The sequence below is a fragment of the Myiozetetes cayanensis genome, unplaced genomic scaffold, assembly GCF_022539395.1.
Source record: "Myiozetetes cayanensis isolate MyiCay16 unplaced genomic scaffold, myiCay2020 scf7, whole genome shotgun sequence".
NCBI lineage: Eukaryota > Metazoa > Chordata > Aves > Passeriformes > Tyrannidae > Myiozetetes > Myiozetetes cayanensis.
Window position 1 is genome coordinate 28,943,252 of NW_026087964.1, and position 144,179 is coordinate 29,087,430.

The 144,179-nt window shown below is 38.8% G+C and overlaps 4 protein-coding genes and 1 long non-coding RNA gene across 12 annotated transcripts; all 5 read right to left on the bottom strand.

Annotated features, from left to right (window-relative positions):
• Positions 1 to 8,604: 8,604 nt before the first annotated feature.
• Positions 8,605 to 18,826, bottom strand: LOC126651738 (uncharacterized). The gene is made up of 4 exons (XR_007631777.1): positions 18,685 to 18,826; positions 17,214 to 17,336; positions 13,233 to 13,336; positions 8,605 to 8,681 (listed from the first exon to the last, which is right to left on the bottom strand). It is a non-coding gene; the product is annotated as an uncharacterized LOC126651738 (long non-coding RNA).
• Positions 18,827 to 31,003: 12,177 nt separating this feature from the next.
• LOC126651729 (coagulation factor XI-like) lies at positions 31,004 to 53,116 on the bottom strand. 7 transcript variants are annotated; one of them, XM_050337929.1, is made up of 16 exons: positions 51,441 to 53,116; positions 49,188 to 49,233; positions 48,563 to 48,618; positions 46,123 to 46,285; positions 45,452 to 45,558; positions 43,753 to 43,912; positions 43,095 to 43,204; positions 39,637 to 39,796; positions 38,777 to 38,886; positions 38,534 to 38,693; positions 38,290 to 38,405; positions 37,751 to 37,925; positions 35,990 to 36,165; positions 35,588 to 35,683; positions 34,144 to 34,283; positions 31,008 to 32,801 (listed from the first exon to the last, which is right to left on the bottom strand). In XM_050337929.1, the coding sequence occupies exons 1-16, from the start codon at positions 51,535 to 51,537 to the stop codon at positions 32,646 to 32,648; spliced, it is 2,028 nt and encodes a 675-aa protein (XP_050193886.1). In that variant the 5' UTR covers positions 51,538 to 53,116; the 3' UTR covers positions 31,008 to 32,645. The 7 variants fall into 7 exon arrangements, 5 of the variants coding, with proteins under 5 accessions (XP_050193889.1, XP_050193887.1, XP_050193886.1 ...); XM_050337928.1 differs by having other exon boundaries at positions 31,009 to 32,801; positions 48,560 to 48,618; XM_050337930.1 differs by lacking the exons at positions 43,095 to 43,204; positions 43,753 to 43,912 and having other exon boundaries at positions 31,007 to 32,801; positions 48,560 to 48,618.
• Positions 53,117 to 56,526: 3,410 nt separating this feature from the next.
• On the bottom strand, positions 56,527 to 77,775 carry LOC126651731 (cytochrome P450 4V2). Of its 2 annotated transcripts, XM_050337936.1 has the most exons (12): positions 77,554 to 77,775; positions 77,189 to 77,308; positions 70,200 to 70,312; positions 69,084 to 69,169; positions 67,366 to 67,556; positions 66,886 to 66,955; positions 65,652 to 65,778; positions 61,631 to 61,822; positions 59,855 to 59,957; positions 59,374 to 59,508; positions 59,034 to 59,213; positions 56,527 to 57,389 (listed from the first exon to the last, which is right to left on the bottom strand). In XM_050337936.1, the coding sequence occupies exons 1-12, from the start codon at positions 77,624 to 77,626 to the stop codon at positions 57,214 to 57,216; spliced, it is 1,566 nt and encodes a 521-aa protein (XP_050193893.1). In that variant the 5' UTR covers positions 77,627 to 77,775; the 3' UTR covers positions 56,527 to 57,213. The 2 variants fall into 2 exon arrangements, with proteins under 2 accessions (XP_050193893.1, XP_050193892.1); XM_050337935.1 differs by lacking the exons at positions 77,189 to 77,308; positions 77,554 to 77,775 and adding an exon at positions 72,576 to 72,857.
• Positions 77,776 to 77,819: 44 nt separating this feature from the next.
• FAM149A (family with sequence similarity 149 member A) lies at positions 77,820 to 97,080 on the bottom strand. The gene is made up of 14 exons (XM_050337933.1): positions 96,995 to 97,080; positions 94,463 to 94,573; positions 93,669 to 93,801; positions 92,019 to 92,161; positions 89,700 to 89,825; positions 89,369 to 89,539; positions 87,413 to 87,603; positions 85,852 to 86,006; positions 85,044 to 85,147; positions 84,611 to 84,838; positions 84,174 to 84,294; positions 83,294 to 83,422; positions 82,803 to 82,884; positions 77,820 to 82,054 (listed from the first exon to the last, which is right to left on the bottom strand). The coding sequence occupies exons 1-14, from the start codon at positions 97,060 to 97,062 to the stop codon at positions 81,999 to 82,001; spliced, it is 1,818 nt and encodes a 605-aa protein (XP_050193890.1). The 5' UTR covers positions 97,063 to 97,080; the 3' UTR covers positions 77,820 to 81,998.
• Positions 97,081 to 110,636: 13,556 nt separating this feature from the next.
• Positions 110,637 to 117,140, bottom strand: TLR3 (toll like receptor 3). The gene is made up of 4 exons (XM_050337927.1): positions 116,688 to 117,140; positions 115,095 to 115,286; positions 111,621 to 113,446; positions 110,637 to 110,944 (listed from the first exon to the last, which is right to left on the bottom strand). Exons 1-4 carry the CDS (start codon positions 117,129 to 117,131, stop codon positions 110,716 to 110,718), a joined length of 2,691 nt encoding a protein of 896 aa, XP_050193884.1. The 5' UTR covers positions 117,132 to 117,140; the 3' UTR covers positions 110,637 to 110,715.
• Between the last annotated feature and the right edge of the window lie 27,039 nt (positions 117,141 to 144,179).

A 144,179-nucleotide genomic window follows, 5' to 3' on the forward strand; every position in this document is an offset into this window, starting at 1 on the left:
TAATGATGAGGACTGTTCTCTTATGTTAACTGCCAGGATAAAAAAAAAGAATAAGTCATCTTGTGGACAAATTTGTATTAATTTTGCGATTTTAAAGACTGACATCCACAAGACTCCTTAGAAAGACAAACAAATTCATAGAAAACATACACTATTTAATACAATAATATAACACAATCCCTATCAATTTTACTAATTCAGTGTTATCTACTTAGGTATGAAGGTTGACACACATTAATATAGTCATATCCACTGGACCCATAACATCTTAAATTGTCATACGTTCTTTGGAAGGACATTATTTGGAAAGAAAATCCAGTACTTCGTATCCAGTACTTTAATATTCAGTATATGAGAAGTTATCCAATGTATCTAGCAGATAAATAATGGCTAGTTACAGAAAACTTTGGTAGCAAAGATCAGCTAAATGCAATTTTAAAAAGTCTTTTAACATTTACTTTTTAACTTACAGCAAGTAACTTGAGACAGGTCCACTTAGTTTCCATATGTGTCTGCTTCTGAATACTGTAACAGTGCTATCCAGTAGGGGAAAGGATAGCAGAGAGGCTATGGGTAGCCTACGATAACCAAAAAAATTTTCAGGTTTCTGATCAGAGCTGAAACTCAGGAGCAGCCCCAAGTCTGCATCAGAATCCTGCAGACCTGTAAACATGATTTTTGACATTAGCAGGAGAAAGCACCTGGCTTTTGCACTCACCTGGCTAAGCTGGGATCCAGCACACTGTGACTCAGCCTGAGATGGTTTGGGCTTGGTTTAAGAGCTGTACAGGGGTCAGTGGCTGCCGCCTGACCTTTTTCGACTTGAGTGATGGGACACTCTATGCGCCAAAGATGTGAGAGCCCCAGGGAATCTGTGTGCACAAACAAAAATCACTTGGGGTAACAGGGCTGGGAGAGGCTGCAGGCAAATTTCAAACTTCAAATGTGAAGCTACAAGAAAGAATCAAACTCTGTTAAGAAAATGTATAAAAATAACCCCAGGCAGACCTTATAGCCAGGAGGATGAGGTTCCACAACCAAGACCTTCATACACCCAGAGAAGGCACTGGAAAGAGTTGTTGTTTTACTGAAAGAAAGTCTAGATACAATTCCAATTCAGTTGGGCTTTCTCAAAACACGAGGCAAGATAAGGGTGAGCCATTTAGAGCAACAGGATTGCAGGATGCGGCACTGCAGGATGTGCACACCGAGATAAGCCTAAAAACAGCCAGGCTGACTGAAAGAAGGAATTCGCTCCATGTAAATCTTTACCTGCCCTAATTAGATAACTCTTTTGGAAAACAGTTCCCTGCTTATTAACTGGAAAGAGGTATGCAGGTAAATCCAACTTTCTCTGTGACAGCATGAACAGCTTGTCCATGGTCACACAGAAAGGATGAACTGAACCCACCTTTTTCAAGTCCTATATAAACCATACACTATTTAATAAACTTACCAGTCATAACACCACAATTCATCTTTCACTGGCATTTTAACTGCTGCTCAGAGGTTCTCACACTGTGAAAATTTCCCACCTTTTTTCCTTCTTTTAGTTGAATACCAATCCGACAATAAAACTCAGATATGTAGAGCTGTGAAACCCTTGTCTCTGAATAGAATAGTCAAAGAAGTAGAAAACTGTAGTAATATAATCTTTAATTCTGAAACTCTGCTATAAACTCTTTTCAGTTTCATCTTATTTGTGAAAAAAAGAAAAAATCCCAATCAAGATGGGGTACATGGGTTAGTTTTCTGAACATCTCTGCATACACAGGTACAGCAGATTTGACACCACTTGTCACAGTGACAAGTGGTGTTCTCAGGGGTCCATATTGGTATCAGTGTTATTTAGTATCTTCATTAATGACATAGACAAAGGGATTCAGCGCACTCTCAGCAAATTTGCAGATGACACCAAGCAAAGTGGTTCTGTTGACACACCTGAAGGATGGGATGCCATCCAGAGGAACCTGGACAAGCTTGAGAAGAGGGTCCCTGGGAATCTCATGAAGTTTAATAACACCAAGTACAAGGTCCTTCACCTGGGTAGGGGCAACCTCCAGTATCAATACAGGATGGCGGATGAACAGATCAAAAGCAGCCCTGCTGAGAAGGACAAGGAGTTGCTGATGGATGAGAGGTTGGACATGAGCCAGCAATGTGTGCTTGCAGTCCAGAAAGTCAATCATATCCTGGGCTGTAACAAAAGGAAAATGGTCAGCTGGTTGAGGGAGGTGATTCTGCCCCTCTACTTGGCCGCAATCAGAGTGCCACATCCAGCTCTGTGGTTCTCAGCACAGGAAGAACATCAACCTGTCAGAGCGAGCCCAGAGGAGGGCTACCAAGATGATTATAGGGATGGAGCACCTTTTCTCCTATGAGAAAAGGCTGAGAGAATTAGGATTACTCAGCCTGGAAAAGAGAAGGCCTCAGGGTGACCTAATTGCTACCTTCCAGCACCTGAGAGAAGCCTACTAGAAAGATGGAGAGGGACTTTTAGCATGGGTGGGTAGTGACTGGACAAGGCGGAATGGCTTCAAACTGAAAGAGAGTAGTTTTTGATTAGGTAGTAAGAAGAAATTGTTTACTATGAGAGTGCTGAGGCACCAAAACAGGTTGTCCAGGGAGATTGTGGATACCCCAAGCCCAGAAGTGTTCAAGATAGGCTGAATGGGGCTCTGACAAACCTGGTCTTACAGAAGGTGACTCTGCCCATGGCAATGGGGTTGGAATGAGATGAGCTTTAAGGTCCCTACCAACCCAAGCCATTCAATGATGCTATGATAAGCTGGACCTAGGTGATTTAACAGGTACTGTTGTATCCTCATGATATTCAGTACCTACATCCTGACTGATGCTCTCTGGTGTGAGAAAAAGGCTTCTGACTAGCAGTTTAGATGTTAACATATCTCTAAGAAAAGGTGACTTCACTTCATCTTGTAAAGTCCTCACAGGCAATGGACTGTGAGGCAACGCCCTCCACTTACTTATATATTTGTTTTAGATTCTTCAAAGCTATGCATGTTCACTTATGTTGCTATGTTACCAGAGTAATATATATGGTTAGAAAGCTAACGTGTAAAAGCCAAGACGTGCTATAAGGTCTTCCAAACAATTGGGGCTGAAATTCATTATGATCAAAACACCCTTTACTCACATTTCTGGCAATGGCAATGCCAATGGTAATGGCAATTTCTCAAATAACAGAACCTTTTAGGAAATTTGACTGAGTAGCGTGAGCTTTTGAAGTGTTTTGCAAAGCTCAGAAACTAATTTCACCTTCTTCTCAGGAGTGGAAGTACTTGAATTCACTATGGCACTGGCATGTTCCTGGCTCCTGGGTCTGCCCCCACTAAGGTCAAAATTTCCCCACCCAATAGAACTGTAGTGAACTGTACACGTGGCACACCAGCTGAAGTCAGGAGAGAGCTGAGAAAAGACTCCAAAGTTTGATTGTCAGCATTAATTTATAAAAATAGGGCACACAGTGAAAATGTGTCTGTGTATCACAAACTGTTTGTCTTTTATTTCTCTGGCTACTATGGCTACAGTCACAAGAAATCACAGCAACCACAAACCTAATACAGGGGAAGAAGCTGACCACTTTCTACAATGTCTCAGAGACAAAATGCTTATATGTCTGAAACAAATATTCAACAAAAAATGTAAATAATTGAGAATATCAATACTGAATTAAAATTTATATGAAAATCCCTCTCAGATGGGTGCACATCGTGACAAGGGAATTCTGGTTGTGGTCAGGGCTTTGTAGTCATATATAGTCTTTTTCTTGTAAAATAAAAATTGGATGTAGCTACACAGATACTTTTCACACCTACCCAGAAAACAAGTTTCACATATTGTCTCTACCACACATGTAAACCCACTTAGTATCACGAATTAAAATAGAGAAAGTGAAGAGAATTAAATGAGAACATTGTGTCAAAAGGGGACTGCAGTAAAAGCAAGTCATTTCCTTTGGAATTCACACCTACTTGAATGTGTAACTTTACACAGATGGAAATTTGCTCAAGTTTAATAAAAAACAGCTCCATAGCAGTGATCTCATGAGGAACAAAAGAAAGCCACCGTGATTTACATGTACAGAAATTAAATCACGAAAATACTGAGCAATAAAAATGTGTATATCAGTAGTACGATAGTATAGTTATTTTACCATTCCTTAGTCTTTTGCATGCTATTTGCAGTCTTCTAATCTTTCTCATTTAGACAGCCTCACATGGGTGGGACATGCATCAATTAAGAACAGTTACACTGAAGAGCAGAGGACTTGCATTGAAGTTGTCCTGTCTTTGTCCTTGGTTCATGAAGTGACATCCCTGTATTTTTAAATTCATATCTATTCTGATCAGCATTTAAGAATGCATTTAGCTTTAAGTATATCCTTGATTAATACTGAATTTGTAAAATTTAGTTTGCATGGTCCTAAACAGAGATGATTTCCTGGCTCTAATCCCAAGCCTCTAAAATAACAAACAGCCCACAGAGGTCTGTCCATGCCTAAGTCACTCACTGTTGGTAGAACACACCAGAAAGTTCAAGTGCCCAGTATTGTAGATATATAAATTCATATTTTGTTGGGAGCAATTTATTTCCAGGTATAAGAACATGTAATGTACAGGAGCAACCAGATCTTGTACAATTTTGGTTTGCATTCCTGGAAATATACAGCTCAAAATAATAGCAAAATTCTGAGCCTTGTACAAGTAGAAATATGGAAGTGACACAACGCTGTGAGCATGTGGATCTGTACATGCATTTTTATCTCCTGTGGAATAATGATTATCTTTGCCCTGGTTGAGAAAGAAAGGTCAACTGTCAACTTTGTACAACTACAAAATGACTGCCAGAGTCTCCAGGAAGATTCAGCAAAATACAGGACAATCAGGGCTGAGAGAATAAGGTAAAAACACCTTCCATCTCAAAGCAAATACACAAGGAGAGGCTTGTAGAGGCCCATTAGTTTGGCAGGCTCTCATTAAAAGAATTTTTTAGGCAATGACTAGGGAATTACTGGTAGATCTTTCAGAACTGCAGAATAAATGGGGGGGGGAGAGAATTTGATGACAGTATGGAAAAATTTAATCTATAAATGTTCTAAACCGGATATTCTTCATCTGCAGAAGGGACACACTTCTCAATGAAAAGCTTATTTATTACAATGAAAGCTTATTTATTACAACAGGTCTCTTTGGTCATATTTTTGAAAAGAGGAAAGGTATTTGACTTCTTCAAGAAGTTGCTTTTATTTGTCACTGCAGATTTGGGTTATTTAAAATTCCATTATATACTGACAATTAAGGATACACTACCAGAACAGAATTGTGGTAGAAATGGCTGTTTTGGAAAAACAGCAAATTCCAGGGAGAACTATAAATCCCCAAGATATCTCTGAATGATCAACTATATATTCAATTCTTAATTATACTAAAAGGTGTGTGAAAATTTATCTCACTTGTATCTATTGTAGGACTTCCTACAATAAAATTTTCCCAGGCTCCAAAATATTCCTTTTGACAAAGGTATGAAATAAATCACCATCCACAATTTGGTTCTTGATCTATCTGCTTTAGGAACACAGTTTGAGACAGCTGCACCTTCTGTTCACATATGCTCTCTTATTTTGGAGACCAGTTTTTACATACCTGAGAAACATGCAGATGTCTAAAGTCTGGTAAAAATAGCAGATCAACAGAAAAAGGCTCTGTCTGAGAGAAATTACTCCAAAATTTTGAAGATCTGAGACACTGTGTCTGGCAGAAGCTCAGGTGAGTAGTGCTTCACTCATTAGCTTCCCATTCATTAGGTAGTTTAAATGCCACAGGTGGGCTCAGTGCTTTCCAATGCATATATGAAAGATCAGTATTTCTCCACAGAAAGAAGCAAGCACTAGACTGTGCAATTTTACCCTCTAGATCAATTTTTGGATGTTATATATAAATAGAAGGAAAGGAAGCTCTTTACAATGGTGAAGTAAAGTGATTATTATAATCAACTGATGTGACATTCACAAGAAAAATATCTTAGAGAGTTTGTTTATAATTTAAATAAATTCAGTGTTACTTTAAATTAACCAGGTGGCAACCTTTAAGCAGTGCTGCAGACATGGCATCACAGAACTCACAACAAAAACAAGGATGTGTTTCTTGCCTTTGGATCCCATTTCAGTACAGAAGGCAGAGAATTATTTCAGAATGAATTAGCAATGCCTGCGCACGTTCTTTAGTTAAAATAGGAAATTACCAAGAGGATAGAGTTCTAAAAGCTTTATGCAAGCTGACAGTCACTGATGAATTTCTGAAGCCAATTGCTACAATTTCCACATAGTTCCACTGATATGCTATTCCATGGTCTTCTGACTCTTACAAACTTTCTCTGCTAAGAAGATAAAGGAGTTTAACCACAGGTAGTGACCCTGAAAATGCTTTATTTTATGATGAAAGAAATCATTAGTTTTCGATCACTGAGTGAACATATATACAACTTTAATTAAGTTAAAAATTCAGTAAGTTATGGGATGAACTAGGTGGAAATGAACTTGTGTCCTAAACTTTCCACAGTTTAATTCATTTAAAAGTAAGTGAATGAAAAGATGTAGAAACGTGGGGTCACTTTTGCATTAACATATGTGCACCAAGTTGTAAACTTCCCTTGCCTTACAGCACCATGGTCATCTCCTGATAGATGTGCTTCCACTTCTTCCAAGGTAGTACATGTCTAGACTCTACACCAAAGCTTACAATCTGAAATTATTTTTATTTCAATTTATCTAGAAACTATCCTGTGTTTTTTTTCCAAAATCGACACAGTTGTCATGATGGTCTTCACAATAGAAGCACATTAGCAGGAGCAATCAAACACCAGTAAAATAGTCCAGTTCCAAAGTCACACTGATACTAGTAACTTTTTACTAGTATATTAAACAGCATCAACATTGGGCCACAATGATCAACATTATTTAATTATTAACATACTCTTTGACGTAATTTTGGCCCGTGACAGTGCTCACAGACAATACTTGGACATGGTTCAAGGGAAAGCAGATCTCTGGTTCTTCCCAACAGGCAATTTGGACTTGTTTATCCTGCTTTGAAGCAGAGAATGAAAAAAGTGTTAATTACCTGCAGGGGCTAAGGAACAGTCCCTCAGCAAAATCAGTTACAAAAAAATATGCATGGCTAGAGTTAAAAAGCCAGTCTTCCCTATAGCACAAGTCCCAGGGGACTGTGATTATCTCTCAGAAGACAATCAGGACAGTAAAAGAACCGCACAACTCACAACATTCTGTAGTAGGCTCCAATTTGTTCAAAAAATGAAACAGAAAACCAAATCCCTATCACTTAATGAATAGAAAACCAACATGGAGTGGTCTTTGCATCCTGGAACAGCAGCCAAGAGATTCTGCAGCTCTTGGAGGACAAAGGACCAACAAGTACAAATGGATACTTGGCCTTGGGCAGGAACCCTGATTCCCCTCAAACCTCTTAGGAAAATGAGCAAGTCCCTACAGATTATTCAAGTAAAGGTTTTCCTTAAGGCTTTGTACCACACCAAAGAGAACACCAAAAGGCCATTTGGAAAAGAAATGTGAATCTGAAACAGGATTCTAGTTTTTAGGGCATTCAGCTGGGAGAAAGCAATCAAAAAATTGAGGCTCTGCTGCCTGGACAGCTGGTCAGTTATGTTCAAGTTCTTGACTGATGCAAAACCCTGAAGCAGACCCTGTCACAGGCACAGGTTTCTGTCACCCACCACCCAAGTGACCCTTGGGAAGTCCCTCAGCTTCCCCAGTCTGGATTACTAATTAGGGTACAGTTGCATGCGGGTTCCTTTCTTCTTTCTGGTTCTTTGATCCCAAATATTCAAAATACCACTTCAGGAAAGTGAGACAGTAGACATCAGTTCTGTCAAGCAAATGAAGAATTAGGCACAAGGCTTGTGTCTGCCAGAGCACCACCACAGCAGCCTGCCTTGGTGCTGGTTTCAAAGAACACAGAGCGAATCCTCACAAGAGTGCTCCAGGTTGCACAAACAGCCTTTCTTTCTCTACCTTTACTAGCCTAAGTTCCCGTGAGAGGCACAGCTGAGCACAGTGGCACAGCAGCTTGTCTGCCTCATGGGGCTGCCCACCAGCAGGAGATGGCTCCCAGGTGGCACCATGAGCAAAATCCAGACTCATTTCAAAGTCATCCCTTTCCTTCCTTCCTTCATGCTTCTGCTCTGCAGGGATTTGCAGGCTGTTCACCTGATAAATCCATTGCATGGTTTTTGTTTTTCTTTGGGAACAGTGTAGATCTCTTGCCTTGCATGCCTCCCAGTACGTCTCTGTTTTTCACCCCCATTTGGGCAGTCTCCCAAAGCTTATTGCCAGGAGACAGGACAGCAGCTGCCCTGGAGGACAATATGGGGGATTGGGCTCCCTGGGGTGTGTGAAATGGGGGCAAAGCCCCATGGTGCAATGAGGACCCAAGCTGTGCCTTCAAAATCCTAAAACTGTGGTGCTAGGGTGTCCCTCCTCCATTTAATGGGCTTGCATTGGAACAACATCAGCAATAAGTAGTACCTGACCTTACTGGCAGCACTAACCTGGAAGGGAAGAGGTGAAACAGCTCCACGTTTTCATCACTTGAATGGTCTGTTGAGATTGTGACAAAAGCTCCCTGGAGGAGGAGGAAAAATCACTTCAGTGCAAAACCACATTTTCAAGGTCAATCATGGAAGTTTAAGAATATTATTTTATGAAAACAAATGAAAAAGAAAGTTGCAGCAATACGCACAATTCACTCAGTGCAAACAAGGACAAAACTCTTTAATGAAATCTTTAACAAAGAGGTTAATAAGCTCTACAAAATGCTAGGTACTTTTGAGTTGACTGCACCATTTGAAAGTTTCTGGGTGAAATAGCATCCTGGAAGATGTGCCTGAAAAATTCCCCTAAGCAAGGAGAAAAAAAATACTCTCTGATTAGTTATTTATTGCTTATCTTGGACTGCTGCAACCACACTGTTCCCTTAAAGATTACCCAAGCAGCAGCCAAGCACAGAACAAACCTACGTGCTAGTCCCTGTAGTTATATGGGGTACCTGGGCCCAACCTTATTTTGGATTCTCAGTGTAGGAAAAAATTGCAATAAGCCACTTCCACTGTGCTATAGATAAGCTTAGAATAGTTTGCCTGCAGGTAACCAGCACAAATGGCATAACACAAGCCTGACAATGATGAACTAGACAAATTATGTGTATACATCATGATGGACAATGTGTTGGTTTGGTTGTATTTTTCATAGAGTTTTTAAGTATCCAAGCTATGATGTTTAAGAGTACAGTATTTTTATTCTGAGTGATTTGTTGTTATTGCTCAAATTACAAGAATAATCAGAGATAAAACAAGCAAATTCAGAGCTGTTAGATAACTGCTCCCACCTTCTGAGCCAGAACTATGTAATTTACTTTTCAAAGTAGTCTGATCAGATTTCTGAGTCCAGTTCATATGAAACAATAAAGGAAACCAAATTCCATAGCCATTTGCTTTGCTGAAAGGGGTTTTAAGATTACATTAGAGATTGTAAGAAACACAATGAAGAAGAGAAAGAAAATAGTCTGTGTTTTAAAATAAACCAAGAATGGTCACAGAGCAATAAATGGCCCAAAAAGCAAATGTCAAAAAGGCAACTGAAAAAGAAATGCCAACAGAAGCACACTTACACTAAATGTCCCCTTAGCACAAAGATAAAAAGCAAAGGCTGAACTTGACAAGGCTGAAAATAAGTCTGACAGCCTTAGACAAGAATTGTACAATGACCTTGGCTACACTGATTTGAGTAAGCAGTTGTAGACAGATGGCCAAAAGAAAAATATCTGGGCACTTTCAAGTGTATAATATTCCTGAGTCTGTAGAGACAATCTTGCTGCTTATAAATGAGGTCTGAAGAGTCAAACTAGATGTTGCGATGTAAAAAATGCCAAACATTATCTTCAGAAACAATCTAAAGTATCTTATCATAGTCTAAACACAAAAACATCTGGCACTGAGTAGAAGATATCCAACCATAGTAATGGAAATTCAGATTAAAAAAAAATAATAGAGCTATTGTTCCTTGTTCACCCGTGGCACAATAACAAAGAGGACATATCTGTTGTTGATTAATTGCTAGCAATTTACATTGGAGGGGAGCTATGTGACTCCTAGAGCTCTGTTCTCAATGTCCTCAGCTACAAGGTGCATAAACTATTTTGTATAATCCCCCCATAATATTTTCTTACACCTTGCCTTGCAATTATTTCACTGAATAGTTTTCTTAAGCAACCCTACCAGCCGTGTTCTTTCCTGAGACTGCCAGTGCACTCAGGTGTTTCTTCTGTGCATGTTTCCCTGCTACACCAGTAACACACTTACCACCAAGTCTGTTTGGGTTTTAAAGACCTTCAGTGGCAGAGGCTTTCATGTTCCTCAGGTTTTCTGTAGATAGTTAGATCAGCTTCAACATAGATGGGGATACAAACACTATTATCACATTGCCTGGAGGTGTGCAGACTTCAAACAAACTTGAAATCATGGCTTCTGTTTTTCTCCTGTCTACCAAGAAATGCAAAGGGCTTTTTGTGCTGGAGAAATATTTCACTTACAGTTTTCATTTATTAATTAGAAATCTGAAAAAATAAGAGGATAATTTCTAACATTTTAGTTTGCTGAGTTTCTTTCCACAGTAGTGAGCACTCATAATTAATCATTTGTTAAACTCTGCTCATTCAGTCTGTGGATGATGTGTCATTAGTTAAGGGGTTTTTTTAATTTGCTATTAGTTAAGTTTGTTTTTTTCTTAAGAGTGACCTGCATTACTAAAAATGTGCAGCAGGGAATCAAAATAAACTAGTATTTTATCTTCCATGTGGTGCTTGTTCTTTTGAAAAAAAAAAAAAAAAAAAAAAAAAAGACTGCAGAAGTTACTGTGTAAATATTTTAAACTTTTTAGGTCAAGCTCCCTTAGATTTACTTGTAAGGCAACTTTGTATCATTCATATGTATCAAATGTATCATCAGTCCACTATTTGTGCAGTTCTGAAAGAAAACTACTTTCAACGTGTTTTCCATTAAAAAGCTATTTGGTGTGGTCTAAATAAGTTTTCACACATATTTTGCATTCTAATTCTAGAACCATACATTAATCATAGTTGAAATTATGATGGCTAAACATAGTATTGTTAAGTGGTGTGAAAATCCTTCAGATGACTAAAGGAAAATGAGGTCTTCAAATGCCAAACTGCTGAAGGGACAACTTTCTTCACAGCCTTACCAGAGGGTGTGTTTTATCTTCTATTAAAGAAAGACACCATTATGAACATTAAAGCACCTGGATAGGGCTTATCAGAATGTAATAATGGTAAAATGGTACTTTTCCCATAGCTGATCAGACTAGGGAAAATGAACCATGGGGGTTCACATGCATGCCTGCCCCAGAAACGCTGAGGGTAAGGGTTGGTAGCAATTTGAAAATGAACGGAGATGTGAAGTTTGGATAAATACCAACCACAGAACATGTTCAAGAAAATAACTAAGTCAACCTATGGTGGTAGGATATAACCGTTCTGACTGAAATAGCCCAGGCAAGGTTTCTGCCTCATTCTTCCTTTTTGGGGGAATGAGGAGAAGAGGAAAATGTAGGATGGGATAGGAAGGGGAGGAGGCAGCTCTGACTCCAGCACCATGTCTGGGGCATCAAAGCATAGAAGTTATTCCGTATTGATCTGAACATAACATTTGCATTTTGAGAGGAAAAGAAGTCGCAAAAGAAGACAAAAACAATGCCACACGTCTGTAACTCATACTGAATATTACTACTTTTAATTATGAATATTTATCTTATATGTAGGTTCAAAAATAAAAATTGCATTTTGCTGTTCTTGCAAACTCTCAAGCTTCTTAGAGCAAAAGCTGGGGAGTTTGGAAGTGGGATGCTTCCATGATTCTTAACAGAAAATAAAAACCCATGTTTCTTTGGTCCAAGACCTCTCTTCAAAACTCTGATTTCTATACATTTTACATCTATATACTGATGAAAATGTGTGTATTACAAGTTAAATATTCTTGTAATTATTTCAGTGTTTCTTTTAATTTGTATCACCCAGGACCAGAGCTTCCAAATAAACATATTTCTGCTTTGAATTCACAGGCTAGAGTTTTGATACTGCTCATTTCAAATCTCTGTTGCTAAAATATTTGAAATTGCTTCTGCTCAAGAGAAGGGCTTTTCTACAGATCAAAAGCCTGAAGAAATTTGCAAGTTATTTCAGCTGTAACAACCTCCTACCCAGCTGTCATTCTCACTCTCCTGCATTTTTGTTAGCAATCCAAGATCAAAATACATCCAACATTAGCAATTTCTCAAAATACATAGCTGTTTCATAAAGGCATCTGAACAAAAAAGTTGAATGCTGTAATCAATGGCATGATAGTACAGTGAAACTCTCAACCTGCCTATGACTCACACTTCTGACTGTTGGGCCAATTTCTGCATGTTGAGAGGTGTGAGCAGTTACTGTCTGTTACACATTTTCATTTAAGAGAAAAAAATATTTTCCTTGTATCTCATGAACTAAATTTTCAAAGCATAAAACTTATTTTGGTCACACTTTGTTTTAAGGTCTGCTTGACAGACTTTGATATGATGAATGATTTTGTCCAGCAAGAAAATTAAAAAAAAAAAAAATCTCTTAAAATCAATTATTATTATCTAATGCAAAACATCACTCTTCAGGGCATGAGTCAAACAAGTCACTTTAAATAGTAATAAATGTTCACTGTCAGATTTCTGTTTCCTTCAGCTAAAAATCCAGATCCCACTCTTGCTCAAGACAGTCTATCAAATGGAGACATCCCATTTAAATACTCGTCTCCTGGGCAAATGTGACAGATATAGGGTAGTCAAAATTCATATGTTTGCTTTAGATTAACTTCTTTCTATCACAGTTGAGGAAATGAAATTTGAAGTGTAATTAACTTGTGTATTTATTACAATTTATGGTTTAGATTGTCACTGCTGAATTGATAGTGTATTTTTCACTAGAACGAAAAGGACACAAGGGTCACCTGATGTATCTCCTTCATACAATTCATACTTTTGTAACAATTCAGATCTAAATTTAAAAACCACAGCTATGTTAATTTTTACCAGTTACATAAATGAAATAAGTGAAAAATTATATTTGACTGACCATGTTAATTCTGTTTTCTGTGATATTGCCTGGAAGAGTTAGAGTACTTCATCTCCTTGCTCCTGCTGGGCCCCCTGTATCTAAATCGATCCTCTTCTGATCTGCTTCAGAGGAGAAACAGAATACTCCATGTAAATAATTATATAAAAATCTCCTAAATAAAATAATACAAAGATTACATGAACATATACATAAAAATAAATTAATACATGCATTTATTTACATATATCTAGTGTAGGCATGCCTCAAAATATATTGTATGAGTACATGGGAACTTAGAAAGCAGTAAGAATTTCCTTATTGTTGAAAATCAATTAATTTTTCAAAAATTTATTGTAATTACAGTAAATAAGTAAATGGTGTATACTTTAAAACTCCCTCTGTTAGGAATATTCAGAATTTTGAGTTACAACTGCAGTGATACCCACAATGAACAGTATCTCTTCCAACAGCATTTGAAAGGCAAAACACTAAAAACATCTAAAATAAAATGGAAAGTAGACGTCTAATGAAAAAATTGCCTGTCAAACAACTTTTTTTAGATGGATACACAATGAATTAAACCACCTCGTCTGCCAGATATGGGAAACAAGTGGTAAATAAGACTTATGATAATCATAGGGGAAAAAGCTCACTGATTCACACACAGAGAGCACTTACACATATAAAAAATGCTGCTCTCCATAATATTCTACTGAGAAAAGTGAGCTGTTGAAAAGATCCATTTTGTAGCAAATATTTCCAACTCAAAATGGGGGGAGGGGGGGTTGTCTTAAGAATTTGTGTGACTGGCAACATTAGAGGCTTTACAATCAATCTCCTGCTTCTTGGTTGGTTTGTTTTTTTTTTTATTTTGCAAACCTCTGAACAGATCAGAATGTGACACTTGCTTGAAACATCTAAGTGACTATTTAATGAGTCATTCTGCAAGTGACTTTTGCCTTCAGCCTCTCTAGCCCTAAGTTCCAGAAGTGAAATACAATGGAAGAATCAGCTGCATTTCCCATCTTTATGATGCTGACTTCCATTGCACTTTCACAGAGGTCAGTGATTCTAGCTCTGTTTTCAAAGCATTCACCCAGTGCAATACACAAAGATGTATTTCCTCTCATTTTTCATAAGAAATTAGTACTTATTTTTCATTACAAAGCTATATAGTATTCAGTTGGTTTTTTAGCATTTAATGCTAAAAGAGAGGGAAAATTAACTACCAAGTGCTACCAAGGAGCAAACTGCCTCCATCCACTCTGAAAATACAACGGATGTACTCTAATGTCATCCTCTGCCTTGCGAGACATACTTATTCATTCACCAGGATTAAAGGCTATTTATCTCTTTTTTTTTTTTTTTTTTTTTGCGTTATCTTTATCTTACTACATAAAAAGTATTCCTTTGATCACAGAATAAAATTTCCTCTTTGTGGTCAGAACCATGCAAATATATATATTTAATATCTAAATTCTTAGAATCATGCATATTTTTAATTCCCCAGAAAAGAGGATAAACATCTGTAGCATTAATATGTTACCCACCTTTAAAAAAAAAAAAAATCTCATTGATTATATCTATAGAAGTACTGATGCAAATTGAATTAAGCCTAACTAAAACAAAACAAAACAAAACAAACAAACAAATAAACAAAACCTAAAAAAACCCCATTAAAATACATAGTATTTTCTAATGGAACCTTTTTCAATAAAAAAAGACTTCTTTTTTCCAAAATAACCATCTACAAAATCCACCCCCCCCATCTTTCTCCCTCTCATGTCTCCTTTCATATTAATCTCTTCCTCTTCCCAGTCTTTTTTGTTTTCCTTTGTCTTCTGCACTTTTGGGATAACTTTTACTGATAAGATTCTGCCCTGATTTAAACTTTGGGTGGTCTTGCCACTTTTCAATCAGGGTGTAGAGCATGACCATCACAATTCCACAAAACCTGCAGGAAACAGTCTGCAAACTGAGTTGCACAGAATAAAATCTGACTGCTGGGGAAGGAGATGGTGTTGCAAAAATCATCCCTCTTTTTTCTTCCTGCAGCAAAGGTAGATTCTACACTGAAAATCAGCAACAAATATCTCCTTATGTCCTTTGGTGTGGATGCAGAAATCATTTAGATATCTGCTTAACCTTAAGCACACAGCTGTTTAACAGAGTGCTTTACTTAAAGTGATTTCTCACTGTCCTAGTCCTGCATAAACATTCTTAACTACTTGAAGTGAATTATAAGTGCTTGTATTGGTACTGGTTGAAATTCCATGTACCTAACTTTTTGGGAACTGTACTTACTACAATCAAACAGGAAAACTACAAAATGAAACAACTTGCCATTTTTTATAGCCAGCTATGAATTATTAAACTTTGATTATAGGTGCTTTAGAGTTTTTAATCATTTACAATCTTGTTGCACGTATTTTGAATATTTCGTTTATTGATTGTTCAAATCAGCACTGACAAAGTCTTCATCAACACTTTAAGAATTTTTGAGTATTCTTACCAGAAATGACCTAGAGTGTTAAATGTGTCATTGTTAAATCCTTCATGCATTGTGCCTGTAACTGGGAAAACAGCATGATGCTTCTTCATGGGGGAGGTGTCAGTTTATTCTCATGCAGGAAAAAGAGGCAGTATCATAAAATTTTCCATTCTTTTCCTCTCCGATGTAGGGATAGATAAAGTCCTGGCTAGAAAGTAATGCATTCTGCCAGCTTTTGTCAGTGCTGGGTTATGTACACAGTAAAATGTGTATATACACCTTTGCTGTGTTTATATATATAATACCCAGGAAGAAGCACTCTGGCCACCTGGGGATCAGACCAAGAAGGTTTTTTTATCCAGAAAAAGCAACTAAACCTGGGTTTAGACCATGCAAGACTTAAAAATAATCAGGCAGAACAAGAATTTCAAAACCTCAAGCCTAAGGTTTCTCTTGATCCTGGCTTTGTGCCAGCTTTGTCTGCTAGACCCTGTTCAATTTTGTCACAACTGCTTCCATTTCCTTTGATCCTCACCTCTCTCTACCAAGCTGGTAGGCAGAGCTCCTTTTGACCTGGTGTTAGAGTGAACCACAACAAAGAGAGCTCTGCTTCCCCAGGTAAACTCCTGAGTCAAAAACCCCAGCTCTGACAGAAGGTAGGATTACACCTCTAGCATGATTATCTTCTCCTTGTCCCCAAAGAAATCCTGTAAATGTTAATGGTTCAGTATCTTCAAGCCAATGACCCCCACAGCTTAAGTCCTTCCTAATACATCAATCTGTATACAAACACTCCCTTTATTACCTTTTGTGTAACATTATGTCCAGCTTGTGACTAGCAATCCGAGTGCATTCATTATGCAATTTTGCATTATTTACATAAATTTTTTAACAGCACATAGTAGCACAAATATGTCCTCATTGGTTAGGACTCTTTCCTCTCTGTTACAAAGCAAAGAGTGTAGTAGTAAGGAATAAAATAGAGCATAAAGCTGCTGAAACCAAAGATTTGGAGAGGAGGTGAGAACAAGTGTTTAATGCAGCAAGGAAAATTTCAGAGACCTTTGTGCTGTGAGCTATGTTGCTCCCAAAGGTCTAAGCTGCACTCACTTTGAAACTAAACTGTGTGGTCAGTCCTGAAAGCAACTGGATTGAAAAGTATAAGGTTAGTCCAGACAATTTTAGATTTGCTAGTCTGAGCAGCTGAGAGTCTTAGAATTTGTTTTCCCTAAAATCTCCAGGCTATGGCTTCTTGCAACGGTTAAAGTAAAAGCTGTGGAATTCACTTTTTCCTCTCTTGTGCTTTGCCATGAGAAAAATGAAATCTGCAATGACATAGAATCTGGAGGTCCATCTAAAATCCAGGAGGAGAGTCAGTATAGGTCTTTAGATTCATCTTTCCTCTCCAAAAAAGCTCTACTGTAAAACTATTGTTTAAAGCCCTTCTCCAAAATGGAGTAGTTCCTTATTCACACAACTGCATTTGCTTGTGAAAATGTGTTACTTACTCAGTCCCAAGTGGCAGTCTGTCCAAGTGGCAGCCACCTCTCATCCCTAGTACAGCAGTGGAGACAGGCTGAGTCCAATTGAATACAACAGTAGCTTCTCTGGTCTTAAAATGTTAGCGGTGCCTGTAAGGTATGAAATAAATCTGAAGCCATTTCAACAGACTGTGAACAGAATCAGAAATTCTAGGATTAACACAACATTGGGTTTTTCCTACAGAGCAAGTGAAAATGCTTATTAAAAAAATGAAATGCTTTCTTACTGTTCAAATATTAATTAAAGCCTTCAAAAATTACAAAACTTAATATTATAGTGAATGCACAATTCCCAGGGAACTGAAATTGGTCATAAAAGAGATTTAAACAGATGGCACAGTTTAAGGTGAATGCATCTATAACCTTTACATGCTTGTGAAAAATAGCACCATGTTTCTTTCATTTCAGGAAAACACTGGGGAAAAAATGAGACTGTTAGAGCAAGACTTGCTCAGTTTCATTAGAACATCCAAATTCTACAGATTTAGGTGTTTAAATTTCTGTAGGAATGCTTATAAGTTTATTAATACTGAACTAAAAAGCAAGCAGGACACCATAAGCCATATACACCATAATACAGAAAAAAAATCTTCCCCTAAATTCCTTTCCTTCTTATTTTTAATATCTCTCTAAGCCTATTCATTTGAATAGGACACTTGCACAGAAGCCAGTGGGGAATAATGACACAACCCAAGATCTGAGTGCAGTGTTGTTATCCAAATTCTGAGGTAAGAACATAAAAAGCATAGAAGATCAGGCCACAAGCAAGAGCCTTAATCAGGTTTTCCAACTCCTCTCTGTAATATGCTTTTTTTATGTAGTATATGTGTAAGGTAACAGAGACAGCCCTGTTCTGGTGATTGTCTAATGATATGGGAGCACTTCCAAGAAGGTCAGATCTCTTCTCCTCCCTCTTCTGTGAAAGGTCAGCAGCTTCTTAAAGCAACTTATCCTTTTGGATGCCTTATTTAGTTAAAAATGGACAGCATGAAAATGAAACATATTTGATTCACCAAATAAACTTGCTGTGAAGTTTGACCTAAATAATCTTTTAAGTTTGATTCATCTGCCAAGGGATAAAAGCAATTATTCATACAGCTTTACTGAAAGCAACTCTATTGTCACCCTAATGCATGATTAACTTTCCAAAAATAAAAAAACAAGTATTTTTTTCCCTCAGACCTGACATAACCTCCACATTTCATGAGAAACATGAGTGGTTTTGAATCCCGAACGGTTCCCAAGATAATAAGATACATCTGTTCTACACAATGACTAAGCACTATAAATAACATAGTTTCAGCCCAGTGAAGCAACCAAAGTAACAGTCAGTTACCAGCAGAACAATCTTCAGACAACAATCACCACTGAGGATGAAAGCTCTTGGGCTGACAAAGACAAGTTGTAACACCACTGAGGAAGGAAGAGAGACACTTACCAAGTGAAGCTCCTGCTTTACTTATGCAGGCAGTGAGGAATGTTGCGCTTTGTGGGCATCCATACAGGGCAATTTAACACCATGAATAAGCACCCCAGTGCTAAATGAGCACAAAAACAAAGCAAAAAGAGCAAGAACTCTGTTGTACCAGGACTATTCTGAATCCAGGCTAATTAGCCTTGCTATTAGCAGAGCTAATTTGTTCTGAAAGAACACTAAATTGCTATTGGACCCCAGTGGAGCTTTTGCAGCACACTGGGCAGTCCATAGCACTACCTGGATGTGCTGCACACACAGATCTGGCTCAGGGATCACTTACAGGAGCACAGCTCAAAGCCCTCTTCTGTGATACAGCAGAGCTTTTACAAGTCATTCTGTTGACACCACTTTACACCCCTGAAGGTAGAATAGAGAAGATATATGATGATATCTTCAGAGAGAAGCTCTGGCCTTGCTAAAGGGAGAGGTTGAACTACTCTCCTACCTAAATAGGGCCAGCATTTCCCTTTCCTTGAAGTGAGTCCCAAGCTGTTCAACTAGCATCAGCTGCTTTTATAGTCACAATACCTTACCTCTGAGTTCACTCCAGCTGGAATTTTTTTGGTTAATGCATATGGATCGTCTCAGCCATGTCTGAAGGGGGTCTGACCCTCGAGGTCAAGAGTCCACGACATCCATTTCATTCTTGCAACATTGCAAGGCTGGTTTTCAGACAGGAAAGAAAAGGGTAATTCTTCAAAAGAAACTCAAGTAAAAGGTAGGTGAGGAGAATGTAAATGCTGCCCTGGCTGAAGTATAGCTGGGACAGTTCAAGCTAGCATCTGTATATTTCAAAAAAGTGCCAGAGAAACCACAAACTGTGGTGATCCTTACTGTGCTTCCTTGGACTTTGAAAATCCATCAGTAAAGTAAAATTTGTAAAAGCTACTCTTTCATTTTCTTTCTGTACTATATGTTTATATATATATTACCTTATAGTGCTGATGGGCAGAATGGCCTTTTGTGTTTCCTCTGTTTTTAAAGTATTGCTTTTTTCTTGTTTTTATGGAATAAGGTCCAAAACCTAGGAATACATAATTTTCTCCTCTTGATTGCCTTATTATATATTTGCATGCTTCAACTGCCAAAGTATATTTAGCTGTCCCCGCCTATCCCTGTTCTTTTTTCTCATCAGTGATTTTTTTGCATAAGGTCTTCCATCAGTCTCCCCACAAGTCATAAATTTTAGTCTTTTTCTACAGTTTAAAATTGCAGTGGAAGATCCAGTCTTTGTGCATGTACTGCTTAGAACCAGCACATCCTCCAGTTTCTTTTAACTCCTTGCCTGATGTCAAAGAGGTCTGCTGACTGCCTATTTTATCTTTAACAAACAATTATTACAGCAGATACTTATTTAATCATTGCATGCAAAGATTTTTGCTATGATATTTACTTTTGTTTCAAACTCATACAGTATGGGGAAAGCAACTTAGCCCTTCTGCTATAAAGAACATTTCTGAAAACACAGAAAAATGATCTTTGAATTGAGGTTGCTGGTGCCAGGACATGAAGTACTCATAAATAAATAACCTTTCAAATTTGTATGCTTTTAATATTATTATTTAGGCTTATTTTCTTACAGCTGCATGCAACATATAGTGAAGATAATCAATCGGAGACCACAATAGCTTAAGAATCCTATTTACAAAATAAAAAGTTGAGAGCTGATAGACACACTGAGAATCTGACTTTCCACATACATCACCCAGGTGCAGTGTGAAGGTTTTTTCTTTCTATACAAGTCAGCTGCCAAGAGCATCACCATCTGCACCCTCCATGCCTTGGGTGAGAGCTGTTCTCAAGCAGGCTGTGAGATAAGCAGCAGGTGAAAAGCCTAACCCCATGAATGGGTAGCTGCTCCAAGGTATGACATCCAGAATTTTTTTTGCATTTATAACAAATATGTTGTGATTGAAAATTCAGGGTTTCTTGTTACTCATTAGAAGACTCATGTGTGTGCCAGATGTGGTCACCTGAGTTTGCTGAGAGAGTGACTTTTGACATAGGACAGATAGCGATCGGACAAGGAGAAACAGTTTTATTTTAAAATAGAAGAGATATTAGGAAGAAATGCTTTACTCAGAGGGTAGTGAAGCACTGAAACAGGTTGCCTAGAGAAGGTGTGGATGCCCCATCCCTGAAAGTGTTCAAGGCCAGGCTGGATGGGGCTTTGAGCGATGTGAGCTAGTGGAAGGTGTCCCCGCACATGGTAGGGGGATTGGACTAGGTGATCTTTAGGGTCTCTTCCAACTCAAATCATTCTATGATTTTATGATTACAGATGTAACCAGAAAATAAACATTCAAGTGATCATGGAAACTTGCCAGTGTGGATTTGAAGCAAGGTATGGATGGCATTTTCAAAATGTCAAGTATTTCCTATGCTAGAAAATACATAATCAGGTGTACCAGAAAATACGGTCAGATGCTCCTTTCTTTTTACTCAGAGTCTTTGTACATTTGCATTTAATTGTGACAAATGAATAAATGCCATCAAAATTTTCAGAAATATTTAATTTGGGAAAAAAATACAATGTTTTTTCAGTGGTTTGGTTTGTCCAATGGCCTGCAAAAAATAAAACTGACCTCAAATGTTAAGAAAACCAACTTCATGAGAAACTTAATGAAAATGTCACAATCTTCATTAGAAATTTTTTCAGTCTAAAAATAAAGAACATCTGAAAATCCACTTTGCTTTATGCTTATTTACCTCCTGCCTTATCAGCCTAATTGCAGAACACAGAAGCCAAAGCTCTTCAATGCCACATCTGGAAGAGATACCTTGTACACCAATTTCACTAAAATCTCTCTGGGTACTTAGGTTTTTTTCTTTGAACACCTCATGTGTTTATAAATTTAATAGGTACATTTCACAATGAAAAATTGGTCTGCAGCTATTATAAAGTTGTCTGATCTGAGTCCATTCTACAGATTGCCATAACCCCTTTTGCTGCCTCTACCACACTTAGAAAAGCCTTCACAGGGAACATTTCATGCACTGAACATTAACAAAATGGAAAACAGAAATATCTCAAAGAGGCAAAAAGGTCTCTTGATAGTACATCACAAAGAAGATGCGTAAGCAACACTAAACAAAACAGCAGCTCTATTATTTACAAAACTGAGCACAGCATCTGAAACATAAGTCCATAATGCATTTCAACATTATATTTCAATAAAGTGCCAGTAACTAGTTTTAATACTGATAGCTTATTGTACATTCTTATCCTCTTTCAAAAAAAAAAAAAAAAAAAAAAAAAGACTAGCTATTTAATTTTCGGGGAAAAAAAATCAACATGTGCACATTAAAAAATTGTTCATTTATCCTCTATATTCATCTGCCACTTCCCTCTCATCTACATAGCAATAATTCATTTTACTATAGAGTTTCCTCTGTACCACAGTCTAGAAAATGTACTTGCTTCATTTGTTCCTGCAATCTTCCTTAAGAAAATATAATTGCACCTCTATCTGAAACAAACAATATTTTTAACTAATCAAAAGCCCTTCACTGCCCATCGAACTGGCCTTAATAAGTTTTGCTATGCTGTAACTAGAGATGAATAAAACAAGAATCAAGGTGATAAGAGTTTGAAGTGAAGTGAAGTGAAGTGGTAAAGTGAATTCAACTCATGGAGAACCCAAGTCAGACATAGATTCCTTTAAATATGGGGAAATGTCCCCAATATGAGGTCAAGTCCAACAGATAAGCTTAGTCTATTTATAATGACTGGTTATCCTGTAAAAATTATTAGTACTAGAGAATTTTTTTACTAACAGCATACTAAATCCTTTCAATTAAGTTCATAGGATATAATCTAGACTTTTGCTTGAATAAATGAAACATCATGTGTTAGATGTTTTATAAAGTAACCTTTTGCACTGCATCAAAACATACACCTGAAAAGAGGCCATTTGATGCCACATACAACTGCAAGTAATAAGGTTCTGAAAGCAATTCACTGAAAAGTGTCTCACCAGGCAGAAATGAGTCATTTTGCCATGAATATTCCTTAGGTTCAAACAATGCATTTAGGAAACCTGAGTTATCTCTCTAGAACCTTGTCTGCCCTAAAGTACTGTAGATGGCCACCAGAGCATTGCAAGTGCACCCATCACACACTGTAATCGGCAGTCTCTCCATCAGCCAAGGCACAGAAACAGCAGCTGACAATATCGTTATAATTTCTGTTGTGGTTTAAGACCAGCTGGAAATTAAGCCCCATGCAGCTGCTCCCCTCCCCCCTAAACCCTCCAGTGAGAAAGAGAGACAGAGGATTGAGGTTACAGGTTAACAATTTACTGGAAACAGGAATGAGATAAGAAAACGAACATCAACAATACCAATAACAAAAGTATATAAAAAGGGGTGGTCTACATGCAAAAAATGTTCACCAATTCCAACACAATGCAACTGTAGCTGGTACCACCCCCGCCCCCCACCGCTCCCTCCACCATGTTTTCTTTTCATTTCCCAAGACAATGAAAACAATGATAGACAAACCAACCATCTATGCCTGCCCTTTTCCCCCAAGCCCAAGACAATGAAAAAAAAAATCCAGTGGGGGACAAGCAATCCACGTGGGACCAGCACCATCCCACCACTCAGCTCACCACCTACTCCCAAGAAAATGGACAAAATGGCCATGGATTGTCTGCATGTTCCTTTTTTTTTCTTGCTTCCTAAGCCACATCCCCTTCCTTCTTGGAAGTGAGAACCTCTACTTCCACTGCCTGGTGGTGATGTGGATAGTATAGAATAACAACCTAGACACATTCAATGTGGCTCCAAGCTCCTCCCCCTCAAAGCTACCACGAGAAAATGAACTCTATCCTGACCAAAACTAGGACAATTTCTTAATGACAAAACACTAGTAGTAGTAGCAGTAGCAGTAGTAGTAGTAGTAGTAGTAGTAGTAGTAGTAGTAGTAGTAGTTACTTCTGAGACTTCCCCAGTCACGACAGAGCACAGAAGTGTAGAGAGGGATCATGAATGATAGTCTTGAAGTGAAAAAAAGAAATAGCTCTGCCAAATCCCAGTTTCAACTACAAGATTACCCTACCAATTTCTCTTCCAAGTGTGCTTCTCCCAGGGTAATTTTATCTATATCTGTAAGTCTGGATAGTGTTGATACAGTGTTCACTTCTGGAATGGAAAAGCACTGCAACATGGCGTATCACCTCTGGCCTGTCTCCCAAGGTTGCTCTCAAATCTGGAGTACTTCAGCAGTCTGCACTGACCTCTGAGAACCAATGACAGTGATCTAAATATTTTTTTTAAGTCTGTGCTATAGATAAAAGGGAATACAAGAAGTTCAGGTCAGATTTGCTGAATTTATGTTCGGGGGAACATTTGGCCTACATTTTTGGTTCAGGAGATTTATCCTTCATCTTGTCTGGAGGTTTACAGTATTGTCAGAGCCACTCATGTGACAGCTGTGAGTGAGATCTTTGAAAATAATGAAAAAAGCTTTAATATCAGGAGGATTTTTGTTCAGAAAAACTGCTTACAAATACTAATGGGAGCTTGTAAGCCTCTTGGATGGCCATAGGTTATGTTTTTCAGCTTATTTTCATGCTACCACAAGAGAGAGAGATGTACTTTCTGTGTATAAATGTGACCTTCTTACACAGTCCTATGAACTTAGCAGCTGCAGTTTAAAAAGGAATATCAAATACAGAACATTTTTTAGAAAATTAAAAGATAAGGAATACTAGCTCAGTACAAAACTTTTATATGTTGGTATCAACTGCATTTAAAAGAGCACTGTAAGTTGTTTTTTTCACCAATGCTTTCTCATTAGGTAGTCCCTGGAGGCTATAACCAAGATGGGCTTCCATTGTATTATACAGAGTAATATAAGAGTTCAGAAGCAACAGGAAGAATTGCAAAAGGAGTTGTTTTCTTGTTTTCCAATCAACAGACAAAAATACTCCATACTGAAGTTCTGCTACTGCCTTGAGATGATTTTCTCGTTTTCCCTTGAATGCCTCCATAACACAAATCTCCATTTAGTTTATGTCCCACTGGAAAAAATCTTCTTTTGGCCAAAGGGAATGTACCTCATATGCATGTTCAAAATGTATTGCCAGTCCAGCTAGTATTTTAATAGCTTAATAATCTATATTGTCCAATTAACACAGAAATGCTTTATTAATAATACAGGAAGAAATGCTATAGAAAGAAAATAGCCCTTCCTGCCACGTAGCCCTTTTCTCTGATATGTGCTTCCCCTTCCCATGTTCTCTTGTCTCAAAGGTCAATGGTTTCAGGCTTCCTTGAGAGGCTTTTGGGTGATGGAGGGGTACTGTACGTACAGCAATCATCAACATCTTCAGTCCTTCACCAAGAGAAGTATGATGCTGATACTGGGCATCCCAAAGATCCACTTTTTTTCATAGTGTGTTTCTCATTGCTTCCCAGTCAAGTTTGAACAATGCCCCCCACCACCAGCTCTGATACTCCAGGGGACTGCTGTTCATTGGCCAGTGGTTCTCTTTGGCCTTTACCACACACAGTTTCCTATTACTCAAGCTAAAAACAGGTCATGCAGCAGTCACTGACCACCGCACAGCTGTTAAACAAATATCACCACTTGCCCCCTACCTACTGCTTCATTCTCTTTACCCCAAACAGTTTTCCTTAGCATCCTTCTCACTGCAACTTAAAGTCATTAGTTCTTTAATCCACAAATATATCTAAATCTTTGGTTTGTTCACTGGTGCACATAAAGAACATCTCTTTCCTCCTGCCTGACTGGACCAAGTTTTACAAAGATCAACAGATGCTTTGAAACGATAGAGTTGTGGTAAAACATCAAGATATTGTTTACTCTTCTGCTTCTCAAGACCTTGTAGTACCTGTGATATCGTTCTGCATGGTTCCCTTTGGTTGTGCACAGAGCTAATGCTGGAGACTAACAATTTAGACTATCATCTCTTTCCAATCCTGAGCAATTTATCCATTTCAGACAATCTCATTACAGGTTTTTCCAGATACGAAAATCTGACCAAGGAATTTTTAAAACTGACAAAGGGTGGGTATGGTTTTGGTGGTGAGAACCAGTCATATAATATAAAAGTACAGCCTAAGTTGGGTTTAAGCTTATAAAATGCAGTAGTGTGTGAGGGCCAGATTTGCACACAACTCCCCAAACTGAGGTTTCACCCAACTCTGTCTCCCTCAGCTCCCTAACTTAGGTCCAGACAACTGCACTGTTCCCAAGCTGGCCTCAAGCCAAGTCCTCCAGAGAGAGCAGACGTGCTTAGAGCACTCAGTGTGTCTTCCAATGGTTTTATGTCCATTTATTAACATCTGAAATACTTTGGGGCTCCACAGGCAGGGAGCTGTGGGCAAATCGCTTTTGCTTAGCTTGATTTTGTCAGCCTTTGTGTTCTACTGTCTCTTAATATCCCTGTGCTGTGCAGAAATGTGGAGCTAAACACATCTGCTTTTTTGAATTCTCCAAGTTCTAAGAATGAAGATGTTAATTTAATTATTTACTATCACTGATGAGCTATAGGAATGAAAATATTCTTTTGGATGTTCATTTTCTCACCATAGCCATTAAACACAAGACAAATTAAAGCTAAAGCGCCACCTAGTGATAAGATATTGAAAGTTATTTTAGAATACACGAAAATGGCTCTCTTTTTCCCTGAAAATTTAGTGAATGTTAAAGAAATCAGAGGTTTACTGAGAGTCATACAAACCTTTCTGTTGATAAGCACAATACATTTACTGGAAGGAAATATACAACCTCTTTATTCCATTTATTTTTCATGCTTATAGTAATTCCAGTGTTCCCACCAAACCATTCTGCCCATCTTAAAGTTTTGGACTCTTTGAAGTCCAAAGTTTTGGATTTTGTGGACTCATTCCACATTAATTGTGTGTTTTATTAACTGTTCACCCAAGTTCTTCCAACAATAGAGTTCAGAAAATTATTTGCATTCAGTGAGTTTTATTTCATCAATTCATCTGTCAAAACAGCCAAATCTGAGGAAGCCCAGAAGAGAGAAGGAGCTTTAAAGTTGTCATTCCTTTGTCCTTCCCCTTCTACACTTTCACCCCGACCACCGTGGGGTGTCATCACTCCTCCCTCTTTCACCAGTCACATTGGGTGATATGTTGAGTATGTTTTGTTTCCTACTCAACATGTTGCGCACAAGTTCAAAACCAAAACACTCATGCCTAAAGTTCTTACGTGGTGAACCCTGCACAGGAAAGGGGAATCAGAGCACAGAAACACAGAAGCTTCAGGAATTTTGCAGATGGTGTTTCCTTAAAAAGCAGCTTTCCATAAGCAGCTCTCAACCAACAGGAATCATTTAAAAAGTGATGCCGTACTAGGGACATGCAATGCAGTAAATTTCAGAGAGGTTGCATCACCCATTAATACCCCAGAACAGATATTTCTTCAGATCTCCTATGATAATTAAAATCATACTATTCTTCAAACCCCTGCACATGACTTTTGAGTACAAAAGTGAGCAAAGAGGTTATTGGGAGACAAAATCTACCTGGCGATACAGTCAGTGAAAATAGGAATGGAATTACAGATATGAGGCTGAAAATTCAGTCTGATACATCGATGCACAGCAGCAAATCATAGCAGAGTTGTGTGGCAACAAACTCAGGTCTGAACACAGGACAGTAATGTTAGGGCAGCCTGACTTTCAGACAACTCTACAACTTCCTAGCACAGAAAAACTTCCTGTACCATACCGCGTTAATTTTCAGGTCCTGGAGTATGGTTCCGTGGACCTGGAAAGGATGTCTAGGTGGTCCATCATGTTTTCAGTCCCAGATGCCACGATGACTGTTTAGGCTGGTCTTTCTTCAGTTTGCACTGATTCCTGTTTTGTTTGTTTCAACTCACTTTAACTTCACCTTAATTCCTACTAGCTCCCTTTAATCCCTTCTTGCATGCTCTGTGCATATAATCCTCTTCCTCTATCATTCTTACCCCCCACCCACACTTCTCTGACTTTTACAAATAAGCCAGTCAACAAAATGTGGGAACTGACAACACTGGATAACATCACATTGTGATGGGATGAGTATCAAAAACATTAAGTGTAAAGTGGTAACTAAAAAATTGTAAAAAAAAAAAAAAAAAAAAAAAAAAACCCCCAACCACCCAACCAACAACAACAACAAAACAAAACAAAGCAAAACCAAAAAAAACCCCTGCCCCCCTCCTTGTTTTCCATTTTCATGGCATGTAGCACAAGAAATACTAAAAATATACTGCAGGAAAGATTCTTTAGGCCAGTGATAAGGAAAAATTTTGTTGTGATACAGATCTTTGAGCACTAAAATAGCTTCTACATGGTGACTGTAGAACCTCTGTTTCTAGAGAGGCTAGAGAAACTCTCGTCAAGAATAGACATTCTTTACTGTCCACAAGGGCAGGATAGTGCACTAGTTAATCTCTAACATCTTCTCAAGATGCTACGATCATATGAAAATTAGGAAAGAGTGAAAATATACAAAACAACTGTTTTACATCTCTGCTGCATAACTCAGGAAAAATTTCTTGTAATACGCAACACTGCACAGTAATTCTAATACATCTAAACATATCTATAATGTGATTTACAACACAAGGACCACGGGAAAAACAATCAATTTGCTACTTCAGGAAATGCTTCACTATAAATATGTAGTATTTTATATTTGCTACTATTCTTCAGAGGCAAAATAATGTTGCCTTCTATTTGAAGTGGAAATGCAGTTTTAATGAATTATAATGCAGATATTTAATTTTTAAAAAATGATCCAGCAATAGTTTTCCAAAGAATCCTCTATATATAGTGGAAATTAGCCAGAGAATAAGAATTCATAGTTCTCCTACTATGAGGAATGCCACCATGAATTATTTTAATTCCATCCAGTTTCTTATTTTTCAGTAGCTAAGATGCATTTTTCATCACAGGAGAATAATAATTTTTCACAGAACAAATAAAACTTACACTGAAAGCTTATACCAAATTGTTCCCCTCCCCTCCAATTCCCAGTGGGTGTACTTGGAGATCTCTGCACATCTTCATGGTAAGAATTTTTAATTCTCCCAGCAAGAAGTAATGAGACACCTCATCTCTTTTCATTCACAGCTCAGGTCACTTTCAAAAAGACATACTTCAGCCTCAGATATTAGGCAGAGCACCAGCAGTGGTAGGAAACACTGCATTGCCAGTTTAATGGGAAACTGGGTTTGTTTGGTTTACAATTCTATTAAAAATGACTACAGAGAAGGTTATTATAAGTTAAAGAGTCCACTTGAGTAGCAACACAGTATGCCTTCCTTTATGATGAACTAAGTGCTCTCCAGACTGTCACAGCACATATAAGTGTTTCATTTGTGTCTGAAGGAGACTGTAAATGTCTGGGATCAGGGATCTAATTTGCACAAAAAATCAGGACAGACTAATGCTGCCATTCACTACATCAATAGTGACGCTTGCCCCCTACAAGATTTCTGCCAATCAATTGTAAGTAAGATTATGAGCTTTATTGACTTTCAGCACCACCAGAAAATCAAAATAACTAAAGCACTGAAGTTTATGTTCTGTCCCAACATAAACGGAAGCAGATGTAAAGTATAAGGCCAGGTGTTTCTTTAATGAGATTTAGATAAGTTTTGTGGTTGTTGGCTTTTTAAAAATTATTTTTCCCCAAGGAGGTAGAGGAGAAGGGAGAATAAATAAAGGTCATAAACACCCTCTCACTTAGTGTAGATTACCAGCTATGGCTACCAGAAAACCCAAGCAACATAACACTTAATAATACCAATGCATTTCTATCTGTGAGACTAAAGGTCTCAGTGAATTACATATTATGCTGGTACATAAATCCACAGAAAGGTCAGACATTCCCTCATGTAGTTTATCTTCAGTAAAGTCAAAAGAACTTCATATAGCCACCAGGAACTCCTGCATTCTCTACGTCTCTATTCTGGTACTCACTTTTAGGTATCATGAATTTGTTACAGATGGACAGAAAACTAATGCAAAAAGTCATTGAAGAATATCTACTCTCGTTGAAAATATATTGCAATAAGATATTTTATCTGATCAACAGCTGCTCATGAGGGATGTATTCAGTTGTTGAGATCCCTTATCTTTTCCACAGGAACATTTAAGTTTCCTTTGGCATGTTGCCATCACCTGGTATACCTCTGAGAAACAAAACACGGAGCTCTAGAGGTCTATAGAGCACTGCTGAGCTGCCATTCCTCTTTTTTTACTCCAATAGTTACAACCTGTAAAGGTGTTGCAGAAAACGAGCAAATAAACAAACAAACAAAAAGAAAAAAGAAAAGCACATGCATTTTTGTGCATTTGAAAAAGAAGCTGATGACAGCATTATTATAGGAAAGTATTATCACACTGACATTGCATATGCTCTTTAGCAAATACACAGCTTGAGTATGGCAGACAAGTATTTCAGACAGTCTCCTGATGATTCTTCTTTAGAGAGTTTCAGCCTCTGTTTTCCTACTGAAGCTATTCCTTTTTTCCTTCAGCAACTCTTTTCCAGCTGTCTTCACTCCTTCCCCCTGAGGACAGAACCATACTTGAATGCCAGGAATCTTTCTTTTTTTCCCCCCTGTTTTCTGTTTTTTCTTACTCTTTCTCAGTCTCTAGGTTTTTGACAGTGTGTCTGAGGTTTGCTGATATTTTAAACCATCTGTGGAATAAACAGAGCATGAAAAGGACATCAGCCCCCACCTTTATCTCCTGTTCTGCTTCTGCAACGTTGACAAAAACCCCAGCTCAGTGATATGCCTTCCCTCTCACCCTTGATCCAATTCCCTCAACACATACCAGACTTTGCCTGTTGGCACTCTGAACATCTACATCCTGCACAGGGACACCCAAAGCATGAGACCTTGAGAATTGTGCAACCCCAGCAACGCAAGCCTCTGTCACCAGGAGCCCACTGTGGGTCAGAGGGAAGGCAGCACCTTTCCTTCCTCAGATGTGCCTGCAGCAGCATCATTCCCTCTCCCCTCCTCTTAAGTCTGGACTGTTTTCATCCCTTCTTTGAATTCTAATTCTTTAAAAATAAACAAACTAAATCAACTCCTCAGCCTCTGAGTACAGCTTTGGGATTTCAGGTTTGTTGACTGCAGTCAGCTTAGCACTGCACACACTGAGAAGCACTCTGACTTTAGGGCCTCTTTGGATGCTCAAGCACAGAGTGTAAGCCTGTAGTTGTGAAATTACATTTTTTTTTCCTCAGTATTATTTACAAATAAAGCATAAAAAAATTAAACATAAAAAATAATTTTCAGCAGCTTAACTGTTTTCCCCATAAGTATTATGTTTAATTTCTAATTTTCATTACCTCATTTACTTGCAAAGACACTCCTGCTGTTTACCTCTCAGTGTGGTGTCTGGAACATATTTTCAGCAATTAAGGTAATGCCGATGATTAGGAAACAAGCTCATAAAGTTTTGCAAATACAATGCTATGTTCTCTGCTCCCCTTTCTGATGCAGTGTGAAATGCTGCCTCCTACTATGAGAAAGTAATAGATTTGACTGCTGTCTCTCACACTAGTGTTTATTTTAGCCATGAAACATGAGCTACCTGACATGGAGTAGCAAGAAATGATAAAAGGAATGGAAAGGAGATATGAGAAAATTATGAAGTTGTTTCTTTAATCAAGGAGAGCTAGGGATTTGGAAAATAAAAATATATTGTGCTAATGATGTCTCTAAAGTAGAGGGATTCTTTTACTGATTTTCTGGATATTCTGCCTCAAAAGAAGGAGACCCACATTATCATTCTAATCACAAAACTTTCCACAGAAACTAGAATAATGTAAGTGAAAGACAGAGTATTGAGAGGAATGGGTTAAAAGAAGAAGACTGTTAAGGAGGATTGTAAATATACACAAGTGACCTTTTAGCTAGGAATGTAAAAATTCTGGAAAGTAGTAATGTAGAAAAACATATATTATGCCTACTCTTGTTTGCCTTCTGAGGGCCTTGAGAACATCTGTGTATAGATAACAGAGGTGTTTGGTAGACTTGGAGGGACCCCGAGGAACGTGCTTGAGTTCCTTGCCTTGGTCCAGAGCAGATTGAAGTACAGCAAAGATCACAGCGCGATGGCAAACCACTCGTGTAGGAACTCTTGGTAGACCACTGGGAACAGCAGGATGGATCTTTTAGCATGAATCAGCTTGAATGACATCTGCGGCCACCTGGGTACGTCTGCCCAGGTTCTGCTTTGGGGATCCTCTGGTTAGCGTGGAAATGGGAATAAGTTTACTCTCTGCGTTTCAGCCATGGATCTGTGGTTGTTCCTTCTGCCCGACTGTGCTGACTCACACACAGTACTATTACCATACTTACAAAACCACTACTGAAGAGCTTGCCAAGACCTCTGGATTTTTTTTCTTGGTTAGTACTGCTACTTTTTTGGGTAATTCCCTAAGGAAACAAGGCTTACGTAAATGTATAGGTATCTCTCTGTCTCATATTCCCTTCCCTCAGCCCCTTAGTAAGTTTGTACGTGGTTTGCCCATTTTAGCCACATTCAGACAAGAGAGGGAAGTCTCCACTGCTATGTCCAAACCTCTTAAGTTAGTAGTTCCCAGCTCCCAGGTCCATATATGTCCTACAAACTCATCCACTCCTCTTTTAAGCTAGTAAGGACAGAAGAAATCCTTGGTTCAGCCATATTTTTTTTCTGCCAAATAAGTGACCACAGAGTTTATTTTTATTACTGTTTATTATTTAGTAATAGGAAAATTCATTCATTGGTGCTTTTCTGCTTTTTAAATCAAGACTTTTACACTCCAGGCTAACGAGAAATACCATTTAAAAAACACTAATATGCTTCATCACGTTGCTCTTAGGGTTGTTATACCACAACATCACTAGGAGTGAGTCAGTAATGCTCATGCTATGTAGTTTTTTCTAGAATCCAGTCTGAATACTCAGCAACTTTGGTGTAGACTCCTGGCTGCCTGGGGCGAGCACATCCTTCGCCCCAGCTGGTGATGCCCACCAGATACCACACCTCCTCATGCCTGCATGCCAGCGGCCCTCCCGAATCTCCCTGTGTCACAGGAGAAAAAGAGAGAGCATGCAAGGAAGAGCCCTCATCAGTATTTCTATCTCAAAGAAAGCCTTGAATAAAATCAGCATCATTGAGTGTTAACACCAGCATAACTGCCTAGATTTAAATCGCTTTCACTTAATGCATGTAGCAGCTTTTCTGACTTTTTTGTAAATTGATTTCTAAATACTTTCTAGTCATTAAAAATAATTTCAACTTACCATGAAGGTTCAAAACTACTGGCTTTTTTCTTTTCCTTACTTATCTGCATGCAGTGATTTAAAACCCAATGAAGACTATGTGTCCAAGTAAGGAAAACTGTAAATTCGGAAATGTTTTCTTTAATGGCTTTTTTTTTTCAGTATGTAAATCTCAGTTCTCTGCATGGTTTATCTTGTTTGAGCAACTTTCCCCATCAGGATAAAACACTTTTCTGTTTTCTTTTCCTATTCCTAACCCATCTTTCTGAACATAAGGTTCTTCAGTGTAGCCATTTTAAGTTGTTACGACAATAGCGTGTTATTTTTATAAAGCAGCATCTCCATCTTCTGGTACACTGTATCAGATAAAGAAAGCCTAATTGGCATAGAGGAAATTTTTATTCCTAATTACTCAATATCAATCATAGTAACATTTTAACATAAAAATATTAACTGTTAAATGTTTACAGTGAAAACTGTATTTGGTAGAGAATTTAATCTTAATAATCAGACTATTTTCTTCTTGCATAAATTAACTCAGAATATTTAAACTGATGGAAGGGCATGAGTTTACACTTGAGAAAAGAATTTGGTTCACTGAACTCACACTGGTGTGACATTTCCAATTCCAAAACCAAGCAGAGCAGTTTGCACAGGTTGTTTTTAGCCTTCTATTGACCATGCATTTTAATAGCATTGCTAGTACCCTCCCCTCTGGTTTGTACATGGTGGATATTTTAAAATAAGCTTTCATGTACTGTATTTCATGTCAGGAAATAAAACACTACATAGGAAATCTGCTTTTATTTGAGAAATGCTTTGAGATGCTATACTTGCTCTCTTTGGATTTCTGATAGTCTGAAGGAATACTGTTTTATCCTGTAAATGGTTGAGTTATCTATATATCCACACTCAGAGTTTCCTATCCATGGAATCTATCCCTAAAGATTTCAATGCGGCACAAGAAATATTTTCCACATACCTTGATTTTCAGTGCATTCGACAAGGAAAAGTGACAAGTTAATCAACAGCTCTATTGATAACCATGCCTTTCAAATAGCAAATAAAAAAACTACAGTATTCAATCATATATTTGAAAAAATAATTGGAATATATAGCTATATACTACTGTTTTTCATTACCTTACAAGCATCCCTTCCACCTTCATCGTAGCCAGCACAGATGACTTTGTCACCTATTCTGCGCTTCCGGTACCTTGCCTGGCATTCCTCTGTTGACATGAGGGGAATGGGAGCCTTCTGGAGAATATCTTGTACTCGACCTATGTAAAAGGCAATATGAGCAGAGAAAAGTTAAAATTAAACTTCCCCATACACTGATTTTATGAAGCGGGAGATCACTGCTTCTAGAGTGTTGAGAGATGACACCAATTGTTCCTTCTTTGTGTTACAAGCAATGTGAATTGTCTTCTAATTTGAATGTTTTTATAATGTCATTTTCTTTCTTATGACTGGACAAGCTTCAAAACTTCCTTGTGATTTGCAATGAATCCTCATATATGCATGGCTCTCAGGACACTGGCCCTTGGAGCATTGCCATTAGTATTGCTTTTAGTAACTACTTTTTCCTGGTAAAGTGTTGCAATAACTTTAAAATCTCCCAGTTGCCAAATCTATGCTCCTCTACATCCTAGTACTTTACAGGATGGAGAAACTTGCACATAGAATAAATAAGATTATTTGAGAGAAGCTTTTTCTTAGAAATTAACAGAAGAAATTTGTCTATACAAAATCTGCCTAAATTTTTTAGATTTCATATTGAACTCTAACCTCCAAATATGCAGCTGTATAAAGGAAAAGAAACTCTTTAAATAGGTATATACCCATATAAACATATAAAGATGACACATATAAAAATATAAATAAGCAGATAGATATAAAACCATACTTTGATAATTAGAAGGTTTTTTGGCCTACCTTCACATAAAATCAGAGGAGTACAAGTCTCATCCACCATCAAAACACAAGTAATTGGCATTGTTTATAATTAATCTTAAGAATAATAAAAGCAACACGCTTCAGTCTCTGATTTTTGAAGTCATATGAATACAATCACATTTTAAAAAAGCATGGACTATGTGCAGACTGTAACTCAGAACAGTTCAATGATAAGTTTGCTGTCCTTTTTCAGCTAGGATCATGAAAAGGAGTGTGCATTCCAGATATATACTGGATTTTACCAGAAGAATAAGCTAGAATATAAGAAAAAGTATTTGAGAGCTGGACAGGATATATTTAAGGTTGAATTCTCACATATTTCATATTATTGAATCGAACAATTCATAAAATTAATTCTTGCGTCAGAGCATGGAGTTATTTAATGATAATTTCTTACATCTCATTTATGTTTTGTGATGTCTTAATAGAAATAGATTTTAATTAAGAATTATATTACAGTGCTGGTTTCTAATTAAGAATTGTATCACAGAATGGCTAGAAGCAAGAATGGTACCTACGAACAGAGCAGAATTTTATTTTTTTATAAAAGGGGAGTTGTTTGGGTTTTTTTCCAACACATGAATTTTACAAATACAAGAACTTGCTGTTTAAAAATACTTTTCTGTACCTTTTTCTTTTCTGTAACCCCATCCAATTACCCAACAGTCAGTATAAAATATGTTAGTGTCTTCTTTTGATGGCAGGCAAATAGGTAGTTGAAGATCTAAAATACAATTAAAAGTATTAGTTTGACCAGCAGAGATAACTACAACAACAAGGCAAATAAGGTCAAATATGACCCCTTATGACAGACTCCATGTTATGCTTTGTCCCTTACACTATATATCATTCCCAACACATAAAAATAAGCCACCCATTTTCTTTCCAAAGCCAACAGAATGAGATCCTCCTCAAACCCCTCTAACTGCATATTAAAGGAAGCCAGCCCAGGTGTCATGCACTGCCATGGCAATGCCAGCCCTGTGACATCCTGAACATTTTCAGAATTCCTCTGCAATACACTACATACCAGTAAAATTCATAGGCTTAGCAAGTTTCATTAAGGCAATGTCATATCCAGTCTGTGCATATTTATACTGAGGGTGAACAATAATCTCTTCCACTTTGAAGAAAGGTGTATCCTCATTTATTTCCGATTGTTTTAAAATACCAGCATAAACACGCCAAATGTTGGGATTCGCAAGACTGAGGGAAAAAGACAAACAGTCAGCCTGTGGCTAAAAAGTCTAATGCAATCCCTGAAGTAGTTCATGTGATTCTTTCAATTCTTTCCAACACAATTTTTCTAGTAATGAAAATAGGGTTGGTAAAAGAAATTCAAGTAGCCTATTCTGACATTTATTAGTTGGGAAAATGACACTAGCCATGTAAATATAGATTAGAAAGTATAATACCATAGACATATATGACAGGTTTCAGCTAATCTTTATTATTCTAACTTTATTTTGAGTAAGTTTAAGGGATATCTCATTGTGACATTTTACCTACCATTAAGGCAATCTAGAAGTTTTGGTAAAAACAATGAAGAAGATACAAAAAGTGTCTTAAATAAACTCCAAAATTTTTAAAGATTTTATATATGAATTCATAAATATTAATTGGGCTTTAAAAATTCCAATTAAAAAAGTCTATTTTTATTATTATTTTGCAAGTATATATTCTCCTTTTGCCTTTTTAATAATGGTAACTTCTACATTGGTTAGTAGGCAAAGGATATATTTATATAGGGTTCTTTAAAAGTTTAACCACTTTTTAAAATTTGCCATTGGAGGTAAAATAATGGTAGTACTATTCCATGAGAAAACAATAATGGGAAACACACTACACTGCGTCAGTAAAAATGCCTTGTTTTGGATCATGATGCTGGGTCAACATTCTCTTCTTTGAAGGCTTTTATCTGTTACCTGTACTTTTTCTCCCATCAGACTGCATTGAAGACTTCCATTTCATTTTGTAAATGGCAGGATAACCTATTTTACAGGTGCTGACAATCTAACATGGGAAATGGATCAACTACATGGCAATAAAATCAGCCCTTCACAATGTAAACAATTTCATGAGCCAGATCTGATAGTAATTTGATTAACAATACAGACTACATGCATCAGTTTACGCAAATTATCGAAGTCTTAGGTACAGACTGCTTTAAATCTGAAAATCTCCATTAAAAATAGGGCACTAATTTGCTGGTTTATAAAATTTGGGGGATTAAAAACTGTTAAAAGAAATCAAGACAATTGTGTTCTTGATGTTTCACGTAATGCTCAGGCAGCCTAACTGGACTCAGAGATTTATGGTCTGTCCTGGTCAAAAAGGTTGCATTGCTGAGAACCCTGCTGCTAAAACTATCAGATTAGCGGTACAAAAAAATCTCTGAGATAACTTATTTGAAATTTATGAAATGCAATAACCCAGCCACAGACTTTTCTTGATAGATTATATGGTATTACAGTAAGAAAAACTCATCTCTCATTAGAGCATGTAAGGTTCTGTAAATATCTCTTGTCTGCTTTACAATTTCACCTTCTGGATTCATTAAAATAATTTAGTATCAACAGTACAATACTATGTTACAAAGTGACAAAGTATGGAGTTCCAGCTACTTTAAGAAGATGAATAGTCTACCTGAAAAGTTCACCTTTTGGTTACATTAAAACCATTTGCTTTATTCTAATCATCCTTGTTATTATCCTGAAAGGTAGATCTCGAATTATCTCACATGCTAGGTTAAATCTTTGGGTTTATCTGTACGTTTACATTTAAGTCTCACCTTGTGACACAGTGAGCAGCTGTGAGAATCCACCGGTTGCTGATGATAGAGCCCCCGCAGAGATGTCTCTGACGAGACAACTTCACATGCAAGCTGACCTGCCATGGCCATTCCCCAGGGGAAGAGTCTGTCCCTCCAACGATCCTAATATTTCTTGCAGAATGCTGCATACACACTACAGAAATAATTCAAAACTGATCTTGGAGATAACTTGCACTCATCAAGGAAAAATGAAGATGAGACTACTGCTGATAACTGAATAATGACCATCTATTGAGAAGAAGGTGATACATTCTAATCCCTTTATGATTTACAATCATGAAGACTATTTAAACCAAATTCACAGTGCTACTGCTGGTGTTTACAATGTACAGACCTGTCTGACTTCACTTTTTCAGAATACTTTTACTTCTCAAGGTGACCCATTGGGACAGTGCAACCAATTCAGTGAAACCACTTTAAAAAACAAAAGTTGTTTGGCCCCCTGTACTGAAATCAGTGAAGCACTGGCTTTATTGCATGAAAGAAGCTTTACTTACCAGTACTGGCTTTTTTTTTACATAATCTTAGTGAGTATCCAGAGATTCTTCCTGGCCCATGCACTATTTTCACTGGAGATCCATTTGAGGACATTCTTAGGTGACACTCACACTTTCTGTCAATGAATTGATGCAAAGATTTAGTTTGTACTTTTTTAATGAAGAACACTTCCATTACCCCCGCACCACATCTGCAGAATGACTATGTCAGCAATCTTTGAACATTTAAAAAATTTTATCTCACCTTTCCTCATTGCATGAATCTTGGAGGGGGAAGTACGTAAAAAATTGGCAGCGGATCACGTCTGTGCAAACCTGCTGACAGGCTCTGTGTCCTTTAGTATAAGTGACATTAAGTTCATCTCCCAAAAAATCCATATGCGTGTAAGTGCGAGAATTGCAGGCTGTAAGAATGAGTGCAGTCCAAGCATCAGAACATTAATAATTTAATTCAAAATTAGTATTTTTATTGTAATTTATAGTTTACCAGGAAAAGATCTTCTGCAGTTTAGGAGACCAAAGCCTGATACAGCATTTTCTCGTGATATAAGTGCCTCTGGTATCCCACTTGTTGATGTCTTCAGAAGGCAAAGATTTCTAAAATGAAATATTTTTTACAATAACTAAATCTGTTATCACATCCTAAAAATAATTGTTTAGATACTGGTAAGAGAAGTTTCTTTCTCAAACATGTCTTTTTCTCACAAGTCTCAATCTGTGAAAGTATTTCATATGAAAATGCATTCACTAAGTTCCCTAGTTCACTCTTAATTGAGGTAGGTTTTGTAGTACTGTGAAATGGCATATAACTCTGCTACTGAAGGTTGTACAGTATTTATACACTTGTAGAAGAGGTGAGTTTAGGTGATGCATGCCATCTCAGCTTTGCTTCTCACTGGAACTCCTTTGAAACTTTATTCGTCTTGTGTACAAAAGAAGGAAGACAAATAGAAATATTTCTAAACTTCACTGAAAAATCTTTTCAGGTAAATAAGTTTATCCTGCCTGGAAACCATATGGCTCTCTTGACAATGTCATAAAATTCAGCTTTAAGTCATTAAAGCAGTTGGGAGGCTCACTGTATTTTTGATGACCTTTTGAGATTAAGACCAGATATGCAACCTCAATACAAAAGCCCTTATTGCATTGGAAAACCAATGAAATGCCCACAGGAAATTAATAAATTTATGAAAAAAAAAAAAACAACCACCAAGCTTTACTGAAAATAAATTTTTTAACATAAAATTCCTCAATTTTCAGAAATCAGTCTTTTAAAAAAAACCTTTCTTTTTAAAAAATAACTTTTAAAAATCTATATAGATAATTATATTTGATTGTCATATTCACCTTTGGGATTCTATTTCCCATTTCCTGGTAAAGAATGTAAAGAACAAGCACTTTGGAAAATACGTGCAAATAGTTTGGCAGACAGAAAAATCAGGAGTGAAAAAACTTGTAATATTAGTTCCTGAAAACTCTTGATCATCAAAAATGTCCATCTGACAATCTGTATAAAACAAGAACAAAATATAAAAGATCCAAAGACTTTGTTATGTCATCAGAATATTGAGATTTACCAATTATTCATTTCTATCTTTATTCCCACTTTCCTTCCATGATTGATAAGCTGGAAAGATAACACAACATTTTAACCCAAAAGTGTTTCTTGAGAACATTTTTGAATATGTAAACTCATGGAGAGCACCACAGAACAGGGATAAGGTTCATATAGAGGAAAAGAGAAATGACATGTTACAATACAGATTTGCTAATCTAATAGGGAAAGCTTTAAATTAATTTTAAATAACTATATCTAACAGGATCATGGGAAAACTAGAGGAAAAATAATGGGATAATCCTTTTAGTACTTTAGCTTTTACTATTTGACAAGTAGGCAGAATAAGCAGGACTTCTATGTATTCTGCCCTCTGACATGACCAAAATAGCACAACAGAAGCTTGGCAGGATAATTCACACAACCAGACTATGGATATAGAAGTTACAGGAAGTACTAGCATGTTTAGAAAGAAATGAACAAGTTGCCTTCTGCAAGGATATACTTGCAAGTCCTAGTTAGAATCCTAATGCAAGAATAAAAAGAGAAAAAAAGGAAGCACCAGAACAGAGGATGCTTCTTGAACCTATTAAGCTGTAAAGATGGTAAAAATAGTGAAATTATCCAAAAGACAGGACTTGGTGGCAGCAGAGAACTTCAGCTGTTGAGAAAGTGCAGCAACCAAGTCAACTCTACTGGGTTTGTTATAGATATACATACTGGAACATCTTACCAGAAAATTAAAAAAAAAAAAAAGGGAGAGGTAGAGCTTAATGTGACTCCTGTTAGCTTCATTAGGTTTTCAAAAACATAAGTATGAAGGGTCAACAATACTGGGCAGTAATTACAGAATAAGAACAGGAAGGAAGTAAAATCAGCAGTCTAGAAAATAAGTCAAGAGAATGAATAGTTTCTGAAGAAAATTATATTTAAAGTTTTGGAAAGCTAACCCATGATCTAAAGGATCACGTTCAGTGATCATTTGTTCGATATGAAATGACCTCAAGGAAGGTACCTTGCAAAGGGCAGAAATACAGAAATATAACAGTATGTGTGCATAAGGACAAAGTCACAAAGGCAAAGGCACAAAATGAAAGGCCACATAGGAAGGAATAAACTAAATAAAGTCAGAAAAAAGCTAGAACAAATATTTAAATAAACCCATTTCAGATGTTTACAAAACAATAAGGCAGAAGATGGTGCTGAGTTTTTATGACTACATTTGACAAATCTCTCTCTCGACAGGTATAGTTGATCTGTCTTAAGATTAGGACAGTTGACCTCCTTAGATGACCTCTTGATCCAATAGCACTGTCTAGGCTTCTATGACCACACAGTTTATTTCTTCTCTCTTTCTGCTCTTGCCTCACCCAAAAGACACAGAGAGTAAGGAAAGATATGTAGGAACAAGATTGAATTTCACATGCTGTCATAGTTTAACCCCACAGAGCAATCAAGCCCCACACAGCTACTCAGTTACTCCCACACCAGTAAGATGGGGGTGGGGGAGAATCGGAAGGATTAAAACTAAAATAATAGAGAAAAGCCACACTGGGTGCCAAAAAGAACTGTGGTGTGTTGACCTTGGCTGGACACCAGGTGCCCACCAACTTGCTCTATCACTTCCCCTTCCCAGGTGAGCAGGGGAGAGAAAATAAGATGGAAAATTACTCCTAGGTTTAGACAAGGTGGTTTACTAAAGCAGAAGGAAAAGTTTGAGCGTGCACAAGCAAAGAGGAAAAAACCCCAGTAATTTTATTCTCTTCTTCCCACCAGTAAACAGATGTTCAGCCACTTCCCAGGAAGCAGGGCTTCAGCACACATAGCAGTTGCTCAGAAAGGCAAACATTGTAAATAACAGATGTCCCTCCCTTCCTCCTCCCTTTCTTAGCTTTTATATCTGAGCTCACATCATATGGTATGAAATATCTGTTTGGCTAATTTGGGTCAGCTGGCCTGGTTGTGTCCTCTCCCATAATCTCGCCTACCCCCAGCCCCTTGGTGGGGGGGGGGGAATGTTGAGAGACAGTGTTGATGCTGTGCCAGCCTTGCCCAGCAGTAGCCAAAACACTGGTGTGTTATCAACACCTTTCTAGCTACCAGTGCAAAGCACAGCACTGTGAGGGTTGCTATGGGAAAACGAACTCCATCTCAGCCTGACACAATACACATTCTTTCAGAAATACAGATTACTTGTAATGGGTCATTACAACCATGTAATCACTGTCATAAACCATAAATGTCTTTGATGAAATCTCAAATAGCTTTTGATTTATTTTTTTTTTACTAAAATCCTATTGTTTGCATGTATACTGCAGTCCCCTGATTCTTCTCAAAGTTTGTGAGCAGGACCCTCCTGAGTACTGTGATTTTTCTTCTAATCATGAATGCATGTCTTTCTGCTACATCTTAAAGCAAGAGTTTGGCAAACATAAAAAATATTGCCTCTATTCTATCCCATATACCTAGGGAGGGAATAGCTACATTGTTTTCTTCTCTTTACAAAACTTTTTCTTCCTTCTTTTATTCTTTACAATTAATTTTTCATGAACTGTCTTAATTGTTAAGATCTGAACAAAACTGATTTTTTCAGTAGTTTCCAAAGATTATTCCTACAGTAGAATTAGCAGAGTCTGACGAAAATGTATTGATATAGAACAAAAATATGTTGATATAGTCTCTACAAAATGTGATTTATATGGGAAAACTAGATTATCTGTAAGCTAAAGAAGGTATAATATACACTGTTTGATTTAAGACTCTTGAGACTTTTGCCTGAGTAACGATTGCAGGAACAAGTACAGACTTTGTGTTTTCACACAAATCACCCACAAAATGCAGAATATATCTCTTCATATTAACAAGCTGTATTAGAAAGCTGAAGGTCTTCATTAAAAACTTTCAAGTGCATACAGAGTACAGAAACAGAATTTAGAAAGCTTTATATTCCTTTCTGATTTTTGACTTGGATATCCATGATACAAAAACAGCATACAATTTCATCAAGCTAATCTTAGGAAAGAATTCTTTGGATCTTTAAAGCACACAACTGTTTCTGTAAGAAGAATGATAACGTGGAAAAATTAAAGAGAGATGAACCTCCTTTGTGTCTTACAAACGACATTTGTAAGAATAGGATTATATCAGAATTATTCTACATAATGAAATGTTTATACATGTCAGTGACAGACTGCATTTCATCATCCATAACCCTTAAAACTAAACAGAATCATAGATTTTAAATAGTTACCTAATTCAGAAAGCTGGCATGGCTTTAAAGAGAATCCAGACACAACCTCATCAAGCACCTTTATGTTGGTTGGAGTTCCTACACTGGTATGTTTCAAGAAGCATTTTTTACTGAATGACAAAGAATAAAGAAAGTGGTAAGAAAATAGGCCTTCTTCCTTGGACTAAACCACAATTCCTATCATGGTGCATGGTCCAACTTCCAGAACAGGCTTCAAATGATGAACTGAGCTAGCTAAACAATGTTTAACTTGCAAATTTGAGAAGATTAAAAGCTCAAAAATAGGCTTGATAAAAGTTAAATAATTTCTGTGGCTGCTCTGATGATGCTGTTTTCAGAACAATAAGCACAGCAGGATTTAACAGAGCAATAATGTTGCACACATACCAATATAATTTGCATTTAAGTATCTCCAGAGGATTTTAATTTTTTTCAGTGCTATAATAATCAAGTTTGTTTTTCTCACCAACAAATAAATGAAAGCTAACTGACTACAGATATTTTCCTACCTATAAGTGTGAATAAACATTGCAAGGAGGAATAAATCGAATATCCTTGAGTAACTCTTGCAACATAGACTGTTCTACTAAAGATTTACATAGATTTACTCTACTAAAGCACAGTGCTATCCAAGGAAATGGATCCAACCTGTATTTACCAAAACTTTGCATCGTGAAATGTTTCAGAGGCATATGTAAAAAAATGGCAATGCTTGTCATTGGTACATCTTTTTTGACACTCTTGATAGCTGTCAGCCGTAGCAATATCATAAATATTCCCTTCCATATCCAGTCCTACATGGACATCTGGGCTGCAAGCTGTGAGGAAAGAGAGACCAAGTTCTGAAAATGTACTTCTATTCTTTACCCCATCCCATACCCCAAATTGCCCAAAAGATAGTTTGTATGACAGCCCTCACAATCCACATTATACATCCCACACTCACTTCAGTTACATCACACTTCATACACACTTCTAGTACTAAATCAGAAACAGGTTTAGTGTAGTATCACATGGCAAACTGTCAGATTTTGACAGTGCCTCTGCCTACATGACAGAGGGGCTCTAACCACTGTGGCTGACCGAGAGCATAATGATATTCAGCAAAGTAAGAACTCGAGATTAATACTAAAACATACTTTCCCAGTTCCAAATTCACAGAGCAGTTTAAATGGCAAATTCTCTCCTCATAAACAACAGACACCTTCCATTTGATTCAGAATATTTAATTTACACTTCAAAGAGGGAGAACTGGGACTTTGGGGAGTTTGAAATGCAGGTCATTGGGTTCTCTTCAAAGAACATGAGTCAGCCAAAGATTGGAGCCATTTTTAAATATCTATGGAAAGATTTTCATTTTAATTACATTAGTCTGATTCTAGAATAACTACAGTGATATTAATTAGTCTAAATAGCATAAAGAATAACATCCCACTGAAATCTCTTCTTCTGCATCAAAGCTACTCAGAAATGTAAACATGACAGGATATTGGCAGGAAAGGGCTTTTAAAAGACCTGACTGGTCTGAAAGGCAAGTGACAAGCTAAAGCTAGCACAACTTACTTTATAATAGCTGCAATGGAGAACTCACATAAAAACCCATTTAGTCCTGCCACATTGAGGTGCTATACCAACAAAACTAAAGAACTAACCTGACATGCATAAGACACTATTTGTCCTCCAAGACAGGAAGTGAATAGTCTTCCTTATTCTCTTTTTCTAAAGTACCATGTTATACTTAAAGTTGATCTCCTTTTGATGACATCATTATTACAGTGCAAGTTTAAAGCATATCTAAAACAACACATTTAACAGGCTTTAAATGAGCCTGGTATGGCATGCTGAAATCAAGACTTCATGTAGAGCACACACACATACGCTAAAAGATGCAGCTGCTAATAATATATTACACAGAATCACGAAGGTACTAACATCACATTGTGACAATGCACGTCTGTTTTACTGGGCATCTGCACCTCAGAGTTACAAAACAGGGACACACGTGCCATATGAGCAGCTTTCAGGAGTGGAATTGTAGTAGTGAAATAATCTTTAGAACTGGAGTCAGCAGCTAAAGCCTGCATTCCCATCTGTTTCTAGCAAATGAAACAGTGACGGCAGAAGCATGATTTCCCTGTCACCTCCTCTGGGGAGCCTCAGTGGTGGATAATTGGGCCTGAAGGCTAAAACCAGTGGGTTTTTGTCACTTGTGTTTGAAAGCAATCTGGCAAAGAACATACAAATCACTGCTTGGCTACTTCCCTGATTCTATTACTCTTTACAAAATGGTAATTTTTTTAACAATTGCCACCCAATACACAGCATAAAATACATGCATGTGAATAACCATATCTTACCAGTAATTTGGATGTTACACTGTTTTAAGGAATGTCCAGAGATAGCTCCTTCCATATCCACTTTCGGCAGCATTTCTGTATCACTGTCTTTTAAATAGCAGGAAAACCTGTGTTTTAAAATGCAGCAATTCACGGCTTTTGCAGTACAACACAGACTTGCATCATTGTTTCTCAGGTGAAATGCAGGCTTTTTAATATCCCTCAACATTTAAATGTTGACATGTATAATTGGAAGAAAAATAGGGTAGAGACACATATGCTTTCTGGAGGACAGAAATGCACTAGGCATAGAGAGGAAGGACAATCTCATTCTCTCAGGTTAACAAAGTTCTTAATTGTGAGAAAAATACGCTAAATATAGAGGGTGGGGAACAGTAGAGGGGACCACTGGAGATGTGAAATTACTCACATTGTCTCTGAACAATAAATATGTGGCACAAAGGAAGGAGTGCAGAGTCACTTCTGTTTCCTTGAAAGGGTCGGTATGTCAGTGCGAAAAACTGGGCATTGTCAAATTCAACCTTCTGAATTCAAGCAATTAGTCTGAGTTTTAGAGATACATGACAGGGTGTTCCATGGCAACCTGCGTGCCTGTGTTCTGTCAAAATGTTACCAAGTTTCTAAATTAGCACAGGAGGCCAGCAAAATAGACATGTACATGAACATCCTACCTTTTTGCGGGATCTTTAGTCCATGTTGCTGGCAAATAGGTGAAGAACAGACAGGTAGGATGGTAAGTACACACTACTTGGCAGTAATTGGCACTCGGTGTAAAAAACGTAGTGAGGTCTCCTCCTTGGAAGTATGTATTTTCATAGATCTGAATCACACATTCTGATGCAGAATAACAAAATATGTCAATTATTAAAGACGGGAGCACACAGTTCAGCAGGAGAGGGTGAAGCCAGTGCTCCTCTTTGTCATGGACCTTGCTTTTAAGACAGTCTTTTGGCAGGAAAAGTGGGTAAGGGGCATGAGTAGCACAGTTCCTCTGAGAGTCTCATCTTTTCTCTCCAGCAGAAACAAAACTATCTGGGGTGTCTCCCCCCTGTTCCCTGCCTCACACCCAATGCTGGAGCAGGGCAGCTTGCACCAAGGCAGAAACCCAAGCAGCAGGATAGGCCACAAGGCATATCTGCATGGCAGATAGGGAAGGTACCATCTCATGGCAGATCTCAGGAGCAGTAGAAGCCTCTTCTAAGAGAGACCACCATTAGAAGGAAAACTACCAGGAGGAAGTGCAGAGAGCAAAAAGATTTACGAATTTTTATGTAAAGACAGTCCTGTTTTGTCTAGGGATGCTCTGAGGCCCGAGTCCCAGGCGATGACACTGCACACAGCCTCAATGACTCAGAGCATTTCTTACACCTTCTGCTTCCTCACATTTCACCTTGAACCCCCCAACTTGCTTTACAATGAAGAAAATACTGTTTCAGCAGTAGCATCTCAGAATGGTCCAGAATAAAAATGAGCTCAACTATGACCATGCATCTGCAGGAATACTGAACTCTCAATGACATACTGAACTCTCTAATGACAACCACTGACACTGCAGAGCCATGCAACAAAGGTGCCTAAGCAGCAACCTGCTCCCACCTTTCCAAAGGAAGGCATTTGTAAGATCTCCATTTTAAAACACACAAGAGAGCTGTCTTTGCACAGGAGACCACTCTCTTCTTGAATTTGCCCTTCAAAAGAAGTAGCAAACCAGCAAATAGGCCAATTTTTATTCCTGTATCTACAAAAGTGCTTTTTCTCGGTTGAAAGAGAAAATAATTTAATTTTACAAACTGGGAGGAAAACCCAACTGAAAACATTTTATCTACTGGATATCTACTGGATATCTACTAGACATATGTGCTAGATATGCTAGTATTTTTCAAAGTTTAAATTCTTATTAATAAAAATTTGCACTTTATAAATATCCATATTTTTCTGATATATGTACTTTCAAGATATTTCTCTAAAAATTAGTAATTATTGTTCTCAGTAGAGTTTCTTTGCCCAGCTTTGTCATTAACAGAAAAATATTTTCTACTCTTAGAATACGCCAAGTGAATTCTATCTGCTATATCAGATATTTTGGATCTTATTTACCTTATTCTAGTGTAACACACAAAAATTTTATTTATGCTGTAAAACTATGCACCATGCCAGTAAAGTACCAACTATGTAAAACTATGCCAGTTCTGAACACCTTAACTTAATAAAAGTGTTTTCTAGCCCTCAGATATTTTCCAAGATTTTAGTTTTGCTGAGATTTAAAGCCAGGAAAGATATTTTCTTAAATAATACTACATTTATCAAACAGATATTGCTAAAAAGCTCTTATCTAATTGTTGTCTGAGAAATAAAAGGTAATACATTACTGAACTTAAACTTGTGTTAGGCCTCAGTTATAATTTATCAGCAAAAGGAATTTCAGAGAAATGCAACGCAACTTTTGTAGTTTAACTTTTGCTAACTGATCAAAGTAAATCATTAACACAGGCTGGAAAAAATGCGCAATTATCAATTTTCCAGTGTGCTAAGAGAATTTTAAAAACCATTTACAATAACACAACTGGTTTGGGAGTTATTCACCTCTATTGCAGTAGTCTTTCAAAGCACAATGGTACATAGGTGTTATACAGATATTTTTTACATGAGTAATTTCACACAAAGGCAATGTGTGAGTAAGACTGAAGGTTTGTGGGGTTTGCTTATTTAAAAAAATTAAAAAGGATATTAGTTCTGAAGCTCAGCTGGTGTCTCACAGTCAGGCTGCCCATCAGTCCTGCCTCCTACCTGAAGGCAGCATCTGGGGAAAGGTTTGAGGCTCCTCTGCAGGCAGGAAGAGGCAGATAGCAACAGCTCACCCAGCACTGCCAGACTGAGCCTACAGCAGCCAGCACACATTGCTGCAGCGGGGGTGGCAGGACAGAATCAGTAAAGCCCCATTAGAAAGGTCCATGTCAGATAACAGGAAGCAAGTTACCCAAACTTAACTAAGCACAACCCATCAGAATCAAAACAGCTCTCTCGGGACCAGACTGCAGTTACCATCTCTCCACCTACAAAAGTTGTGTTACTCCGTGGGTCAATCTCAGAAATTATATATTCACTTACCACTGTAAACAGAAGCAAGTAAGAAAATGAAATTAAAGGTCCAATAAATCCAAATCATCCTAAAAAACACAAAATTATTATTTAGGATGTGTTACATAAAGGGTGTAAAACTAGTTTTATAAGGCACTGCAAAGCATAACACTGATTTACAATTGTACTGTTCCACCATTAATTCAATATTACTTTGAAATTTACAAATTACAGCTGTGAGCTACAGTTGTGGTATATCTAAAGTAGCATGGAAGAGTAACAAAAGTTAGTCCTTCACTTATGCTTGTAAAAAACAATAAAGCTTACAAGCACTTAAAGAATTTCTGCTTCTTTTAACAGCAGAATATTTATTCTTGTTTAGACTGGGAGTAATATTATATTGAAATGATATTACTAACCCTGACTCTCATGATAGTTTAGTAGATACTGTTATCCCCATAGCACACAAATGACTCACACTCACTTCTGGTATATGCTATATGAATTCTAAACCTATATTTTCCACGTGCAACAACTTAAGCTATGAAATAATCAGATAAATTAACCACACAACACAAGCCATAAATATTTCAACATACACTGTCTTGTTGCTATGAAAACCTTTCACTGAATACCAGTTTCAATAACAACTACATACCTGAATATACAGTAGGTCTGGATGCATGGGTAAGGTTTATGCTCTACTAAAAAAAAAAAAAAAAAAAAAAAAAAAACAAAAGTCCACACTTTGTGTTAAATATTACTGTGCCTGCAATGCTAACTTATCTTTAATATTTACTTTGAACGGGTACTCTTTCTGTTGATAGTTACTGACCTTAGGACCCATTTTCAGAACATCTGTCATCCACACTGCTCTGAATTAAATGTCCAGGTTTTACACCAGCTGAGCATCTGCCTCTTTCACAGCATTTTAAATAAAAGGCAAATCCCTGGTTCAGAAGAGCCAGAGTACCTGCTGCTAGCACAGGAACCTACATAAACAAGGAACCAGATCTGTCTCAAGAGCAAATATCAATATAGGATCATCACCTATATTTTCTTATTATTACATCATTTCCTTGAGGTATTCCCATGACAAACAGAGACAGATATATACTTCAACTATGTATTCTATGCTCTTAACATCATTTCAAGTTCTCATTCCTCCTTTTCAATACTCCACAGAAATTATCCTGTCTACATCTTCCAAGTAGTTTTACTGTGGGCCTTTCCACACTCCTGTTTTTGTTGCTAGGTTCAACAAAAAGTGTCTTCAATTTGTCAGAAAGCAGAAAAAACACAAACCTGTTTACAGGTATATGAAGTGTAAATACAACAAGAAGTCAAACTTAATTTCTAGCTTATCTGAATCACTCTTTTGATTCTACTATTCTTTTTAACATGTGTTAAAAGCCTAATACATTTTAAAGGAAAAAAAGTCTTTCAAATCTAAAAAAAATTAAAAAAAAAATTTTTGTTTCCCAGTGAAACTACCTAAGGAACGACTCTTCCTTTCTCACCACTCTTTTTTTTCTTTTCTTTTAAACCAAACCTGCAAAAGACAGATATATATACTCAACTCAAAAAGTACCAAGATCAAAACATTCCACCCAACTATGACCCTTTTGAGCATCCTGATGATTCAGATTAACTTCTCTGTGATTTAAGGGCCAGCAAGGTCTCCAGCACCTCCTCACAGAGGAAGAACTGTCTCAAATAAAGTCTTCATACTCTCCCATGTATCAATTTACTTTGCCCTGACAAGTTTGTAGGAGAGGACACAAATCTTTTCAGTGCTTTCATTTTTATGTGCTCTACTCTAAGCGTGCAACAATGAGAGTTCTAGAAGTCTTTACTGAAAAATGCATCGATAGTTCAGTCCTGTGACATGAAGTGTTTTGAGACTAAGATGTCAGCACAGCTCTGACCTTTAACTCAGAAAAGCAGATTTTTATATTGGTCATGGGATGTATGGGTATCATGGGAACACAGCTCCAGAGAAGGACACCACATCATTGCCAGGTAATACCACTGAAGCCTTCCCGTATAACCACAAATACGCAACTTAGTCTCTCTTTTCTCATCCAAAAAAAAAGTGATGATAATCTTTCACACCTCTGGAAAAATTTTCACCTTTACTTCAAATTACAGAGTTTTCATCACCATGAAAGTAATCACAAAACCTACCACTTATCTGAATATTTATAAAGAAAACAAGCTGAACTTACAACTTTTTGTGTTGCTCAACCAGTGTTAGAGTCCAGTTAATTGAACTAGTGCTCAATTAAAAGTAATTATTTTGCCTTTGTGTGAGTATGTGTGCATTCATTTCACTTGGTGACACAAAAGGATTAGAACTTTTCTCCAAGGACTTAATTTCTTGACTTTTTATTTCTCGTCTGGGCTTTCCAGGTCAGATATTGGGCAGTTATTCCAGCTCATTACTATCTTATTAAAACACAGGCAAACAAAGAAAAACCCAAAAAAATTCCAACCCCACACTTTTGGAAAAACAAGGTATACAGTTCTAATAAACAGAAAAAACAGAGCAGATTGATGATAAATTTTACCACGATCACATGTGTCATCTTGTGATGTGTAGTCATACCCACATTCATCAGAAGCTTTTGAAATCTTTCATTTCTATAATCCATTACCTCTATTTTAGAAATTTGTCTCATGACAAGGAATCTTTTGGTAATGGCTGTTTGTTTCAGAAGCAAACTAATGGGGAAAAAAAAATTCAAAAACACTTTCTTAAAGCAGTAGTTCTCAAATTTAGATATAACCCTCTTTCCAAAGGCATACCTCATTTCAAGTATATCTGTATGGGCATAAGTTGGATTTGATGGTGAAGCTGAGAAACAGGGCAGCAGTGAAATTCAAAGAGAATCATAATGAGCACACTCACTTTGGAAACTAAATTCATTTTCTTTCACTGGGCCTGCTATCCTACCGTCTGGGATGAGACAACACCTGCTGGTCGTGGTGAAGAACAAGAGAAGCATCTCAGATGAAATGAGGGAAGGCAGGCTCTGGTATGGAGGAAACAACACAAGTTCTCATTTTGATGTGGCTTTGTGGACACCCTTCCACCTGAATGAGGATGCTATAGTAACTTTCTGAACCTGAATGTGCCAGTAGGGAAAAAAAACCACAAAACCCAACAAATATTCTGAAAGTATTGCACGGCTATCATTACATATATGACAAAGGACAGAGTGAAATACCAAATGCTGCTAAAACAGCTCTAAAAATTAAATCCTGATATTTTTGTCTTATAATCAGCAATCTAGAGCCTTTTCATCTGAGTCAGGATGACATTAGCCTGGAGAAGAGGAGGCTCAGGGGAGACCTCATCACTCTCTACAACTACCTGAGAGGAGGTTGTAGCCAGGTGGGGGTTGGTCTCTTTTCCCAGGCAGCTATCAGTAAGACAAGAGGGCATGGTCTCAAGCTCTGCCAGGGAAGGTTTAGGTTGGATGTTAGGAAGAAATTCTTTACAGAGAGGGTAATCAGGCATTGGAATGGGCTGCCCAGAGAGATGGTGGATTCTCTGTCCCTGGAGGTATTTAAGAAGAGATTGGATGTGGCACTTGGTGCCATGGTCTAGTAACTGTGGTGGTAGTGGATCAAGGGTTAGACTTGACAATCTCAAAGGTCCTTTGCAACCCATCTGATTCTATGATTCTATGATTATTTGAGGGAAGAATCCATTGTCTCACTAGGCCAGAATCTTGTTTGATTTGATACCACCCCAAATGCCTGAACAAAGATTGACAGAATAATTTACTGATTTGTGGAAAGTGCTGCATTGCATATTGTATCAAAACAAAAGCAGTTTAGTAGTTCTATATCTTGCAATTACATGACAACAATAGTCTTCCTGAAAATACAGCCTAGAAACAACTGCAAATCAGACATTAAATAAGAAATCAATGCAGACCAAATTCAGGATCATAGGAAAAACAGAAGACAATTGCAAATATTAAACAACAAAGAGCTACTGGGTTTGTTATTTCAGAGGCATTATTTGATTTTTTTTTCTTATAATCAGATTTGCCTTTTTTTTTATACATGGAGAATCACACAGCTGCCCAGGCCTTGCTTCTTGCAGCTAAAGCACCTGATGCTGGTTATTGTTAGAGAAGGCAGAATGTTTTAATATACTGAAGAGTTCCAGTGCCTTGACTAGGCCCTGTAATTTGTCAGACAGTAACTCTTAAGCAAGTTATATGTGCCCCTGAACTACCAGCATGAAGCTAGATCATTTGGGCATACAGTCTTCTGCTAACGGACTGCCTTCCTTTGCTCAAAATAATTTGCATTTTCAATGAACACTTTACAACACTCCACAAGTTATACTCCAGGCACTGACTAGAAAAGTCCATTTGTTGAGCAAAAGATGGAGTTAGCAAAGTACTCCCACTTTCAGAAGAATCTCACGTGTATGTATTTTTTTGTTTTAGAAAGTGATTTAATTTAGTTTTTAATCCAGGCAAAGTATGAAGGTCGCCTTCTCAATATGATCTGACTATAAACTGAGGTAGTGCTATATTGGGATATTTGCCAGGAAGTGGCACCATTACTGCTAGCCCCTGGTGGTCTAGTGGTAAAGGCGCTGCGCTATCACCGCGGAGACCCGGGTTCGATTCCCGGTCAGGGCCACTCCCGGGCAGGTGGGGCTCGTTAGCCCTTAAAGGCAACCCACCTACGTCCTAAGGACCTCGCTGCCACTGTCCAAGCTCGCTTGGCCCCGGCAGATGAACCTTAGGATTAAAGGGTGGGCTCAGTTCCGCGCACACTGTGTCTCACCTAAAAAATCCAATGCGCAGGCTGGAAGGTGGAAAGACCTTCCCCGGATCTTCGCTCGCGAAGACTGGCCATAAAAAAAAAAAAAAAAAAAAAAAAAACAAAACTGCTTTTAGTAAGAACAGTGGGGTAGAATTCTCCAAAGGCTCTTTGAGTCTTTTAGCTGCTGGAAGAGGAGGAGATAACATGTTAGATCACACATGGCAAAGTGATCTGTTTGCAGCAGTGTACTAAAATCTACATATGAGGTTTTGGCTTTTACAGCATGAGGATTAAATTCAGGGAGGCAAGTCTAGCAAGCACCATTAGTCCACCTCTTGCATGAGTCCAAATTTGGCAGCTTTCAGCAGTTTGTGTCAAGGTAGCTGGAAACTTCTAGTGCCTCTGAGGTACCTGCAGGAGCTCTCAAGCAGAACCTCCCAAGATGTTACACAGGGTTCATTGTCAGTGTTCTTCATAACAGCTATAAGCCATGAACCAGAAATACTCAAATGCTCCGTTTCTGCTATCCCAGTAGAAAGTTCAGTACCTTCAGTATTTTTTCCTCATATTTATTTTCTTAGCAGCCTCAGACTGCTCTAAAACCAAATTTCACAACAGAAGATGAGAGGTCACTGCCATTTCAGAGCAGCTTAGAACACAAAGATTACAGGATTAAATCAGTGCTTATCTTGCAAAGATACTATGTGCATCACTAAATAGGGATTTTCCACTTTGGCAACTCTGGGCCAGTACTTGAGCCCATGCACTTTTAATAATGAGTTTCTCATTACAGTTTTATCTAGTTTTTGTCTCAATTATTTTCTTGTTCACATCAGAGATCATAAAGAAATTATAATTTCCTTGAGATTTCTTTATATGAGAAGGGTATGGTACAAAAACAAAGTGCAAGAAAAATACTGGGTAGAATGGACAGAAGTAAAAAAATTATCTTATGGAAAGAATTGTTATAATTTGGTCCATCTTACAAACTGTTTCTACAAAATAGATCCCACAGGAGAAAAGGAAGTGATATTAGTTTTCACTTGTCTTGAAAGTCTTTAACTTAAGGACATAATTTAGGAAAACACGAGGTGCTCTCCAGGTTTGTATATATATGTATATATATGTGAGATATAAATGTTATGTAAAAATAGTATGGAATAAGGAATGGAAAATGTGATCATTTTAGTCTAGGCCTTCCTGGTAACCAGCTCGTAAACAAGGAAGTGGCCATGTACCCAGTATTCCATATAATTTTTAAGTAAACCAGGGTACAACTACATACCAAATGTCCTGAGAAAACATATCTTGAATACAAATCTTCTATACCTTGAAAGCTCACACTGCTGAGTAACCAAAAGCATGAAATAATTCCTTAACTTAGAGATCTCTCTGGAAAACACATGTCATTTGTATTCTGTGTATTAACATATGAAGGTAGTCTCAAAACTTATCTCATTACAAAAAAACCCAATGTTTACACTCAGATCTAGAAACTTAAGTTCTTGTTATTATATAGAAATGAAACTTATTTGAAAAATGAGGTTGAAGAATGCAGTTATATTACCACTGCTACATGACTTTTTTTTTCTTAAAGGCAAAATAAAGGTAGCAATTACAAACTTTTTGTCAAGATCTATGATTTCATTTATGTAAACTCAGCAGTTAAATACTTTCTTTTTATAAGATCCTCAGAAAACAGTAAAATCTAGGTTCATCAGAATGTAAAGAATTTGGCAGGTTCAAGGAAACCTCTAATTTACTTGGAAAACATAAAAAATATTTCCTCTTTATTATGATGTTCTACAAAGTACAGGAGTATCTCAGGTGCTAAACCAAGCAATGTTGTTAAAAGGGCACATGGAAACAGATGAAAAAATCTGTAAAGGCCAACAAAACCAGTCAAGACAGATTACTCCATTGTTACTTTGTACCACCTTAGTCATTAGACTGGGCCCATCCATATTAGCTGTATCAGCTCTGACCTCCAGCTTCTCATCCAGCTTCCCTCTGCAGGGTGTCCACAGCCCCAGAACAACCTAAACCCAACAGCACAACAACAACCCTCTCTGCCAACCACAGGGCAAGAGGAACAGCTGCATCAGCAGCTAAAGACAGAAGTGTGGTTATCAGCGGGTTCTCTTCTTTGTACAGCACCAGGCACCATGCTGGAGTAACACACACCAGCCAAAAGAAGTTCCAAAACACAAGTAAAGGGTAGATCAGCTAGAAGACCTGAGCTTGGCCTAGCACCAGCTTTTTCAGAGCTTGCAAAAATCATGGGGAGTGTCTTATCCAGCTGAGTGGCCTGTAACAGATTTTGGCCTGTTCTGAAGGTACAAACTCAGAAACTTTTCACAGGCGCGTCATTCCATTACCGTGATTCGTCTTTAACTTCAATTAGCAAAAAACTCTGTATGTTGCCTTCAGGGCCTGTGAGAGAGTGGAGGAAATGATTACTTCCTCAAAACAACTAAAAGGGGTTGTGTAGGGACTGCAAGGGGGAGCAGGGTAAATTCAGCCAAGAAGGGATGGTGCACTGCTCCATACCCCTCACCCCTCCAGATCTAGTCCAGCCCAGAATGGCTATTAGCCAGTGGCATGCTGAATGTCCCACCTAGGAGAAGAGAGACCAGGGCCAATAAAAGCAACTGCACAGGAATACACAGGGTTGCAAACCATTTGCATTTTATAGGAGCTGAGATCGCGCTGGAATTCAAGCAGTGATTAACAATCTTTCTCTCCTTTTCTTCTTCAGATTTCCTTGTCTTGAAATCTGGGTAACTCGGAATTTGGATGGGCTAGAGTTTGCTAAGTCAATGCTTTGTGAAATGCTTCACTTTGATTGAACGTTGCTTTAAGGAAATTTGCCAAGTACCCTTATCCTCTAAAGTTTGCCAGTAAAACTTTGTTGTTTAACCTCCTGAGAACACTATAGTGTTCTCCCTGTGCCTGCTTCAGGGAATTGCAGTACCTAAGCCCCCTTTAAGAAACTTGCCAAGGAAGCTCAGGGTTTCACAGGACACTAGAAGTTAAGAGCACACTGGCTCATTGCTTGAGCTTGGAGTAACACAGTAAAATCTGGTTGATTGATCACTCCAGAGGAACTGATGCTAAGAAATAATTATGCATGACTTAATTATGCATGATTACTTTACCTGCACACAGGCATGTAATGTCTACAGATGTAACTTCATTCCATATTGAGACACAATAGAAGTTTATTTGCAGAGTTTGTAATAATACAGTGGTTCTGTCATAGTGACATCCAGTGTGTAATTTGTACACTATCTACTTCGTGGTATGATTATACAGATTAATGTTTATACAGATTAATGTTTATGGTATACTTTGCTAAAAAATAATTCAGAGCACTCACTATTTAAGAACTACTGTAAATGTTTACAGAGGAGGAATAAAATTATCAGAGATTTTTGCTTCATCTTCACAGATACAGTCATTATCAAAAAAGGAAAAATACTGCCTGAGAGGAAGAATTATCACTTGTGCTTTTCCAAACCAAAGAAACCTGAAAACTATACAAATATTTGAGACTATCAGTTACCTGGCAAATTCTATGGCATGTAACCAGATCACTTCATCACAGGCATTGCTGTTGTTACTACCATAATTTAAGGTTTTGTGGCTCTGTTGCAACAGAATAGTTTCATCTGAGCAGATAAGGCACTAAAAGTTAATATTCAAAGATTACCATGAAGTTCACAAGTACTAGAAAAGTAGAGTAATTTAGGACTATTACAACATCTTTAATGAAATAGGAAAAAGCGGTTTTAACAAACTGCTGGACTGATATCAAAATATCTGATTTTAAAACATATTTCCACTTAAATAGCTTGAAAATTTTTGGAAGTAAACCCTTGAGATGGCTTTCATTCTGATCCAGCATTTGGTCTCCTCTTCAGCTTAATCCAGATGCCACTATTTGGACGAAGAATCAATTCTCCAGATATACGAAGCTCTTCCAGCTTCTGACATGACTCCACCCAAAAGCGCCGCAGGATGAGGGCTAGAATAGTTTTCTCCTCCATCTGTGCAAAGCGCTGGCCTACGAGTTACAGGGCAGGAAGAAAAGGTATTGTCAGGTTGCATCAATGGCTGCTGCACTTGCATGTTCACAAGGATACTCCCAGAAACACGACAGAGCAAGGACTGTGCATCTGCCTTGAGAACAGAACTAGCCTTAGGCCAAAATCGAGTTTATATGGATACTAACAAAACTAGCACTTTTCTCTGTATGAAAACTCTGGCCTTCCTGGGACAATCCACGGTGTGCCTTCCTTCCCACAGTACACAGAACTCAAACAGCAAAGTGGAAACAGTCAACACTTTATACTGAACTAATACAAAATACAGCCTTGTCATATCTCTTGGACGGACTAGGTAGGTGGAACAAATGGCACATCAGAGCAGAAGATGCAGTACAGGAACTGTGGAGAGAGAAAAATCTTATTGCTCCATATATGTGGAGAGGAGTAAAGGAGATATGACTGCAACGGAATGACACACAGACCTCCCTTCAATGATCATTAAACCTCACACACGCTGATGATCTAGTAGCACAGGCAGCAAAGTTCAATTTACACTTCAGAGAAAGGTGACAGAGGAAAGGGGGAACAGAGAAACATGAGGGAAATCAAATCAAGTGCCACAATCCAAGCAGTTCATACACACTAAACTGAAAAATGGGAACAGGACACAAACCCAGTGCTCAGAACTTTTTCTGTTCTCCCCTCTGTATAATATGCTTAGACAGACATCCACACACATGTACACAGTGATGCATTTCTGCAATGATATTCTGCACATATTCCTTCAGGAAACCTCAGGAACTAGCTAGACATGTTAGATTAGATCATATTTCTCTTTGAAATGTGGAAAGACCTAGTTTACTGTTCTTATGACAAGGACACACCTACCAATGAGACAAATCAAAACAAATCAACCCTACCCCCCAAAAAAAAGAAGAAACAAAACCAAAAAAAAAAAAAAAAAGAAGTTATATTTCCTATTCTTGTAAATGGCATGACATTTTCTGGATATTCCCCACCTGTAGTTAAAATCAATGCAGAGAACAGCCTTGTCACATGTTCTACAATATAAACAACAATGCCTCTATTCTGAGCAGAGATGAATGCCAAGTGTCTCAGTGGCATCAGGAGAACTAACAAATTCTGGGATGACAGTGAAAAGACCAAACCAACTACAGTGTCAGAAAAGAGGGAATAAATACATCCGTTAAAGACTGCATGTTTGGGACACCCAGCTCAGATCATGAGAGAGACAGAGTAGATGTTTCCAGAACAAAACAGGTGCAGGGCATTTGTCTTCTCTCATTCTGTCTTGCTAACACTGAGAATCAGAAATTTGGAAGCAATCCTGTCCTAACACAGGAGCCAAATAACATGCTGTCAGGCTGCACAGGCAGTGAGGAGGAAACACCAGCGTGATAGACACTGGTCTCTAGGAAGAAAGGAAACCCTTGGGAATAAACAAATGTGGCAGCTCAAGCACTAGGCTTGCAGGGCCAACAGTGCCCAGAACACAGGGGCTGGGTGGGGTGGGAGCAGGAAGGACAGTACACAATTAGCAGGCACATCAAGACTCAAATTTCTGATACGCTCATTGCTGTTTCAATTGCCACACCAAAAGCCAAACTGTTACATTACAAAAGTCTTCTTGAGATACCAACCAATGCAGTTCCTGGGACCAGCTGAGAAGGGCACGTAAGCATATGGATGCCTTCCCTTAGAATTTTCAGAGAAGAATCGTTCAGGCCTGAACTCCTCTGGGTCTGGGAAGACCTCCGGGTCTCTGTGCAGGGCATAAGTCAAAACAAGAACATTTGCGCCTTTTGGTATCTGATATCCTCCTAAAGAGAAAAGGGAATGGAAGAAGAAGGGTCAAAACAACAGCAAACAAGTGACTTTTTATACACAACAGCACAGTAAAAAATAAAACAACACTGCCATTTACTTGGGAAACATCTCCAATGCTAACAGGACAGAAAGTGGTAAACACAGCTTACTTACTAATACAGCAGTCCTCTCTCAAGGTACGGGCAAACATGGGAACTGACGGGAAGAGCCGAAGGGCTTCTTTCACAACACAGTCAAGGTATCGAAGCTGTTTCAAATCGTCTGTTGTAACAGGACGGTCAGTGTTGTCTGTCCAAAAACAAACAGGGGGATGAGCAAGATCAAAACTCCCCATTTCTGGCTAAACAAACTCAGCCTAGATCCCTCCAGGAATTCTCACCGTGCACCAAGACTACATACAAGAAGGTGTTACACATATATTGAACATGCATATCTTGCCCCAAAGACGTAAGGTCGGTTGTACTCCCCTACAGATTTCCCACACACGTCCCAATCACTTCTAGCTGCTGAAAGCTCCAAAAGGGCCAGAAGGCATGCTCCTAACTCCCCTTCTACATCTAAGCTTCTAACATCTCCACTCACAAATGCAGCAACTACCACCAAAGACCCAATGAAGGGGAGAATGGAAACTTACCAAACACCTCGTCCAATTCTTTGTGAACCTTCTTCTGAATTTCAGGATTATGTCCAAGCAAGTACAGGACCCAGTTCATAGCAGCTGCTGTTGTATCATGGCCCTAGAGGTCCAGATTTACCAAAACATTCACTTCAACTCTATTCCTGTGCACCAGTGGGTTTTGTAAATACTTAGGTGTGCAGATAATATGGAAAGTGACACTTATTAGTCCCATGACCATGAGAAAAACAAGAATCAAGAGTGAAACACTCTATTCAACATACTAATTATCAAGGTATAAGATGACGCACAATTCTGTCAGGTGCTGAAAACTGAACAAAGGAGAAAAGTATTGAAATAACTCAAGCAAAATCTCTCCTGATTCTCATAAGCTGTGTGAAGTATCAGTCTCTACACAATGAAACAGACATATATTCATTTTTTAGGTTACTGTCCAGTCAATAACATAACATCTGGGGGGTCAATGACTACTGCAGGAGAGATAAAATGGACATAACATGTAACCTTTACAAAACTACCTAAAAATGGCCTAATGAGACACACTACAGTAGTCAAAGGAGAAAATATTTCTTGGCTTCCTATGAAAAGGGGATCAACTACTAGTTCCCAGCACTTAGGAGGGAAAGGAGAAGAAAGGAAAGGGAAGAGGAAATGGGAACCAAAGTGAAAAAAAAAGAGAGGAGAAAGGGGAGAATAGAAAAGGGAAAAGTTGACCCAAAAAAGGATTTTGGTACTGAAAAAGTGCACCTGCAGTGAAGTTCAGGATGCTGAGGTAGTACAGAAATAGTAATAATGGGAAGAGAGCTTCCCTAGGTTACAATAGCAGTAATATGATTCTATGACATAAGCTCTTCTGAGAGAGAATTCAGGTCCACCTAATAGAAGTGTGTGGGAAACTTGTGAAAATCTTGTTTAGAACCTTTCATTAGATAGAGAACCAGACATGAAGGAGGGCCATGAAAATGATCAGAGGGTTCAGAGGGAATAGTTTTAAACTAAAAAGAGAAGATATTTAAATTAGATGTTAGGAAGAAATTCTTTACTCAGAGAGTAGTGAGGAACACATTGTCCAGAAAAGTTGTGAATGTCCTGTCTCTCAAGATGACCAAGGCCAGGTGGGATGGGGCTTTGGGCAACCTAATCTACTGGGTGACATCCTTGCCCATGGCAGGAGGGTTGGAACTAGATGACCTTTAAGGTCCCTTCCAACCATTTTGTGTAAGATTCTATGAGAAGACAATGCACTAATACACAGCTGATAACAGAACCAGGAGATTGCAGTCAACACGGCAAGGGACAAAATGTGAGGAGAGATGACAAAATGCAAGTCAAAACACTGAAACTATTCAGAGCTCTCCTCAGTGTTAATGAGGTTTGCAACATGAGCCAAGAGCCCACGGTCCAGGTCAGTCATTAAGCTTGTATTACTCACCTGCTTTCATGAGTAAAGCCTGCTCACATAGGCAGGGCCTACTACAAATGTACTGCCCAACATTTTCCAGGGCACATCAATGTTTCTATCCTACCTTTGTAGGGTAGAAAGACTGATATTTCCTCTTAGGCTTCCAGGGCTAAAATAACTCCATACTAAAAGCAACCTCCTGAATTAAGAGAAGAGTCACTACCCTCAAATTCTGAATCTCAGGTTCTGGTAAAAAAACATCCAAAAGAAACAAATAGAACCAACATCAACAACAAAACAAAACCAGAAAAATCAAACAAACAAACAAAAACCAAAACAAACAAACAAACAAAAAGGGGTTCCTTGTTTACCTCAAACATGAAAGTATCCACTTCCTCACGAATGTCCCTGTAGCTCAATTTGTTCCCTTCATCATCTGTTGCACTCAGCAGCATGTCTAGGAATGCTCTTCTCTTTTTGGATACACTTTCTTCACAGTTGCCATCATTACCATCTTTCTTTTGCTTGGTGTTTTCAAGTTCTGCAGCTTTTTCTGCAATGACCTGAGATTAGAACCATCACATCACATATGATGCATTCAGCACAAGCCCACAGTCTACATCATACAGTTTTGTCCAAACTTATCCAAACAATAACATCCATCTATAGCACTCCACATGAGCTAGTTAGCATAGCTATAAGCATTAAGTCATGAACTCTGGCTGACCTTTTGTGTTAGTAGGTGAAATATGACCAACACCTCTTGTCCCATGCAACAGAGTGAACCTTTGTGTGCTCAAGAAATAGACAGCCAAACCACACAAACAACTTGTTCATCATCAAGAAGTGAAAACATACCCAGAGTATCTGGAACCAGCCAATCATGAATGCCCAACAATGGCAGCAGCAAATCAAAAAAATCATCACAATGCGAACAGACTAACCACTAATAAGATCTTCTCTATCCTATACCGTAAACTAGGAAAATATCCAACCTGGAGGAACCCAGAAGACAGAAGAGAAGACAAGACCCTTCATCAACACTACACATTGCACTGCTGAACCACTAGATTAAAACTTCCCAAATTTTTTCAGTATGAGAGCAATGGTTGAAATTCCCTTTTCTAGGTCAAAGCCCCAATAACAGACAGATTTCTTGCTGTTACCACTGTTGTTGCAACAACAAAACAGAACCCTTCAATAAATTGTCATTGCTCTTAAAAACAAAATAATTAAAAAGAAAGGCTGTAGAGCATGCAAGTCTGTTCAGAGGAATGGCAGAAAAAAATACAGTTTTGTGCACACACGTTGCTTTCCTCACTGAACATGCCTGTATGTCACATTTTGAACCCTCTTTCACAGAATCACAGAATATGCTGAGTTGGAAAGGAGCCACAAGGATCACTGAGTCCCACGCCTGGTTCTGCACAGGACCATCCCCAAGAGTCACACCACGTGCCTGAGAGTATTGTCGAAACACTTCTTGAACTCTGTCAGGCCTGGTGCTCTGACCATTTTCCTGGGGAGGTTGTTCCAGTGCCCAACCACACTCTGGGTGAAGAACCTTTTTCTAATATCCAACCTAAACCTCCCCCTAGCACAACTTCAGACCATTCTCTTGACTCCTGTCACTGGTCACCACAAAGAAGGGAACAGTACTTGCCCCTCCTCTTCGCCTTGTGAGGAAGTTGTAGACTGAGATCTCCCCTCAGCCTCCTCTTCTTCAGGCTGAACAGACCAAGTGACCTCAGCCACTCCTCATACAGCTTCCCCTCAAGGCCCTTCACCATCTTCGTTGCCCTCCTTTGGATGCTCTCTAATAGCTTAATATCTTTCCTATATCGTGGTGCCCAAAACTGCACACAATATTCAAGGTGAGGCCTCACCAGAGTAGAGCAGAGCAGGACAACCCTCTCTCTCAACCAGTTGGTGATGCTTTGCCTGATGCCCCCCAGGACATGGTTGGCCCTCCCTGCCTGCCAGGGCACTGCTGACTCATATTCAACTTGCTGTCAAACAGGACCCCCAGGTTCCTTTTCAAGCTCTCATTGCCCAGTCTGTACCAATATCCAGGGTTGCCCTATCCCAGGTGTAGAATCCGTCACTTTCCCTTGTTGAACTTAATATGGTTGGTGATTGCCCAGTCCTCTAATTTGTCAAGGTGACAGGTCACTGGTCTGATGTTCATCCATTCACTATTACCCTATGTGCTCGATCTGTGAGCCAACTGCTCACCCACTACAAGATGGACATTTTGTCCAAAAGGATCCTGTGAGAGACAGTATTGAAAGCTTTACTGAAATCCAAAAAGATTACATCAACTGGCTTTCCTTGATCAACTAGGTGGGTTACCTTGTCATAAAAGGAAATCAGGTATGATAAGCAGGACTTTCCTCTCATGAAGCTGTGCTGGCTCAGTTCTTTCTGTTAGCACCTACACTAGGTGACTTTATTTTCAGCCCATGGCTTGGACAGGGGCACTCTGTGCTGGGTTAAGAACTGGCTGGAGGGCCGGGCCCAGAGAGTGCTGGTGAACGGGGCTGCATCCAGCTGGCAGCCGGTCACCAGTGGTGTCCCCCAGGGATCAGTGCTGGGCCCAGTCCTGTTTAATATCTTTATCGATGACCTAGATGAGGGGATTGAGTCCATCATCAGCAAATTTGCTGATGACACCAAGTTGGGAGGGAGTGTCAACCTACCAGAAGGCAGGAGGGCTCTGCAGAGGGACCTGGATAGACTGGAGAGATGGGCTGACTCCAATGGGATGAAGTTCAACAAGGCCAAGTGCCGGGTCATGCACTTTGGCCACAACAACCCCCTGCAGCGCTACAGGCTGGGGACAGAGTGGTTGGAGAGCAGCCAGGTGGAAAGGGACCTGGGAGTCTGGATTGACAGGAGGCTGAACATGAGCCAGCAGTGTGCCCAGGTGGCCAAGAAGGCCAATGGCATCCTGGCCTGCATCAAGAACAGTGTGGCCAGCAGGAGCAGGGAAGTGATCCTTCCCCTGTACTCTGCGTTGGTGAGGCCGCACCTTGAGTATTGTGTTCAGCTCTGGGCCCCTCAGTTCAGGAAGGATATTGAGGTGCTGGAGCGGGTCCAGAGAAGAGCAACCAGGCTGGTGAAGGGACTTGAGCACAAGTCCTATGAGGAGAGGCTGAGGGAGCTGGGATTGTTTAGTCTAGAGAAGAGAAGGCTTAGAGGTGACCTCATCACTCTCTTCAACTACCTGAAGGGAAGTTATAGCCAGGTGGGGGCTGGTCTCTTCTCCCAGGCAACCAACAACAGGACAAGGGGACATGGGCTCAAGCTCTGCCAGGGGAAGTTTAGGTTAGATGTTAGGAAGAAATTCTTTACAGAGAGGGTGATCAGGTATTGGAATGGCCTGCCCAGAGAGGTGGTGGATTCACCATCCCTGGAAGTTTTTAAAAAGAGATTGGACATGGCCCTTAGTGCCATGATATAGTAATTAGAGTTGGATCAGTGTATTATTTACTGTTTCTTTGTCATCTTCTAAGATTTGGTTTCTTATATTCAGTGCACCACCCCAGCACAGGAAGAGAGCAAGTGTTACCTTACGTCCTCTCATGTCTCACTGCTGCAACTCCCAATAAAAGGAAGCAAATCATGAAGTACTTAAAAATACAAAGTCAGTGTGGCTCATTATATGTAATCAAAGTTCAGAGATTGTCTCCTTTGTATGATACAATGATATCATACAGGCATAGGGAAAACAGCCTGAAAACATCCTCTAAATAGATCTGGAGGGCAAACATTGGCAAGAGTAGCATGGGAATTATTTGGTGAGTGAAAGGGCTGTTATTTCCAGTCTAACATGGTGAGAGAACCCTGTATTTTATGCCAAATCAGTGACGCATGCTTAATGGTTTCTGTGCCCAAGTGTCTTACTGCTTACTGCTGATGTAGAGACCTGCATCTGTTTGCTCATCTGAGCAGACCTGCTCTGAACAGGGGAAAATTGATTTAGCCTTCAGTTTCTGAGGGCTGGACCAAATGGCATCACTGTGCAGAGCCCTATGCTTACTGCTCAAAACTTGGCAGTGAGCTGTTGCAGGTGATTCAGATGCTTCTCCTTCTGGGGCAGATCAAGAGTTCAATGAAGTCCTGCTGTAAGTCCTGACATTCCCTTGGATTTGTATACTTGCTATTGTTTAAATTTGACAGAGCTCCAGAAAGGGAAGTCAGCTGTTGTCTTCTTTTCAGGGAATTCCTCAGCATCCCAATTGAGAAATAGCTCTTCTCTTAGTATACGCATATCAAGGAGGATGAACCTCAATCCCATTTGGAAGCTCTCTACTGAGTGCAAGACTTAGCTCAAACAACTGAAATTATCATTATAAATAACAAACAAACAAACAAACAAAATAATTATACCTTATCTGTAAAATTGTGAAGGATGTTGAGGTTCTTCTTGTGCTCTCTTCCTTCCTTGAACAGTACGTATAAAAAATCAGGCCAAAGCCAAGGGCTAAGCTGTCTCTGTTGGATTAGATCACTCATCCTAGGGTCAAAATACTTACATCATGTAACATTTACTGACAGAAAAATAAACTACAGCACACTTTCAAGAAACAAAAAAAGAGTTCTATGTACTCTAATGAAGTAGAACTTAACAGAACATGTGAGTTTAAACCCATTAATCTGAAAGGAAGGCTGTTCACATTTGTTTCCTGATCTTACACCATCTCAAAATTTCTGTTATCTGTCCCAGCATCACCATGTTTTATATCTTTAAACACTGATGTCTGAGAAGGAGAGCATATTCTCATTTAGTTGGAATTGTCTTGAAACAGATCTATTAAGTCATCAGTCCAGGCCCACATGACTTCAGTAAGGCACTGGCTATGTTGAAAAGACTACTCACGGCAGGCTTCCAAAATGTCTGCCCTGAGAACTCAAACAGTCATCTGACAGCATTACATTCCTACCTGATTGTCCAGATCCCATGTACACCAGACACCATATAAAAGAATTTAAAAAAAACAATATGAGACCTCAAGTACGCTTATGCTCAAACACACCTGGAGTACAATTCCAGATACCATATATGCCAGACAACATGTAAAAGTATTTAAAACAAAGAATATGAGATTTCAAGTATGCTCAAACAAACTGGAGTATATTTGGAAGGGCCGATTGTCATTGCTATGCAACTCTCACACATGCTTTGGCTGCAGAGACTTCGAGAAGTAATTACTACATTTAGGCCAACTTCAAGCACACTTGTGCTACAATTTGAGAAAGGCCAAGGAATTGATGAGAATCAAAGTCTACAAGTTCACCCCTTCTTTTGTAACGTACCTGTATCAACAAGCTCCATAGAAAGCTAGGAGTGAGATCATAGAATCATAGAATCATTTAGGTTGAAAGAGACCTTTTAGATCATTGAGTCCAACTGTTACCCTAGTGTTAACCAACTGCTGAACCATGACCCTAAGTGCTGTTATCTACATGTATTTCAAATACCTCCAGGGTATTTAATGACTCAGGGTTTGTCTGTTCCAGTGCTTTACATTCCTCCATCTCTGCCCCCCTGGCCTTCCCTCCTGACACCAGGAGCATCAAGTCCAGCTCAACTACACAGTAGCTAAGGAAAATGTCTGTTTACCTGTATATAGCAGAAACATAGTCAGAATTCTTATTCTTCTGCGCACCCACATTCTTGCCCATAGCTGTTTCTAGAAGGAGGAAAACATCAACATTTCGCATGTGCAAAGTGAAATGCAGAGTCTATGTACACAGTAAGTTACTACTGCTCCCAGCTACTGATTGTCACCACACCATCCCTTTGACAGGTGAATATACACACACCTTACCAGGTGATGAGCTTGCTTTGCTCAGCAATCTTGCTCCTCAACACAACCTCACTTCAGACTGCTATCTCTGTCCTGCCAATCCCACAAACTCACCTGCTCAGATGCACATAATAAACCCTAGGAGAAAGGATGGCCTTGGGAGGATAGAAATGCATTCACACAATATGCAGGAACATTCCTCTTCAATCACCTCCTCACACAAACTGGCACAGCTGTACTCATGAGCATCCCCATCATTTACAGTCCCACCACAATAACTGAAGAGGACTTACCACAGATGATATCAAGGGCACACAGAGTGATGTCCAGAAAGACATCAAATGGTTCCTTGTCAACATGCTTTTCAAGTTTCTTAACCAAAATACTCCCTTGTTCATTCATAACCTCTAGAAAATCATTCAATATTGCAAAGTGGAAAGTGGGAGTTATCATCTTCCTCCGCGACCGCCACTTGTCTCCAGTGCTGTAAAATTAATGGGATGAAGGAAAGGTTAAAAACTCCAAGTCAAAAATAAAAACCTCACCATCACAGGAAGTACACAGTAAGTACTGCAGCCTGGAAGAGGTGGACACTGTAGATGTCTCTTCAAGCTGTTCGTGGCACTCCACAGAAGGAGCAAATGGATATTTCTTGCTCCAGATCTCTCAGAAGCAGAAGTCACCATTTCTTTAGCTGCTCTCACCAAACAGAGATGCCAACAAGCCTCCAGGCAATACAGCCTTGTTGGCCAGTGCCAAGGCTCAGAGGGACCAAGCAGAAGCCATCTATAGGACAAAACAGCTACTCAGCATCAAGGCCTCAACCCACCACACTGTCTCCCTGAATCACTAGTCATGCTTGCCTTCATCTGCAGAGTGTGACATGAGGACTGCAGAGAACTAGAGCCTAGGGACATTGCCAAAATGACTGCCCCAAGGCCTGGCTTCCAAGTGTTCCCTTGGAGATGGGCAACCAGTTCCCTCACATCAGTGAACAAGCAGAGAGCCACAGAGAATGACAACAGCTTCCTGTGGGTTCTTGTTTGCTTTTTCTGAATCATATGTGCCACAGGCACACAGTTGGCACCTGTGCTTACAAGGCAAAACCGTCACACCACTAGTCCTGTTAACTTGCTATTGGGGCACTCCTCAGGCCAGCTTATCTGCTTGCTATCTACCAGTGCTGCCATTAATCAGTTAAGAATGGAACATTCTCCTCCATTAGGCTTTTGTAAGCACAAGGAAGTCAAAATACCTCTATAAGTCTATGGTACACAAAACAACCAGCAAGGAAGAAGACTAACAGTGAAAATGCCTGACACCCATGGACCTCAACTTTCTGCACTTTGTTACTGCTTCCTAACTGCCTTCTTCAGGGTCATGAACAAAATTCAAGATAGAAGGTATTCCTCATTCTCTCACATAAACTTGCACTTCCCACACCACATGATGGCAGCTGGCATTTACATCACCATGGTCCCATCATAAAGCACAAGGAGTTCACCTCTGAGGGCTCCAAGCAGCAAAGCCAGCAGTATTGAAAGTAAGTAGTGAATACTAACAGGGGGACCTTGACCTCCTTGCAAAAACTCAAAAGAGGCTCAAAGACACCAAAGCTATTGCACCCTCGTCTTGTTCTCACTCTTGAATATCTGCATCATCCAGACTAAACCTTCCTTTACCCTCCCAAGACTGGAGGACACCAAACCCTTACATCATTGCTCTTCCCTCTCTCCACTCCTGACTTATGTTCTTACCTAAGATCACTTCTTATGATCCTCCACTTAATGAAGGAAAGGAAGGGCAGAGTGCAGATACTCTCCAGTCCTACCCCAAAGCATCACCAACCTCAGGCGGATCCTACTGGTTTGCAGCATCTCCGGCTGAGATAAGCAGTGCACACAATCTCTCTGTTCAGAGATATACACAGCATTCCTGCCACCAAGACCTCTTCCTATTATATACCCTGCAAATTTCAAAAAGACAGGAATGCACTTGCGTTTCATTATACCTCGTCAGAAGTCCAGTGCCCAGCCATGGATGCAGGAAGTCGTACAGGTATGATTTTTCTATATGTTTTGAACTGTTCAGAATAACCTGTCAGAAAAATTAATGGAGAGGAAAAAAATATCAGTTGTTAGAAAGAGATATCTTCACTCTTTCTTCAATAAACACTCCAACAGAGAGAAAACTCTTGTCTTCTCAGTCATAAAGTAAATTATGCAGGTATCCCCAGAAATGCCAAGACAGTGGAAAGAATTCAAAGTTTATTTAGAAGGCCAAAGCACAAGAAACTGCACCTGACAGTGCTATTTAAGCATCTGACAGTGCTATTTAAGCACCAGGCCCCAGGGAGAAAAAGGCAAGTTCCTGCTCTCTACAGCCTTTTTATCCTCTCTCTGTCTTCCCTGCCTTCCCAAGACCTCTCTACATGACTGTTAGAGTTATCTCTCTCCAGCATAGCAGATTGAGAGAGAGAGAGAGAGAGAATACAGCTCTCTCTGCAACCCACTCTGGACTGCAGAAGGGAAGAAAAAATATCTAACCTTCTGCAGGCTTCCTAAGTGAAAATGAGTTTCTATCTTTCCCATTACAAATTCTTCTGAAAGCACAACTATTCCTACACCAGTTCAAGGATAATCACTGTCAGTACCAAAACTAATGACTCCATTTCATGGCACCACGAAAGACCCAGCAAGTTCAAATGCAGAAGTCAGTCAGAGACAAGCACTGAAATCTGTATTTCATAATGCTCCATCCCTTTTTCAGTATTCCCACCTTCCCTGATGTCTGCTTATCTGTTATGATCTTGGGAGCAGAAGTTTTCACACATGTGGGAAAAAAAAAAAGCTAAAGGAGATGCTTCTTTGATAAAACACATTGTGTTGGTGCTTTCATTTGCTGGCCATCTTCAATATCCCCCCACAACTCTCCCCCCTCCCCACCCAGACTAGGCTTTTTTACATTCTTTTGCTTTAAGCCTTTCTTTAGCACTGGGTCAGAGGACAATCCCAAGGAAAATCAGCCCAAGTCCTTTTTAACAAAAAGTACATTAAGATAATACAAACTAACAGAAGGAATACTGCTCTGCATGATAGTAGAACAGGTAGGAGACCAGCACACTCACCTCCACACTGTCAGGGTGATACAAAACCATGACAGGCAATGGTCCTATCCAAAGTTTGAACAATGGCCAACTCCTGAACTCTTCAGAATAAAATTTTAGTTGATTAAAAAAGCCTGGAATAAAAAGGTAGATTAGAACTTTTCAAAAAGGGGAGTTCATTAAATGAGACTTAAGAAAGACTTCTGTAATGAACTCTTTTACACCATATGCCCTGCAATTTTGGTTTTGCTGAAGCTTTATGACCAAGCAGCATATTTTGCACCTGTGGATTTTACAATTCAGATGTCCTAATCTCTAAGGGTATAGACTCATAGGATCATTTATGTCACAGAACACCTGAAAGATATCACTACTGTCCAGTTGCCAGTTGGACTTCACACTACTGAGCTCAGCAATTCAGCCAATCCTCCTCCCTACATTATTACACACTCATCCAGTCCTTATATTGCCAGTTTAGTTATACAGAAAGCATGAGAGAGAGCTGGATCTGTGAGCAAGGGAGGAGCAGTAAATGGTGTTTAATTTGATCCAAAGAGGTCTCTGATGCTATCTCATCACAGACAGCATTCAGGTTCATGCTGCAATACTAGATGTGGTGGCCACTATCAGGATATTCAAAGAATACTCTTTAGAAACCAGCTTAAATAATAAAAGATATCCTATCAAACCTCCGTAGAGCTGAAAATTCAAAGGCCCCCAATCAGAGGAAAAAAAAAAAAAGAAAAAAACAGTTTCCTAATTAAAGCCCAAATACAGCTTTCTCCAGTCTGAGTTCTAATGACACCTCATCTAACAGGCTTAAGAATGTCAGATTATTTTGCTATTTTTTAAAACATTTTTCCTAGCATTGCCATTATTAAAATATCATGTTTTCCAGCATTTGTCTACCAGTACCAATAAACCAAATTACTATCATATGAAAAGCCCTTTTTTCTTCTGCTATAAAACCTTACTGTTTTTTAAAAAAGCTATCTTTTTTCATTGTCATATTTTAAATTAAAAGTATTATAAACCACAAACTTCACTCATTTTTACATAAATAAACAAGAACAAAGACACTAACTTAACTAAAGCATGGAGGCTATGTGACTCCTGCTAAAAAATGAGATTAAACACTCCACAGAACACCAGAGTCTCCATCAAACTGCTTTCTAGAGATAGAAACAATGCTCTGTTTTTTTCTGGTTTTTAAAGAAAATTTAAAAAGAAGAGGAAAAAAAAAAAGAAAAAAAAAAAGATTCATCTCTCAGTTAGGGTTATATAAACATCCTGACTATGATCCTTCTACTGCTTCCTCAAAGCCAGTTTCCTGGAAAGCTGCTTGGCCTCATATCCACCAAAGACGTTTCATACCTGTATTTAGATATGGGGTTCAATGCAGAGGAAAGATATGACAGTGTACCCTTGTGAACAGAGGCACCATGTCTCAGCATGGGTCAGCACTGAGCAATTTGTGTTCCAGTGCTGTAATCGTCCTTGACTTCACCATGCTTGCATAGTCTCTCTTCTGGTAACATACCAGGCAGCACAGCCAGGAACACATGTGCATAGAGCAGAACCAGCATAAAGAGGCATCACAAAGACACACAAAAGCATCTGGACCACTGATAGCACAGCCAGCAATACCTTCACACCACAAACTCCTTAAGAAATATGCTCCTGTTAAAAAACAAGTACCAAATGGAAAGGGAACATCTAGCACATTAGTGCTCTCCCAAGTACCTGGCAAAAAAGAAGGCCCCATTAATGAGTGTAAAAACAGAAAGATTTGTTTTTCAGGGATGTACTGTAAATACTCATCAAGTTCTTTTGCATCTAACACATGTAAGTCACAGTTCATTCTGAAAGTGACCCAGTAACTCAACGTGGTAAAGTTCCTTGCACATGCTCATTTCTGGAAAGAGAATTGTTTAAAGTTTTGTTGGATCACAGCTAACAGTCATGAGAACACAGTGTTCCACTTTGTGAAATCGCACTTCCTGCAAGAGCACTCAGCATGCCTCCCTGTTGGAAAAACACATTTCACAGCACTCATCCTCCACCCTACCAACACATGCAACCATCTGAGTCCAGCATCAGCATCTGGAAGCTGCTGTCAGATTGAATTTTCAGTTAATCTCTGGCTGATAATAATGCTACATTTATGCAGTTCCTCTGCTTTCCCCTTCACTGCCTACTCCTCACACAGTTCCCCTCTGCAGATTGCCCACAGCGCCAAAGAGAACTAAAGGCATCAGCACACCTTTGATCTCCCATTCCCCTTCCCCAGCCAGCCACAGCTCAAACACACAAGCACCTCACCAGCACTGGCTTCTCCAGCAAGCCCGACACAGTGCAGGGACCTCACAGCCGGGCTACAGTGTGAGTTGGCCTTACCTTCTCCCTCCCGCTCTAAGAGTAGAGCATTTCCCAGGACAGGATAGCAGGGGCTGACACCCGGGACTGACTTCAACATCCACCATTGCCTCAAGTAACTCATCAGGAAGGGCAGGGAGCATAAAACCACAACTGTCAACAACAGAGTGATGACCCCAGCCCCCAAGGGCAGCAGCTGGAATCTCTCCATGGATCCTTGCACGACCTCCATCATCACCTCTCAGCCTCCTGGTGTGAGCCTTGATCCCGGCTGCGGAACTGGCTACCCGGCAGTGCCGCTGCACCAAGCTGAATGTGCGGGGAATCTGGCCAGGAGAACAGGAGGCGGAGCCTGTGGTCACAAAGACCACAGGCGCAGCTGCTTGCCAGGAAAATAAACAGATTTAAAAAAACATGCACATGGAGAGGCTGCCTGCAAGCATTTCCTAATGGCAGAGAAGCTAGAGGGAACAGTGCTCTCTCCCTGCTCTCACTTCACTCCTCTGACTCAAGTGAAAAGTGAGAAAGTTCTTTGCAGGCCCATGCAATACCTCAGTAGGAAAAGACATAAAGCACTGTCAAGAGAAAAAACACATTTTTGCTGATTTGGGAAGGATGGATTTTCTCAGGATCATCTTTCTGCATCTGTTTTCAGGTGCTCAGAGAACACTATTTTGCCATACAGAACTGAACTAATAATAAATAATGGCCAGTCTTCGCGAGCGAAGATCCGGGGAAGGTCTTTACACCTTCCAGCCTGCGCATTGGAATTTTTTTTTTTTTTAGGTGAGACACAGTGTGCGCGGAACTGAGCCCACCCTTTAATCCTAAGGTTCATCTGCCAGGGCCAAGCGAGCTTGGACGGTGGCAGCGAGGTCCTCAGGACGTAGGTGGGTTGCCTTTAAGGGCTAACGAGCTCCACCTGCCCGGGGAGTGTCCCTGACCGGGAATCGAACCCAGGTTCGGCAGTGACAGCGCCGTGCCCTTACCACTAGACCACCAGGGGCTCCCACAGAACTGAACTGGTCCACTGATGTCCAACACAATGACTGAAGAGTGAGATGGAAAGTACTTTTAAGTTTCAGTTTGGTTGATGGTTTCAGGGAGTTACCCAAACCAGAGCCCATACAGACCCATGATCAAGAGCAGCACTGCAAAGTACACTGATGCCTCTAAGCTCAAATGGCCTTTACTGATCTCACTGTTGAATGCTCAGGCACAGGGTAAAGGGTGCCAGTAACACAACTGACAGCACCAGCAGCTGTGCCACAACTTGCAAAGTGCTTGCGTAGATGCGGTACCACATCCACCATATACACTGCTGCCCTTCCTGCCTCAGGAGGACCCAGAGTCTCTTCTCACTGCTGCAAGGCTACTGAGCATCTGTTCCTCAAAGTAAGTGCTCAGAAACTTTGTGGTCAAACACAGAACTTTGGTAAAGAGACAGCATAGCGCTCAGCCAATTCACAAAACTTCACCCTCTGAAAACAGCACAAAAGCTACTTATAGCCACAGTCACACTCAGCCTGTTTGCTTTGTGTCAAAAATGATTGCACTCACTGCATCAGCATTTTTACTAAATAAACAAACAGCATAAACATAACAACTAAGACAAAAAACACAAACAGAAGGCTCAGAATATCAGAAGTTAAGTAAGATTTTCATGACCCTTGGCAGCAGAGAGGATTAAATTTTGGTACTTTGTTCCTGTAATCTCCCAGAAAAACTTTATCTTAAATGCTGACTATTGTATCTTTATGCACAGTAAACAGCTGGAAACGAACTTTGCTACTCTTGCTGTTGTTTGTAATGGTTTGTGACAGAAAGCAGCAGATACATACCCTGTCTTGCCAACACACAAGGCAAGCTACACAGCCATCAGTTCTCCCTTTTGTCCAGGTGACATCCTAGGAAGGAAGTCAGCATGCAGGATGAAGAGGCTCACTTTTTGTCTTTTTAATATGGAGATCAGCTCAGTAATTATGCTCTCATCTTTAGAAAAAACCTTGCAGTTTGTTGCCTTCATGGGGCTGATAGTTAGATGAAGTGGCTAATTGTGATTCTGAGTCAAAAATCTGTGTTTCTAACTCTTGATAACTACTTCTGCAGGGAAAAAAAGAAAAAAAGGAGAAACAGTGAAACAGCAGGGAGAAGGTGAAAAGCCACAGGGAAAGCAGTAGGGAACAGAGCAGAACAAACATTGCAAAATCGTGCCAGCAGCTGGCAATGGTGATGCTGCTAACAAAAGGCAACAGCAACACTGGAATGAGATGTAAAAGGAAAAAGAAATGAGAGTTTTGGCATCTTTGAGGCCTAATTATGTCACTGAGACTTGCAAACCTTGGAGGAAGTTCCATAGGAGAGGAGTTTCAGAGAGCTATTTGCTCAGTGTTGGATTTCTGTGAGCATTCCACTGGTTAGTGAATCTTTGCTTTCATAAATGCACATAGAAGTGCAAACCTGCTTTTATTCAGCCTCTTACTTAAGTGGAAGCTTATCTGCCCATGCTGACAAAAGGTATGCAGCTGTGTAAGCCCAGAGGCACAAATGACAACACAGGCTTCTGCTGGTCCCCAGAACGCAGCCTGGATTCTTCAATAAAGAAAGCAATAAAATCATCATTAACAACAAGTAAAACAAAAACCCAAAGAAAAGCAAAGCTAAAATGAATCTGATACAACAGAAGGAAAAAAGTACACAACTCATTCTGAAAAACTGTTTTTTTCTTAAGGAAGGTTTTTCTTAATAAGAGCTTCTCTCTTTCTCAACATACACCATCACAACATGATTAATGATCGTGTAGAAAGTTATTCTAAAAAATCCAGGCTGTTTGTAGCCCCCAAGAGTCATCATCTACACAAAAACAAACAAAAACAAACAAACAAAACAAAACAAACAAACAAAAAAACCCAACACACCAAGTCTCCATTTCAAAATATATTATTAGTGTTGGACAACTCAGAGATCTCCCCCAGTCCTCAGAGAAGCATTTTAGGGCCTGATGCTACAGTTCATGTCACTGTAGCCCAAAAATCTACAGCTTCAAATCCTTCTGAGGATCCTTTCTCACAGAAGTAGAGGAGACGAACAGCATTAGAGGCAGAGACCACAGCTATGTTTTTCGAAGACAGATTAATTGCTGCAATGCCCACCTCCATCAGGCATAGCTTGCTTGGTTTCTGCAACCTGGTGTTCACTGTACTGCAACAACTGCTCTTTTCTGTAGCCATCATTCTGGGATCCTTAGCTTGAAATATTTTGCATGAATGAATAATCCCCAACAGAATACAGAAGTCTGACTCCTCTCTAAGAAACCAAAATCTTCCCTATGACGTGTGTTACAACAAAGCAGACCACCACTTGCCCCCCCAAGCCTACTGTTGTAAAGCAATTCTGATAAGGTATCAATTATGTTGTCATAAATAATAGACAATAATGCTAAGTAGCTACCAAAGTACCACACCTATATTTATGCATCAGTGTGCCAAGTTGGATGATCACAACTCATGCACGGTCACAAGTGGAGATTCTGCCCACTCTTCTGTTGTTTGTCTAGATCCTACAGGGCCTCCTCCTTCCTAAACTCCAGTAAGTTTAAACAAAGCATTTAGCAGCATGCTACACATTACATGAATAAAGCTAGAGGTCATGGAGAATGAATAAATGGGACAGCTTAAGATCGTAAAAAACTTGTGATGTGGGTCAAAGAAACACATGGCACTAAAAATCTGCTACCTGCATTCCTGCAATATGAAAGATTTGGTGTCCACATTTGCTCTAGGAAATTTCTTGTCCACATTTAATGTGCCTGCCTATAACACAGTCATGGTTGTACAGCCTGGTACTAAGATAAGGTAAGTTAGCCTTGTCCAGCAGTCAGACACCCACCCATTCACTCCCCACCCTCAAAAGGAAGCAAATGCTTATGGGTCAAGATAAAGACTGGAAGATTGCTTATTAGTTACCATCATGAGCAAAACAGAGACAACTTGGTGAATTTTATTTAATTTATAGACAATTAAAAATACAGACTTAGGAAGTTAGAAACAAAGACAAAAATTCCTCTCTGCTGCTCCCTCCTCACCCTTTTCTCCTGCTCCAGCATAGGTGTCCTCCATGGGCTGCAGCTCTTGTGGATAAACCTGCTCCAGCATGCTCCACAGGCTGCTAGGGAATCATTGCTCTGGTGTCTGAAGTACTTCCTCCTCCTCCTTCACTGACCTTGGTGTTTGTACTGCTGTTTTACTCTCTTTCCCCTCCCCATCTTCCTCTGTCTATTCAGCATTTTTTTGTACACTTTTATAAATACATTTTCACAGAGATGCCACTGGTTTGGCTGCTGGGCTCAGCTGTGTCCTGCAGCAGCTCCATCACAGAGCCAGCAGATCTGTGTGTTCTCAGGTCTTTTCTCACAGAGGCCATGTGAACAGCAGTCCCGCTGCTGACACCTTGACACGTACACTCAGCTGAAAAGCCTACCATAAAACCATTGCAAGACTGAAGGGGAAAATGGGGGTGAAAATTCCTCCACATCACCCCCTACTGAGACCAGAAATGTCAGTTCAAAGCGATGGATGCATGCAAACTATCAACAACATCAAATATTTGTAAAGCATACAGGTGCTCATCCTTACAATTTTCAGGGAAGAATTGCTCAGGTCTGAACTCCTCCAGGTCAGGGAAGATCCTGGAGTTTCTGTGTATGGCATAAGTTATGATCTGAATATTTGTGCCATTCAGTACTTGACATCCTCCTAAGGAAAAAAGGAAAACGGAGAAGTTTCAAAATGATAGCAAATTAGTGACTATCTGTAACTGCTTCACTGTAAAAAAGAGAAAACCCCTACCCTTTACTCGGTAAACTTTCTCAGTACTCTCTCCTGCACCTTCTAGCACCCATCCCAACCACTTCTATCTACTTAAAGCATCTTGAATGGTCACATGTCACATTTCTACTTCCATTTCTTCAATCTTGATAAAAGAGGAATGGAAAACTTACCAAACATCTCATCCAGTTCTCTTTGAACCTTCTTTTGGGCTTCAGGATTACGTCCAAGTAAGTGCAAAGGCATTGCAAGGGTGTGCAGAGCTGCAGTTAGAAAAGCAAAAGCTCAGCTCAAATTGAAACTAGTCAGAGATGTCGAAAACTAGAAGAACAGAATCTTCAGATACTATCATGGCTTAGCCCCAGCACACAGTTAAGTCCCATGCAGACAACCCCCGTCAGTGGGATGGAGAGGAGTATCACGACAAAGATAAAACCCATTGGTTAAGAACAGTTTAATGATTGAAATACAGTAAAGTAAAATAAAAATAGGAAATGGAGAGGAATAAAACCCAAGCAACACAAGTGATGCATAATACAATCACTCACCACCTGCTGATCAATCCCCAGTCCACCCCCAAGCAGCAATGGGCCCCTCCCAGCCAACTCCCACCAGTTCATATACTGTGCAGGTCATTCCGTGGTATGCAATATCGCTCTGGGCAGTCAGGGTTAGCTGTCCTGGCCGTGCTCCCTCACAGCTTCTTCTGGATCTCCTCACTGGCAGAAGTATGGGACACTGAAAAGCCCTTGATGTGGGGCAAACACAACTTAGCAACAATCAAAACATCAGGGCGTTATCAACATTATTCTCATAGCAAATTCAAAATAGAGCACTCTGCCAGCTACTACAAAGAAAATAAACTCCATGCCAGCTGAAACCAGGACAGGTACTTAAACAACAAGCAGAGACAGATGGAAAATATTTGTCTGCTGTTAAACAGGAGAGGTGAATTAGTCACCATCAAGACTGAAAAGGCAGAGGTACTTTCTTCACCTACATCCTTTCCAGTACCAGGCCTTAGGAACAAAAATCCTGGCTGATGCAAACACAGACCCACCACAGGTGAAGGAAGGGTTGATATGTGAACTCTTACAGGAGCTTGACCCCTACAGATTAATGGGCTCTGACAATACCCAACAAGGGTGTTAAGAGAGCTGGCTGACACGGCCCGAGGCCACTCTCCATAATCTTTGGGAAGTTGTGGAGTTTGGGAGACATCCCAGAAGACTAAAAGAAGGTTAATGCCAATCCCATCTACAAGAAGGACTTAAAGGAGGATGCAGGAAATGGCAGGTCCATTGGTCCTAGTCTGGTCCCTGGCAAACTTATGGAACAAATTCTCCTAGGAGCTGTCACAAGTCTAATGAAGCATGTGATTAAGAAAAGCCAGTATGGATTTATGAAGAGCAAATTGTGCTTGACAAAGCCGATTGCCTTTTACAACAAAGTAACCTGCTCAGTTGATACAGAGCAAGCAGTGGACACTGCCTACCTGGCTATCTCCAAGCCTCTGATATGATTTCCCACAGCTTCCTCCTACAGAATCTGATGTGTGATAATCTGGACAAGTGGTCCACGTGGCGGGTGGGGAATTGTCTGACCAGCCACACCCACCGGATGGTGTAAATAGCTCCTTTTCAAACTGGCAACCGTCACAAGTGGAGTCCCCCAGGGATTGATACTAGTAAAACCCTGTTTAATATTTTCATCGGTGATTTGGATGATGGGATCAAGTGTACCCTAATGAAGTTCATCAACAATACCAACCTGAGTGGGGAAGTGGACACTTTGGAAGGGAGAGGCGAGGCACCTTGCAGGAAGACCTGGATAGGTTGGAAGAGTAGGCTAGCAACCTGATGAAGTTCAACAAGGACATGCTAAGGTTATGCATTTGGGAAAATATAGTCTAGGAAGAGCAGCACTGGCTGTGACCTACCTGGCTGGGGAGCAGCTCTATGGAAAGCGACCTGGCGGTAACAGTGAAGAAACAGCTCAGTATAAGTGAACAGTTTGCTGCTGCAGTAAAGAAAGCCAACACAATGCTGGGTTGCATCAACAAGGACATCACCAGCAGAAATAAAGAAATCACTTTATCACTAGCACTTGACACAGTGCTGGTCAGGCCACATCTAGAACATTGTGTTCTGTTTTGGTCCCTGCTATACAAGAAAGATTTGGACAGACTGGATAAGGTACAGTGAAGGGCCACAAAATGACTAAAGGACTAAGAAGCCTGCTGTGGAAGGAAAGTCTGAAAGAAGTTGGTTTGTCCAGCCTGGAGAAAAGAAGCTTAGAGGACACCTTATCACCATGTCCTTGTATTTCAAGGGTACATACAAAGAAGACAGAGACTCCCTTTTTGTAAGGGATCACATGGAAAAAGCAAGGGGTGATAGGTGCAAGTCATACCTGGGGAGATTCTGATTGGATACAAAAAGAAAATTTTTCATGATGAGAACAATCAGCCATTGTAATGATCCCACTATGTGGGAAGTTGTGGATTCCCCAACACTGGACACTTCAGATTCAGCTGGACAGGATGCTGGGCCATCTTGTCTAGACTGTTAAAGCCACAGCCATTAAAGATTGGACTAAATCTTTAGATTTAGTCCAACATAGAATGAGTCAATGATATGATGATGATGATCAGGATGTAAGATGACAGTGATTCTGTCAGGTGCCCAAAGCTGACCAAAAGGTAAAAGTGTTAAAATACTTCTGGTAGACAGCAAACATTCCTCTTCCTTCTCTCCTGCCAGCTGAGAGCATTCTGTTGTGGCTCTAGTAATTAGCAGACTGTTTGTTGTTCTGCTCTTCTCTCCATATAGAAAACAATATAGAAGTCCACTGAGCTCCATTGCTTCATAGATGTCAGCAATCTTCTCTCTTTCGCAAAGGGTCAGATGATGAACCACTCCTCAGTGGTTCAGTGCTTATCACTTCACTTCTGTTGTTACAGAATCAAACAGTGCATGTTCATCTTTTCATTTAGTTCACAACATAAGATTTACATTGCTATGAAATGCAAAGTACAAGATGGAAAGGGACACATTTTGCCATTGCTTCTCTGCATTCTTGTTAAGGTCTGTACAATACAGGAGGGAGCACTCACAAGAGCAAAAGTATAGTTTGGACATGCTGCTGAAGACATTAATTCTGTAATTCTGGAAGTCCTCTTTGATGTGAGATTTCTGAAGCAACTCCATCAGATTGATCTGCAATTGTATGAAATTGCTCTGCAACTGCAAAGTTTAAGCATTCTGCTTTCTCAAATACTATACCATACCATCACCAGTGAGTGAACTTAATGTAGTCAAAGACAAATACTAAGCCAGTATCCAAAAGAATACAGTGCCTATAAAAAAGTGCATTTACAAAAATCAGAAGTCTGATTAACAGCATAGATATAAAATATACACTACAAATGCTTTGTGCCTGGGATTATTAATCCTTGAACATTCACAAAAAGTGAGGAGAACTGGTATTAGTTCCCAAGGAGAAGAAAAAACTGTTACTCGTCTTAACTGCACAATTTGGGCAAGTAACCTTTTCTCATCCTTCCTTTTCATTTCAACAGCACCTCAAATGCATCTGCTTCAACTACTGGCTCTCTGATGGAAGGAGGAATCCTTCGATCTGTGAATGCTCACAGTACTAATAGCCAGGGATCTGAGCAGTGCTTTGTTTCCTAGACAGAACACAATTCCAGTCTCCTTTTTGATCTTCCCATTTGGGTCTACACAAAGAGGTATGAAATAATGCTTTCATCAGTTAAGTAAATATTTTCTTGCTTAAGGCTCACATATTTCAAAAGATGATTAATTTGTACAATAACACATATTATTTTATAAGAAACCTCAAGAAGTGGGAAAAGTCTTACAGACTTGTCAGGATGCTGTTTCAATTGCTCGGCATCTATAGACATCTTCAGACTGGCAGGAGAAAATTATTTCCTGTAAACAAAGTTTATCCCAGCAGTTCCCATAGTAATTGATGACTAGAACAGTGTAAGCAAAAGCAATAAATGAATTCCATTACAAAAGAATTAATGGATAAAGAAAAAGTAGGGACAGACAATATTTGTAGGAAATCAACTGCAGTAAGCAGAAAAATAGAGAAATATTGAAACAGTGATTAAGGAGGAAGTACTGCAAACTCTTGTTTAAAAGTATAAATTTTATATATGACTGATGTTTACATAGACTAGAATATCTTTAACACTGAGCAAAAAAAAAAAAATCTGGGAGCAGGACTTTATGGCCTCAATGTAACTTATTCACTTCTATACACAGAATAACAATTCCCTATGAAAGACAGAAAAAGGAGGAATGCCTGAGAGGAAAGTGCAACAGCAGCATCTTGACGCTGCAAACAGAGAAGACATCTCAACCATTTATTTAATTTTGCTCTATTTTTTAATCTAACCTCTGGTCAGACAATTTTAAAAGAAGGCAATGCAGGCATTCTGAAGATTGCAAGGCTCAGTAAGCACCAGCATACTGCACACCTTCTTTATTACACAAAGATACTAGGTAGCAAATTTAGTGCTTTGCTCAGTCATTCAGTGCAGAGGGTTTCTGTTTCTTCCTAAAATGGGTTAAGAAGCAATCTGAAATCACTTTCTTGAGGTTGAAGGATTTCTCTGAACAGATCTGTAGTGATGCTGTGAGCCTGGAAAATATAAAACACTGTTAATTGTCATAGTTTCTGAAAGACACTCCAAGTTTATGTGTGAGTTACCACTAGTCTGCTCAGATCAATGTTTGATAACCTAACCTTATTTTTACATCACCTTTTATATAATTATGTTAATTATATAAGTGTTTAAACTCTAGGAACTTCCAAACAAGTAAGGGTTACATAAAATAAGGGTTACAAAATAAGCCAGGAATTAGCTAGTCAGTTTTATTGTAAAAATGCAACAAAATGAGCCACACAGGGTTGCTCTCTTTTTGGTATTGTAATTGAAAGACAAAGCTGTCAGTCAATATTGATTGTTTTTTTTAATTTAAGAGAGCTTTACACTTCTATTAAAAATGCGTATTTTAAATTTTTTTGTCAAATAAAAAGTTTACTAATTTGGGGGCTGACGTAAAATTTGTCATGAACAGCTCACAAGCATGAATATGTGTTTCTGCTCTAGCAGCTGCAAAAATATCTGGCCTGTACATGTGTACATACTCTTGCCATAATTGTAAAAAAGAGAGACAAGATGAGGAAGCTTTACAGGATTCCTACCCATCAGTTAGGACTACTTCAGACCAAGTGAGAAGAAACTTCAAACTCAAAAGATTCTGCCAAGCACACCTGCTCTTTTATGCCAAGATGGCTCCTCCTGAGCACTTCACTTTTTAACTGTATGATGGCTTCATAGATTTTTCTGGCCTTTCGCCTTCCAAGAGATTCTTACTTTGCCTACCTGTTATCAAAAATCCTTGATCCATCCCTCTGTGGTTAGCAATATCCATGGGAGTCAGTGATCTCTTCTGAGATGTGTCTCTCTGTAAAGAGGGAAGATACACTATTAACTGGTGTGATACACTTATCTACTGAAATGGTTTTTATGACCTAATCCAGCAGACTGAATCTTACCAAAGTGCAAAGCTCCAAGCAGCACTAAAACTGCACACCTCTAGCACACAGACTCCCTCAAAGGAAGACTGAACACCTCTAACATACACACAACCCTCAAAGGAACAGTTTGATGCATTAGACCTGAAAAAAAATTCTTCCTCATACAATAGTCCCACACCCTCTCCAAGACTTTTAACATCCTCCTCTCTCCAGGCAGCAAGAACCCCTGTACATCAGAAGTCAGGAGAGATCCAGAAATGAGACCTTCTGTAGATCAACAGTGGGCATGAATGAAATCATCTTCCCTTTGACATCTCTACTTATATTGTAACATACCCTGAATGTATGAGTTGTGTTGGGCCTTGAAAATTGATTAACAGTAACAGTTCTTTCTCTGAGTGGCGGTTGCTCTGTCTGGCCAGGCACTGCACTTGACACTCTGCTAAGAGCATATAGTCCTTGATGCTGAGAGAATTAAAACAAAACATTAAGAGAATGCAGCAATTGAATCAGTTAAAATGTTTTTTTTTTCTGTTGCCACACAAAAGTATACAAGGAGAAAAGAAAAATATGTTTTCACTAAACAAAAGCACCAATTTAAGGGTTCTCATGTTCTTCAGACAGATGTGAGACTGTTCCTAATATTAATAAATTCCCAAAGGCTTAAATTAATTAAAATAATAAAAGACTTTACATTTGTCTCAATTCAAAATATTATTCAGAAGAAGAATTATTCAACATGCCAATCTACTTTCATTCTGGTAATTTATGACTTCCCCAACCTTCGAAAATAGGCCAGTACAGTAAAATCTGTTTTGTTCAGTTGATATCCTTTTCTACTTCAGTCAGCATAATCTTCCACTTCTTATAACCTAACATTAATGAATAAAACACTGAAAGGAGCCTTTTAAATCCAGATGCATAAATGTGCAAGGTTACTATCTTGTTGATTTGTCATTTTTCTATTTTTTTAACCAGATTTTCCTGTTGTCAGAGAAGTCTTTCCACCATGATCTGTTTGTGACCTGAGGTTTTAAACTGGCTTCTCTTGTATTGTAATGATACCCCAATGTAATTCACATTAGCATGTTAAAACCATCCATGAAATACGAACCAAAACAAACTGTAAAATTGCTCATTTCAACCAGTGACACAGAGCACTTTATTTCTAAATAGCTTGAAGTTCTTCACCGGAACAAAAATTAACACAACTTACAGAGCTCTGTTGCAGTCGAGGTACTGAAAGATATTGTTCAACAGCCTCAGAATTTATTGGTGGTAACTTGTTCCGGGTTGCAGGTGCACGAGCAGAAGACAAACGATCTGAGCTGGCAACCCTACAGAATTTTAAGTGTTCTTCCTTTAGGAAAATTCATATTATGGACTTCTTCACTGATGCAATATGAAATTATAAAGTAGTACATTTCTTTATAGAGCTTGGCTACAAAACATAACAGCACCTAATACAGCAATTAAAAACTAAAACAAATCCCTTTTCTCAAAAAAGCATGGTTTGGCTTACTTTCTTTTTCTCTCTAAATTCTACAATTAATAACAAATCGTGGCTTAGTTTTCAAGTATTTTGCAAAATCTTGCATTGGTGAAATTTCAGTAAAGTTCTGAGAAAATCAGAGAATAAAATTAAAAACTCACAATTTTGTTCCTCTTAGGATTTCCTCATTGTATGTATTAGGAACTTTTGAGTAGAGTTGGTCAGAGGTGAGAGAAGGTAACCTCCGATGGTTTGGTTGTTTCCTAGAAGATGCCAGCAGTGCCCGAGATGATGACAGAATACTATTATCAGAAATTCTCCCCAACCTAGTATGGGCTGAATTTGGAGCACTAGAGGCAGCGCTTTGCTGTTTGTCTTCTTGCTCATTCCTAGGGAAAGAGAAAGAAAAATGAATTAGGATCAACAGATAAAAGGATTTAACAGCATATCCTTTCAACCTCTGCAAATCACTATCACATCAGTGATACGTACAAACAAAATCACTGCCTTTTTATTGCCTTTTTCTAACTGCAAAACATTTTTTTTGCAGTGTGAATTATGTCACATTTTGAAATTGTCAATATCAAAACCTACTGTATTTTTTCTACTCTGGTAACATGTCTCTGTTGGAGTGGTTTTGCTTGAATTGTCATCACACCGTTCAAATCACTACAGAAGTTACTGGAGAAACGTTGAACCTATTAAAAGCAATAATTATGCGTTAACCTTTATATTTTTTGAAGGAAGACCTCCAAAAGCACATAGTTAAGAGATATTTTACTTGCATTTTAGAAAAGTTTCTACTAAGATGGTTTAATAGAATTCTCAGTAGTAGATGGTGCAACTATGTAATTTTCAAAGGAAACGTATATGCAAAACAGGTGACAGAGGGAGGAGGTAGCAAGCAGGACAAAACAGAACATTTGATCAATATAAACATGAGCTTCCACAGACGGTTAAGGCCTAGTGCCAACGTATGGGTGGAAGCAGAGAAAATGAAGTTGCAACTTGACATCCCTGCAGTCCAGGGAAAAGCCCAGTTTGTTTTCTTAATTCTACCAAGAAGAAATGACTAGACCACAATAAAGCAAAGTTAAGGACAGGATACAGTCTAGGACAAAATACAGTCTAACAAGACTAAGTTGCTAAAGCAACTGCAGCAATACCTTAGTGGTAAATGGCACTGTTAAGAACCACCAAAGAAAAACATGTGACAACAAACACAAAATGCTCATTTAATTAATCCTCATTTTAAATCAGATAACTTTAAGTACACTTAATTGGTATAGGAAAAAACAAAACAGGGGAAAAAAGAGCCTTTTCAAGTTTCAATCAAGACTGTCAACAGTTTGCAGAAAAAAAAACAACCACTATTTGACAGAAAGTTATGTTTTATTTTTACCTGTGATGAAACAGAATGAGGCCCAAAAGATACACTTCGTGCTTCAGAGCCTCTGGAAAGAGGAATGCTCCCAGCATCTGTTACAATATGAATGGCTGGCAAATGTGGCAGTTTTACTGTAACAGTTTTCAGTTTTCCCAATTTTTTGTCACACTCTGCACAACAGTAAAAAAATTAGATGTAGTAAGAGGAATTTTCTGTTTACTAGTCATCCTTTGTTGGGGTTCAAAAAATATTACACTTCACAGTAAATAAAGACTTTCATATCTTTTTAAGTTTCCATGTTATTTAAAAATCTACCATAAATGATGTTTTCTAAAAGCATTCCCATTTGTTTATGCTTTCTCTGACACTGACATACACATTTGTCTATACAGTTAGAGTTGGAGATAGGTGTTTAAGAAAATATTGCTGAGACTTTCGAAATGTTACTTAAAAATCCCAAAAGATTTTTCTTTTTAAGCAGCAAAAAAAAAATTTAAAAATATATATTAAACAAAAAGTCTACTGATAGTATCCTTGTCTGACAGCAGCTACACAGTGTTTCATTTTGGGTATAAATTACCATCTTATTTCTATTATAAATACAAACTCTTTTCCTTCTTACTTGAGATACTTTGGTAACTAGCTTTGTCATAAGTTTATGACATTCAAAAAGATAAAAGAGCAAACCTATCATAATACTGCTAAGCTATCCCCCCTAAACTATAATAGTGAGAGCTAAACAACATGCCTGTGGTTTGAAAGGAACTTTTATATTTCAGTAACAGCTGAAATGTTAAATTCTGATGCTGCAAGCATTCTGAGAAATTTTGCCATTTCTTACTTTGTTGTATTCTTATATTTGAGGTTGAGTGTACTTTATACTTGAGGTAACTTGAGGTAACTTCCAAAACCCCCTCAGGTATTCTTCTATTACTGTACTTTTAAAATACATTGAAAGAACGGAAATTTCCCTCAGTCTCCAAAGACAATATATGCACAATAAATAGATTTTCACATCTAGTTAATTTTCCTTGCTACAGTCCGATAGAATACAAAAACATAAAATAAAATTACATCCATTTCTTTATCCTGTAGTAAACTCAGGAACTCTTAACGTCAGCAAGATTGTCTATCTCCTACCTAAGGGTTCTTTTTATTAACAAAGTTCAAACAATGAGGACTAGGAGACTTTGATTCCTAGGTTCCAGATTCACATCACATCATCAGTGACCCCCTGCTAACAGCATCAATTTGCATCTCAAGCCAGTGATTTTTATTTTTTTAAACATGCTCTCGTGAAATGAAGCTATTTCAGTCAGTATTTTTACTTTTTTTTTTCACCTCTCATAAAAAACTCCCTGAAAATTAGTAAAGAAGCTTTTATTTTAGGTGCCCATGTGTGTGTGTCTCTGTGTGTCCGTGTGTGCGTTCTCCTGGCAAGGCATTACATATCTTACAGTGCTCCAGCACTGGTTATCTTTAATAAAGATTGGAAAACCTGGTTATTTTAAGGGGTAAGGGAGAATCACTTTCTGAGTTAGATTCAATAAATACCATATTTGAAAATATCAGATACCTGGGATACTAGTTTCCCAATTTTTTTTAATCAGTTCCTCCAATATTTCAATGACACTGTTCCAGACATGATCAAATACTTCAGAAGCCACAGCATCTTTGATACAGGCATTGGGAGAAACAGGGGGAATGCCACGCTTACTCCTCTTCTCAGAGAGACACATCTTCTTTTGTTCCCAACTCTCATCATCACTAATAAAGAAAACAAATTCAAAAGAACTCATGAGTTTTGCCTTTTTTTCCCTTCCTTCCAATACAGAAACTTAAATACAGAAGAAAAGGCAGTCAGCTGTAGATCACCAAAAAATTCAAATGCACCCATAGGAACTGAACCTATCATACACATACAATGATTTCTCTTTTTTTTTGCTTGCAGTTGAAAAATTAAAAAATCCCATCAGGGCACTACAACAGAAAGATCTGCAGCTCTAGGAAACAGTTTTATACACGGTACATAGTCATTTGAGACTAAATCCTATATGTTTTACAGTAACATAAATGAACTATTATCTGCTCCATTTGTCAGGAGAACTAAAACATAGAATATTTCTTTTTTACCATGCCCTGTGTACCTGCACACATATGCAGTACTCCGCCATTGATCAAAGAAAAAACAACTTCAAAGGATTTCTGCAGTCTGACGAGAATAGCAGAGCACATAGCCTTACACATACCTTCTTCCTTTCCACTACTGTGAGGATGATTATGTTTTTTTGGTTTGTTTTTTTTTCTGCTTTCTCCCTACTTTGGGCAGCACATTGCAGCAACATTTCTTAACTTAGCCTTCTAATACACCTCTCAGGAGGGAAGTTTTAACCTTTTTCTTTTTCTAATGCCATCATATTTCTTTCTAAGGAATGTATTTTTTTGAAATCATAAAGATGAGTCCAAATTCATACTCTTTCTCTTCTCAGTCACTTCTTCACTTCTTCCTCAAACTTAACTGCATAATTCTTAACTATAACTGAAATGTGGCTGAGCAGTCCAAATCACAATCTGACCAAGCTATTTCCATATCAAGCCTTTAAATGCCTAATGTTTTAGTTATGGAGAACAAGGTATTCCAGGGTTGAAGGAAACAAGAGGCATATGAAGAAGGCAGAGAGAGGAACACACCTTCAGACAAGTCTCCCTCCCAGATTAAATTTGCTTACTTAGCAAAATGGGGAGAGAAGAATACTAAGAGAATTCTCAAAGGCTTGTAACCCCAGCTCTCTCTTCAAAAACACGGGACTGAAAGGGTGTCAGCCTGGTTCCTCGGGTTTTGAGAACAACCATGCCTTTGTCCTGAATGTGCATAAGACCTTAGCACAAAAAGCTATGCTTTGTGACCAACTAGTCTTACTGAAGTTCCCCTCATAGAGGCCTTTTAGGAAACAGTACATGATGATCTTTCATCTACTCAGTAGCCTAGCTGCTGGAACATTCAACTGGCTCACAGGAAACCTAGGCTGACTGTCAAGAAAATAATTGACTCCTGTCCCTCACAAAAGTGCTCTGAATGCAGGCTGCAACCAGCAGCTCTCCTCACAAAGCTGTGATACTGCACTGAAAGAATTTAAGATTCTTTGTCAGGGCAGACAATAAGAAAATGTACAATATAATGACCCTAAACAAGCTGCTGCTCAAGGCACTCACTTGGGGAGAGGGGATGCCTTCATTCTACTCCATCTCAAAATTAAATATTCTTTTTACTGAATCCATGTGCCAAACACCTCAAAAGAACTAGTGGTTAAGACACATTCCTCTGACATGGAAGATGTGAGTTTTGAACCACTAGAAAGACAACATACCTAATCTTCCACATGCTCAGTGACTGCTCTGACCACTGTGCTACCAAACACAGGGACAGAAGGAACTGTATCTTACAGAAGAGAAACACAATTTATGAACCCTGACTGGGTTCAATGATAATTTTTCATTATATTCTTCAAAAATACATATATCTGTTATTTACAGTTCCTTGCTGTCAAAGGCAAGATATTCTTCTATTTTTCCATCCATATCATAGATTTCTTCTTCCAGGAAGGAATACATGGCTGAGTCAGAAATCCCAGTAGAACTTGAATCCAGTGATTTATGCATTGGAGATGCTGTTGGGATCAGTTTAGAGCCTGAAATGCAGAGCCTGAAAAAAATATCAACAAAATGAGAATTAAACATTCAAAGAAAGAAGAAAGTACATATTTAATTATACTGATATGTTTCAGTAATACAAAAGTAGTATTTGTACATACTTCTGAAGGGGGGAAGACAAAAAGGAAAGCTTAAAATAAAAATCAACATACTCTTTCGTATTACTAGTATATTCACAGAGGCAGGGCAGACACTTAGTATCCAGATAGGCATCATTTCTGCTCTGAAAATGCTGAAAGCCTTCATCCTTTGGCACTAGGAGCTGCTTTCCTAGAACCCTGAATAAAATGGAGAGAACAAACAGTTTCTTAGATGGAAGCCTATGCCATATGCAAAGATTCAGAGTACAAATACCTGCAAACAGTAGGCAATGTAAAAGCACACATTATATCTGCTTTGAAAAGCAACTCATGGAGGGCTCAGAGCCTTGTGTAATACATTAACATCACCTAGTTTTTAAGTCATTCAAGTTAAGCTGATTTACACTAGATGAGATTCTAGTTTATAAACTTTGATAGCAAATAGTTAAACTTGTTAGATTATTTTAAATAAATATATAGCGAATAAAGTAAACACACTTCCCTTCTTACCAAAACCATGTAAGAAATATTTAAAAATGGATGCAGAAGACAAATAATACCTTCTGTGCCTTCACTTATCCAACTCCAGTAGCCATCAACGTGAGCAAAAGTGCTAATCAAATGCATAATGTAGAGGGACAGACAGAAAAGGTAAAAGCAACTCTAATAAATATACACAAAATTACGCTGTAAAATAATTTCTGAACACAGTATAGTTAAATAATCATTGCTTACTGGAATTTTTTTCACTAGAATTCACGAGGGATCTCAATAGAATTTACCAGTCAAATCTATAGTGCAAGTAGCAATGTTCAGACTCACCTGAACATGTTTTCTTGAGACTACCTTTTACAGAACAACACTTTATGCCACATGAAGCTCTAAGCAATGGCCTTTTTCACTCTTTATTTTGTAAGCCAAGAACAAAAGGCTTTCTCTTTAATAGATCTGATCTTTCTCTTACTGATGACAGTTCTCGAGTACATTTATTCGCACATGCTGAGCCACATATTCATATATCAACACAGCTGTTTTACAAATAAAAAAAAAAAAAAGGACAGCCAGCAAGCAATTTGAAGCACAACTCAGAAATCAATCTGGTATTCCAGAAACTATTCTTCTGAGAAACTAGTCAACACAGAGCGAGTTTAAATGTCTCATCTTAATAAATGAAAATAACTTCTGTTTTCTTTTTAAATCACAGGAGGTACCACATCCCTTAGTAGCAAATGATGCAGAAGCTGCCAGATTTCTTCAATTCACTTTCAACCTCTTGGACTTGGTTGGTATTGCCAGCATTAGATTTGAATCAAAAACTACTACATACAGGGAATCACTTAAAATAAATTCTACCCAGTGAAAATACCCTAAATAATATAGAGAAATTACTTAATATTTTGATTGAATTACACAACACAAAAATCTGTCTCCATTTTATGCATACTCTATTACTCTTCACAGTATCTAAACAAGGCAAAACATGGTTTGATGCTAGTGAAAATTGCCTCAGAGTTATCTGACAATTCTCCTTTTTTTCATGACAAAGAAATTGTTAGTTGATTTTAGTTTATATTTAAAAGTACCAAGCCTGTGCAAATTACCTAAAAGCACTGAAAGCAAACCACAGTTACTGACAGCATTCTTTTTAATGGTGTTAACAAACTATTGACTAGAAGACAGTGATTATACATGCATGCCTATGTTTAGAATAAGAGTAACCATATCTCACAAAGAATGTCATGCCATCATTTACGAAGGCAAGACAGTACAATGCAGAGCAACACTGACTTGTCCCCTGTGCTACAAGAAGCAGTCATCAGGCTGCCTAGAAATTCTGCACATCTATGCAAAGCAATTCTTATTAATCATGTGTGCATCCTCCTATCTATTCAAGGGGTTATTGCTGGGTTAATATAACACATTGTTTTACATGCCCAGGAGGAGGTTGTGGCTGTGCAGTATATGTGAGGCATGTGGTTGCCCTTTATATTTTGTTACTTTTCAGAAGAATCAATTACAGAATTACTGAATTTCCTGGAATTTCACAGTATGTTTTCACTTACAGTAAAACCAAATATTTATTTAAAAGATGTATTCTTTATTTAGGAAAAGTCATTATGAAAACGGTGTGTTATTATTTTCTCATTACATCCTGCTAAAATATCTTTGCCTACAATCATTGTACTAAGCAAAATAAAGGGCATTAGTGGAAAAGCACCACTTCCCAGACTTACTGTGCAACTATGGCACAGCTCAGTCCCAGAGAGACAGATTTGAATGCATAAGTGTTGCTGATGCCATACATCAAGAGCAATCCATAAGAGGGTACCCCAAAAATTCAAATTAGAATGATAACTGATTAAAACTAGTACTAGCAAAACATTTCTTTACCTTAGGTGAGGAAATTGTTCAACCCAATTGGCACATTCAACCTGCAGGCTCTCTGTTTGGGTGGTCACTTTTCCTTCAAACAGCATTTCATCAATCTCCAAAAATAACTGATGTACTCTCTGTGTGTTGGCTTTATCAAATTCCTACATATCATGAAGTTAATAGTTGTTAGCAAATTGGCATCTAAATTAAAATTACCACAATATATAAAGAACAAAACAATTTGAATCAATTTAGCTGGGCATGTCAGAATGCATGTTCAGACCATTTATTTGGGACACACAATGTATATACTACAATGCAAAGAAAAAAAAAAGAAATCCTACATAACTGACCTGAGCAAGTTGATTTAGCAAAAAGGAACTAGAAGTCTATATTTCTAGGATGTTAACAGATAACTGACAGCTGCCTGGGATTAGCCAATAGAAAAAAACCCACAAAATTATAAGGTGTCTGGACTACCAGGCTGCTCCCTGCTCCAATATGAACCACGCACACTGCATCTTTGGGACCCATGGCATCAAAGCTCCCTGCTCTTTCAAGCACTGCTCTCCCTTTCTGAGTAAAACAGCTAAGAGGGCAAAGAGGGGGCACCTTCCACCTGCATGACCTAGTCTGGTGGTTAGGAAACAGCCCTCAGTGTGAGAAATGCCCTTCCAAACCTCTTCACTGAAACCACAAATCAGTGCAACCAGAGACAGGTGAGCACAGAGGTATATGAAAATAACAGGGAAGTGCCTGATTTCATCCAGTGATGTGGACACAAGCACTTGGCTGAGGGTTCCTCGGCTGGGGCACTGTTCATAATGACACTTGCCACTTACATTAGATACTTTGATACACTAAAAAAAGGGGTAATACTCGGGGCCCAAATCACACTTGTTCATTTCCAGCTGAATGTTTCAAAGCATTCCAGGCTACAGAAGGGATCACACCAAGAAGGAATGAGAAAATAACTCTCACACAGGTTAATGTATAATCCAGAGGAAGGCTTTCTCCTGAAGGCCTGCAGCGACAGATGGGGTCAGTACCCTAAAGATTAGGACATTATGCAAGAATAATGGCAGAACTACCACTACCAGCCATGGAAGGCCTTTTAAAATGAAAGTGGCAGCAACTGCAATGCTTTTGGATTTATTCAACACTGCCAGCCTGCACCAGCTATGCCTCAGAGGTCAGCCTCCACAAAAGGTACAACCTCCCTCTGCATCATCTACAAAACAGAACTGAGCTTATGTAAGAGCTAAATATTTACCAAGACTGGGAAAATTATACACATGTTCATGAATGTACTTTATAACTGAAAACACCTGAGAATAATTCAATTTAGACATTGTCTGCACTATGCAGTATTTAAAAACACATGTAATCATTCTGATGGATTCAGAAACCTAAGCCAACCTTCTTCAGTAAAACAGGTTTGTTTTCCTCAAACTTCATAATTTCAAAATTTTATTCCATTTTTCTTTGTTACCCATTAGTTGCACTGATACCAACTTGCAAACAAAACTATTTTTAAAATATTCAATAATTCAATTTATTCAATCACTAGGCTATTACGGATGAGGTGCTGCATGCCCATTTTCAGTAAATATTAACCTTTTCTACAATATTTCAAGAAAGGGAACTGTAAAAGTTTTCATGACATACATCATCCCTCCAGGAGTAAATCGAACTTCTTTCAGTAGACAAACCAGTAGTATAGCTGTGTATTCCAGACCAAGAATTCTTCAACTCTGTGGGTGTTGTACAACCACTAGATGAAAGTGATGAAAGCGTTTCACTGAAAATGTGACAAATTAAAATAAAGAACACAATTATTTTCTGTATAAACATTTTTAAAATAAAGCAACCAGTCACAGAAATGGACAGCAACACATATTCCTGTCGAGGTGAAGAGGTGCAAGCATATGTTTTCAAGTAGAGTGCTATGAATACATGCTCCTATTAGTACCTACAAGGACTCCCTGAAACAATCTCTCAGCCTTGGCCATATTGATCACCACCACTGGTCTACTCTGGCCTCCAGTCAGGAGGCCTGGAGACACACTATCTGTAACACTGCTGCTTCTTTTGGGAACACATGCAGGATCACTCTCGAGGAGAAGAGACAACGCAGAAAGAATCGTGTCTTGTTGACTATACTTGTCCCATATTATTATGCTTTTGTATATATATATATATATCTATATATATATCTATATATATATCTATCTCATTGAAATTGTATGGACCCTCTAAAATACACATATGTATGTCTATATGTATTTGAATATATACGTACACATGTTCCTGTATTTCCAGCTCTAGCAATTATTTGGTTTCTCCAGTTCAGCTAGCGACCCCATGAAAAACCATGGTATAGATAACATAAGCCTTCTTTAACTCCATTGTCTAGGTCAAAAGTGCATTAATGAAGTACTGTTACAGAAGCACATGCATACCAAGTATAGCTGTCGATGGCTTCCTGCACATTTTTTGCAAAAACTGATGGAAGAGACTCTCCACTTTTTCCGGAGATACATCGACTTGTGGAACCTCTGGACAGTCCCTTCCTATAAACACAGAAACACATCATTCCATAATTTTAAATAAAATTAATTCACACCTCCAGTGGAGGGGAGGGAGGGGAAAAGACAACTATTCCGTCAAATTTTTCAATCCTATCCATCAACACAATCATTTGCTTGATACAAACTACCTTATTTTAAAATAGACTTGTTTAACTCCACAGGCATTCTCCTTCAACTGTGCAATTTAAACTTCGCACAAAGCACACACAGATGTAACAGCACCTCACTAACAGAGCCAAGACACACACCAGTAACTGCCCATTCAGTAATTTATTTACCAGCATGTTTCTGTTCAATCATTAACAGAGTCCACCTTCTCAGCTGTCTCTCCACATAAAAAGAAGTTATAGATAAGGTGCTAAGCAAACAGTGGTCTTTACTAAAACTAGTTTAGTATATGTTTTAATGAAGGAAAGTTATGTTTGTTCGTTTGGGGGGTTGCATGTTTTTGTTGGGTTTTTTTAGCTTTTTTTTTAATGGAAACTGTTTATAATCACATATTTCTATAATCCTACTAAGTTTTGTCATCAGTATGCTAAGCCCACCTCTTCAGAACATACACAGATGTGTCCTCAGAAACACCTTTATAACAACAGAGTGCTTTACCAGTAAAAGTTCCTATTTTCATCCCATAAAATCCTCAGGTCGTAACTGTGAAGTAGCATGATTACACCAAAGTACATTTGTGAATGAGTAACTGTAAGGAAAAAGCTAACAGTTCAAGAATTTTCTTCATTTCTTTTGACAAGAACTGTAGCTTGGCCCTGCAATAGTTAGGATTGCTGTCTTCTTTCTATCCTGATATTCATCTTGCCATTACACATATTACAAAGATACATGTCAAATTCTAACTCCCCACTCAAATCAACTACATCACAAATGCTACTCCTATGTTTTGGTTAATAAGACACCAAAAACCTACCAGAAGTTGAACTTTTCATGACAAAAGACCTTCAGTTGCAAATTCTTGGAGCAGTGGAAAACATCTCTGTGTGTTTGCTCAAAATATACTAGCTCTTCTCTAGGTATCTGCTTTTGGCCAGTCAGCACCAGGAGACTCTACGAAACCTCATGCAGTTCTGTTCCATGACTGGAGTCTCGTTTTGTCCTAACACCAAAATCTACCTCCCAGGCAGCAACAAAGACCTCACAGCCCATCTTCTACATAGAATACTATTTCCTTCTGTTTTGTACATATCTCTCTGTCATTTCATTTGCGAGGTTATTGGTAAGGTAGCCTTATAACGTCTTTCAATATTATCATAGCTGATTTTTTAGCTTTTTTTTTTAAAGGAAATTGTTTATAATCACATATTTAAAATAATCTTTCTTAGTATTTTTCCACAGCTTAATATCACCACCAAGATTTCACACTTCACTATTCATGTCTTTACCTGGTCAATTAGCTCAAACTGCCCTGGACAGATTTCAATGTAACACCATTGGAGAAGGAAACCATTTACTGTTACCTTCTGCTTCATATTGTAGTCATTTGCCTGTACAAGAACCCTTTCCTCTTGTATTCCAGCTGCTTTATTTACTTGACAGACTCTTGGCAGCATAAGCTAACTACACCGATTGGGTCTCCTGTATCTCTAAGACTTTCTGACTTCTCAAAGAACCCAGTGGGCAGAGGTTAGGGGGGAGTTTACAGGAAACCTGACCCTACATAGATGAAAAACACAGAAATATCACCACTAATATTTCATGGACCTTCTCTTGGAAACTACATATAGCATTATACTTAACAGCATAACACAGAGAATCAAAGAATCATCAAGGTTGGGAAAGACCTCTAAGGTCAGCAAGTCCAATCATTAGCTTAACATTGCCAGGTCCACCACTAAACTGTTTCTAAGTGCCTCGACTACATGTTTTTTGAACCCTTCCAGGGATTCCATCACTTCCCTGAGCTGCCTGTTTCAATACCTGATCACCCTTTCAATGAAGAATTTTCTTCTAAAATCCAATCTAAACCCTCCCGGCACAACTTGAGGCTGTCTTCTCTAGTCTTGATGTGAGTGAGATGCAGCAAAATAGTGTTTCTGCCGCATTGTTCCACTGCATGTTGTAGTATTACTGTAGTCTCCTGACTCCTTGGATCACATGCCATTAGAAGATGTGCCAGGAAATTATTGCAGTAGAATAAGACGAAAGGAAAAACCTCTCCCAGCACATCCACAGCATCACTTCCCCTGCGCTGGCAAGCAAACACCAGGAGCTGCCGCAGCTCCCGACTGCTCCCAGCCCTCGCCGAAGGCTCCGCAATTGCGGACATTAAACGGGAAGGAACAAAACAATCACGCCGTCCGCCTGCACCGCGCCAGCGCTCCCGCCGCCACGGCCCGCAGCCCCCGGCCCCGCACTCACCCCACGACGAGCAGCCCCCGGCCCCGCACTCACCCCACGACGAGCAGCCCCCGGGCGCTGCCGCAGCCGCCCGGCGGGCCGGGGCCCCGCGCCCCGCGCATGGGGGAGCTCCGGGCGGCCCTCGCAGCGCCCTGGGGCGGCACGGCCGGGGGCGGCAGCGCCGGGGGCGGCACGGCCGGGGGCGGCACGGCCGCAGCACCCGCGGGGCCCCCGCGCCGCGACACAGCACGGGGCAAGGTCTCCTCCCAAAAAAATGGGCGCCGGCAAAGGTAAAGCCTCAGCCTGAACGAGGGCGGCGTACATCTCCCCCGCCTCTCGTCTCTCAATGCGCAGCCAGAGAAGGCCCAGTTTATGGTCTTTCTGCCCGGAGGGGGTTTCCCCCGCCTTCACAGATGAACGAAGGTTATGCGGTGCTGGAGAACTGAATAAAGAATTTTCCTTGTTAATTAATTGAGCTCTCCTCCGAACTATCCCTGTGCACATCACTAATCTTCCACAGCACAGTTGCCAGAGCAGAGCATAGGTTGTCAGCTGCAAATTTACAGTATCTCCAGTAATCCACTAGCTCCATTAATCTCTAACTCCCATATATAAATTCTGGCACCTGATGAAAGCCACTCTTGGAAGAGGAAGCATATCTGCTCATAAGCAAGAAGAAAATAAAAATATTCCAGCATATAGCATTGTAGTTGAATATTAATACCTCAGAAAACATAAGAAATACATACATCCTTTTCCCTCTAGGTGAGGTAGTCATCTGTCCAACTTGATTGCAGTCAAGCATAGTACACTCTCACTGTATTTCTTGACAAAACACACATCTTTTTTCCTCATACTAAGAGCACTTCTACCCCCTTCCAACAACTTCAGTGACCACAAACTGCTAAGTATGACAGACAGTACTGAACAACATTGGAGATCCTAGAGGAGGTCATATCTGAAGACTCTAACCTCGCTGCCACCGTCCAAGCTCGCTTGGCCCCAGCAGATGAACCTTAGGATTAAAGGGTGGGCTCAGTTCTGCGCACACTGTGTCTCACCTAAAAAATCCAATGCGCAGGCTGGAAGGTGTAAAGACCTTCCCCAGATCTTCGCTCGCGAAGACTGGCCATTATTATTATTATTTATTGTAACAGTGCTCAGGGCTGAGCATACTTACATGTAGTTAATACAGCAACCTGAATTCTTCAGTGGTTTAGACCTTTTATGAGACAGATTCAGTGACTTTTACTGCTGTTGAAAGAAGTCACTTTGCCTCAGCCTTTAATCACTTATTACAGCAATACAAAGAAAATCAAGGTAGATGACAACAATGCCTGTTCCTGATTACAGTCCCTACACCTCAGCTTTCTCAAAGTCAAGACAACTGTGGAATATCTTGAAAAGACATCCCTGGAATAGTTTAGCTGTGGTAACTCCTGTAGGTGCACAGTAAATAGCCAGAACCAGGACAACCATGACCTGTGTTAAAGTCTGTTCCTTCCTTTACAAAACAAAGTAACTATAAACTGTTCCAACTTTAAAGACAGGCTCATTTGTATATACTAATTTTATTCTTCTGCAAATTTTGAATGCATTTAAAATTATAAAGCCTTTAGGATGGCATGAACTTGCAGAGTATTATATGTATCATTTTAAACCTATTTCTAAACTTGGTTCACTGTAAAAATATAAATGCAAGTATAATATTTGGTTCTAGGTAACAAATTCTGAAAGCAAGATATTGTAGAAGTAAATCTGACTTTTTAATATAAATTATGAATCAACAGTAAGGCAAATGCTATCATCTTAATTAACTGCAATAATAAAGAATGCTAATTAGTGTTTTCGAGAAGGTGTTTTATTTCTTTAGATCTGATAGGAGGCATTTACTGCTGCAGGATCAAGTATCTGAACAGAGAGGGAGGGAGCAGCACACTAACAAAACACTTGGAAGTGATCCACAACATTCCCAATATATATTCTTGTCATGTACATTGGGAAATCCAGTTAATATCTTTTTAAAATAAATTTCATCAGCAGAGAGATCAAAACATTTTTGTTTTCAAAACATTTTGTTTATATAACTGAAGAAAATTTGGCATATAATAAATCATTAAGAATACATGCAGAACTTCATCCTCTCTGAACACTGAATTAAAAAAAAATTAATCTGAAATGTTGTGTTGCAACAGCTCTGCAGTATCTACAATACAGAATGAAGCAATGCAAGCACAGGGAGACCTTAGTCTGCATATGTTCAGGTATATAAATACCCTTCTCCTTCCTCTAAAACCACAAACGCCCAGCTTGAGATGTCAAGATGTCACATCATACTGCTAAAAGCTTCTACAGCCTAATAGACTTGAGGACCTGAAATTTCTCTTCTATCCTTTCTATAATGTGACTTCCATGGTGTTGGATTGGAAGAAAGGCACTACTGAAAAACCCTTCACCTATCCCACAGACTCAACCCCTCATAAAAAAAACCAAAAACAAAAAAACAAACAAAAAAACCACCACAACCACAAAACCAAAACAATAACAACAAAAACCAAACAAAAACAAACAAAACCCAAAACAAAACAAAAAACCACACAAGATAAAACAAGCAATTGCACAATACAATCACTCACCACCAGTGACCAATTCCCAGTCCGTTCCTGAGCAGCAATGGGCCCCACAGAGACAACACCATCACCACCCTCATCCCCAATTTATATGCTGAGCATGACATTCTACGGTATGAAATACCTCTTTGGCCAATTCAGATCAGATGTCCTGGCCACACTCCTTCACAGCTTCTTGTGCACTTCTTTGCTGGCAGAGCACGGGACACTGAAAAATCCTTGACTTGGGGTAAATACTACTTATCAACAATCAACGATTGTTGTGTTATCAACATTACTGTCATACTGAATCTAAAACATGGCACTGTGCCAGCTACTAAGAGGAAAATTAACTCTATCCCAGTCAAAACCCTGACAGAGGACTATCAGCCAAGCAGAGGCATTACACACTGATGATGGACAGAATTCAGTTAGGATGTCCTGCTGCACATCCATGAGAAATCCCTCATGCACACTGCCACTTTCTGATAATTAAGAAGAGACATCAAGTTGCTGTGCTAATCCTGTATTTCTTGCTGGCTGCAGCCTGTACGACACAATGCCACTACATGACCTAGCAGCTAGCCAGCTTTCACCTCACATTAGAACTATGAACTGAATAAACATGTACAGCAGCATTTGAGCTGTGTGTCCATACACACAGGAAGAAAAAAGAATTATGTACACTATGATGTACACTTTAATTTCAGGTCATAGAAAGATCACAAAGAAATCAAAATTAAACTCACTGGTTGAACAATTAATTAAAACCTCTGGTGAGGGTTGAGATAGGAGGATGTTTTTGAGATAGTAGACAGAAAGACAGTTAACAAATCTATCCAGAAGAGTCCACTTGGCCAATAGAGGATATATTTTGAAGACTATTAAGAGTTCAGCACACCTAGTCAGGAGAGGGAAGAGTAAGGGTACAAAAACTTTCATGCATTCAGAAAATGTTCTTAAAAGCAATGAGCAGGAGGAAGAGAAGGAATAACATGAAAAGGAGAGATCATGAAAGCCATTAGAAATACAGTGTGAAATAGAAAGCAAGACAAAAGGGTGGGATTCTTAATGTCATGTAATAACCTATAATAAACAATCCATAGGGATTTACATTTTGGTGTAGAAAAGTTCCCAATATGCTCTTTGTAAAGAACTGCAACATGGTTATGCCATTAAAAATATTTGGCAGTCAGTATGACTTCGGACAATTGGTCACATTAAGTATTTTTATTGGACTGTGTCTCCCTTGGTTACAAATCAGACATACTTTGTAAATATGTATTTGTAAATACTCCAAACGTATTCTCTAAAACAGTGCACGCAGCTTGCTTGCACTCCATCTCATCAGCTACACCTTAGGTAATGTTTTACTTCTGCACTGCTTGGAAAGTTGACAGATGTTTTAGCGAGTGACAAGTTATTATAGCCATGCTGATGATTTAAGATAGAACTTTTTCAACCTTGACATATTTAATCCCTTATTTTTAAGTGACTAAAACTGTGAAACATTTTTATGTGTGCATCTGTTTTATTTATCAATGGACAGTTATTTGCTGACCATACAACTGAATGCTGTGTTTTGTTTTGTCTCACCATGAAGCTTTATATTTCAAAGAAAACACTGCAACAATATTCTTAGAGATTGTTAAACCATCTCATTGCAACATAACACATACCATTGCTTAAAGCATACTATTTATGATTTATCCCTAAAGTTTATAGAATTAAAAAAAATTACCAAAACCATTCCAAACTCTCTGATTGCAGCCTAAAATGTGTCTATATATATATATTACGCAAAAATGCTAAAAAGCTTTATGTGTTAATCCTCACATACTTCCAGTGCTTTTAGGAACTAATTAGAACATGCTTTTGTAAAAAATACAGGGGTAAGAGGAAAAAAGAAAAAAATTAAAAGACAGAGATTTTTACCAATAGCTTCCTGTATTGGTTACTTAAGTCTTCCATTTTAGAGAAAACTCTAAGGTAAAAAATCAGGTAAAAATAGCTTGTGCCAACACACAGTCTGTGTGTTGTGCGCAGTATGAAGATGTGTTTTCAAGTAAAGGAGCCAAAACAGCACAGAAATCCCCATTCTTATTTTCCATACAGTGTACACACATGCACAAGTACACATTCACATCACTTCAAAACTTTTCCAACAATATTACAGCTACAGCAAGAATAAACTGACTCATTCAGCATTCAGTCCCAAGTTCAGTAATTTGTCAAGAAGAGAAAACTCGAATCCCTTTAGATCTTGATCAAGCTGACAGGAATGATCTCACCACTGAAAAGACCAGAAACTTCCACCAAACTACTGCAGGATCCAAGAATCTTTTCCATTACCAGAAATACTGTGGAAGAAAAAAATTGATCTGGTGCCACTATTGGACAAATCGAAACTAAAAAGTGTCACTCCCACAAACAATTGCACACTGAACTCTACATTAACAAATGACTAAAAATATATAAAGTAGAATGCATTTCTAGTCACCCAACTCACAGGATTGTGTTCACAATAACAGTTAAGTGTAACATGGGCCAAGAGCCCTTGCTCTTCTTTCCAAGGCTGACATATTAACCACTCTTACTGAGCACTGCATCAGAAATAATATGCCTGGTTGTAAACATGCCACCTCAGTTTCCTGTAAACAACACAGGTTAATATTAAATGTAGAAAAGAGTAAGTTTTCAGCATCTGAAAACAATAAAAGGACTTAGAGCAAAAATGGGATCCTTTGGTTTTAGGGTTCAGGATTTTTTTGACATTTATTCTCCAGCTGATTAGCTAGTACTGCATCTAGCTCTGGGGCCCCCAGCATCAGAAGGAGGTGGACCTGCTGGAGGAGGTCCAGAGGAGGTTCATGAGAATGGATTAGAAGGGTGAAGCACCTCTCCTATAGGATGAGAGAGCTGGAGCTGTTCAACCTGGAGAAGTTTCTGTGGAGACCTCAGAGTAGCCTTCTATCACGTAAAGGGGGCCTGCAGTAAAGCTAGAGAGGGACTTTTTACAAGGACGTGTAGTGACAGGACAAAGGGCAGTGGCTTTAAACTGAAAGAGGGTAGGTTTAGATTCCATATTGGGAAGAAATTCTTTACTGTGAGGATGGTGAGAAACTGGAACAGGTTGCCCAAGAGAAGTTGTGAATGTCCCATCCCTGGAAGTGTTCAAGACCAGGTTGGACAGGACTTTGAGCAACCTGGTCTAGCGGAAGATGTCCCTGCTCATGTCAGCGGGATTGGAACTGCATGATCTTTAAGGTCCCTTCCAACCCAAACCATTCTATGACTCTGTGACTTGCTGGAAAATTCATAAGATTTTCCAAAAACCTCATGTAACATACAATATTATAAAATGTTAGGAGTTGGTTTTAGGTCTATCCATCTAGAAGAGGTAGATGAATGTGCAGTACCATGTATAATTAAAACTTACTTCTGAGCTCTTTTAGATTTCTTTGCAATGAAAAAATAGACCATGGCAAACCACCACATTACTGTATTTACTCTTTTAGATCAGTACAAAAATAGAAATGACCAGCTAAGTAACACTGCTCTGCTCTTAGTATGCATTACATATGTGAAAGAGATATATTGTTTTTAGTGCTTAAAACAGGAGACAGCAAATCAGTTTCCACCCTCTTCTGCAGCTCATCAAGTTACATAAACCCATATTTTCAAAGTTCATAATTTTGAAGGCCAAAGCTTGAGTTGCTGAGAATAAAAGTTGGCAGAAGACCATGACATTTGCACCCTGCAGATAAAGCTTCCCTTCTTTTACCAAGTTCACAAACATGTTTTCCTTGTGTTAGAACTATCCTGAAAATGGGGAGCAGTAGGACCAGTTTCTACTACAACAGATTACCCACTCCTAAGAAATAGAACTTAAGCCTTGCCCAATTTACTTTAGACCAGATAAGGGTTCATCTCCTCTAGTTATTGCAACATGTCAGGATAGCAATAACAGTATTTCTTAAAAATCAATCTGTGTATCTTGGAGTCATCAGCACATTGTGTTAAGTACAGCATAAAGCATCTTATTATCTTCCAAAGAAATTTCATTTTTACAGCAGAACATTTTTTTTAAAATAAGAGTTTAAAAAGCAGATTTTTTTCTCCACTATGAAGAAAAAAAGATTTATTCATTACTGCTCCTTCAATTTAATTAAAAGGATATGAAATCACTATGTAAAAAAATAGAAAATATAAAATCTTATATAAATATAAAATGTGCTGCTGTAGGTTAGCCCTATAAAGTATCAGGACCAGTTGTTGGTAGTTGAGGAGCTCAGAAAATTCAAAATACCTGGAAAAGTTAAGAAGCAGATAGTGCCAGATTTTTATTATTTTGCATTCTCACAGTATTTTGTTTGCTATCAACTTGTCAGCACCTAGGAAAAAAAGACTAAGACATAAAATTTATCTTTTCATCTATAAACCAATTACTTCTAGTTACATTGCTATTAATGAAAGTACAGTGGCCACTGATGTCTTCTAAAACATTTTAAACAGCAAGAAAACAGCAATAAAACTTGTTATGGAGGAACTTTCTTTGGAGGGAAAGCAAAAGCTTCTAATGTGTATCTATCAATAATGAATTCTGTAACTCACAAATTCAAATCTCAACTGTAGGCAAAGAATACTAAAGTTTTCAATATTTAATTAAGATGCTTCTTCTAAAAGCTTAAGTGGAACCATCTAATTAAAAAAATGCTAATGTGGAGGTATAGACTTTCCTTGTCAAAGCGATATATCTTATTCCTTCTTCTACATCTTTCTGGTTTGGTTTTGTTTTTTTTTTTAAGACAGACAATACCTTACCAGAATGACCTTGACTGCTATGAATAAAATATTTGAAATATCACCATGCATACAAAAGTATAACAGCTGGGAATAATTAGGTGGTATCAGTTAGAAATGTTTCAATAGCAAGTCGAAATAAGCATTTAGCTGCACACAACCAGTTTTAACGTAGTAGGATTTATTCTTCATTGCAATACAATCAATCAGTTAGTTTTAAGAGTGAATTTCATCCTTTTTTAAGAATACAAGTCATTGACACTTCACCAGGAATACCAACTCCTGCGGCAGTTTACTTGGCTTTATTTTTGGTACTAAAAAAAGAAGCAACTAGGGGGAAATTATGGGCACACGACACTGATTTGTTCTGATATTGTTTATATAAAGCATCAAATATCTTTCAAACAGAACTCTTGCCAGTTTACTTCAAACCAAATTAACCTGCCCATTAGCAAAACGCCACTGTTTTACACAAATGCAGTAAAAGTTTAAGCCTGAAAGAGCTTACAATTTATTCTGGAACAAAACAAAATGCTCTTGATCGGAAAAGGGGAAAATAAAAGAAGTACATCAGGGAGGTTTTGTGCTTTGACTTTAAATGTTATGCTACATGGAAACCAAACTACAAGTAGAGGCTCTAAATTCCAACTGGAAGTGTAACAGTGTACTAAAGAGATTTCAGGCCAGAAGAGTTAAAAACTTAACTCTCAAAAATATATTCATTACTATCAATGCCTAATAAAATAGTAACATCAAAGATTAGCATAGTTTAGTACTACAGTGGCAGCAATTACAGATGTTTATATGCTACTAATAATATTACATACACTCAGCTTTTTGGTAAGAGTACAAAAAATTCATCAATACAGCAATAGAACTATTGCTGACTTTAGCAAGCTATTCTGGTTTAAATATGCTAAGAAACCACTTCACTATACCTTTGCTGTAGCAAAATATCACCTACCAGATCCTAAAGCACACATACTTAACAGGTTTCTTTTATCTGCAGGTAAAAGCTAAACATTTTCAAGGTGTAGTTTGAAGAGTAAACACGGAAGCATCCAAACTAAGTTTCACATCTGTTATTGACACTGTAGAATTTTACAAGACAGTGACTGAAATGTCTGCTTTGATGCGCTCCCTGTGCACCCCGAGGCGTCGTTCACCTCGGGACGGGGCAGTTTTCCTCGGCCCGTGCGGGGCCGGGCTCTGACTCCCATCCCTTTCCCACGGGCCGCTCCAGCGCTTCCCTTCTTACAGCCCTGCACAAACCATCACTCCTGCCTAGGCAGGTGCGCTTCCCCACCTCTGGCATACACCCTGGGGAAGGAAATCCCTGCCCAGGGAGACGCGCCGCACCTCTCAGGGCACCCATGGGTCGAGAAGGCCAGGAGGGGAGAAGCCCCAGGAGCGAGGGGCGCACACCTCCCCCGCTCCCCTCAGGTTTGGGGGGCGCGCACTCACGCGGGGCGCCGCGGGATGCCGGCCGCCTCCTCGCCCTCTGCCGCCGCCTCCTCCCCGATGTCGGGCAGGGTGATGAGCAGCCCCTTGGCGCCCGCCCGCCCCCCGGGCTCCTTGTCCGCCGCGCCTGGAGCCGGGCGCGGGGCGCGGCCGCCCCTGCCCGCGGCGCGGCCCCCGCCGGACTTGGGGCACGGGCTGGGGGCAGGCGGGGCGCGGCACAGCCTGGCCGGGAGGGAGCCCGGACCCGGCTCCGCCACCTTCATGGCGGGGGGCGGGAGCCCCTTCCCGGCGCCACAAGCACGGCAGGGGGGGCCGCCTCCGGCGGGAGCTGCCGCCGCCGCCTGCGGCCCGGCAGGCGTTGCTAGGCGAAACAAACCCCGGCGGGCTCGCACCGCCCCGGGCGGGGAGCACCGCGCCGGCCGAGCGCCCGAGAGCCGCCCCCGCCGGCCCGCGCACCTGCGAGCGCAGCGCAGCGACCTGCTGAGGCCTGCGGGCCGGCGAAACACAAAGGGGCTTCCCCTCCGGTTAGAATCCCACCTAATGTTAAGGAGCAGAAACCAAGACCATGCGCCAGGGCAGCAGGGCCCTACCTCACGCATCTGTGAGCAGGGAGGGTTTAACAGAAGTGGGGAGCCACAGTGACCCAACCCAGCACACCTGTATCACCGTGCCAGGCAGACACCGAAGGGAGTGACTGGGGACCAATACGTGCCTCTAAAGATGGTCCCAATCATCCCATGCAGTTTGGAGAGCAGTAGAGGGTGCCCAGATGAATGGCCTTTCTCTCTTTTGCTAAAAATCCCCACAGCAGTGACACAAGCCAGGCAGCTGGAGGCACACAGGTGGGGACAGGGCAAATCTTTCCAACTTTGGCCTAGCTTTCCAGCACTGGATTCTTGCCCAGATGGAGAGAAGTGTGACCACTCCAGCAGCAGTTTGGGAACACTGTAATGGTTGGTATCATAGGGCAAAACATTTTGCCAGCTTGGAATACAACACGTAGAACGGCCCTTGGCAGTGTCCAAAAGAACAGCAGAGGCTGAAGGTTAGCACAGCTGCTTTATAAGTATGAGCCTCAGGATCACACATCAGGCAATGATCAATTTAAGGTTGTCAGCTACCGGTACATGAAAACCAAGGGTATAAAGTGGGCGATTTTATCCCTGTCTTGTTTTCCTAGCACATCAAGGAGTGCAATACGCTGACAGAGAGAGCACATGGAGCAATAAGCAGAGGACTGAGATTTGAAATTGGAATATTCTTGTCCTTTTTCTTACAAACTAGAATAAATACGTTCTGATGAAACCTCAGGGAAAAGGTGCACATAAACGTAACAGCAGCACAATCTGTGTTTATTCCTACCATGCCAAAAAGCCCTAACTGAGCCGCAGTGAAAGTAGCATAATTGAAGTCATTGGTGTGTAGTATATTTATCTCAGCTGCAGCCTCTGCATGAAGACCTGGAATAGATCCTATTATGAATATCATTGTAACTTGTTCGTTACTCCCTGTGTCCTGGTTCTGGCAGGGATGGGGGTAATTTTTGCAGTAGTCAGGAAGGGCATGGCTAGGACCCTGAGATAATTCTATACTATCTCATGTCATGTACAGGGAGCAAAGGGGAGTTGGGACAGGGGGAAAAGGAGTCCCTTCTGGTTGGGTAGTGTGAAGCAACTGATATGGGTAACATTGTGTTCTGCATGGTAAGCACTTGCATGTGAATTGATCCCTCTTGTACACTCTGTTATTAATATTGTTTCTGTTACTGTTAGTTTTTTATTTCATTGCTGTTTGCAGTAAATTGTCCTTATCTCAACCAGTGATCTTTACCTTCTGTGCCTCCAATTCTCTTCTCCAGCCCACCACAGGAGGGTGGGGAGCAAGCAGTTTAGAGTGTTTCAGTGGGGACACTAAATTGGGGAACACCATTCCTAAACGATGACTCCCTGTCATTCAAGATCCACAGAAACAGTCAGGTTCCACCCCAAATCTCCAGAGCTGAGCATTCTGCCTTACTCGAGTCCTTTACATATTCTGCCTTCAATACAAATGATTTCTCTTTAGTCCTAGGTAGTATCTTTGTCATTACAGGTTTGGAACTACTTCTCACGTATTTGGCGTTCAACTCCTCAGCAAATCAGCATAATATAGTCTGATGCTGCCCAGTGCAAAGAAACTAGACAGCTCAGATACAGACTGTGAATCCTGAAAGCACTTACAACTCTTAGCCATGGTAAGCCCATTTATGTAGTCTCAGTAATATTGTCAAACAAACGCACAGGACCAGAGCAGGAGTAGGTAACTTCCAGACAAACAGGGAAAATTTATGTGAAAATTTTGTCTGGTAAAACTGATAACCACCAGCCCTGTCCTTATTGCCCTTGTGCTTTCTTTTTTTAAAACATTAGTCTAATTCCCATTGTGAGCCTTTATAATGTCTTTTTCTTCAGGAAATTACTTTAAACTGAATCTACGTATTAAAATAACAATTTAGAAATCATAATCATATTTTTATCGTTACACTCAGCAGCAAGTACTTTTAGTTTGTATTTGTAGCTATATTACAAAACTGAGCATCCATAATTATTTTTTTCATGTTCTGAAACCAACTTTGTGGGCATTTGTAGTAAGTAAAAAAATTTTTATAGAATTTACACATGCTGTCATTTGTCAGGCTTTAAGGGTCAGAAAAAAAACATTTGATCATATAGTCTGACCTCTTGTATCACATTTCACCTCAGTATTTTTCCATGCATTCTCTGCATTTTTATGTCATTTTTATATCATGTGAACTGCTAACATTTTTGAAACTATTTATATTGATGTGGAAAGAGAAATTCTGCTGCTATGTGTCAGTACAGATTTAGGAAACATAGGAACCCTTTCACATGTCAGTCTTTAAATAAGAGAAAGAACAAATGACATGGTGCATACCTGGCATGCCATCCTTACCAACTTGCCTCCTCAATTTTCATGGCCTAAGCATAAAGAAAGAATTTGTCACTTGCCTGAAAAGGTCAGAAAGATGAGATGAAAGCATCACAAAGGGGATAATCCTATTACTGTAATTACAGAATCATCATCTATCACTTCAGCTGTAAACAAAGCCTTTTTGTCTTCACTCAGGACTTGTAAGCAAGTGAGGACATCTACACCCCCTTCACTATTCCAGTGCATGCAAAACCTATTTTATTAATTATTTGTCTCAGTTAGGTTTTTATCATCATGGGACATAAGAAACCCATTAAAACCCAGTGTTTTTCATCTATGCATAAAACAAATCAGGAGAGAAGCTGTTTAAAATGTTAAGTACAGAACTATTTGCAAGCTGTTTTCTAAAGCAGTAAAACAACATTCTTGTAGTAATGGTGGTATTGAAATTGATGAGGGATATGCTAGGGGAAAAATTTAAAAAATATTTTAATATATTCCTGAGCTATTGAAGGATCACACACCTACCAAAAGTTGACACAGTTTTATAAAGTTCTTATAGCAACAATTAAATATTAACAAAAATACACAAATGACAGTCTAGTGTCTAATTTACAATAAATTGTGCTCAGACACACCATAACATTTTGACCAGTCTTAAACATTATAAATATCCTTTCAGAGCACATTTTGCTCAGTCTCAGCTCTCTCCAGATCAAGCTGGTAGTTCATATGTTTGAACCTTAATGCCCTGGTGACTGCCAACTAGCCCATGTTTCTGTAAAGTATGTTAAGGAAAAAAAGCAAACTAGATTAATAGACAAGAAATTAATTTTTTTAGCTATCAGAGGCAAAACTATGTACAGTCATGAAGAAAAAGGGAACAAAAAATTTGAAATTCCTCTACTTTTGACATTTTCTCCCACTCCACCTGTAACTGTTAAGAAAAAATAATGTTTCTGATACCAATTGAAACTATTTCTTTGAGGGGGGAGGGTTATGGTTTTTTAGTTGTTTCACCAGTAAAAAAATTTTGGTAATGAAATTACAGTAGCACCACTTTCTCCACAAAGTTGTCTTCTAGTTATACTATACAAATATCTGTGTCTTTACTCATTTTATGCAGGTGCAGCAGCTGTGCCTTGGCTGCCTTTCACATTGATTTCAGTTTCTATTTACAGGCCCACAGACAGGTTTACATGCATCCAAAGAATCAAGGTGACATCTGTAAGTCCAAATGTCCTTCTGCCAGCTGGGAAGAGCAAAAAAATTTTTTCATGACACCAAATTGATTAAATCAGTTGCGTCATCAGCCTGAAAGTCAATTTTCTTAGTCACCAGTATTAGCCCCACCCAGAAGGCATAAGCAAATCCTTCACTGCATGTTCTGAATAGCCTGTTCACAGGGCCTAGTGACTTTCTCTTAAAACAAAAATTTTAAAACTCACTTAGTAACTGCTGCTTCTTGATTTGAACTACAGAAGTAACTTTCCATGCTACTTACTGTGTTTCACAGAAGGAAAGCTTTCCAGTTTTAGTTTCACTGAATCTCCATTTGTGTTACAAAAGCAAGAAGTAGTGTCCACTCTACCGTCTACACAGAATTTGCTGGTTTTATCATTAATGCATTCTTTTTTGCATATCCCCTTAGAGTTTATGTCTCTTCTATCCTACATCAGATGGGCATTTTTCCTAGAACATCAGTCATTCTCACTGCATTTCAGAATTTCTACCTCATTTTTAATACACTGACTGAAATGACTATCAATCATGATCCATTTTAACATCAGTGCAGCTGAGTTAAAATATCAGCAAAAATATGAACATAGACAATATAAATCATAGCAACTCTTACATATCTTTCCAGCATGACAAACCTTTTCAGATGTTCATGAAGGCTTGTTAGTTTTCTAGTGATAGAAAATATACAATAAAATGACCCCATAATTCAAATCTGTACTTTCAAAAAAATCAGTGCACTTTACTACTAGATTTAAGTGCCATCACTAATTGCTGATGAAATGCACTGACTCGTTCTCTCTGGGCTGGCCAGTTCAAGATGCAACGAGATCTGAACATTCCTCTTCTCAGGTGAAGTGCATGATACAACTTGAAATCTTGGATATCATGAAGAAAGATCAGGATGATGGAGTCCCGACTTTGCTCAATAGCTTGCTGAAGAGCATGATACACCTTGAATCTAAAGCAAAAACAAGACAAAAATAAAAAGTGGGTTTTTTTCATGTGGGGAAAAAAAATACAAACAGTTCTTAAGAGGGGTCTTAATGTCTATTTTGTGATATAGAATGGTCATTACTTTTCTTAAATTAGTTGCCTTCTAGCTAAAAAAAAAATTATCCTCTAAAAATATAACCTAAATCTACTATCTTGATATACCCTTATTTAGAAAATTTCCTTTCTTTACAAGATCACTGCATAAGGAAGGTGAAAAGACTCATTTAAAGGCAAATAAAAATCATCTTTGGATGCTAGTGGTCTCATCCATTGTTGCACTTTTTCAAAACTGTAATTTTAAGGAAAGCAATCTGCGCAGATGGCAGCTTGACTTTTGAAAAAAAAAAAATTAAAAAAAAAAAAACACCCACAAAAAAACCCCACACAAACCAAAATGCCTAAAACACTGACTGAGATATTCAAATATCCACTGGTGTACATGCAGAGCAATTAACTTTACTAACTTAGGAATTATTCTGAAGTTACAATATATTAAGTAAATATATTAAAATAGATTTTATGTGGTGGTTTATTTTAATGAAATGCTATTTTGTATTAAATTACACATAAAAAATTATCTAGTTAAAAAGATCTCTTAAGAACGTTTCTCCCTTACAGATAAAATTTTATATCCTACTCACTTTTTACACCAGGGATCCTGTAAGAGGTGTTCAGTCACAACAAAAATAATCTTCCTGCTCATTTTTATACTGTTAATTGTGGCTTCAAATTCAGATATGCCTGCTTCAAAGTCCCGTTCTTCTAAACAAAACCTAATTTCAAAATGGTTATTTTTTTCCAGAGAAATGAAATTTTTAGACACCCAGTTCTTGTCCTCTCTTGCATGAATAACGTAGGCATCATAATAAAACTCTTCCTGTTGTCTGTCAAGTTCTTTAAAACCAAGTATTCGATTTACTAAAATATTCCAGTAGAAAGCTATTCTCCACCCTTCAAAATGGATGGTAAGGACAATAAAAATGAGTAGCATCACAATAGTGGTAGAGATCACAAAAAGAAGTTTAAATGGAGCACTGTCTTTGCAGGCCGAGCTATCAAAATACAAAACCAGACTACCGTGATATTTAGGTGGGGTATTGCAAATGTATTGAGACCGTAGTCCAGGTATATCTACTTGGGTCATATTAAGCCAATCAGCAAACCAAGCAATGCTTTCACAGGTACAATCAAAAGGGTTGGAATCCATCTCTAGTTTTCTCAAGCTCTTGAAAGGTGGGCCAAATACTTCTTCTTCAACTGAGGTTATCAGATTTTTCTGAAGGTTCAATGAATTCAGAGAGGCTTGGTCATCAAACAGAGTTGCTGGAAGCAAATTCAAATTATTCGATCCTAAATCCAAGTGTTTTAATTGAAACAGACCCTTGAAAACCTGAACTGGAATTTCATCAAGCCCATTTGATTTTAAATTAAGAATTTGCAAATTGGGAAGATTTTTTAAAAAAAGAACAGGGCCACCTGGATTTGCACATTTCCAAAGTCGAGCTAAATTATTGTGCTGCAAATCCAGTAAGACAAGTTTGTCAAGTCCATCAAACAAGTCTTCTTTTATGTTTGCTATGTTGTTATTGCTGATGTCCAGGACAGTCAGATTTTGTAGAGGATGAAAAGGCGAAGGAGAAAGTGCCAGATTACTGCAACCTACTTTCCTTAGCATCAGTTTTCTAAGGCTTGGGACAAAAATGAATGATTCACTTCGCAAAGTCAAGTTTTTATTATAAGAAAGATAAATATCTTGTATATTATAGAGACCTTTAAACTCATGACCTGTGAGCTGTTGACTAATTTCATTGAGACCAAGATCAAGCATTTTCAGGTGTCCCAAGGAAGAAAATGCCCCACTTTCTATTGTAGAGATTCTGGTTTTTGTGAGGTTGAGAACCTGCAAACTGGAATTACCAAGTGATGAAAATGTTTTATTAGTTATTCTTTGTAAGTTTATGTTGCAGTTATAGAGGCTCAGGTATTTCAGGTTGTTCAGACCTGTAAACATATTAGCAGTAATTCCTGGAAAATTGTTATTATCCATTATAAGGTACTCCAGGTGGTATAACCACTGAAAGGAAAAATCTTCTATTTTCTCAGTAAGTGAATTTATGAGATTCAGATGTTTAAGACTGGATAATCCATAAAATGAACGTGAAGATACATGAATATTATTATGCTTCAGGTTTAAGTATTGTAAACTTGAAAGCCACTGAAATGAGTCATCTTCTATCACAGACAGAGAATTTTGGGAAAGGTTTAAAATTGTAAGATTTGTTCCTTGCAGTCCCTGGAAAGTTGACTTCCCAACGTATGAAAGTTTCACATAGCTCAGCGAGAGGTTCTGAATCGCTGTGTTTGATAATTCCGTACAAAGTTTCTTTGTGCCATTTTCACCAAGTTCAACATTGTTCAGTATGAGGCCAAACAGATTTCCAATTGTTTGTAAACATCCCATATGAAACTGAAAGGAAAAGGAAAAAAAGAGTCTTGACCTAAACAAGGGGATTATGTAAGACAGCTGATGAATAAAGCCAAATATTGAAAAGGTTTTCAAATGAGATTTTCAAGCAAAATAGAATTCCTACACTCAGATTGTTTCACAGCCAAGTTCAGACAAACCCTTCTTGGAGTTTACACTTCTTGTGATAATACTTCTATAACTTATAACATGATTATCATACATCTAAGTAGCATTTTTTAGAAGAAGATAGGAAGTTGCTTAGTGAGATGCAAGTTAATTACAATTTTCTATCCAACTACTGAAACTCTTTCTCTAGAAGTATCCTAAAAATTGTGATAAAAATCTTCCTTCAGCTTTCTTTTTTGGTATCTGCTAGGGATACCAACATCCTAAAGCAAAACCAGATATACTGTAAAAAGGTTAGGTCTTCAGACAGCCAAGAAGAAACCCAGTTTCTCCGTGCAAGCAGAAGCTACTATGAAATGTAATGCTCACACTTGCTTCCACAATATGAATCACAAGGTTCTATCATAACACTGGCTCCTCATCTTGATTAAGGTGCCAGCTGAGTGATTAAATACTCCATTTGTCAAAATGATTCAAATGCATAAGGCTGCTTTCAGATAGCATTACTGTAAAATCTGAGTAGTTGAAATTAGTGTTCAGTAGCACTGCCCAAGAAAGGAGCAATCCCATCTACTTATCCATGCGCTGTATCCCTGTGCCAGTATGGCCATACCTGTAGTCACATGGTGAACCAAATAGAGAAGTAGTGTGACTACAAGCTAACCAAGCCAAAAAAAATCTGTAGAGTTTCCCCAATGATGCAATGCAGAGCCTCATTAAAGCTGGTATCAGAAAGAGGGAGGGGTGAAGTGGCCAAGCAAAAGATGGTGTTGGGATTACCTCTTAGCAGTGGTACAAGCTTATGCCACTTTAAAATATTCTTGTAATTTCAATGTACAAGTTCTTTGAAGATCAATCAAGTGGGAAACAAAACAAACAGAAAACCAAACCAAACATACCAAGGAAATTCAATACATATTCAGTATTCATATGCTGAGGGTCAACTAATTTAGAACTGCCACACCCATCACTCTTGAATGAATCACAACACTGAGAAGCAGGTCAGAGAGCACAGTGACATAGGTGAAAGAGACAACACGCTCACGTGTTTTTTAAAAGGAGTATACTTTTCTGCAATGATTATTTCTCTGGGGTAGCCCATAGGCACAAGTGAACGTTCTCTTTGATTAACTAGGAAGTAACACCTGGATTGTGTAACCAGCCTTGCGTAATATCAACTTTTCCCTACTTAGAAAGTATATCAGATGTTCACCTTTGGCATGTACAAAAAAAAATCTGCATGGGAAGTAGCAGGTAAGGGTTCTCAGAGCATCTTGATACAGCTTTTGCCTGAGACCTCTGACCAACATGGAACCAGCCTGTGCCAATTTCAGTGGGAGGAAAATAATTATGTGTACCACTACTAGAGATCAGGAGTAATGCCCTATACAACAGAATGGTTTTATCTTTGACCTCAGTGGATCAAAATTGTAACATAAATGCCATATAACCATAAAGAATAAATCAGGATAGTTCCATTTTATACTTACACCCATTGAATTTCTGTTCAAATGCTTCCTACCTCTTTCAGTGGATTTGATGACAAATCAAGGCTATTCAATGAGGTGTTGCTAAGAAAACCAAAGTCATCTTTTTTTAATTCAGTGATTTGGTTGCTACCCAACATGAGCTCATGAAGGTTCTTCAACTGTTGCTCCAATCCTAAATTGGCCGACTTCAAAGAATTATGAGATAGGTCCAAAATATTCAAGTTCTGGAGAGAAGATGTATACCATAAAAAAAAAAAATTAGAAATACTTCATCAGAAGCTGATTAGAATTAGTTGCAATGCTACAACTAAAATAAATTTGTAATAGGGACATAGCAGCTTTCAAGATCCTGCAGGAAGAAGCCTTCTGTGTCTTTCACGACTGTAACTTTCCTAGTGTTCATGTTCTTAATCTGCTGAAGTATCTATGGCAAACCAAAGAACTACTTTAGCTAAAATTCCTTAATTCACTGAAAGCCCTCCTGCTCCAGATAAGTGATAAAAGCAAAAGCCTAGAGATGGCTGCAGTTACAACTACCTCAGTATTAAACTTTGCATTCCACTCTCTTCACTGTGGTCCAGCCCCATAAATGAATGTGAGGAAGGGGAAGAGGAGTGCAGTAGCAGCCTCAAAAGATCAGTACTGTGCACTTTGCAATACTTCAGCTCATGCCCAGGTGCTCAGATTCCTCCTGCACCTGCAGAGGATATGCTGTCCCCTAAAGGCAAGTCTGCAGAATGTGCACAGAGGTGCCCCAAGCCTGGCCTTCATCAGTAATGGGGCAGCAGCAAAGTGAGGAAGGCTAGAACTTCAGTTCTGTTCCCAGCATGGAAGCTGGCTGCACTCTTATTTAGTTGAGAGTCAGCAGTCCTACAGTGCAAACAAATACTTTTTATGTAACTGAACTGGAATACTGTATATAGCAGAAAACTTCAGACTTGTTCTAAACAACATGCACACTCATTAGAACACTGAACAACAATTAGTATCCACATAATGTCTCTACTTTCTTTTGTCCTTAGGCTCTTCCTTTTGCATGATTCTCTCTACCTGGTGCAAAGACAGTAGAATAGTCCTTTCCTGCCTCCCGTGCTGATCCTCCAACCTCTGCTACAGAGAATAGCGTCTAACCACATGTAAACTACTAGGAAAAACAAAGGTAAATTAAAACCCTTTTTACTCTTTGTCAGTTCATAAAGTCCTGAGAGACACTACATTCAACCTAAACACTGGCCTTCAAGGTCTGAATAATTACACCTCAACCTTGAGAACTTAGGCCAGCTACCACTTTTAGACCCCAGGCAACTCAGATTCCACACCATCCACTTTGCCCAATACATTAGCTGCTGCTGCTGTCCTCTCGGCACATATCCTTTATGGAGAGGTGCCTGAAAGGGATGCAATAGGGAAAAAGGAATAGAGAGCGTTGATTCGTAAGGATGGCTGAGACTCCGGTGTGCTTTAACAGAAAAAGCCACTAGGTCTCTTCTTTAGAAAAACTATGGAAGATTATATTTTGGTTATTTTCAGATGCAAAGGCAGCTGTTCTGTAAACACACTGGAAAATACAGTAATTTCCTTATTTATTCTTTATTTACATCAAAATGTGCATTTCTAAAGCTTACCTCCAGGGGTTTGAAAATATCATTTTTTATATTTAGTCTGTTGTATCCTAGTTTGAGCTCAGTCAGGTTGGCGCAGGAAGCAAAGACTCTGTCAGGGAGCTTATTCAATACATTATGTTCTAACTTCAGAATCTGCAATAGGGGCACATATTGACACAATTCTGGTTGCAGTTTAGAGATGATGTTGTAGCCTGCATTCAAGTAAACCAGTCGGCTGTATTTGGTCAGATTCGCAGGACCCAGATGTTTTAGCTGATTATGAGAAATGTCCAAACCCGTTATATTGCTTGGAAGATCTGAGGGAATTTGAGTCAGCTTTAGGTGACTGCAGTCAGCCATTTCATTTCGGATCTGACATTGCTTTCCAACTGATGCACACAGCCAACAGACAAACAAGAGTCTGACAGATAAGCTGCTCCACCAAAGAATTGCACTTCCCATCATTTTATCTGCAAAGGCAAAATGAACATAGCGCAAATTACAATCATTTTGACACAACTTGCATCTTAAATGGAAGGCTACGCCAGTCAGGCTCAAAAAATATGTTTTGTACTGAGAAACCACTCAGTGTTTTTAACCAAAAAAGTAGCATTCTTTTCTCCAGAAGAGTTGTCTAATCATCTCTCTAAATAAAGACTTTCATTTAAAAGTGTAATATTGTCTAACATAAAAATAGGTATGTTTAAAAAGCTACCAACTTTATCTACTATCAATGCAAATTTCCAACCATTTTCCCTTTTCTGATTAATTTAGCATTGCTTTAACATGCATAAAATACAATAAATATAATAAATTGTACACAGACCCCTCAATGTTAATCACTGAGCTCTGAGCTTAACTACACGTAAAATATTTATATTTATATGCAGTATATAGTATATATATAGTATATAGTAAGAATACATAATATACCACTTCATTTTACAGTTCTTGCCAATTTTTATTTTACAAGCTAGTCACAAAATTCTAACCATCTTTCCATCTCATAGCAAAAGAAGGAATACCAAGGTATAGTAAATTGTATGAGAAAGTAAGAGCAGACAAAATAAATCAGTACCAACCTAATCAGAGAAATGGAGAAGAGCCAAAATGTAGACACTGCTCACAGATTCAGTACATTTATCCAAATACTTCCAGGAAAACTTACACATTTAATAATTTATATACCCCACCCAGAACAGTTTGAACATTTCCATAACAGTATCAACCTCTGTCCATTCTATGGCTCTTCCTGTTTAGTCATTACATTTCTAATGAATCTCAGGCTTTTTCACATTTTGTTCATTTTCATACAATATCCATTAGATTTAAATTCACCTAGTGATCTTGTAACGCAGCTTTACTGGATAAAGAAGAAAATTAATGCCACATAAATTCTGACCAGAGTAGAGATGTAAGAACTCAGAAGAGTTTGACCAGACTGCTGAGTCACAGAGCTTGTCTAATAAATAGCCTTTCTGCTAATCAGGAGTTCTCTGTATCTTCCGTATTATTCTCTACAAAATTAATTTTTAGTAGAGGGAGAACAAATACTTTGTGAGTGCTTGCCAGAATGTTTTTTCCATGCTTTAGCAGAGAACAGTAAGCTAAGGTTCCTTTCTTCAGTTTTTTCCTTTTTTTAAAAACAGAAAGCTTATACTTTCCACCCTGAAGCTGTCTCCACAGTCTCAATATACACATATCAGTATTGCCTTCTGCCAGTAAATTTGGAACCTACCTGCCAACCTCAATTTACGAATGAGTTAAATTCTCAGCATGATGGGCTCCCAGCTAGAGAAGGGTATCAGTGCCCCAGTACAAAACAGGTTATAGATGATAATAAACCTTCCTAGACTTAACAGGAAGAGCTTCTCAAAAGACTAACTCCCAGGAATATGAGCTTTCTTAGCTCTACAGTTCCCATTTTCTTTTTCTTGGAATCTGTGTTTAATTAACATGATCAAGATTTTAGCACCTTAGAGTATTGCACAATAGTAAACAATAAAGCAAGAAATGAGACAAGAAATTGAACCAGCACATCTGTACAGAAAAAGTAGAATCCTTCAGAACTGATGTTTTCTAAAGAGATGAGTTTTCATTAGATTAACAGGACACTCTAAGGAATTGACACTGCAACCTTCAGCTAAGCAGGAGGTTAGAAGGTCAGACCCCAGCAGAGTTTGGCTCCATAGCTGACCTGCCTTTCCAGAGGACACACTTTAGGACTGCTCCAATGACAAAAAGTCACATTATAGTGGCCAGAGGGGAACCTTGTGAGTGGCACTGTGGGAGCTACCTGACCATCTAAGGACAGACATCAGTAAAATCCCATGGGAGTGAGGTACAAGCATAGACTGACCTAAAGCATTGCAAAGGCTTACACAAAAGACTACAAAAGATGACTTAAAATAAACCTTAATGAAAAACAATTCCCTTATTGATTACTGCATGTCGACCTGACCCACGTTCTGCAGCTCACCCAGCCTGGCTCTCCACTCCCTCACCACTGGCAAACAGGGAAGGGGTGGGGACAGCAAGGAACTGAACCTGTTGGTCCTGCAGGCAGCCTGACCTGCTACAGCTGCTGCCAAACACAGCACGCATGTCCCTATAGCTGAGGAAAATAAAGGCCCACTTGTCCTGCTTCATTTCTCTGCACCTTAGCTGCTGGAAACGCTGAGGAGAACAAAAGGGAAGCTTGTCTGTGGCAGAAGCTTGCATCCTGGTCTGTATCCACCTCAGGGTTTGTTTTAGGGTGATGAGATAGCTGCCAGGCTTTGCAGCTGTTGTTGCCAGCTCCTCTCTAAGTTTGAAAGGCACAAGAAATGTACTGCACAATCATAAAGTGAATTCCTTGGTTGACTTCCAGCAAGGTCCGATGGGGTGCCTTTTTCTGTTTTTTTCTCGCAGGATATTTGGAGTCACCTTTACGTGTTTTAGCTTTGACTGGGAGTCTAGCGAAGAAAGCACACACCCGTAATCAGACTTAAAGGACACTTTTACAGATGGGCAAAAGAAAGAATTAGTTTTAACATTATGAGCAAGAACTTCAAAAACTCAGGAATTTAGCAAGAAAGCATTCAACATCTCCCCAGGAGGGACTTTTCTTTAAAAACGCAAAAATACCTTCTGCCCGCTGGAGACCAGTATCCGGGCACAAGCACCAAAGTACACTCAGTGGCACCGACTTGGCTTGAAAGTTAAGAGAAATCCAAGATCAAGGAAATCATCGAAACTCCTGAGCAGCCCTTTGCCTTTGCACCTCGACATCCACATTTATTACTATGAAGTAAAGAATTTTACCCACTAACCTGTGGCTTTATCCCCTTTAGTCTGGAAGCATCCCGCCACTGCGCGAGTTCCTCAGCACGCGAAAACCATGAGGAAACACTCTGCCCATAGACGGAAGAAGTGAAACCGAAATTGGGGCCAGCCGTGCGAAGCGGGACGGGCGGCCGGGCCGGCTCCGGGGCGGGGAGCGGCGGCGGCCCCGACAGCCGCGGGACGGGCGGTCCCCGAGCCCCGCAGCCCCTGCTGCCCCTCCCACACCCGAGTGCCCGGGGCTGAAAGGTTTCGGAGGTGACAAGAGTGGAGGCGGCTCAGAGTTGCGCTGCCACTTGCGATGGCTGATAGAAACTGATTTAAGCGCACAGACGTGTCACAGATGAGCGGCAGCAGCAGCAGCATCACGCAGTCCTACTTAAAACTCAGTTACAATTTATTCCTGACTGTTTCCGGTGTCTCTGAAAATTCTCGTGGACATACCCCGAAAGCAGATACCCTGACCAACAGATTACTCACAGAGGAATATTACTTTTTTAATGTAGAAACAAATCACCAGTGGTGCCTGCAGAGCCATGTAAAGCATTCCTTTTTAGAAGGGAATTTTGTTTATGTGAGAGAATAATATATTTCGTTTTTAAGAGAGATAATCAAATATTTTAAATCTTAAAAAAAAAAAGTTTTCAAAAGTCCCAGTAAAAGTTTCAGTTACAGCTTTTCATACTGTTTATGAATTCTTGTCTTCCTGCTTTCCCAAAGGCCTGTCCATCAGTTTTCCTGGAGTGGATTTCCCCAGGATAAGCTTCTGGATGTGACAAGAAGTGCTACTGCTTTGACTACATTGGCAGTGATGAATCCTCTGCAGGGCTCATTCATCTGTATTTAGGACACAGCAGCACCTCAGTTCGCCTTACATATTTAAGTAGTTGTACTGTCCCCTCTTGAGTGAAGACTGGGTAGCTGCAGACTAATACAGGAAAGAGTAAACTTGGGATCTATTTATTCACTGAAAGTGTTTGAAATTACAGCCTGCAGCAATGTGTTAACTGCCTGCCCATCAGGGCAGGAGCTTTGGGGAGGGAGGGAGCTTGTGCTGGTTTCTACCCTATATCACATTAAATCTGGGACTATCGAGAGATTTGCTGTGGAGCCCAGGAGGTAGGCTGGGTAACAAAGAGGTTAGGGCCCTTACTTCCTCCTTCTGTTCTCTGAATTCTTTCAGCAACTGCTAAATGTAAATTAGTATTTTTTCTTGGAGTTGAGACCCAAACGGAGACCAGAACCAAGTTCCTTTGGAGCTGCAAAGCTCTAAAGCCTCTTTCATTCCCATTTCACAGTTAAACCTTGATCCTCCCTTTCATCTTGCTGTGGAAAGAGCAAATTTATGTTCCATGTTGCCCTATGTGCTTGTGGACTGGATAAGGTCATTTAATCATAAGCACAGGCACATGAAGCCACATTAAGTTACTCTGAAGAGGATTTTCCATTTGTGTTTTGTAATTCGGCTGCTTTGGAACATAAAAGATCACATTGATGGAAAAGAAGCATAAAAAATAACGACCTTTGTAGATATTTATTATCCCAGCATAGCAGTACTGTCAGGTATTTTAACTCCCCCTACACCATACTCATACTATAGATAAAGTTTGCTCTTTGATCTTGCCTCACAATTTATTACGTCTCAATCCCCTCTTCCCTCTACACATAGGAAGTTAGAGTTGTCCCAGGCAAAATGAAGTAAAACCATCTAATGCTGATGAAGCTATTAATTTTTCTGTTAATTTTTCCAACACTCTAGCCTTAGAATAAAGTGAGTGGCTCCCCTCTTGGGTAGCACTTGCACAGGGGGTAAGAACATTTATTTTATTACAGAAAATTTCAAAACAACAAAGCTCTTGTAGACATGTTGCAGTGTGATTTACAAGAACCAGCAGATACTACTGTGCAAGAGAGACTCTAGGGCATACAGAACCAGTGCAGATTCAGGAAGTACAATAGTTCTGAGGCAGAGAACAAAGTGCATAATGCATACATCTGTGCTTACTTCAGTGGTGTGCAATCTCATCAGGCTCTCAAGTTGCCATAACTCCACTGTAGCTTACTTTAAACTATACTTATATTTTCAAGTACTGTAAAGAACATAGCAACGCACAGTGGAGGGTATAGTCCAAGCAATCCACATGTCCAGAGAATAATTTAGAAAAAAGGCAGCACAAAAATTAGGCAAGGGTCCCACACTGTGGTCAAGGGAAGTAGCTTGAATGAGCTGTTTCCAACTGATGAGAAAACATAGTCAGGCAAAATGCTGGAGATGTAGTCATTTCATTTATATATTTAAGAGCAGAGTAATCAGTTGTTGCACAGACCGAGTTCAAGCTTATCAGGGCTATAAACACAGAATGGTGGGGCATAAGTGCACTACCTCACAGGACACTCCCAGAGCTACCATGCTACCAAAATTTAGTCTAGGAAGAAACAAAAAGGAAGTCTACTGATCTTAATCTGATATTCAGATACAAACAGGTGTATTAACTTAGCACGTGGCTAATCAGACCTCAGTGTTTTCGTAAACTGCAAGTCACATCAGGGGGAAGACCCAAAATGAAGGAACACATGCAGGCACTTCCAATGACTGTCAACCACTCAAAAGATGAAAATACTCTATGCTGTGGTTGGATTCAGACATCCCATGCAGCAATGAACAGGGTCACGCAAACAGAATTCAAAGATGTCTGGAACTGAGCCCAGCTACCAGGAGGAAGAAAGGAGGGAAGAGCAGAGCTGAACGGTAAAGATCTGAGGCAAGTCTTGACAAAGGAATTCCTGCAACATCAAAGCAACTAGAAGGGAGGAGAGTGTGGCAGGCAGAGTTAGCTTGTATCTGCCCCCTGAGCCAAGTTGCTTCTTTTGTGTTGTGATTACATGAATTTGGTTAAGTTTAATTGTACTGTTGAAGTATCTGTCACTTACCTTTTGAGTGCAATAGTTCCTCTAAAACTGCTTACTCATTGCTGCTAATTTACATGTCGTAAAAATTAAATTACGTTAGTTCTTTGTTGACACAAATGTGGAAAAGGGTACCTGAGAACTGGCAGACAGACTGTGTTCATTAGCATTCTCCCAAACCTCAAAGACAGGAGAATTTCTGTGCATTTCTTTTATATTCCTTCTGTGGAGTTAAAAAAATATTCATCAATAAAAGCTGAGAACATGACCTGAGCAGGTTGCTGAGAACTCCAGACATTGTTTGGGATTTAAGCTACCTAGTAGCCAGCCATAAGCAGTGGCTCTGGCTAAGTGTTTGTTACCTGAAAATAACATCTGAAATGCCAGTGGATAAACTACAACATTTGCTCATCACCTTTGACACCACAGTGTACACTTTTCTGATGTGTTGCACTGACTGTAAAGATCAACTGCAACAGCAGAATAAGTCACATTGTCAGAGCAGAACAGATCACATCTGAAAAATTCTGGCATAATAAGAGCATTTATGAGAGCTCATTTCAGTGCAATTAGGTTGCTTTACTTAGCCTAGCCAGGAAACAAGTTAGAGAACTAAGATTTCAGCTCTAGGATGGATTCTCCTCTCTTTTTTGTGACAGTTACAAAGGCAGCTCTTCCACCGCTTTTCTCTGCATGTTCCACTGCTCCAGCAAGGACGCATCACTACACTACGTGTACTGTATGTCAGTACCTTTACTTTCCATCCAGGGAATTCTAATCCCAAAGAGAGAATCATGGAGCCACAAAAAGGAGAAGTCAGTCACTTTTAAGTTAACCTTTTAGACTGGGTTAGAGAAGGTCAAAACATTTCACTCCATTATGTTAACATTTTTTAAAAGAGGTATCTCAATTTTCATGTTTGCAGCACTGGATTTATGTATATATGTTTTTTCCTATTAAGTATTTCAGGGTTTTTTTCATACTGATGTAGTAAAGAAGTTAGGATTTAGGATTTGGATATCCTTGGAAATATTTTTCTACCTCTAAGAACCCTCCCCAAAAGGTGACAGTCTTCTTAAAATCTTGATCTTTTCCAGCTTTCTTAATTAAGCATGCATATTAAATATTTTTGATGTGCAGTAGTTTCTATTTAACAGCATCTCCCCACAGAATTTAATTGTCTAGTTTCAGAATCCCTTCCTTTTTTTCTGTTCCCACTTTTTTTGGCAAATTTTCATTTATGTTTTTATGATATATTTCCAACAGGAAATCTATATACTAGTGCAGATCATATACAGTGGCTCCCACGCTAAATGGTTTCACTGTGAATGCAGCAAACTTTAATAATAAAGAAGAAAATCCATCATTTGATTTACATTCATGCTTGCAACACAGGTAACGAATACTAGGACAAGCCTATGACTTATAGGAATATTTTCCCACCAAAGACTGTCTTTGATGGCAGTGTAACCTGTAGTTTCTGAAGGTAAGCTGTATTTAAAAGAGCCACAGCTGCATTTTATCTTTCCATTTACTAAAATATCTATTCAATTTTATCCTGTATCTTTTTACATTGATTTTTTTCCTGAGTAGTCACAATGGCCTCAAAGCCCTAAATGCTCAGATTCACTTGGAGCTCACAGAAGATGCACAGTAGTGAATAAATATGCAAACATACCCAAATAATCCACCCTTTTTACTTCCCTGCCCCCAAGAAATATTTGGCTGTGCTGACAGCTGACATCAAATCCAAAATTACTTCTTTACAATGGCCCCAGTATGTCTTATACCCACCTATTTTCTATTGTCTCTCATAAAAATATTGAAACAGTAGCAATAAGTTATTCTTTTGGTTATTTTTTTCCTCACCAAAAATATACATATTCCTCACCAAAATAAATAAATATATATTATATATATATATATATATATATAATTTCACTTACAAGCTAGCAGTCAAATCATGAACATGCTTTTCAAAGTAGTGAATATTCCTTGTGAGCCTTATGGAAATATTACTGTTTACATGGTGCTAGTGGACTTCAGACAGATGATTTTGCTTCTGCATGGTCTAGTAGTTGTGTAGCCCATTCTTTGCAAGAGGAAGAGAGAAAGTTAGGAAATCGTTCCCAGAGACGAAAAAAAAGAAAGGTCAATCATAACTGCTAGAAAAAATAACAGGCTTTAACTGTAATCTTGTTAGATTAAAATCTGAGGACAGAATCCCAACATTTGTGCATTAGATTATTACTAAATTCATCTGCAGAGTTTAAGCCTCTGTTGCTTTTCTAATATTAAGATTGTGAAAGCTTTTATCTATAAATAAAGCATGGAACAATATCTTTCAATTCCTTTTCCTAGCCAGAACAAAGGCACAAAAAATAGAGAAGTATGTCTCGCTGTAACTGGCTAAAAAAATACCAGGTTTAACGGTTGATACACGTTTACAATTCCACTGAATTTGTAAGACAAGTTTTATGTATTGAAAATATTAATATTTTGGACAGCAATGTATCTACAAAAGCTGAAGTCCAAGGAAACATTTTAAAACCAAAATGTAAAGCACCGAGCCTGATTCAATGTCTAGAGATTAGAGGCTATTACAGTTTTTTTCTATGTTGCACAAAATGCATTCATTGGGATCAGTTTCTTTTTGCCTACAGCTTAATGCTTTGAGCATACAAAATAAATTTGGAAATATTTGTTTGCAAATACAGGTAGGCATTTGCATATAAATATGGTCCCATGCATGGTAATGGCTGTGTTGTTCTCTATTAGCCAATACTGATAAGGGGATTTAATTACCTAAAGCCTCAGTAACTCGGCTTTAATTTTGATCCAGTGGGGAATTTAACAAAATAACAACATAACATTCAGGCTAATTTGCATTAGGGAAAGTTAAAACTGAAGAACAGTGTTAAGGAAGTATGAGTCACCACTCTGTTCAGCACAGCTAAAACAGCATGTCTGTAACATTGGAACTGATTATCTGTTGGGTTTCCATTTTCTCAAATATTAGGGGGTATTTGATGATAATATAAATGGGCAGTGAAGGCAAAAAGAAATCTTCCAGTGTGTTGTACATCTATGCAAATAATGGAAAATGAGATACAGAAATTATACACCTAAAATACGGTTCCCTGCTGCAGTAATGAGACTTCACCCCAGGCAGACAGAAACTTAGGAATCATAAGGATCAGGAATTGGAAGAGAGCATATAATAAAATTCCATCTAAGACTGCCATTTTGCCCCACAGCAGGTTCCGTTGGGTGGATTCTGACCTAATTTACCATTCACTGCTAGGAAATATGCAAGATGACAGTGAAGGTCACAACAGAGATCTATCTAGTGAGTTGTTAATATCCATTTGAAACTTTGTGTTGCACATCCAATTGCTGATTGTTATTAATTTAAAAAAGATATTGAGAGCTAGAAAGATTCTGCAAGAGCTGATTTTACATTCTGCAGAGAATCTTGCCAAATAAAACCTGGAAGTGACAGTCCGTGTCATTGAGACCTGCTTCCTGCTTTTACAGACTGTTCAAAAACAGCCTAGATCTGGAGGATCTGCAAAACATCAGCACAGGCCACTATCCCAGACCACAAAACATTACTCACAAAGTAATGAACCTAAAACCTGCAGTAAAAATTGAAAAGCAAACAGAATATTACACAGGAAAAGTGCAGGAACATTGACAATGGTAGCATCCTGCAATAAGACAATTTGTTATGGAGTTGTCTATAACATGTACAGAGCAAAGAACAGCAAGTAAGCCAAACATCTCAGCTCAGAGCACACAATCATCTCACCACATAGGTTAGTTAGTATACCCCAGCCCCATTGTTCAGCATGCTTAATGCAATGAAAGCACTTTGTTCTGTCTAAACACCAGGAGTAATAAATCTACACTGCTTCAAGAAAAAGGATAAACCCCCTAATGTTCAAACCAAAGCATTCCTCTCCAAAGGGAAGTGAGAAGACCCCATACCCTGAAATTAGACTCAGAAATTAAGAAAGGAGGCCTAAGATTCCTTAGCTCTCAAGGATTGCCTTACATGCCTTACAGTGAGTATTAAAACTCAGTGGTAGAAACATTTGTAAGCAGAGAATTAAGTTTGGAGGTTTTGTATGAAGATTGAGCTTTAAGTCACTTAATACCTGTGCTGGAAACTAGTCTATGTGGCAGTGTGTTGTACAGTCTTTGCTCAAGGCAGCTAAAGTCTTGCACAATAAATATTTTCTATTGTTCACAAATGTGTGATTCGGTGAGAGTCATTAAATCAACCCATGATGTACTACAAAACCAGCCTGTCTGCAAGTTTAAAGACATATTTGAAAAATATTCAGTTTTTAAAAAACCTTCCACTCTACTATAGTACTGACTGCACAGGTATATGTTATGTTGAAAGGTATTTTGACTTATATGAAAATATATTAGAAGACTGTCACATGAAAAAAAGAGATTGACTCCTGTTTAGAATAGCCTCCTTATGGTTCACAGATTTTACACCACACACTTATCTGAATCGCTGGGTTACTCAACAAAACAAAGATTTAGGTATTACTTTTTTAGAAAATATAAATTCTGAAATAAAACTAAAGCAGTTTTTAACAGAGGAATGTCAGATTTTAGACATATATGTAAATACTTAGTCAAATGTGCCTGTGCAAGTATTCATAGTTCCTACCTTTATACTGATGGTGTCTATGTAGCAAGAGGGCAATCCAGTTTAAAAACTGTTCTCTTCATGTCAGCCAGATGTGAACTACTGCTACTCTGCTGCCAAAAAAAAAAAAAAAAAAGTTCTGAGTTTCATCAACTCATTAGGAATTTCATTTCTTACAAGTTGATACTTGTGTTACTCTTTCTTCTTGATATCACAGGGCTCAGGCAGAACTAAAATAAGGCTGTAGTCTGGAACAGTGGTAACCCATTTTAGAACTGAAATTTTAAAAAACATGTCAATATCCCTCCAAGTTCATATGAAAAAAAATCCAATATATACAATCACATTATTTTAGGTCCACATCAGAAACTTCTCTAAAACCCCCAAAATTAGGACTTAAAGGACAGCCCACAAAACAAAGTATCCATTTCTGTATCACGTCTTTACCAGTAGCATTAGCTAGTTTTCCTCTCTTAGAATTCTCTCTGTGGGTTCTCATTTCCATCTCAGCATATTTTAGTATGGCTGAGAATGGAAATGTTAGTAATTTTGACGTTTGCATAAGCATGCCTGTACTGCTGTTTCTCCAAAAATGAAAATGTAAACATGTTATGTGCTGGCCTATTGGTTGTAATCATGCAATTCACATTATGCACAGCCTAAAACTGTCTTTTAAAGACAAGCTTATGGGCTTCTTGTCATTTGATCGATAGAAAACAACTGAAAACTAGCATTCTGGTTGTAAAGATAGCCAGAAAAAAAGTTCTCAATCCACAGATTTAGTTTATTTTTTTATTAGGGTGTCAATTCTGCCTTCTGGTTATTTGATGAGGAAAGCAGGGCTACACATTTGGAAGTTGCTTAAGGAGAAAGCAAATATAAGACAACAGACAGTAATAGAAATTATGAGAAGAGCATTAAAAGTGTTCTGTGAAAAATGGTCACATAAGTTTTATAGCTGTACTAGCAATATCCCAGTGAAAAAATTGGAACTTCACAAGCAGTGCTTCCTGGACTGTCTAAGAGCCTCTGAAGTAGGAGTTTCTGCATGTGTCTTGCATGCTGAAAGATTTGAGAACACGCTGGGTTTCACCATCCTACAGCTCATTGCTCTTACATCAAGCAATGGAAGTACTGAAGTGTAGTGGGTTGACCCTGGTTGGACAACCAAAGCCACCCTTTCACAACCCTCTACAACTGGAGAGAGGAGTGAAAATATAACAGAGGCTTCATGAGTTGAGATAAGGACCTTATGGTGAGGGAGCTCACTCACCATTCGCCATCGTGGGCAAGATAGACTCTTAGTGGGGATATTAATTACATGTATTATTAACAAAATTGGAGCTAGATAATGAGGAGTAAAATAAATCTTAAGAACACCTTTCACCCACCCCTCCTTCCGAAGTTCTACCTCCTTCCCCACCCAGTGGCACAGGGGAATGGGGAATGGGGATTATGGTCAGTTTTTCTGCCACTGTCAGAGAGAGAAGCCCTTCCCCTGCTCCCCATGGTGTCCCTCCCACAGGAGACAGTCCTCTATGAACTTTTCTGGAGTGAGTCCATCCTATGGGAACAGTTCTTCACCAACTGCTACCACATGGGTCTCTTCTCCGTGTAGTGCAGTCCTTCAGGAACAAGCTGCTCCAGTGTGGGTCCCCCACAGGGCCTTAAGTACTACCAGGAAAACCTGCTCCAGCATGGGCTCCTCTCTCCATAAGCCAGCAGGTCCCTGTCAGGACCCTGCTCCAGAATGGGCCCCCCATGGGATCACGGCCTCCTTCAGGCATCCACCTGCTCCAGTGTGGGTCTTCTCCATGGGCTACAGGGGCACAGCTTCTTCCCCATGTTCCTTACCACAGGCTGCAGGGGAACCTCAGCTCTAGCACCTGGAGCACCCCCTCCGCCTCCTTTGCCACTGACGTTGGTGTCGGCAGAGTTGTTCACATGTTTTCACTCTGCTCTTCTCTGGCTGCAATTTTCATCTGCCCAATAACTTTGTTTTTCTTTCTTAAATATGTTATCACAGAGGCGTTACTATCCTTCCTGATTGGTTTGGCCTTGGCTAGCAGTGGGTCCATCCTGGAGCTGGCTGGCATTGTCTCTGCTGGACATGGGGGAAGCTTCTGGCAGCTTCTCACAGAAGCCACACTTGTATCCCCCTCTGCTACTACCCAAACCTGGCCACACAAATGTAATACATGAAGATAAAGAAAGTAACCCCGGAACACGTATTTAGCCAAAACACCATGCCTCGGTTGTAGGTTCCTTGGAGCCCTTCCCTTTGGAATACTACCTTTTTTGATTCAAACCTCTGTGCAATTTCTTTATAATGTTGTGCTCCCATGTTTTGTTTGTGCTGGTTCTGATAATTGTGAGTATGGGATTTGAAATATGAATTGTACACAAGATCATTGGCAGTTTAAATTTCCAACATATGCTGAGCTTCTGAAGGTCTTGTCTTAGGCAGTAGGAGCATTTTACATAATATTTGCCTTAATAATGGCCAATCAAATAAACAAAACCAGTCAGGAATTTTTTATTAATTTCCCAAAGATTAAGTCCACAATTATAATTCTGCCATCATATACATTTGTCTAGCTAATAGTTCCAACTGTTTGGACATCCATGAATTTAGGTAAGAAATGAAATTTCAGTGTATCTAAGTAACCTACTTCAGCTCAGCATACATGGCTATGTCAAGCATAAGGTCTAATTCATATTGGGGAAGTACATATTTTGAGTTACATAAAAATGACTTCACATTGACTTTCCCTTTTAATTGCACCACAATTAGTTAGGTGCTGTATGCTGTTTTTCATACCGGGCTGCTCCTGATTGCTCTGGGAAACACTTTGCAAAATGACGATCACCTAGCTACATAAACAGGACCATAAATCAAATTAATTTCTCTTCAACTGAGGTACAGTATCTTTAATCTATATACCTAATATCTGTACCTGTAATGAAAGCAGTTGTTTGTGTATACAGCAGTAGCTAAAGTGTCTCGAGACAGTTATTTGTATTCCCCAAATTGTACAACTGCAATTTCTACAGCTTGTAAGAATCTACTTTGGAAGTGATCTCCCTTACTGTATACTTTGTAAACAGACAGTAGGTACTACACATCTTTCCTGTTTTGAATTCCTTGTGTTAACAGGATTGGGAAAAAACCAAACCTTCAGCTAAAAGCACTGAAACAAAAAACCAAACTTTTCATTTGGAAAAACTGTAGGAGGCAGGGAAAACAGTAGATTTGATCCTATATAGTACCACATGGCTAAATATGTAAGTAAATAATGAGTAGGTTCATTGAAATTCCTTGAGATTTTGAGACTTGAAACTATTAGTCACTGCTTCATTATGGCTAATAGTTGAAATACAAATAGATTGGTAAAAACACAATGGAATACTTTCTAAATGTTTTTGCACTGCATTATTTAGCAACTGAACTAATAACAGAACTATGAGAAATATTACATTTTAGGTTCTTTAATTATAAGAAAATTAGACGAAATGCATTAAATCACTTTTCTGTATAAGACAGTAAAATCATTTGAAAAGCATAGGATTGCTATTTGTACTATAATCCCACTCCCCTGTACCCTCCCCCAAACCCCTCATCCCCCAAAGAAGGCTGTTTACAGCAGAAAATGACGCATTTTATTAGGTTTTGAGAAGTGAACATCGAAGTATCAGGTCAGCAGTTCCACTTGCTCGTGAAGCAGTAAATTTGTCAGTTTTTTGTACTCTCAAAGAACACCACTAGATGCCAGCAGTAACCTTCTGCAAAATACAAATGAACCGGTTGGTTTCTATTCAGGAATCAGTACATACCCATAAAGGAGCTCAGGTAGTCAAAAGGTCCTTACAGACACCATGTAACCTAAAGACTGACCCTGCAACTGGTTCAGAATCAGAGCTATATGGCTGGCACAACTCAATTTGTTGAACTAAATTTGGAATTACAAGAAAATCCACAGCCATACAGCCATACCCTTAATAACTGAACATTTAATACACATGGAATGAATCATTTTATTCAGCTAAAAAGAGAATACAAAAAAAAAAAAGGCAAAAAATAAGCCAAGACCACAGACTTATGGAATGTTGTATATGTATTGCAATCATTGCTCATAAGCCACCTGCTGCTACTGAATTTACCAGAATTTTATCCAAATAACATAAGGAGTAACATATGGCCAGAACTGCATTTTAACAGCTTTATAACAGACTAAGTCCTACAAAATTCAGAAATGCGTCATCATGACAGTGCTGCAATACCTAAAAAACATCTGTTCTTCCTAAGGTACAAGCCTTAACCTTCCTCAAGAATGGCCACAAACTATTTATAATATGATTTTCTGGCAGCTGATTAATTACAATTATGAAAAAAACAAACCACCAAAAACCAACCCAACAAACAAAAACCAAATCAGAAAGCTGCAAGCACTTGAGAGGCTTTCTTTTTTTTTGGTAACAGACAAAGTATCTGAGAATATCTTTTGTGATTCAGCTGTGTTTCTTCTATCTGCCCACTTTGCTTACTGCCATGAGGATATATGCCTTACTAAAATGCCTTAGACCTGTTTTTCCTTTCTGGATAGTTGTGCTAATTGGTAGAAGCAGGCAGGTCTGAACACCAAATATGAACGTTCAGAATGTAGGAACACTGGTATTGGAATCTATACCTTTACACTGTTAATCAAAGCCAGCCATGAAATTTATTTGTACATGGTGATAATAAGTTGTTTTGAATTGCAGTATAGGTAGCGTAACATTTTTGCCCTTAAATTTCAATACAGGTTTCTGCATTTAAGAAGACATGAATATAAAAGTGTTGAATAATTTTTTTTAATACTTTTGTCTCAAACAATGTCAGTAGGAAGTCATGTTATTAGTTTGGTTACAGTTGAGGGTAAGAGCAAATTGTGTTGCAAATACTATGCAGATGATAAGGAATTCTATCCTTTGATATTCTCCTGCAGTATAAGTCTGGGCTGGCTATTTTACTACCCTTTTATCATTTTCCCTATCCTATAAGTGGAGGTGAAATTTATTTTTCATTTTTAGAGAAAATTTTGGCACCTGCAGATAGAATTTACTGCATATTATCAGCTGCATTTGTGCATGCAGTCAGGAATCAACAGCCTAGAATCTCCCTAGTTCTCCAAATCAGTTCCTTCTATGAAATTTTTCCCACCTGAATCAAAAGTGAACTGCTCATGAAATTTGAGGCCTTAACAGCTTCCATAAGCAGTTTATTGTATTGTTATTTTCTCCATCCTCTCTTGTTCCATTGAAGTGACTGTGACAGGCAGTTGGGTATTGTGTAAACTAGGTTTTAAGTCCTTTAGCACAGACAGTATCTGAATTTATGTAGCACCTGACAACCTTCAATTCTGGGCATTACCATACTGTTAGTCCTGGTTAAAAGATCCAAATATGAAATTTAAAAGAACATGCAAAAAGTCCAGAGGGCAAGTTCTATGTTACTTGCAAGTTCTATAGTCCAGGAACACTTCAAGGTGTGCAACAGCATTGAGCTGACTTACCTAAGTCACAGCCTTGGAGTATCTAAGGATCTATGGCAAAACTGTCTGAATCAAATGGTGCTTCCTTGAGCTACACAGCTTAACTTTGAAATCATTTCTGCTGCCAAAGCTATTACAGTAGATACACAGGAAGTAATAGGTAAGAGACAACAAATCCTTTGAAGTGCCAATAAAATCACTTCTATCAGGAAGCAAGACAGTTCAAAGTACAGTCTTGTAATTTGTCTACCTCGTAAGACAAGTTCAAAAGTAAATTGCAAAAAAAAGGATTTAAAAAAAAATGAGGGGGGACAGACAAACTATTTACAAACTTAACACTAAATGTATTCAAATCTTATTTTAGTTGTCTGTTAAGGTTCGTGGATGATTTTTTGCTACAAATAGTTATCAGGAGAAAAAAATAAAAGGATAATTTCACAGAATCTAGGGGTTTAAAGCTAAAATGAGTGTTTTGCCTTGAAATAATGTCTTTTCAATAGGCAATATTTACTTTAAGGTAAACAAGTACAAAAAGCAATCTACTGCGGAGCAGCACATCTCACCAGTACTGCTGACTGCAACCATGAAACACCCATGATTTGGATTCCCAGAAAAACTGAACTTGGCTTTAAATTGACCTTACATCAGGAGTAAAACTTTGGGTAAGAAAGCCTTATTTTGCATGTTATTGCAAATTAATTTGACAACTGGAAGCTCTTACATAAATATGACAGTTAATGAATGACCTTCCCTCCAAACTAGCTGAGCTTGTTTGTTTTTTAAAAAGGGATGATTCTTAAAGCTATAACTTTAAACACAAAACAGTGAGACAAGCAAGAAAGATACCAAATATACAGAAAACTTTTGTATGTTCTTCCTATGCTTCAAAACTTCTCATGTATTTTTAAATTATCTCATGTCTCCTTTTCAGGGATGCTTATTTGTACATTCTCAGAGCAACCATTCAAAAGCAATTTCTCTCCATCTGAAGCCATGCCCCTGGCAATATTGACAAGGTCAGTGAGGTCCACAGGAAGTCATTTGCTGAGTAAGTGCTAGTCATGCAATTTACAGCTGCTTGGATGAGCTGTTTTAATTTACAGCGCATTTTTTCAAGTTGCCAACCTGTTTTAAAGAAAAACGCCTGAATTATTCCCATCAATGTTGTTGCATTCTCTCCCTAAGTGAGAATACTATCCAGATTTTTAATCCAGGTATAAGTACGGTTGTGGTTCTATGTATCCCATGAACTAAAATGGGAAGTAGTGCCCACTTTTTTTATAGCCACTTTTCATTCCTGTCACACGTAATATGAGATGAAGAAATAAGAAATCAGAGCTCTGAAAGCAGTTCAGGGACATAATTGAAGTGATTAATGCTGTTACATAAACAGGATCTGATTTAATCATTTGGATACAGAATAGATCATGACTTTTTAAGAATACTTATTGTAGACATTAGAACATTGTTCTCTGTCAGTTACTCTGCTCTGTTTCACAGAAGTTTTACAGCAACAACTTTAAAAAGTTGAAAAGGAGGGGAAAAAGTTCAAAGGATATCAGAAAAATGATTTGTTCTCTTAAGCAAATAAAACACTGTGTGCATAAATACATTCCTGAGCAGTGCCTGGAAACACATCACAGAAGGGTGCGCTAATAAAGTGATCATATTATTCATTAACATTTAAAAACTATTCCAGCATACTGCTCTGTGGTATGTTCTCAGCCTGCTTTGCTGCAGTTAAGAAAAAGGTCCAGGGTTCATAGGGGAGGGCTTGTAAGCAGCTCACAAACAACGTGCTTGAAATTCCTTCCTTTTGTAGCAGGAGTGCAAAACTACAGTTGAATAATCAAGCTATTGAACTAGGATTTATGCCAAAAAGACTAATTTGTAAGCTGTGTCCAAAGTGTCTGGGTTTGAAGTGATTTGCATATTTCTTCCTCTGTTATTCTAGGAATGCTATGGGAAACTTGCTACCCCAGGTCTCAGCAGTAGGTTTCTCATGCATACCTTTCCAAACTTGTCTTTGGAAACATGAAAGCAATGCGTGTGACAAGCATCCATGTTATACTCGTGTAGCTTATGAATACAGGTATTCATGAAACAGGAACCTAACTTGAAGTTTCTTACTATGTACAATGAGATTCTCTTTATCTAGGTTATGCAAAATCATAAGGCCTGTGATAAACATAAGTAATGAAAGTCAGCCAAATGTTTATGTGCAAGATAAAAGGTAGACTTATAGCTGTGAAATAGGAAATAGGGGTGACACTGCAGTGAATGCAGGGCAGCCCTGGGCATTGCCCAGCACACAGTTTTTATTCAGTATTTTGATAGAAAGCCTGCTCTTGTAACTGGAACTGAGCAAAAGTAGAATTTGACTGTGACACTCCAGTATTCACATTATATTCCTTATTTCACTGCATAATAAATTGATTAATTTAGTCATGGGAAGTCATTAAGCTACCAGCTTAAATCACTCCCTGTGAAATTACTTTCAAATGCTAGTTTAAGGAATGCACAAAAATTATGGCAGAAGTGTTCACTTAGATCAAGTCAAATGATATTGAACGGGAAAGCTAATGCAATGCAGTGGCTATTCGGGTTCCGTAAAAGAGACAAGCAAACAAGCTAGGCACTAAAGGCACAGTTGGATATAACTCTTTTTTATTTACTGCATTGTACACATACAGATGTATCTTCTTCCAGGCTTTGACATTTTATAAGGATGCTTTGCTTTTGAAGTACTTTCCTTCTTGTGTGAGCCATTATGTTTGTATCCCTTATACAGCCTGAAGCAGAATCCTTTGGAAAGAGAGTAGAAGATAGGTTCTTTTGCTGAAAGGCAACTGAGCATGCCTAATGGAAAGAAGGTTCAGGACGCTGCAGAGTGTATCAAAAAAGGCATTCAGTGCTGCCTGACTGCACTGGCCTGCCAGGCACCAGGAGCAGTGAGTCTTTCTAGTACCCAAGAGTGTGGTGGGGAATGCATTCAATTGTCTTTGGCGAGCTCCTGAGACATGCTAAAAGACAACCCTGTCATCACCCCTTCTCACTATCCACCTTGCTGTGCTGTAAAAAACTCATCTACAACCACAGATCATTAGAAGGGGTGGAGGTACATACACTTAAGAGCATAGCACCTTTAGGTTAGTCCTCTTTGGAAAATCATCATTAAGCCTTATGCTGTAAATGGGCTTATAACTTAAGTCAATATAGCCCATTAACTGTTTAAAAATACAAAAGCTTTTTCCTCTGCATCTAAACCACCACTTGAACTTTTGAATTTTCTTGATACCATTGTTATTTTTTACTTCAGAATGTCTCAAAAGGATGCTTTCGCAGAGGCTTGAGATCATGTTTGCCTGCAGTTGACAGAGCCATATAATGATCAAATTCTTTGCAGCTTGTACAGTGTTTTACAGACTTTTGTTGGACTGCATTTTTTTATTGATCACTGAGTTTTTCCACAGGAATATCTGCTTAACCAAACTTATCATGCTTTTGTCAACGTGTAATGCATTGAAAAGTGTTTAGAGACCCTAGATAAGAACAGCAATCTCATTTCTTGATAGCAATTAAGCCATATTAATTCTTCCCCCAGCTACTCAAGATCCCTGTGCAAATCTGTCATTGCAACAAATGCGTATGTTGTGGCAAACACAACCTGCTTAACTAGCTGGCTTTTAAGCTCTTTAACTTTCATTTTGATACTACAAATGCTCTTGCAAGGACATGCTGCAAATAATACTTTCACTTATGACTATTATACTGCCCTGTATCAAGCATTAGTAAAAGATGCATGTACACAAGTACAAATGTAGCCAGTGACATTCCAGCTAATAATTCAGACTGGAAGCACAGCCTAACCTTGTGACCAGCAGCTGCATGAAAAAAAAACAACAGGCTGTTCCAAAGGAAAAAGTCTAAATATGCCACTTTACTAGCAGCTTGGAAAGAAAACACGATGATACAAAAGTCTGAGGAAATTTTTCATAAAGTTACATAATTTCATATGTATATAACATGGGAAACTAACCTCTGCAGTCAACCATAACAGGGGCATACCCAGCCAGTATACTTCTATCTGTTACAAGCTTTGTCTGTTTGGTAGCAGACACCCAATGTGAGAAGCCGATTTTAGATATCCTAAAGAGGACTTTTGGGGTGATGGAGATGGAATTTTAAGGGTGGTTTTGAAAAAACATAACCTTTACAGAAGCCAAAAGCCCATCATGTGATTTGGAAAGAAGTAGTCAAAGATCATTGCTTGAATGGATTTTGTCAGGGTCAAGGCAAGAATCCAACAGTACATAACACCAATACCACCCACTTACAGCACTGTACAAATAGTTTTAGAAAATAAATTCTGGAAGAGGCACTTTGTACAAAAGCTACCATCCCTCACATGAAAACTGCATTTTCTAGGAACTAATAGGGAAATACATGGCAAATGTAGGACAAAGTGACTAAGTCCACATAAACTCATACTACATCTGTACTTACCCACAAGCTTTGATGTAAGGTTGCAGTATTTAGAGTTGGCAAGGTCATGATTTGGTTTTCTAATTCTCTTAATTCTGCCAAAATCCAAACCATTTTGCCATTGAAGCTTAATGTAATCTCAACATAAAATACAGGTTTTCAGTATAAGTACTTTTGAAGGCTAATACTGATATTCCAAGGAATGGGCAAAAACCCTTCACCTGAGAAGGAATAACCCCAAGTATCCAAGCACAAAGGATCCATTTAAATGGAAAGTGGCATGACAGAGGAAAACCTAGAAATCTTCATGAAAAACAAGTTGAACCCAACCTGTGCAGCAAAACATGACAACATCTTGAGTTGCATTAGCCAGCAGGCACTGGAGGTGGTTCTTTCCCTACATTAAGCACTGCTGAGAGCACATCTGGACCACTGTGTACAATTCTGGGCTCCCTGGGTACAAGACAGGTATAGACATACCAGAACAAAACCAGTAAAAGCAATTAAAGGATTGGGGTGTTTTTAATATGAGAGGCTTAAAGTAACATGATTGTTCAGCCTGAAGAAGTATCTGATGGGAAGATGTAGAGTCTGAGCTGGATTCCTTTCAGTGGTACCCAGTGAAAGGATGAGGCAATGGACACAAACAGAAATACTGGAAATTGTTTAAACTAAAAAGATTTTACTTAAGGTGATAAAACACTGTGACATGTTTCAGAGGTTGTAAAGTCTCCATCCTTGGAGATATTCAAGAGCAGATGGGACACAGCTAATGTCAGCCTGCTCTGTGTGACCCTCCTTTGTGCAGAGGCTTGACTAAGCAGTCTTAGTAGGTCCTTCTTCCATCCTCAACCATATTATGATTCTACAAAGAATCCACGAGACTTCACATCATCCATTTCAAAGAGCCCAGGCCAACCTAGCTTCCTTTTAATGGGTTTTCACTTGGTCACATCTGAATCTGATTAAAGGAAAGTACCAAATGTTCCCCTTACAATGAAAGCCAAATTCACTGGTAATATTGTTAGAAAGCCTTGAGTCTTAGCTGAGATCTTTACACAGTGCTAACAAGAAACTGAAACAGCCTATGTCAGTGCATTTATTTATACATTTGAGCTTATCAAGCATGCATTTAAACAGAGATAGTGTAGATTATGCAATATCATAGCAGATTCGAATTGGTGCAGAGGGGTAGTCTACCTTTGTATATTCAAATTTAGACTTTAGTCTAAATTTAATTGGTCCTGCTCCAAAGGAAGCTGGCTTTTTGCTGTAACCAATTTGTATTGTACTAGTAGCCTACAGTGGAGAAATAAATACTCCTTTCAGTGTCTGGCAGTAGGTAAGAACTAGAAATGTGACCTAAAGCATGGCATTGTCTGCTCTGAAGAGCTCTATATGCACTAGAAGAGGGAATAAGTTATATAGTGCTTGAATTTAATTAGCCAAAGCTGTTAATATGTCCTGAAGTAGAAGGCTTTGGTTGGCTATTGCTTTTGTCTGATTTCATCCTAGATTACTTTGCTTAGAACAGCTTCTGATCAGTGGACATTGCTCTGAGTACAAATGCCCAAATTCATTAAGTTCTTTGTCTTATAGTGTCCATCATATAGAGCTCTTCAAAGTCATCAATAAAGAAATTAAACTAATTTTTTTGAGAACTTACAAGTTAACATAGAAAACATCTGCCATTTCCTTGCTGTAAATGCTATTTTGTACTAGAAAAAGATGAGGAATAAAGAAGGTTTCCTCCACTGTCATTTCTCTTGTCATTTTTCTCATCAATTTAGCTTTCAACTAAAATACAGGAAAAATGATATTATATATAGTAAACCCATAAAATTAATATATGTAAATCAATGTTTTAGAAGTCTCTTGGATTTGTATTACTTTTATGTACATGAAAATAAAATAGAAATAAAAAATACAAATATATTCAAATAAATTACGAGTGACACCTTTAATTTTGATGATCTTCTAAATATACTTATTATATATCTGAAATGATGCACATATAGGAAAAATATGATCATGTAACTGAATAAAATTCTATATAGTGGCAAAGCCAAAAAAATTACAGAACTTTAAATACCTCGTATTTCAATAGAAGCAACCACATTTACTATAAACTTTTCCTTACATCCAAATGCTTTTATTCCTTCTGAAGAAAGTGATAGAGTAAGTCATTCACAAGCAACTGTAATATGGTACCTTCTTTATCAACAGCATTTTTAACTCTGACCAGTCTACCACATATCACCAAGCAGCCAACACAGGCATAGGAAATCTAACATTTGTGTTTTCTTCAGTCCTAGGGCTGGATATATTCTGCTCCATCTTTTCTGAGCTGATATGAACTACCAACTCTGCATGCTGGACCTGGGAATAAAAGTATAGGACATAGAGCTTTCTTCGGGGTTCTGGTGGTTGAAAACTTCTTGGATGCTTCAGTAAATTAAGAACCTCATTTCAAATGACTGGCAGTATTGACCAGGCTGACAATACCTACTGAGAAGAAGAAAATTAAAAAAATTTCATTTGTTCAGGACCTGAAGCCTGATGAAAGCAGTACTATACAGTCATTTAAGAGAAAATATTGCAAGATTCCTTTTCAACATAAACTGAAAATGGGGTGGTAACAGCTCTCTACCCAGTATGTTATTGTATTGTAAAGGCTCAACACAACCCTGTTGGAATCAATGGAGGTTATACCCATTTGCATTAGCAAAGGATCTGGCTGCAACTCTTTAGTGCTCAACAGCAGTTCAAGTATATTCTAAATAACTTGTTTGTGTTGCATTCTCCCAACTTTGAAAACTGTTCAGTTAACATATAAAAACTTGCACTGTTCTGGAACACGGATCTATTTGCAAGAGGTGACTCATTCTTTTGCTGGGGACAGCATTAAAAGTAAAACAAACTGAACTTAAGTTAGAAAGGAAATAAATACATTGGCAGACAGAACTAAAAGGCTCGCTGGTGTCACGCTATTAAGTCTTAGAAAATAACTCTATCATTCTGCTGCCTGAGCCTAAGATTCTTTCCTTTCTTCTTAATCTCACTTTCTGGACATTATCCAGCTTACTTGATTCACCTCTCTACTTGTAGCCTCTGTCAATCTTTAGAAAAATAAGCCCTGTGGATTTTTTTTTTCTTTCTTCTTGTTGCCAAGGATTCTGTTTAAAAAGCATGCTTGCTTGACTTTCAGGAATTTGCACCAATATAGAATAGCGATGAGTTACAGCATGTTCGAGAAATTCACACACTTACAAGCACAGGAAGAACTGGTGACCAACAAGGCAGCTATAGTATTATGGTGTGCATATTTCACCATTTCCTTTTTATTAACCAGAAGGTTTATAAATATTTACTTGTATTTGTTTGAAACTAACCAACCAAGATCCTAATAAGCCTGATAAATACTTCAGTATGCATTATCAAGTAAAATATTACCAGCCAGGTGGATATGAAAAGTATGTCTGGAAAATTAGCAAATTCCTGCTTAAAAATTACTGCAAGGGATTTGAGTAGAAGTAAATTTTCATGCTAATCCTCAGAGTAATTTGGGATACTGTCAAACATTAACTTCCAAGGTCATATCTATGTATTTCATCTTCCAAAATTTCTCATTAAGCTCAAGCATAAATCAGACTTTCAGTCTTTTCTGGAAAGGAGGTCTAAACCAGAAGAGGTGGAGAGAGAAGAAGCCTTCCTTCAATTTTTTGCATCACCTAGGACAGCAGCCTGTGCCTTCCACAAAGGGGGATGATCCTATGCACATCACTTGTCTAGGAACATGTCCTATGCATGTCTTGTCCTGGAACTATCCTTCTCTGTGCAAATTAATAAACATTTCCAGAAGAAATTACATGATCCTGAACATCCCAGAACCCTGGACACATCTTGAAATTAGATTAATATCCTTAGCAGCAATTATTTTATTTCTGAATGTAGTACTACCTTGGCTGTCAGACTTTTTTTCTTGACACTCAAAGACACTGTGAAGAACATAATTTTTTGAAAAAACTTGTCTTTTTTTTTTAAATTAGCATTTGCTGCTGAAAATTCCCACTGAACATCCCACCTGCGTCATATTTTAAATACCTCCATACCATGAGGGAAAATGCTGCTACAGTGTATCACATGAAGTTTATTTTTCAATGCACTGTTTCTTCAGTCACTCCAATATATGAACAACATCACCCAGTGTAAATTTCACTAACACCCTAGTGGTTTAGTGCTCACTGCTGTCTGGCCTTCAGCCTCTAGATATGTCCAATAGAACATGCTACGCACTTAGACTTAGTTGAAAGGCAGTGGCAGCTTCCTTGGCCTTAAAGCTTCTTCTCATCTTCATTAGGCATCTATCTTTCCCTGGCATCTATCTTTTTGTAATCCTGATTAAGAATAATGCTTCACGTTTATAGTGCAATTCAGACACTGGTACTCAAATGGATTTCTGTTGGGTTAGAAGCAGATTAAAAATCTGGTTCAGAGTAACACTGCAGTCTAAATAGAAAGTTTTTTTACATTGATTATGTTGCTGCTAATGGGCCATACTGGACTGGCATAATAGGCAGCTGCAACACCTAGACCATCAAAGACACCAAAAATACCCCATGACTCACAGAGTTAAATCACCCATTGTGAAACTCCCCACTCTGGGGGACATACTGGGTGTTCCCACCTGAACCTGAGCATATATAATCTAGGGGTTTGGAGACTTCTGGTACCACTGTTGGATCCAGAGGAGGATCAGAAGTCCAGCAGGAGTGTGGCTGCCACTCTTGACTGTGATCATTACTTCAACAGGACTGCAACCATCATCTGGAGCATCATATTTCCTTTCCTTTTACTTTGCATCCAGGGGGGCCACATGGTGCTCAGCACAGGGGCTAACAAACACCATTGTGTCCTTGTCCCAGGGTGTGGGGTTATAAATCTCTCTTTATGAGTTAAAAAACCAGGTTTTCTCTGTATCATTGTGTTTATTGTAATATTTCTAGTAAATTGTGACCCTGACTTGTAATCTCTCCTGAGTTGGGTTCATTTCTTCTACCAGTTTAACTTTTGAACCAGCACAGTCTCCCATCATGACACAAACTACTAGGTAGGTACAGTAGGTATAATACTTTTCAGAAGAAATGCACTTACTGCACAGATCACAAAACTATTCCCTACTTCCTCTTGGTTTTGTGCAGAAAGAGAAAGCCAATAGTATCTCAAATAAGCAGCTGCCATCAGAATACGGGTTTGGCCTGTATGTTTTTCCTTTGCCAGGCCAAGAAATTCTTGGATGATCAAAAGCAGGATGCAGGCCAGGTGAACTGCCTTGGCAGCCTGGGATGTGACCCACAGACTATTACATTACTGTATTTGTCTAAGTGTAATGTTATGCAGGGAGTAAAAGCAAACATCTGTGCATAGATAAAGCCTGCTAAAAGCTAACAGGGTCTTTTCCTTTTTGCTGTAGTCAGAGCTTTCATATTTTTCCATTGCCCAAATTATTTGAAATATTCCAGACTTTAGTACTTATATATATATATATATACTATATATATATAAGTATATATATATAGTATATATATATAAGTATATATATATATATATAGAAATATTCCAGACTTTAGCTTATGAAAAACTTTTTGCTTTCCACTACTCTTAATGCACTTTAATTTTTCCTTCTAAAATAATATCTACCAAACTAGGTGTTGTGTAGAAAAAAATAATCAAAAATACTTTCCTATCCAAAACACATGAACATGAATTTACTGCATTGTCATATTTCACCTGCTACTTCTTTCCTTGCAGATAACTACACTTCATTCAGAATTTCATTCAGACTGCTTGATGTCTGATCAAATATTGTCCAGCAAGAGTTTCATGGAAACAAATTGCTCACATGTAAAGATGTACATTACAGGGTATCTCTGTCTGCCAGACATTTTACACATTTTGCATCTGAGATTCAGGGTATTAAATTACATCCAGAACAAGTCCTAAGAACTGATTCATTTTATGGGTGACAAAGTGGTTCAGTTCCTTTCAGGTGAGCAGGTGTGTGCATTTGGTTGCTGGCTGGGGTTATATCACACATTTGGCTTTAAAAGCAAGACACAAGAATTTGAAAAAATCAAAACAGCTTTGAAGCAACCCGTTGTGAACAATACTTAATCTTGTTTTGTTCTGTGCCAACAATCATTTTGGAAAATATTTTGTGGACAATATACCCTGCTGTGAATTAGATAATAATTTAAAATACTGTTCTCAAATGATATTGTGAGTTATACCTGAGGACATGCTTCAAAGAATTGAAGGAGTCAAATATGAAAACCCCAGTAGGTTTTCCAAAGAAAGAAAATGAAGCTGAAAAAATTGAGTCAAGATGGTAAAATTATAACGTAACTATTCACAATAAACTGGGTCAGTATCTGAAATTCAGAAACTAGATCTAAAAACCCAGCATAGCTAAATAACAGCATAGCTGAGAGAAGTCTTCAAGATAGTGTTGATAAGGGAAGAACACTGAAACTTAAAAATAAGTGAGTGCAATGCGACAGATCCCATCCTTACCTGTTGCTGCAGCAAGCTTTTGTAGTT

Coding starts and splice junctions, on each gene's coding strand:
- FAM149A (XM_050337933.1), bottom strand. CDS start 97,062: ATGCGCGGGGCGCGGGGCCCCGGCCCGCCGGGCGGCTGCGGCAGCGCC. Junction 85,148..85,851: donor CTCATTCTGTTTCATCACAG/GTAAAAATAAAA, acceptor TGCTTTTAATAG/GTTCAACGTTTCTCCAGTAA. Junction 82,885..83,293: donor ACACAACTCATACATTCAGG/GTATGTTACAAT, acceptor CCCTCTTTACAG/AGAGACACATCTCAGAAGAG.
- LOC126651731 (XM_050337935.1), bottom strand. CDS start 72,789: ATGATGGAGGTCGTGCAAGGATCCATGGAGAGATTCCAGCTGCTGCCC. Junction 70,313..72,575: donor CTTAGAGCGGGAGGGAGAAG/GTAAGGCCAACT, acceptor TTTTTATTCCAG/GCTTTTTTAATCAACTAAAA. Junction 67,557..69,083: donor GGCACTGGACTTCTGACGAG/GTATAATGAAAC, acceptor TTAATTTTACAG/CACTGGAGACAAGTGGCGGT.
- LOC126651729 (XM_050337928.1), bottom strand. CDS start 51,537: ATGCTTCTCTTGTTCTTCACCACGACCAGCAGGTGTTGTCTCATCCCA. Junction 46,286..48,559: donor ACTTGCTTCTGTTTACAGTG/GTAAGTGAATAT, acceptor ATTCTGCATCAG/AATGTGTGATTCAGATCTAT. Junction 34,284..35,587: donor GGGTTACAGAAAAGAAAAAG/GTACAGAAAAGT, acceptor CCTTTTACATAG/GTCGAGTACAAGATATTCTC.
- TLR3 (XM_050337927.1), bottom strand. CDS start 117,131: ATGATGGGAAGTGCAATTCTTTGGTGGAGCAGCTTATCTGTCAGACTC. Junction 115,287..116,687: donor ATATTTTCAAACCCCTGGAG/GTAAGCTTTAGA, acceptor TCTTCTCTCCAG/AACTTGAATATTTTGGACCT. Junction 110,945..111,620: donor CAGGATCCCTGGTGTAAAAA/GTGAGTAGGATA, acceptor TTTTTGCTTTAG/ATTCAAGGTGTATCATGCTC.